Genomic DNA, 144,179 nt, shown 5'->3' on the forward strand with positions numbered 1-144,179 from the left:
CATTGAACCATAACCGACTCGACATTTGGACAAGGACATAAAGACTCAATACATAATATTTTCAATAATTTAACTCATCAAAACCATCCGAAAAATACCAAGACTCATTGAAACTTCGTTATCAATATACCCATTAACTCAAATCGTCATAAGGAAGCTTAAAATTTGACACATGGCTCGAAAATACTTGGAAAGACCAATAATTTATTCTTGAACTTAAAACGTGGATACATGTTCAAAATATATCAATTCTAGATAGAAACACCATGAATCCCAATATTAAATCTCAATTCATAGAACGAAAATAGTCAAATACTCATGTGATTCCAAACTTACAATTCCAATCTTTATAAGTTCATAATCGAATTATTTAGACATAATTCAACTTACAGAACCATATGAATCCATTAAATAATCATAATTTGCAAGCTTGAACAATTTACATATATACATAATCAAAATCTCATGGTAGGATATCTTGGAAATAAATTCATTTGCCAAACTCACAATAATCCATAATAAAAATTAAAGATACGGGCACAAGAACAGAAGAATTATTCTTGTTCAAAGCCCCACATACCTAAAAAGGAAAGATGAATATGAACTTCTGACTCCAGAACTTTATTCACGAAAATAAAGGGTGCTTCTTGAAGCCCTTAACATGATCAACTCGAATCCCAAATCAATTTAAAATTTCTACGATTCAATCAAGAGATTTAGAAAAATGAAATTTAGAGTAATAGGGTTGGGGTTTGAGCCTTAGGAAAATTTGGAGAAAAATGAGCTATTGAATGCTTTTAATGGACTTAAATTAATGGTTTAGCCAGATGGATTGGAGTAGAAATGACAAAAATACCCTTAAAAATCAAATAATGTCAAATATATCCTTTGGTGGACTGTTTTGATAGGCTGAAGTAGATCGACCATAACTTTTTGCTCCGATGGAAAAATTGGATGAAACCAATTTCATTAGAATGAGGGCTATCAGAGATTTCTGTTGATATATAGTAGCTCACTCAGATCATTGTGTACAAGGACTTATGATCGTTTGAAGTTGACCCTAAAATTTATCTGGCCTTAGTATTTTTTTCCTGCACATTTACTATTCACCACTATTCACGATAAGATCGGAATGATCATAACTCATTGCTCGAGTGTTCATTTTGGATGATCCATATATCATTGGAAATCTTATTCGATGCTCTACGCGATGACGGGTTGCATATCCAGAAACTCCATATAGAAAAATTATTAATCACAATAAAGAACAGAATTTAACATATTTTCGTTTGAGATCTTAACGGACTCTTGGAAAGATAAAAAACTTTAACGACTCGACATATTTGGGAGCGAAATATGGAATGGAAAAACTCGGGGTATCACAATGGCATTATGACGTGACAATATATATCAAATTCAGTGATAAAAAAGTTTTCTCTTAGTCTTTAGCTTCATATTTTTCTAATGATACCCAAAGGACGTGTCTATAAAACTCATTTTGTCATGCCTAATTTTCATACATATTTTGATCAATGTGTGGTAGAAGAAACAAGTCCTTTTGGCACGCTTTATTTAAATTTTAAAAGTCAATGAACATTCATAATTTATTACATTTTCGGAATAACACCATATAGGCTAACAATTTGGGGAAGTTTACTTCTCAAATAGAGATGATGTTGTGTATTTAGTCTGCCTCTTCTCTTTAAACTTGTGTTGGAAATATTACACAGGTCAAAGATTGGAGCAGGGGTGTTATTAGAGATCACAATGGTGATCTTATTTATGCTTATGCTATACCCTTACGGCAGGGGACCAACAACCAAGCTGAAATAGAGGCTGCTACATGGGGTCTTTCTTGGTGCCTGAGGAATGATATACATCAGGTTATTACTGGTGCAGACTCTGAGCTCCTGCTCTGATGGATAATGGAGCTAATAACAACGCCATGGCATCTATAATCTCTAGTTGAGTCTTTAATTGAGATCGTATCATAGTTCCAATTGTGTATTTACAGACATATTTACAGGGAAGCCAACTTTATAGCAGATGCTTTATCCAAATTTAATCACCAATCAAAACATCCTCGATAGTACTTCTATTGATGTCAATTTCCCTCAGAAATAGTAGGTTATTTCTACCTGGATAAGATGGGCTCTCCATGTTTTATGATGAGGAAATTGAGTATGCTTCATGAGACACCTTAGAGCATGGAGGGATTAGAGAGCAAGATATCATGTCATAGTAAAAATAGACAAAGTTATTTGTATACTTTAATTCATTGTTCTTTTTTTATAATTTCACCTATTGTTACAGAAGTTGAGGTCAGGTTTATGCCTCCTCTATGTACAATTTCACTTGTGATTAATAATAAAGCCTGGGGGTGATGCTCAGCCCCTAAAATTTTTAACAAAAAAAAACACGGGTCACTATTTGTGCTTCTCTAGAAAAAATTCAGGATCTATGGTTACCTTCTGAGTCGTGACTTTCATGGTATATCTATGTGTTAAAAATAATGCCCCAAGGGTGTTTTATGGTTGAGTGGTATAAGTAGGGGAAAAGATAAATGACTAGAAAGGCCTTATTAAATAAATGGAAAATTGAATGCCCAGTCCCTATGGGTCATTTGATGACTCGTAACTACTGGATAGGAGTCATCCCTTAGTCGCCTAGTTTGAACAGTATCATGGGGTATGCACACTATTCTAACTAAGAGACATACCCTACAACTGATACTTGTACCTTACGACTCTTATGGTCTAGTCTTTGTCAAAGTAGACTCATTTGGGCACCACTTTAGTTAGTCTATAAAAAATACTATATGACTCGTAATGATTCCTACCGACTCGTTGGGTGCCAATCATGAACAACACAAAGACTTAGACAAAGCATACTAGTCAAGCAACAATTAGTGTTTTACGACTCATAGTGACACCCTACGACTCATATGATGAATCGTAGTCTGGGAAATGAGCTCGAGGTCATGAATTTTTCAAGGCCCAAAATCTAGGGTATTTTATTATCCCTCCTTAAGATCATTCATTGTTGAGTGATACATACGTTAGAATGATTTTAACATAGAACGCAACCACAATTTCCTTTGACACAGATAGAAAAAAATATTAAGGAATAACACACCTTTAGAACAATTATCCAAAGCTAGAAAAAAAGAATGTATATTTGACTTTAAGTACTCTTCAGCCTCCTAAGAAGAATCTTTCACCCCAAATAATATATCTAACTACCCTTAAATATAACCACGTTTCACCACTATGCATTCAATTTTGAATATAACAGTTCACCATTTCAATCTCCTAATTCCCCCATGAGACTGACACATAACTATAAGAGTCTCAGTATAACTACATATTTCTTTACTATTAAACTGTAACTCGGATTTAATGGTGCTAGCGTAAGAAGTAGGACCTAAGACTTTAAATCCCTCCAATAAATATTCTCGATGTCATCTCTATAATGAAAAAACCTCCGGTCTTAAATCAAGGAGTAATAATCACATAATACCATGATTTGTGTATCTATTAATCACAAAATTCATGCTAATCTCTTCTACACCTACACATGGATTTCCCAACTTTAATCACTATCTTAAAGTTTTCACCACATCTCTCCTTCTTAATTATTTCACTTAACAAGTGTTCATCTTACTTTTCCATCTTCATCTATGGACCTAGCCCGAGAAATCACCCCTAAAATTCTCATATCAAGAACATCCACTCCCTTATCTATAGCATCACTACACTTCTAATGCCACTACCATATTAACAAAAGGAGGGTCACTATGGATCTAGAGTACAAGCCTCAAGGACGAGAGGGTTACTTCGAAATTATGTCTCCTAATAATCGTACAACATAGAGTGAGACCTTTAAGATGAGACATGGTACAATGAGAATGAAATACTTTACAGCAACCACCTGTATTATAAAGAGAGAGTCATTCCAGCATAAGCATAACATAGCATGAGTTCTTTAGACTGGAACAGTGAAAAAAACGAGTGAAGATATCATGAGTCATATAATATAAAACTGAGGTTTATATATATTAAATAAATAAGACAAGGATTGTCACTTGAATCTACTGCCTCTCCTTCTAAGGACTGAGAATGGTTGAAAGATTTCATATACAACATCACTTTGGGCGTAGACATGGCATAAATAAATTGGTAACAAGTAGAATGTATAGTTCCTTAGAACTATGCATAAAGTTAGACATGAGTTTATAGGTTCATGAGAATCAAAACATTGAGCTTGAATATTTAGAAGATTGGATCTCTGAGAACCGATATTGCTTCTTGGTCAAGGGATGGAGCAAGGCCATAAGTGGAATAAAGAATGTGGACCTTGGTCCTAGGCACTATAGAAATTGTACACCATCAGTATAGTGCCCTCTTAATCGAAACAAGAGGGAATCGCTAGGATAGGAATAGATTGACCACGACTATTACCTGAAACACATCATCTTGAGAAAATTTAAGATCAGCCTTAGTACACCATCCTATCCTTGTAGATATGCCCTTACACTGAACCTATAAGCACAATACTCCGCACCATGGGATATCATCTTGCACATGAACTAGTTGCACCAGGCACTTTCATACTTTAAACCTCATCTAATGATATAATACCGGGGGTCCAATATATTTTTATACACCTAGTGCTCTTATTCACAAAATATCTTGACCCTAATTTATCCCCCTAACACTAAACTTTTAGTATGCATCATAATTACCCACTCTAAAATTTCCTAAGTTATCAACCAAACCTCTTCCACATATCCTATCGATCCAACAAATTTACTCTCGCAATTCGCACATCGCTACCCTTATGCTAAAAGTCTCCCCCTCTCTAATAAAATCAAAAGTTCAAACTTAGGGTCTATAAATAATTATGCACCACTAATGAAGTACCACACATGATATACTAGTCCACCCTATAAAGAGGTCACTCTAATCCAAACATATTCGGATGGAACAACCTTTCATATGCACTAATAGAATAGAACCACTCCATGGAGAAACAATAGGGCAGATAAAACCCTTATTAAAAAGGTTCTTCAATTGCTCTATAAGTTTTTACAACCCAACCAAAGTCATTCTATAGGGAGATATAGAGATAGGACAACTATCTAAAAGAAGATTAATCAGAAATCAATTTCCCTATTGGAATGAATACCAGGAAGATCAGAAAATACTTTGTGAAATTCATTAACTATAAGGACAATTGAAAAGAAGGGCCCCAAAAAATTAATCCTTAACATGAACTACATGATATAGACACCCCGCGATATTATTTTTTGAGATCTATGATATGAAATAATCCTTTCCTTGGGCACTAGGGAACTCTCTTCCCACTTAATCACATGTTTTCATTTGGGAATCAAAAACTGAATCTTTGGGTCCTAACATCTCAAAATGCATACCATGAATAGAGCTAATTTATCCTCAAAACAACATCAAAGTCTAACGTAACCCCACAATCTCTATATACTTTTTTAGCCATAATAGAGTCACCCAACGTGGTACACACAAAAAGGGATCAAGGACACATTCAAGATCGAAACCAAAATGAGTAGCCATATAAGGGGTTACATAAGAAATATTTACCTAAGATCAAGTAGGAAATACACATCACATAAGAAAGATTTTACCATACCGTTAATGACATCAGGATAGGCCTTAGATTCCTAGTAATTGATAAGAGTATAAAGATGACCCCAGCTAGCGCTGGTACTGGGGGAATCACCCTTTTATGCAAAAATTAAAATATTAGCAACCAAAAGTTTATTGGCCCTATTAGCTAACCTTGAAGGACACTCCCACTATATGTAATAAAGATGACCATACCTATTAAAATAAATTCCTTCGCTCATTATACTAACCATGATGTAAATGAACATTAAAATGACAGGGATGATAAGGTGGGGCTAACTGATCTCCACTGGTATAAAATTGGACTCTTTATGCCTCAATACCGTAGTTAACTTAAAGCAAAGATCACTAAAAGACCTAGAGTAAACAGCACTAATAGTCACATAGAAACTCCCTTAATTCCTTATCTTAGGCCATGACCTACCATATTTACCTCTATCTCTCTAACCTTTCCCCTACTTTAAATCTAAAAACTTCTTACTCTGTCTACCCTTCAGATTTGCCTGATTTGTTCTTCCACAAATAAAACCGTACTGGCATGATAGAGAGGACACTATCTGGGTTAAAAGATAAATAGAATTTTGGAACACGGCATTATCAATATCTACTTAAGGAAACTAAGCATGAGGGTCACTCACTAGAGAAGAATCAGTAAGGATCGATAGAACTCCATGAGTTAATTTAAAAGTAGGGACCCTAGACTACCTTCGTACACCCTAAGTGGGACAAGTTCCATCCATATTGTCCTCAAGTCAGATGGAAGAGTCTCTACAAGCATCAGATCTACAAGAAAGCATAATTTAAAATACCATTAACCCAATGTTAGAGAGTTTTAAAGACCTAAGGCTCTATTGACTGAAATACAATACAAGAAATGGAAACATTCCCAAATGCCTTATTGTAACATCCTGGATTTTGGTCCCTTAAAATTTTTTAGTTTTAGACTCACTGGATAGACTACGGCTCTCCCTATGAGTCGTAGCGTGTTATTGTGTGTCTTAGGGACCCAATTGTATTTTGTAAATTATATTGTCCTGGAGTTTCTAGAGTGACTACAAATAAGTAATATGAGTCATAATGACTCAAAATGAGTTGTAAAGTCCCATTTGTAGCCAAACTAGTGTGATTCCAAAAGTATTCTGTCTTGACTATGACTTGGACGCTACGATTCGCTCGTATCTTAATGATTTATAAGGTGGGAACTTAGGATTACTAGAAGAGGTCCCTCAATTACTGTCCAGACTATGACTCATGGTGATGATTCGTAGTGAGTCCTATAAGTCGTATAGTCACTCGTAGTCACTAATGATTATTTTCCATCTTTTAATTTGAGGGCACTTTGGAAATTTCCCTCTTTACCCACTTAATACCTATGACCATAAAATGCACTTGGGAGGTTATTTTTAATACTTTAGAACTCAAATCACTCTCTCAAACTCTCTAAATTCTCCAAGGTTAAGATACTAAGGTTTTCCAAGAAATTTGTCATCTAAGGGCCCAAGGGTTGATTTCTCCCCATAAATCTTATTATTTAAGGCATGTTTCTCTTCCCCCAACTATTACTTTGTGGAATCATATATTTTAAATAATTCTCCATGTTTTTTTGATGTTGGTTTTGAAATATGGGTTGATGGTTTTGAATGATTGTTTTTATGTGATGTTACATGTTTACATATGCATTGTATATATTTGAAATAGTGGTTTTAAAATTAATTTGATGCATAGGTATGGTAAATAAACTAGTGGATCGTTATTTCCTCATATTGAAAAGTGAAATTTTAAAACCCCAACCTAATTTTGTGGAAGTGGTTTTGAGTAAGAGTAAAATTGCTTGGAACTACTTTCAGAACAATTGCATGATGTAAATAGGTTATTCAAACATTATGGTTTATATTAATTTACAAAGGGAGTTGTTCTCCTGAGTTAAAAAAATTCAAATGGCATGTTGATGTTACCTGCAAGTGTAGTTGGTATGAATATACCAACAACATATACCTAAATATGTATTATAGTTCAATGAGTAGGAATGTGTAATAAATGTTATAATGGGGATAAACGAGGGTTGTGTAGTTAGGTCGTGAAAGTACAAATCTCAAGAGACAAAAACTAGAAACTATGTTTTTCGGTTTGAGGGTCTAAATGGTCTAGGGTTTGAGTCCCCTTGCTTCTGATTATGTGATATGGATCCATCTTATTATATGATTGGGAGGTTTGAGTCCCCGATACATATATATAAGATTATTCTTTGGTTTATGAGGCTACAAACATTGGGGCCTGACCCGGGTGTGAGAGTTGAGGCTCATATAGCCTATGGGTACTAATATTTTTATGGTTAATCTACACAATCCAAGCAGATGTTTTAAATTGTATGCAAAGCCTTGTCCCCTAACCCAACATTTTATTAAAGTATATATGTATGCACACATATATGTGAACATGTAAATTGAGTTTAACTAGATTTTTAAACTATCATTAATTTATCCATATCCCTAAGTTACATGGTATTTCTAAAACTACTAACTATCTCCAGACACAGTATTCCCCAGTGATACAACATATGAAGGCAATCTTACTTTTCCTGTGCATTGCCAAATAGATCGGCTCAGTTTGTCAGTTATTTATGGTCATGTGGTAAGCTTCAATTTTTTGGAAGACTTGATTATTCCATAATTTTTATTTCTTAAATTATAATTAAAGAGTTCACATTAACATTATCATTGCCATTATCATTGTCAGGGGCATGCCTCGACTTAGATTGTTCTCGAATTTGTAGAGTCCTTGTGGGTGTTACTGCGAATTGAATGTTGATGTTGAAATTGTTAGATGTCTTTGAGTTTATTACGTTTTTTTATCTTTCTATATATTTAGATTTTATCTGCTTCTAGGAGTGTTATATCTAGTTTGTCTAGGCAATAAGGGGGTGGCATCCAATCCTCGGTGGACTTGAGATACCTATCATGGCCAGGCCCTAGTTTGGGTTGTGAAAAAGTTGGTATCACAACCTACATTTTGTGTAATTGGGCATCCACAAAGCCGTATCAAGTAGAGTCTCTTTTATGGTTGTGTAGCACGTCATACTAACAAAGGAAACGCTATGAGACATTTAGGAATATTTCCCTTTCTTATTCTTCTATTTTGAGCTATATAGTCTAAGGTCTTAAATCTCCATTAATCCTATTTTTTAGTATTTCTGATCATTTCTCCAATAATATTTGATGCACGTGGAAACCCTTCTATCTTGTTTGAGGACAATGTCGATGAAACTTATTTTACTTATGGAGCACAAACCTAGTCTAGGGCTCTAGATCCTGATTGTGCTACCCTAGGTCGAGTTTAACTGGTCCCTACTAGTCCTTCTAAAGCCAGTCAACCTAATTATGATCATGCCCCACCTCTCCAATAAGACATTTTTAATGTTGAGTTTTGCCAATCTATTCATCTTTGACATTCGTGGTGACATCTCAGTAACGTTAGTCCAGTCTTGCTTATTCTTCTGTAAGTTCTTTTGTACTCACTTAGTTAGGCTATTTATGAGGCTCAATCATCCAAACTTTACTGTATTCAAGGTTGAGGAGTATCCTTAAGGATAAATTGATAAAATGGAGAAAGGACCATTCAGACCCTAGAAGATATGCTAAGGGCGTGTGTAATTGATTTCAAGGGTATTTAGGATGACCACTTACCTTTGATTGAGTTTGCATACAACAATAGCTATCATTTCAGTATTTGGGTGGCTCCATTCAAAGTTCTCTATGGTAGGAGGTGCAGATCTCCAATTGGTTGGTTCGAAGTTAGTGAGGCCTCAGTTATAGGGCCTGACTTAATATTTGATGCTTTAGAGAAAGTCCAGTCTATCAGAGAAAGTCTTCGGGCTATTTAGAGCTGATAGAAATCTTATGCAGATGTGCGTAGAAAGTATCTCAAGTTCGAGATTGGTGACTATATCTATTTAATGATCTCTCCCATGAAGGTAGTGAAGAGGTTTAGCAAGAAGGGAAAGCTCAGTCCCCGATATGTCGGTCTCTTCAAAATCCTCAGTCGCTTTGACAAGGTAGCTTATGAGCTTGAATTACCTGCAGATCTAGACTCAGTTCATCCAGTCTTCTATGTCTCTTTGTTCAAGAAGTGTATAGGTGACATAGCGGTTGTAGTCCCTATTCAGAGGACAGATATTCAGAATAGCCTTTCTTATAAAGAGATTACAGTTGAAATTCAATACTATCAGACTCATAGACTGAGGAACAAAGAAGTCCCTCTTCTAAAAGTTCTTTGACAGAAATAGTCCATTGAGGGAGCTACTTGGGAAGAAGAAGCATACATGCGTACCAAGTATCCTCACCTCTTCTTCGCTAACTCAGATCTAGCTTAAGCTAATAGTTCTCCTTAAGATTTTTAGTTTCCATGTACAGATTTCAATTACAACTTATTATCATCCTCATGCTCAGGATTCCATTTTTAAACTGGGAACTATGTACCATTGCACATTTTCAATTATATGTTCATGCATCAGATTAGTCATGTATTCATGCATCAGACATGCATTCTCCTTGTGAGAAGACTCAGTTATTAAAAATCTCAGTCATGTAATCAGTTTCATTATGTATTCACGCATCAGATATGTGTGATTATCTTATCAGTACTCTCAATCATGCATTCATGAATCAGCTCAGTCGTGAAATCATGCATCAGATATGCATGATCGGTATGAATCTCTGAAATGTAAGTTATGTCAATCATGTTTCATTGTTCATGTTTAGTGTGTACTTCGACTTATCATTTCTTCTCTCTCAGTCAGTCTTATTCGAGGATAAATGTTCCTAAAGAAGAGATATTATAATACCCCAAAGTTTCCTAACTAATTTTTTTGTAACAAGAATGTCAACTATTATCTTCTAAATTGAATGATGTTTATTCCATGGGAAATTCAATAAGCTTTCTATCGAAATAAAATTTGCCTAAATCCGATAATCGGGTAAGCAGTTATGACTATTTCAACTTCCCGTGGTAAAAAAACTCCATATTAGTCAATGATGCTCTGCGCTACAGGAGAAAATTGCAATTGTCAAATTCTAGTAGGGTTCCATGATAGTGGAGCATCACGCCAAACTTCTAGGTCGCAAATAAAGTGGCAACACGATGGCTCTGCATCGAGCCATCCCTGAATTTCCCAGTTGTCAAATTCCAGTGACATAGAGCGATAGCATCGCGTCGTGCCAGGGGTCAAATTCAGGAAAATTTCACTGAAATTAAAAGAAACATCCAGGGTTAAAGGGGTCAATTTTCCACCCCTATTTAACCTATTTAACACGAGATTTAGTTATTTGGAACCCAAAATATACTAGTTTCTCTCAATTTTCTCATAAGAACAAGCTAGGGTTTCCATTGGGGATTCAATTTCAAGAAAGTCTCTTCATCAATATTCACTAAATAAAGTACTAAGGTATGTCATGTGTTGATTCATTTGTCTCTCTCACCTATGAAGCTCAAGAATCTCTTTTCAAAATCCAAGATTTGGGTATTTTTGAATGTTCATGATTCAAATTGAATTAAAATTTATGTTCATGATGTTGTGTGGTTTTGATTCGTGTTTTAAATTACCTTCTCCAATGATTGACCCTAGTATGGGATGATTTTCATAATAATCATGATAAATCCCATTCAATTTACAAGTTGATTGATGTATCCTTTATTATTACACGTGTTGATGATTGTATAACCAAAGCATGCTCCCCACATATTTGATTAAATGCCTATGTGAAGGAAAAATACCATACTAGTATGATATTATGAAATTCCCATTCATGTATAAGTTATGTATGCCAAGTGTTTGATGAAATGTCTTAGTCAATAGATTATATATTATTGATGTTAGTCATATATTCAAGAATGACATTTCTTTTCAGTTTCCTTTCGTTGAGTCCTTGGGGTACTTGTACCCAAAAATATAGCTGTGTAGCTAGAGTCAGTGTCATGTTTTCATGATATCCTCAGTCAATCCATGATCTATAGAACACAGTCAGTCATATGACTCAAGAAATCTCAGAAATTCAGTAATCCCAGTACTATTCCATTAGGCAACGGAACTCAGTAATTCAGTCCAGCTCAGTTCAGTAATCCATGTTCAGTGTCTATTCAGATGGGAGTAAAATTTAGCACTGAGTGAACCCAATGATGGGAACACATACTGTTAGATAAGGGTGTGATTCTTAGAAGTCATCCTTGCATTCCAAAACATGTAGCCAGCATAGGCTGAGACATCAACATTGCCAGATAAGGGTTGATAAGGTGGATAAGCACTATCAGATGAGGACCCCACCATTCTCTTTTGGGGAAACTATCAGATGAGGGTCACTCACAGCTTGTCCATACCAGTGGTGCGGTATTGACACCCTTCCAATTAGGGTTACAGATTGGACCCTAACACATCCATAATGGCGTATTAGGGGAATGTCCGTTAGATAACTACTTCCCACAGTTTTAGTTACAAAATCAGGACTGTTAGATACAGTCATTCAGCCTTAGTAGTAGAACTCAGATAGTTCTACAAAATTTTGAGACTATCAGATATAGTCAACTCAGATACAGTACAGAACTCAGCTAGTTTCATCTGATTCAGGACTATCAGATACAGTCACTTATGTCATAGATTATATTAGTCATCAGAATCCAGTCATCAGTCATGTCAGTTATCAGTAAATTCATGTTATCACGATCTCCGATATAGTTATTACATATTTATTCATGTATTCTAATGTTCATATTAGCCAGTTAGCCAGCATTGTTCATACATATGAACCCCATGCATTCAGCCTACCTTCTACGTATACCATTATATTCAAAGTACTGATGCATTTGTGATATGGTGTCTTATACAATAGGTTCAGAAGCACGCGCTCTAGAGCATCAGTAGCATTCTAGTCTCAGCAGTCAGAGTTAGCAGTGAGTCCTCTTCTATCGAGGATATGATTATTTATTTATTATCTCATTAAGTAATTTATTAGTTGAAGTTAGTTGGGGAAATGTCTCATCAACTCCTCATTCAGACAGTTCAGTCAGTTAGAGGCTCTTTAGAATATCATGTTTAGACTATCATGTTATTTCAGCTTTGTTTTGGGTATTTTATACCCCATTCAGATGTTATATCTTTATCAGTTATGTTATAGTCTTGAACCCTATGGCCTTTTAGTTCATGTTTCCGCAATCATACATTCTAATATGCAGTATATAGGTACAAATATCAGTCATGGGTTAGCTTATGGTCCTTTGGGGTCATGAGGACCGTGTAGCATTTCGGGTACAAGATCTAGAGCGTTACACATCTGATCCATTAAAGTCATTGGAAAGTGATCCTTTAATGTCCACGAGTTTAATTTTATCTAATCCATACACGCGCTCCATCCTGTAACTGGCTTGAGTGGAATCAACTCATTCCTCTCATTAGCCTCCACTGTCTTTCCCCCTTTCTTAGGTATGTACTGAATTGGACTTACCCACTTACTATCTGAGATATAAGGATATGCCACTCCTGCATCTATCCACTTAATAATTTCTTTCTTAACCACCTCTTGCATAGGAGGGTTAAGATGGAGCTGAAGCTCAATAGTCGGGACATAATCCTCCTCTAGCTAGATTTTATGTGTGTATATACCAGGAGGAATGCCGATAATATCTGCAATTGTCCAACCAATAACCCTCTTATATCTCTTAAGAATAGAAATGAGGGCTTCTACCTGCTGTTAACCTAAGTCAGGCGCAATAATGATAGGCAATGTATTCCCACTACCCAGTAACACATACATCAAATTACCAGGCAACTCTTTTAGCTCCAAAGTGGGTGGCTCTTCAATAGATGGCTTAGCTGGTGGACTAGGATGATTTTTCAAGTCCAAAATCTAGCTTCATTAGTGCATAAGAATAAGACCCCATGCCTATTAAGGCACACACAGTCTCTTTATAATCTTCAATGCCGTCTTGATCAAAATTCAATAATACGGCAGGTGAAGTCACCATAACAAATTTTTATTCTATAGATAGTTCCTGCTCCTCCTCATAATAAACATCCACAATAGAAAATATGCTCATATCTTTATGTTGTTTCATGAACTTGCATATATCAAATTAAACTACATCATCATTAGGCCCGAATAGTAGGTCATTTTCCTTTAGATCAATAAGTACACTCCCGATTGCGAGGAAAGGTCTACCCAAGATTATGGGCACGTCAAAGTTCACCTCGTAATCGAGAATGACAAAATCAGCTGGAAATATGAAACTAGCCACCTTAACCAATACAACATATGCAATACCCATGGGCCACTTCACAGACCTGTCTGCCATAACTAATCTTATTTTCGTAGGAGTAGGATCCCCTAAACCCATTTTTTTATACACAAAAAGCGGCATCACGTTTATACTGGCCCCCCAATCATGTAGAGCTTTTACAAAATCAAGAGGCCCAATAGTTCACAGGATAGTAAATGCTCTCGGGTCTTGCATCTTCTATACTAACGACCTTGTGGAAATAACACCACAATGATGGAGATTGTCCATGTTTCATAGACAACTATCCTCTACTTCCTAGCAAGGTCTTTCATGAATTTTGCGTACTGGACATTTTCTCCAATGCTTCCAATAATGGCAAGTTGATTGTCAACTACATAAGCATGGCCATAAACTTGCTAAACTTTGTGTTATCGGCCTTTTTTTCAACCAATAGGGAAATGGAGGAGGTGGTTTTAGGAGCGTAATAACCACCACTTCAGACTCATTTCCCTTGTTTTTCTCTAACTCATCAACCTGCTGATGGTTGGATGGTGTATTATCAATAACTTCATCTAATTTTTCAGACTCCACTGGATGAGTTTCTTTGTGCTTAATATCCTCTACAATCACAGTTTTTCCCACAGGCCGGCCTGGTAGTACCTTATCACTTCATATGGTAATTGCCATGCAGGAGCCATCATTTTGAGGATTCTGAACTCTATCACTTGGTAAAGTTCCACTCTTCCTCTGATTTAATATTCCTGAGAGTTAGCTTATTTGCTACTCCAACTACTTGATAGAAGTAGATTGTGAGTTTACCAACTAACTCATGGATGACAAGTCACTCTTCATAGTGGTTACCCCATAGTTGGTAGTCTCAACTCCCTTTAATAATTTCTCCATTATATCCTCCATGGACATCTTGCCAGATCTAGTTGTAGCATTATCTCTACTTCCAGGAAATACATATAGTACACTGCTATTATTTTTGCTTTTCCAATTTCCTTGATCTCTATCCTTGTAACTAGCTTTATCATAATAATTCTGACCATGATTTCCTTGGCTACTTCCTTGGAAACCCCCTGGTTATTTAGATAGTTTGTCTCTTCTTATGAATCAAAATTAGCTTTTCCCTGGGATGCAATAGCTTTCACCTTCTCCATTTTTCCGGATAATAGATCTTAGTCAACAAATCTATCTGAGTCTTTAAATGTGCCATATCCTATTCACGTTCTTCCTCATTTATGCATTGCTATGCAGTTATACTACCAAATATATTAGAACTTGCTACCACAAAATCCCTGGTATGCCAAGCTATACTCTATTTAGTCATCTGATCAAGCATCTCTGAGGCCTCTGGGAAACTAAGGTCAATAAACTACCCTCCTACAACATTATCGATGACTGGCTTCATAAAAGAATTTAAAGCCTGATAAAGATTCTCTATCAGATATCTGACATATTATGGTTCGAGCATTGCATCAACTTCTTTTTAAACCTCCCCCAAGTCTCATAAAGAGCTTCAGTAGGAATCTATCGGAAATTACTCATTTCATCCCTTAATTGTACCCTTCTTGAGGGTGGAAAGAACCTTTCTAGGAAAGTCTCTTTCAACTGCCTCTAGTTTGTTATAGAGTCGGGATTCAGTTTGTTCAACCGTAATGTCGCCTCTCCAGAAAGAGACAATCGAAACAAACGCAGATGGATAACATTGATACCCACTCCTGATTGTCAATGAACTTGCAAATAGTGACAAAATTCACCAAATGTATGTTTGGATCATCTCCAAGATGACCACCGAACAACCATTAAGATGAAGGAGTTGAATCATTATAATTGCAATATTAAATTTAGCTTCTGGTGCTAGAGGTGGAGGAATGATAGCTCTAGTTTCACCTAATCTATCTATTCCATTTTTTCATCATTTAGATAAAACTGAACTGGTTGACGCTCTTGCCTTTCCCTAAAGGGGTGATTTCTATTGATATTCTAATTCACTAGTGAAGCCATATTTTCTGCACTCCTCGGATTAATAGGATCCAACAAGTCATCATCCCCCAAATCATCATCATCTAGATTAGTATGACGTGTTTGCTGACCATCATTCTGCTGATTTAGTTGAGCTCTAGCCGAAGTGGCTAGTCTTTCAGCATCTTGGGGATCTGCCATTCTGTCAATTAGTTGTGGTTCCAGATGTATTGGTACTAATGGTACATCCAATATTCATGTACTTAGCATACATAATAACTCCCTTGGAAAGAACAAAAATAACAAACAAAAGTAAAATTTGGGAAACTTGACCAAAGCTCAATTAACAAACACAAACTTAATTAACAACCGTATTCCTCGGAAATGGCGCCAAAATTTGATACACCCAAATTACACCTCTCTACCGAGAGAGTAAGCGGTCTCTCTCAAATTTATAATCTAAATGGGTTGGGTGTCGAATCACATAGGGAATACTGTGCTCACTAAGTATTGTGGTTTTTACTAGACTGTTGATCGAAGGCTCCAGATTAGAGGGGTATTTTAATTTATCAAATAAATTTAAATATTTTTCATATAAAGTAGTCCAACAGTAAGTCAAATTGCTCAAAGTAATACAATAAGAGAAGTCAAACTAGAGTTATGGTTACCAAGATGCCTAAGCAGATAAGGTTGTGAACTATTTTTGATTCTCAAAGAACAATTCTTATTACAAGAGCAATTGAATTCTATGATTTTACCCATTAGTTTCTCAACCTAAATGAATAACTTATCCCTTAATTCTTTCAAACTTAAGGAACATAGTATTAATTCAACTATAATCTCACACGGGTTGATCCGGTTAAGGCATCTACCCTCTTTCCAAAGGTTAAAGCCTTTAAATTTATGTAAACCCTTTCTTTTCCCAACAAGAACTTTTTATTTGAACAAGTGTTGTTCTTGGGCTCACTTTTCAAGTTTGCAACAAAGAGAAGTCAATAAAGTGAAGAAGAGCTTATGCAATTTCAATTACTCATGCGAATCTACTAAATTCACAACCCAAAATAATCTTTTCACATCAAGGCTCCAATAACCCTAGTTATGGGAGCTTAGCCACACATTTCCAACAAAGAAAGAGAAGAAACCATTGTGTTATTCATAAATTAATTCAAAGTTTACATACAAAAATCACAATTTTTGATCTTCAATCTTCAATAGAAAATATGATAAAGGAATGTAGATCCACAAATCTCAAATGAATCTTAGAGAAAAACTATGTAACAATGTATTTTTTTTAGTATGGAAAATCCTGACCAATGATAAGAGATAGATAAAAAGATCCGTAATAAAACCTAAAACTGGGTATTTATATGTTCCCCCATAAAAATAATTTTCAATTCAAAGAATATAAAATCTGCATCCAAAGTAATGGTCAAAGTGGTGGTCTGTCACAAGACTGACGGTCCACCATTGGGTCCATAACTGCTGATCTTAGATGGTCACTTTCTATTTAAGATCAATGGCTCATATGGTGGTCCATCGCTAAACTGATGGTCCACCATCTTGACCATCGCTGGTAGTACTGGAGAGTCAGGTTCTTGATGATCCTGATGGCTGGAGTGGTGGTCCGTCGAAAGATCGATGGTCCACCAAGTTGGCCACCGCTGAGCCTTTCAAAATACATAGTTCTATTTATTTCTGATGACCAAAGTGGTGGTCCATCACATGGACCATTGCTGGGTCTTCAGAGTTCATAGGTTCTACCTCGATCTGACGGTTGAGTTGATGGTCCATTGCATAAATGACGGTCCACCATTTTGACCATCAGAAGTGTTTTCTTCAAATATACTGAGTCTTTTCCTTTAGTCAGCTCCTTACCCTGAAACACTAAAAACAAACATTAATTCTACCTTTGTTTCTTGGAAACATGTAATTTTTCTAAGGAAAAGATGAAAAATATTCTGTCAAAAGTCAGAACATAACAAGAGCGATGACACATCTGACATTCACCATTATTTCCACAGGTGAAAATATTTCATGGTAATTAATCTAGTCTCTTTTATTAACTGTAACCTTTAACAATCAATCTTGCTTTGAACTTCTCAGCCTATCTTTTTTCCTTGTACTTTATTTTATACACCCATTTTGAACTAATGGCATTATTACCAAGTGGTAAGTGAACAATCTCCCTGGAGTTATTATCCTCTAGTGCTTGAATCTCAGACTTCATAGCTTGTATCCACCTGTTATCTTTAGATACTTGACTAAAAAACTATGATTCTTTTAAGTTGGAAAAGATACTTAGATAGCCTTGACATGTAGGAGTAGTATTATCGTAAGACATGAATTTAGTAATAGAGTATCTGGTTCCTCTTCTCTTCCATAGTACTATATGGTCCTTCTTAAAAATAGGTTGTTTTGGCACTCTAGGTGTTCTTGTAGGTGGAAAAGATACATACTCTTCATTGTCTAAATGAGCATACATTGGTTCATATGATTGATTAATAGAATACTCTATAGTGTCAGCTGGTGGAGAAAGTATTGATGCATCTTTCGAAGGCTCTTTATTTGAGGCATGATCATTATCAAGATCTGTTGATATTAAAGATTTGAATCATCGCTTTGTCTATATGTTATCGAATAAGCTTATTGGAGTGCTTATGATTCCTTATCTTAAGAAATGGAAAAACATTTTCTTGGAATGTGACATCTCTATTAACATACAACTTATTAGAGTTCAAATGCAGCAACAACTAACTTTTTGTGTAGTGGAGTACCCCATTAATACTGCAGGTCTAGTTCTTTATAAAAAACATATCACCCTTAGACAATGTTTATGCATAACAAAAGAAGACTAATACCCTTTGATATTCCTGTAAGGGGGCCTTAGAAAACAATTTTTTATAGGGACTTTTATCATCTATATTGTTTATAATGGTAGTTTATTCATCAAGTAAACAATAGCTTAAATAGAAATCCCTAAAATATGATAGGCATTTGTGATTGAAACCTGATATCTCTAGCTATATTAGGATTTGCATGTGTTTTCATTCTACTACACAATTTTGCTATGGTGTATAAGGACAACTGCTTTGGTGTAATATACCTAAAAACTTAAACAAGGTATTAAACTAATTGTTAAAGAACGTAGTCCCATTATCAGTTCTTATAACCTTTACACTGGTTCAAAACTGTGTCTTATTCATAAATAGAAAATCCTTTAGAGTTAGAATACTTTCAAATTAGAGCTGTAATGAATGGATTTAAGTATATTTACTACAATCATAAAAAATTGTTACAAAGTAGAATTTCTTATAAAAAGTTGGATTTTTATAATGACTCCACAGATCCATATGCACAACATCAAAGCATACACATGACTTAGTTTCACTAACAAGAAATAGAAATGTAGTTTGTTTAGCTAGTGGACAGACATGACACTTATTTAGAAATTCATCATCCTTACTATGACTTAGAATATCTAGTGATCTAAATATTTGTGAAAATGGATGTCCATGACTTTTATGCCATAGGTTTCAGTTCAAACCCTGGGGGTTGCACTAGACTATAGAGGACCAGGTCACTCAAAGTTAATCACAAGAAAAAATACACTAAAGCAACAAAGAATGTAAAACAGTGTAGGAAGAGTAAATAACTCAATATTTAACATGGAATCCCCCTTGCTCAAGTGAGGAAAAACCATGGTTTTCCCACACAAGAACAAAAAACTTCACAATAATAAAACTCTTGATTACAGACTTCAATGAACCTAAATCTTGGTTCCTTCAACTAGAAATAAATCTTCTACAAGCTCAACTTGACAACTTGGCCAAAAACACACCTTGATATTGATTAACTCTAATAAATATCCACCTTACTTAACTCTACCTCAACTCTCTTAAAGCAAGATGAAAAGAACATTGCTCTTATAACATGAGTAATTTAATTACAATTCAAAACTCAACTCAAGAACACTCTTTATTTTTGTGCATAAGAAATAAGAACCTAAGCTATACTTGAGAAATTAAAACTGGATAGAGTTTTTGCCTCTCTCAATTTCCTTTTTTGAATTTTTCAAAATTTGATTCATTAAGAAGAATCATTTTCCTTTTATAGATAAGTTATAATTAGGGTTTAAAATAATTAGACTATGTCTACTAAGTAGTACAAGAAGTACCTAAACAATTTGTTACACAAGAAGACAAAATTGTGCAAATAGGTGCTAGCTGTACTGTACCCTTTGACATCCAAGGACCTAGTCCCTTGTTGTCATCTGCTCATCATCAAAATAAGATACAACAATTTCCCTCTTTTTTGATAATAACAAACCAACCATGCTGTTTTAAGCGTCAATACTTATTCATTATATTTAATTAGTATGATAACCACTATCAAAGATGAATGTCCAGCCTATAAGGCAACACCATGCTTCCACAACTTAGGGACCTGGTCTCTTGTTGTCAATTGTTATCAAGCTTTAACTAATTCCCCCTGTCATCATGTTGCATTGTTAATTTAGTGTATTTGCATACTTTTCTCTGTCACTACGCCTCCAGAGTTAAAAATATCAACACACATATGTTGCACTATGTACCTAGTCCCTAACATCATCAGTATATTCCCTAATCACGCACACCTAGTCCTTAACACATGAACACATGAAGTCATTCCTCATTTTGGAATTATTGAAAAGGAATTATAGTAAACTGAGAGTAAAATATGAACACATTAGTTAACTCATAGCCACTGGGGAAAAACTAACATAAAAAATATCTTTGGGTAAGAGAGTAATGCATGCAACACACAAACAATGATTCATTCATATGTAGAGGATAAGTATCATTACATTGCAAAATTTAAGTAATCTATAGAAAAAGTCACAGGAATCAAGAAAGGTTAAACAAGGTAGGCAATTGGAAGGATGGTTTGAACGAGTAGAGCTAGTTATTGTGATCTACAACATGATAGTGCAATAATTCCTTGGTTAAATGCCTTATCTCTGCATTTAAGTTGAGAACCTTATCTGTCAAGGTGGATAACTTTTTCTTTAGGTTAGCATTCTAAGTTTTGAGCTCTTCAATGACACTTGGACCTTTAATAATAAGATGTTGAATCATCATATTCAGTTTGCTGATCTCTGTATTCTTAGCAACAATATTGAGCTGTAAGTTCTCTATCTTTTTGCTGAATTCCCTTTGGCAGTTGGTTCTTGAGTAATTACTTACACATTTAATTTTAATTAATGTCTTCTTTCCAAGCATTTGCAATCTAGTTCTAGGAGTTCTATTCTAACATACTATACCAAAGTGATTAAATAATTTATTTAACTAGTAGCCAGAAGGCATACCATGTTTTTCATTTTTCCTAAGAACCACTTTGTGCTTGTGTTTCATCATGAATTTAGGTAGGATGATGAATTTAAAATAGCTAAGGCATTCTATGATATATATGTCAGCAACTCAAGCAGTGTTCCTTTTTGTGATCAAGGAAACACTACTTTGTTTACAAAATCAAAGACCAATTATAACTCACTCTTGAGTGATTTTCTATTCACTGCAGCCACTGATTTACATTTACACCACCTATTGGAACATCTATAATTCTCCCAACCAAAATAACATCAATATTTAGCTTCTTCTATTAAACTATTGCTTTCATCTTCGTTTAATCTTTAGAGAACACCAATGTGGAATAGAATTCCCTGATTACCTCCTCAAAGACTGTAGGAATAGGTCGCACCCATGAGATGTAAGTAGCCTTGAATTTTTACCAAATCTACTAACTCTATTATTCCAGGTTTTGTTACCACACTTGTATCAAAAAATCATTCCAGTTAAAACATTTTGATTTGTCAAGAAACTATTACACTCTTCTTTTGATCCAACCTTAGTTATCTCCCCATTATTCCTTCTAGTATCAGTGATCATAGATTTTCTTTAAGCTACTTTCCTCTTTCTTAGACTAGGCCCTCAGAAGTCTCCTTTTTTTCAGTAAGATTTTTAGACTTTTCTTTAGACCATTTTAGTAGTTTGCTAAAAATTTTGTTTTTGGGAGAAAACATACCCTTTCTCGGGCTATTTGACAGTGAGATGAGGTTTTTGGTAATTTAGGAATCATCCAACAATGTTTAATCAGAAAAATTTTGATGGATCAAGGAAGATTGTTCATCAATAATTTGAGTGAAGAATGAGTTTGGCTTTGGAAGAGCAGGAGATGAAGAGTGGATTTCAAGAAAATTTAATAAAGGACCTTTTTTCGTGCTAAGCTTAATTTTCTGTAAAAGACATGAAAGTGAGGAATTTGTAGCCATTTGTATGTCCATTACATAGGAGAAATATTTGTGGCTAAACATTTCTTCCCTCTTTTTTAAATAAGAAACGGGATGAGTATGCCTAGAAATAAACATAAGAGTAAGCATAGAAAGGATTTTTGAAGGAATTTGATATGATCATTTTTTAATTAAGGCATGACTTAACCTTTATTTTAGAATAAAACACTTTTATTAACATAAGAATAGATATAGGACACGACTTTATCTGATAGAACAAACAAAAAAATGCACATTTATGATACTGACCTATGATAATGGACTAGGTCCCTTTCTTTCTTTTAGTGAACCTCGATTTGGTGAATATCACATTTTCCTCATCCAATGTTGTTCCCATGGGTGTATACCTACAACGGTATGATATTCAGTTAGACCAACATGTACCTATTTCGCCAAGGATACCTGCCTCTTGAACATAGCCATATTTTTTAAGAAAAGCTAATTCATTTAGTAACTCAGGTTAATTTGATAAATTAGAGTCTCAACTTGCTAGTTTTAATACACCACTTCAATCAAAAAACTTTCCTAAAAGTATGTCTAAGGACCAGGTCCCAGACTTAGTATCGTGACCCAAATGGCCATGAATGGCACAACACTAATCTTCCTATGGGAAAACCATCTAAACCGAACCATTACCAAATCACTTAATCAATATTAAGATGATATTACTATAAAATCAACATAATAACAATAATCTCAGACTAATCATTATTAATGCAGAAGTCAACAAACTACTTACTAAAATCCCTAAGTCCCAAAAGTCATCGTACATGAACTACTAACAAAGATGGTGTCTAAAGAGATATTCAAAAGTAAAGTAAATAAAGAATGTTTCATTGCCCGAAAAACGGAAAATAACAAATAAAATGACCCATGGAAGCCTGGAAATGGAGTGCTCACCCTTGGATCAAGTTCTACTATCAAACTCTTGAGGTGAAGTCATGTCTGAGCCTCTAGAATACTTTCTGTACTCAAAAAAAGAAGAGTACAGGGTAGTATCAGTACAAACCACTATGTACTAGTATGTATCATTAGGACAACTCAATTTAAAAACATGTACACAACATAAATCAACAAACAAGTAGACAGGCATCATCACATAACAAATATTCAATGAATAAATAATACAGCAACAACAGGTCAAACAGTGCTCACAAATAAGTCACATAACTATCAAGAGTATCAACCATATTGTAAACATACACAGAGTTAACATAATATGTACACACATGCTATGGGACTCATATTTGCCCAAATAGTCATGACCTGCAGGGAAAAATCTATATTCACGTACCGTACTGGCATGGTACTTGATCCAACATATAAACATCCGTATCGAGGCGGTACCCGATCAAACATATACCCATCCATACCAGCGTGGTACTTGATTAAACATACATACATCCGTATCGACATGGTACCCGATCCAATATATACAAATCCGTACTGGCGTGGTACCTGATCAAATATATACATATCCATACCAGTGTGGTACTTGATCCAACATATACACATCCTTACCGGCATGGAACTCAATCCAACATATACGCATCCGCACCGGTGTGGTGCCCAATCCAACATATACATATCCATACCGGCATGGTACCCGGTCTAACATATACATATTTGTATCGGCATGGTACTCGATCCAACATATACATATTCGCATCGGCATGGTACCATATTCAAAATATGTTCATCCGTACCGACGTGGTACCCGATCTAACATATACACATTCATACTGGTGTGGTACCTAATCCAACACAAATAAGTAATTTCAATATCAAAGATGTACCATGATTAAAAATACACTTAAAGTCATAAGACAATTACAGCAAGTAATTTTTGATACTCATTTATACATGCATCAACAATCCAAACATCAACAATTTCAAGCATGTTCGAATACCAGTCAACCAATATCCAATTTAGGAGCATACATAAAATTATGTAGAGTTCAAACTCCAATTAAACCGTAACCTACGTCTACCAAAGAAACTGAATGTAAGCTATTTTGCAAGGGTCTTTTCATTCCATAAATTGTTCTAATGTTTTAAACCTGTTCAAATATATAATTCACATAAGAAAACAAATATAATGACCCATCCTTTAAATTAGTGCTCTAAAAATTGTAGGCCTAAAACCTAAATTTTTATCAAAATCATAGTTTCAGAATGATAAGAAAATAAATACACGAATATATCAAATTTTCTAAGCAAATGATGATACAGTGAGTTGAACCATTGAATTCCACATATTTTGATAACGATTACCTTATCATTGTCCTACTTTACAACTAATTATTACTGGTAATTATTACAAAATAATTTATTTATATTATATTATGCTAATTCTACTTAAATTCTCATAGAAAACATTCTCTGATTATTTATTCTTTTACCACCGCATGACGCTGACACACAATCGTTACTCTTTATATACCTAAATCTCAAATGTAAGGCAGTGCAATATTCTAACCTGTAGCAGTCAGGTCGACTCAGTTGCAGCTATTGTGAACTCTTTCTTTTCATCTGCACCTCCACTTTTTTTCCATTCAAACAAACTGTCTATAATAACTACTTTGATAATATATTACCCCAATCTCATACGTGATAAGAAAAATAAGAGAGTGGTAGATATGAACCATAACTAATTTAATTAATAATATTTGTATTAATCACATATAGATTAATTATTTAAAATATTCAAAACTTTAATGAATTCTCAAAATTTATTTGGAATGACATATAAAAATATTAAATATGTACATTGACTAAAAAGTACATTCCAAACCTATTAAAAATACTATGACACTAACCCGAGGTCGGCGCAGTCAAAGATTGATCATGATTGCGTTTAACTTTGTTAAAACTCAATAATTCAACTAATGACTCAATAAATTTCAAACACCTCAAAAATCAGTACTATCTATCTCCGTAAGTTATAAACCACGTATAGAAACTATGGGGAGAGAAAAAATGCAAAAGAACAGTAAAATTCATGAAATGACTAGGAGGGTCATTACACTTAGAATTCGTAAATTTTCAATGTTCCTTCTGTATTATTTGAACTATCCAACATCTTTACACTCCTTTTCACCCTTTTTAGCTCACTTTTGGAATAGGAATTCTGAGAAACCCATGAGGTCTTTGATATAGGCTCTTGTTTTCACTCCTGTCTCCAAATATGAAATTAAAATGTCTAGTAGGATGAGAAGATATATTCTTCTAATTTTTCCTTCTTAGATGTATTCTACTGGGACCAGGTCCCTATAATTCTTACTAGACATTTCTTGGGGTTTTTCTAATTGAGTTGATGTTTGTAACTGAGATCTTGGATCACCATTCATTATTTCTTTCTACATTATTAAGCTCTTGACCATTCTCATCAGTTGCATGCAATTTTTGACCCTTTTTACCCATTCAGACAAGACACATCCACCTTGAATAGTCTTAAAAGACAGAGAGAATACAATCAAACCTTTAAGTCATAGCTTCAAAAAATTACACATAAAGAAGATTGTTCTAACTATAAACCCTTTCTCCCTTCTGCAACCAAAATTTAGATTTGGGAACCCACTTGAGTTTGAGCTTCCAGTAGAAGGATAAAGGTATAATGAACTCCTTCTTTACCCATCAAGGTAATGAAATCTTCTTTATACTTTTCAAAGGTCTAAAATTGTAGGATAGGTATTTTCCTACTGGATATATATATCATTAATCATTCTTTACCTGAGCCATCTTTGACAATTCTTCCTGATGTGTCCATCTATTCCATAGTTAGCACATAGAGTCTTCTGGACCTTGTTCTTAGCATCATGAGCATCCATGAGACCCAGGTGATTGAGTTTTATGTTGATACCCAAGACCTTTCCCTTTAGAAACTTCTTGATTAGTTAAGCTAAAAATATCTGAGAGGATATAGTCCATTGTAGGGATTTTTCAAGTTCTTCCCTCAGACGGACTAGGTCCATCTCTAACTCCTCATTCTTTTTGAGTGCAATCATGAGATACCTTTGAGAATCCTTCAGTTTCTCATCAAGTGCAATCTAAAACATTGAGGCTTCTTTCTTCCCTTTATTATTTGAATCATGAACTTTCTCAATTTGACTCACCAAGCTTAGATTTTCAGATTTCAATTTAGTAACTTATTCATCAGTTTTAAATATTTGGAGAGTCAAAGCTATCAACTCAAGTTCATGATCTTCTATTTTTTCTTCTAGAGAACTATTCTTCTCTTTATCAAAAGCATCATCTCTTTTCTCCAGTTGACTTACTAAATTCAGATTTTCAAATTTTAACTTAGTAAAATAATTAACTCAAGATTTTGACTTATAACTAATTATTCTAGAGCAATTGTTTTTCTCAGTCATTTCACACATGTAATCAATCAGCATATTTGAAAGATTTTTTTCTTTCTAGCAGAAAAATTTTCCAAGTTTTCCTTAAGATTAAAAAGTGTTACTCCATTTTCTCCTTCATCTTTGGTGTTTTCTATTTAAACAAACAAAGAATCAAAGGTCACTTTCTCATCCTCCATCTCTAGCATGGAAACATCTTCTTGTTTCCCATCTTCCTGAGATTTACTAGAGAAATCTCCCCATATTGCTAGATCCTTCCTTACTACATAATTAGCTGCAACCTTTTTGCTAAATTTCACAAGGGCAGATCCTTGTTCATTGGAATGTCACTTCCGGTCTTGAGATATTCCAGATAGTCCTATATATGCATTGGAAAATCCTTAATGAAATGCCCAAGACTTTTACATTTGTGACATACCTCCATAGTGCCTCTCTTTTTACTACTTCTAGTTCTTTTAAGCGGGGCACTTTTCTTCATAGCTCTCATAATTCTTTTAGCCAAATAGGCAACATCAATGTCTTCTAAATTAGAGTATGATTTTAGTACCCTCAGTACCAAAGATTTTTCCCCTTTTTCTTCTATCTTCTCTTATTCGTACTGCTTCTTTAGTTCATAAATCATTAAATTTCCAATAGGCTCATCCATTGTGAGAGTTTTCAAGTTCCTTGCTTAAGTAATAGCATCTACTTTGCTTTTCCAAAATTTTGGCAGGGCCCTAAGAATTTTCCTCACTTGCATATATAATGGAATCACTTCTGTTGGGTAGTGTAGCTCATATGTGATGAAAGTAAATCATGTATTCATTTTATTTATTGTCCCTCCTTTTATTGTGAAGGTTTCGTACTGGTTATATAGCATGTAAGCTTTGGAATTTTTCACATCTATAGTTCCTTCATGAGTCGTTTTTAAATAATCCCAGCTTTCTTTAGCATTTTCACATGCAGAAATCTGGATGTATTCATCAGGCCCGATACCACAAACTCGTAATATTTTGACCTTATAATTCTTTTCTATTTTCTTTCTATCTTTAACATCATACTCTCTCCTACTTTTTACTACCATTCTTGTCTTTTATCTATCTTTAACTTCTTTAACAAGAATATAAGGACCATCAGGAACTATCTCCATAAGTTTAATGTCCTTTTCTATAATGAAGTCAAACATCCTGGTTTTCCACCAGCCATATTACTGCCATAAAATCAAGGTGGTCTAGTGGCAGATTGCCTTCTTCTATGTTAGGTGGAGCAGCCATGCTATCTAAATCACTCTAAGTATGAACCTTTAAGAGTGTTATTGCTCAAATACAAATTGTTGGAACAGTAGGGTTGTACCACACTGTAGGGGAATAGGTCTCTCAAAGTCAATCATAGGAAAAAACATAGTAATGCAACCAGGAACACAAAACAGTGCAATAAGAGTAATCAAAATAATATTTAACATCGAAACCCCATGCCCAATAGAGGAAAAACCACGGTTTTCCCTCACAAGCACCCAAAACATCATTATTATCTAACTCTTGATTACAAACTTCAATGAACCTAAATCCAGTTTCCTTCTTCTAGTATTAGCTCTACTAGAAGCTCAACTTGAAAATTCTGCCATGATCACACGTTGTTATTGATTAACTCTAACCAATATCCACCATACATAACTCTACCTAAGCTATATTAAATTTAGAATAAAAGAACATTACTTTTATAATATGAGGAGTTCAATTAAATTTCAAAACTAATCTCAAGAACACTCTTTCTTTTTGTGCATAAGATATAAGAAACTGAGCTATACTTGAGTAATGGAAACTTGATTGAGTTTCTGCCATACTTAATTTCTTTTTCTAAATTTTTCAAAAACATCTTGATAAAGAATCATCCTTTTCCTTTTATAGATGAGTGATGATTAGGGTTGAAATTTAATTTGACTTAGTTTTCTAAATAGTACAAGCAACACCTGCACAATTTGTTAATTAGAAGACAAAATTGTACAGATGCATGCCAACTTTGTACCCTTGGACGTCGAAGAACCTGGTCCCTTGTAGTCATGTGCTCATCATGAAAAGATGATACAACAATTACTATTATCCACAAACAGACCTTCTATCATTCATGACAATGACCAAGCCTCTTTTTTCTCTACCAATACCCTTTACCCTTCCATAAAGAGATCCTAAAACACTCAGAAGTTAGGATTATAAAGATAAAAAGCAAGACAACTATCTAGTAACCTTGGAAACTAATAGCAGACTCTTTTTAAAATCAATCACATTTAATACCTTTTTCACAGTTTTATCTTGTAACATCAATGCTTCTCCAATGTATGATATGTCATTCATTTCTCCATTTGGAAGATTCACTTTATCCATTCCTATTTTGAGTACTTCATTCCTTATGAATATATATTTTGTTTCTGTAATGTTGTGAGTAGTACCAGAATCCACAATCCATACTTGTTTCTCAATACTAGAGAACAAATAGGTGGCTATACCTAACACGTTAACCTAGTTAATATCTTGTTTATCCTTTTTAAAAATACTACGATCTTTTTTTATTCTCTATTTGTTAACCCTTGTCCTTTAGGAAGCATTGCATTATTAGCTTTTTGACCTTCTTAGCTAGTTAAACAAAACTAACCTACATTTCCAATACTAAACTGGCAGTTAAAACAGTTAGGTGAAGCCTAAGTATTCACTTGACCTAAAAATTGATTTCAATGATGTCCATGACTATTGAACCTCCTAGATTCCTGATGATTTCCATGACTATGTTTACTATTATGATTTTGGTGAATGAATCCCTTTTGACCTCCATTGTTATTATTTGTTTTCCTTCTTTATTTCCAATCAGTATGATAGCCTATTAACTTGTAACAATTCTCTCTGATGTGTCTATTGAAAAGACAATAATCACACTTCTTCCCTCTGCAATTCTAGTTCCTATAACTTATTTCTGATACTTTGTTGACCTGCATTGCCATAGAATCTAGTGTTTCACTTATAAGAGACGCACAATCAAGTTTTTGAAGTTCATCTTCTCTGATCATAGCATATACTTTGTTAAGAATAGGTGTAATTTCTTTCAATAAAATCTGCCTTCTAGCTTGATCATAGGAATCATTTAAACCACCTAAAAATTGCATCAGTCTCAAAAGAGATAAATGATCTACATAGACTTTTAACATTGGACAGTCACATGATGGATCAGGAATCATTACATCAAACACATTCCACAAACTTTTCAACTTAGTAAAATAGGTAGCTACTAATGGAAGGGCACTAGAAAGTCCCCTTACACTTATAAATGGTTGGCTATGGATGATACTTACAAGTAAGGATTGGTATGATGACACAAATATCAATGGCCTTGGATAATTGATAACACTCAAATTACACTCTTGAATGGGTGTAAACGATCATTGTCAATATAAAACCCAACTAGGTTGGGGTCGAATTCTACATGGAATATGGTGTGAACTTCAATTTATTTACAAAATAGCAAATTAAGGAAATAAAATAGCAAATTCAATCAATTCTCAAATTAGGTGACGCCCAAACTGACACCGCGTCCAGAGTTCGACGCCCTATCACGGATGGCGCCAGACTTGCTCTAGTTTCTTCAATTCTCTACCTTAGGCTGACGATGCCTCTGACGCCGCATCAAGGATCTCATGGCGTATCACTAACATCATCAGATGTCTTTCCCTATTACTGATTTTATGCTTAAGGCTGACTCCATTCTTGATGCCTTATCACCCACTTGACGTCATGTCACAGACGTCATCAGAACTGTTTCTCAGCTCCAGTTCCCTGGTTAAGAATGGAGCTGCTTCTGATAGGCTATCAAAAGGATGATGACTTATCAATGATAATGTCGGCCATGTTTGCTTCTTTTTTGCTCAACTTTTCAACTCTTTTGCTCTATTTTTATTTATTTCATTTCCTTCAGCCTTTTACTGCAGTATCATGAGCAAACACATTAAAAAAATCAGAGTTGGTTCAGAATTCACAATTATTTTGAGCTAAAAAGAATTAAATGTGTTAGATTTTTCTCAAACATCAACACCCTCAACTTAAAACAATTGCTTGTCCTTAATCAACAAACTAACTAACAGAATACAAAGAACATTCAGCAGTCGACAACCATTTTAGCTCAAAACTTAGTTACCGCCTCCAAGGTCAACCAATTAAAACTACTGTGTATCTTATTGAAAAGAAGCAATGTAAAAAAGGGATTCCATCTATGGCATCAACTAATTACCAACAATCATACTTATATCAATATGGCACTACCCAAATAAGTAAGTCACTTAGCAACATACTAGTGTGCCCTTACAACAATGAATTTATCCTTTTTCTCTAACAATAGAAATCAAGGCATCAATATGAGGATCCTCTAAAAAACACTCACTCTCAGAATGATGTTCAAAATAATGTATGCCAAATACCATATATTTGCTTTTATCTTCATTACCAAAGTGTCTAGACAGGAAAGTTAGGATCACTATAGGTCTTTCGTAGGCTTGTACTGTAGGCTAAGGGATGGTATGATATTATGCAAAATTTAGAGTGACTAACCTCCTTGGCACTTGTGATTCCCCAAAAAAAAATTTCATTAAGATCTCGGACGAAAATATGTTGAATTCTGTTCTTTATCATGATTAATAATTTTTCTGTGTAATTTCTAGATATGTGACCCGTCATCGCATAGATCATCGAATAATCTTTCCAACGATATATGGATCATCCAAAAAGGACTCTAGAGCGATGATTTATGATCATTCCGATCTAACTGTGAATAGTGGTGAACAGTATATATGCATGAAAAAAAAATACCGAGGCCAGGCGAATTTTAGGGTCGACTTCAAAAGATCATAACTCCTTGTACATAATGATATGGGTGAGATACTATATATCAAAATAAAGCTCTGAAAGTCCTCTTTCCATTGAAATTGGTTTCATCCAATTTGGCCATCGGAGCAAAAAGATAGTCGATCTACTTCAGCCTATCAAAATAGTCCACCAAAGGACAGATTTGACATTATTTGATTTTTAAGGGTATTTTGGTCATTTATACTCCAATTCATCTAGGTAAACCATGGATTTAAGTCCATGAAGAGAATTCAATAACTTATTTTTCTCCAAAATTTTCTAAGGCTCAAACCGCAATCCTACTACTCCAAATTTTATCTTTCTATGTCTTTAGATTGAACCATAGAAATTTTAAATTAATTTGGGATTCGAGTTGATCATGTTAAGGGCTTCGATAATCACCCTTTATTTTTGTGAATAAAGTTTCGGAGTCGGAAGTTCATATTCATCTTTCATTTTCAGGTATGTGGGGCTTTGAACAAGATTATCCTTTCGATCTTATGCCCGGTATTTTTGTTGAATTACATTTACATGAGATTTTACATGTTTTACCATGAATTGGAAATATGATTTTATATCTTATATTATTATCCATGAGTTATGAGATTATGTCATCTGATATGTGTATGATGTTGAGATGGAATTATGTTCAAAAAGTATTTGATTATGAGAGTATGATGATTTAATTTGTTAAGCCTTGATTTATACTATCATTCCACTATTTCCTTATTATAAATTTATAATTGATATTGGAAATTCTATATCCCTACTATGGATTGATGTCTCAAGTACCTTTAAATGAGAGTTGATGGCAAATTGAGAAATATTGATATTGAAGTTTCAATGAGTCTTGGTATTTTTCGGATGGTATTGATGAGTTAAATTGTTGAAAATATTATGTATTGAGTCTTCATATCCTTTTCCAAATATAGAGTCGGTTATGGTTCAATGCATTGATACCTTGTTAATGTTGATGGAGATTAAAATGTTTTGAGCTAAAATGTGTTGAGTTTGGAATCCACAAATTCATATGATTTGATAAATGAGAAAGAGATTTGATTTGGTCTTTATGGTAGACCCTTGTGATGTTGTAGTGGATTTTCTAACGCGTTTTGAGCTTGTCGGGGAGTAGTACTTAGCACCAAGAGGGACTTTGGTATTTCTCCAAACCTATGTGCCACCGTAGGGTTGTTTGATGATGATATTATTGGCCAGAGAGCCTGATTGTGATTATTGCAGTTTTAAGGTCGTACTCCCTAGCAAAGAGTATGACGCTCACGCCAACGGGGGATTCAAATGTTGGTATCCATGTAGCTCACGTGGGGTTGTCGGTTATAGGAAACTCCCCTGTCCATAATATTCATGTTTATTAAAATACCGAGTATCTCCGAGTTTTGATGTGGTAGGTCAAGTTGCCTATGATGATCTATGATGATTTATGAGGTTTTTCTCCTATATTTCCTATCTAAGATGTTATGACTTTCATGATTCAATGTCACTCAATGCAGGTGTGTCATTATGGTCTATATGTACGTTTTTACAAAATTTATGATATTATTTATATTTTGGATGCGCCCCCACATACTCAGTATGTATCTTGTGCTAATCCACATATTTCTCTATGGGCTACATTCTTACCATGATGTAGGTTTAGGTACTCAGCCTTAGCCAAGACAGTGATATCCGAGTGTCGCATCTACATTCCTTCAGTGGTGAGTCCTTATGGTTTGAGGACCAAGTTTCTAGTTTTGGTGTTGTTATTTTGTTATCCCTTTGGTCTGTTGAGTCAGTTGGGGGTTTGTCCTAATGGCTCGTTGATTTTTTTGTATAGAGGCTATGTCAGACTAGTGTATTGTTGGGTTGGTTTGTGTATAGACATTCCATATATGTACAGTCTAATGATATTCCATGCCATGTGCGATGTGATATGATATGTACTTAATATATATCCTTAGCGTAGCGTGTATGTTCTTGTGTTGGAACCCAAGGGTAGTGTTTTAGCTTAAAGGGTTATCTTGAGGCTATGTGTAGCCTTGGTCACCGTGTGGCATCTTGGAATGATATTTAGGGGCGTTACAGCACTACTTTTACTTGTGGGGTCCACTAATTAACTTCTTTTTCTCTCTTTTTCTTTTCTCTTCTTTCTCTCTTTTCTTGATCATATATTCAGAATGGGTGGTTCTTTCATCCTATAAAAACAAATTTCTTTTCTTGCTCTTTCCACCAACACCCAACTTTCTATTTCTTTTTCATTTATTCTTTTTCTTTTACTCTACCCTTCTTCATACCTAATTTACCTCATGAACCCCTACGATAGCCACCCTCAACTTAGGTTGTTTGCCTAAGTCAAGTTGCATAGTGTCCAAGGAGGACCAGGGTAAAAATAGGTTCATTATGATCTAAAAGGGAAGGTGATAGGTATTATAGAAAGAAATGGTTAATTTGGGCTCAAATAGGGATCAAGTGGTAACATGTACAAAGGGAAGGTCATTTTAGGTTAAAAAGTGACTCAATTCAAAAACGGCCTATGATTTTTTTCCTAACCCCTATCTTTCAACTAAGGTAAGACAAACCAGGCAAGTTCTGGATTTGGTAGTAAAAAGGGAACTCAGTAAAATGGCACACAAGTATATTACCAGCTACTACTTATCCAGTTCGTGCAATTGTTAGCAGTGATTATCAAATAACTAAAACTTAATGCCATAACAAGATTCACAATGGTCACAAGTAACTGTAATCCGCACAGTTTATCAAGCAAGATATTGGATGGATGGTTAAACATTGAGCCAGACATATCACTTCCTTTTGTGCCCTTTTTTTTTAACTACAAACTATGTCACAACAGCAGCGTACCAGCTACCCTCAACTTAGAACTAAAGCAAAAACTAGACTAAGAGTTAAGGTATACCTGGGCTGGGTTGTTCTCAGGGATCATGGGTTGTCTCCTATGAAGCACTTGATTTAAAGTCGTGGCATGACTTTGGTGTCTCGATTACTAAAGACTTCATTGAGATAGATAATGGTGATGTTTTTCACTGATTCTTCCAGGCCAATGTAAAGCTTGACCCGTTGCCCATTTACCTTGAATATACTGATATCTTCATTTTTGAGCTCCACTACTCCAGAGGAGTGGACTTGATTAACCTTAAAAGGGCCTGACCACTTAGATTTCAACTTCCTTGGGAACAATTTGAATCTGGAATTAAACAGAAGCACCAAGTCCCCTTTTTTGAACTCTTATTTCTCTATTTTCCAGTCATGCTACTTTTTCATCTTTTCTTTATACAAATCTGCCAGTTCATATGACCGGAGATGGAATTCATCCATCTCATTCAGTTTCTCAAGCCTCATCTCTGCTGCTTCCTTCCAATTTAAATTCAACCTCTTGAGCGCCCATAAAGCCTTGTGTTCCAGCTCTATTGGCAAATAGCACGCTTTTCCATAGACCAGCTAAAATGGTGACATGCCAATAGGTGTCTTGAAAGCAGTTCGATATGCCCACAAGGCATCATTAAGTTTTTCATACAAGTTTTTTCGACTAGCATTCACCGTCTTGGATAAGATGGCTTTAACTTCATGATTTGATGCCTTTACTTGCCCACTGGTTTGTGGGTGGTACAGAGTAGCCACTCTGTGTTGTTTGTCTCCATATTTGCCAGAGTTTCTCAAAATAATTTGTTGCAAAAGTGAGATCCTCCATCTCTTATAATAGTGTATGGTACTCTAAAGTGAGAGAAGATGTTCTTTTTGAGAAATCAATGACTCTCTTTCCCTCATTGTCAGCCAAAGCAACAGCTTCGACCCATTTAGAAACATAGTCAAAAGCAACCAAAATATACTTCATTCCGTAAAAACTTACAAATGGACCTATAAAGTCAATGCCCCAAACATCAAATAATTCCACTTCAAGCATCTTAGTTAAGGGAATTTCATGACTTTTAGATATTGACCCCTACCTCTGACATTGGTCATATTTCTGCACAAACTTGTGGGCATCTTTAAACAATATTGGCCAATAATAACCACTCTGAAACACCTTCCTGGCTGTTTGGTCACCTACATGGTGACCCACAACTGGGGAAGCATGACATGGTTCCAGTTTGCATAGTACATCTACTTCAAGCACGTATCTCCGTATGATATTGTCTGCATATCGCCTAAAAATATAAGGATCATCCCAGAAATAGTGTGTTACATCATGCAAGAACTTTTTTCTTTGGTAGAACGAAAGATTTTCTAGGAGGATCTCACTCACAACATAGTTTGCATAATCCGCGTCCCAGGGCAATGTTTCCACAGCATTTGCCAGGATCTCCACATCAGGAAATGCATATTTATCTTTGTTGCATCATTAGCTTCTTGTACCCCTCCATTCTAGATAAATAATCTGCAACCTAGTTTTCACAACCTTTCCTATCTTTGACTTTGAAATCAAACTCTTGCAGTAGCAACACCCATCTTATAAGCCTTGGTTTAGCATCTTTCTTGTCCATTAAGTACCGCAAGGAAGCATGGTCAGTATGGACCACAACTTTAGTCCTAAGCAGATAAGATCTGAATTTCTCGAAAGAATACACCATAGCTAGCAATTCCTGTTCAGTTACTGTGTAATTCTTTTGTGCTCCATTCAGCGCTTTGCTGGCATAATAGATTAGGTGAAATAATTTATCCCTCTTTTGTCCCAATATAGCTCCGAAAGCAACACCACTTGAATAACACATTATTTCAAATGGTTTTACCCAGTTAGGTGCAATAACAATAGGGGCCTCAATAAGCTTCTTTTTAAGGAACTCAAAAGCCTTCAAGCATTCATCATCAAAGTGAAATTTCACTTCTTTCTTCAACAGTTTACAAAGTGGATTTGCAACTTTTGAGAAGTCTTTTATGAATCTCCGATAAAATCCTGCATGACCAAGGAAACTATGCACTCCCTTTACTAAAATGGGAGGCGGCAATTTCTTGATAACTTCCACCTTTGCTTGATCAACTTCAATCCCTATTTTCAGAAATTTTGTGTCCAAGCACGATACCTTCTTTTACCATAAAATGACATTTTTCCCATTTAAGCACTAGATTAAATTCAACACATCTTTGCAAGACCACATTCAGATTTTTCAGACATATTTCAAATAAATCACCTACCACAGAGAAATCATCCATGAATACCTCTATGGTGTCTTCCACCATGTCAGAGAAGATAAGCACCATAGCAGGGTGCATTGCATAGCCCAAATGGCATCCTCTTAAATGCAAATGTGCTATATGGGCATGTGAATGTCATCTTCTCTTGATCTTTTGGAGCAAGGCAGATTTTGTTATATCCAGAATAACTATCCAAGAAGTAATACCACCCCCTACCAGCCAATTGATCAAGCATTTGGTCCATAAAGGCATTGGGAAGTGGTCCTTCAGAGTCTAAGAGTTTAACTTATGGTAATCGATGCAAACTCTCCACCCGGTTACTAGTCTAAATGGAATCAGTTGATTCTTTTAATTAGCAACCACTGTCATACCCCCTTTCTTGGGCACGCATTGAACTGGACTTACCTATTTGCTCTCAGAAATAGGGTATACTACTCCTCCATCCAACCACTTAATAATCTCCTTTTTAACCACCTCCTACATTGGTGGGCTAAGACGATGTTGATGATCAATGGTAGGAGTACAATCTTCTTCTAGTTGGATTTTTTGCATATAGATAATGGGTAATGCCAATAATATCTGTGATGGTCCATCCAATTGCTCTCTTGTGCCTCTGAAGTACTGAAATAAGTGCATTTACCTGTTGTTCTTCCAAATTAGCTGCAATAATAATAGGTATTCTGTTCCCTTTCACCAGAAACACATATCGTAAGTGACCAGGCAACTCCTTCAATTCCAATGCTGGAGGTTTTTTAATAGATGGCTTGGCTAGTGGTGTTGGTCGATTAGCTAGGTCAAGGTCCAGCTTTTTAGGAGCATAATAATACGAGCCCAGGACAATCAGGGCATAAGCTATCTCTTGATACTCCTTAACACCTTCACTATCATAGTTTATAACAACCGCAGCTAAGGGCTTGATAACAAGTTATTCAGTTTTGAGCACATCCTGTTCATCCTTAAAATACACATCAACTACTGAGAAAACACTCATTTCCTCATGCTATTTTATTAATTTGGCCACGTCAAATCGTACCACTTCATCATTCACCTTGAATAAGAGCTTATTCGCTCTCAAATCGATCAACAAACTTCCAATTGTAAGGAAAGGTCGACCCAAGATTTTGGGCATCTTAAAATCCACCTCGTAGTCTAGAATGATGAATTTTATGGGAAATATGAAATTTGAGACCTTTACCAATACATCATACAGAATGCCAACAGGTCGCTTTACTGACCAGTTGGCCATCACCAGTCTCATATTGGTAGGTGTTGGATTCCCCAGACCCAACTTTTTATAATTAGTCAATGGCATCAGGTTAACATTTGCTCCCAAATCACACAGTGCTTTAGTGAATTCCATGGTTTCAATTGTGCAGGGAATAGTGACTGCACCTGGATACGACTTCTTTTGCATCAAGGTAATTATGGAAATAGCACTACAAAGGTGGAGGTCTGCTTCCTATTCTCAACTTACTGCTCATTTCTTGGTAACAAGGTCTTTCATGAATTTTTCATATCCCAGCATTTTCTCAAGTGCTTCGATCAAAGGTACATTTATTGTAAATTGCTTGACCTTTGCTAGGAACTTGCTAAATTTTGCATCACCCGCCTTCGTTCTTAATCATTGAGGAAAGGGAGGTGGTGGCCTTGGAATGTGTTTCAACACCATTTTCCCTTCCTTCTCCTTGTCTGATAAATCAATAGAGTTATTGCGCTTCTCAGACTCCTCTGGGTGTTTTTCTGCTGGTTCGTCTGGAACTTCTATATTTTTCAAAGATTTTCCCACAAAAGGGCCAGATAAAATCTTACCAGTCCTAGTAGTAATCGCCTGGCATGAACAATCTATCTTCTGATCCTGAATAGTTTGGTCAAGTAAAGTGCCACTTCTTCCCCGATTCAGTATTGAGGAAAGTTGACTCATCTGTTACTCTAACTGCTGGATAGAAGTTGAATGTGAACTAGCCAACTGATTATAATGGAAAATTCACTCCCCATACTAGTTACTCCTACGTTGGTAGCCCCTACTCCTTTCAACAATTATTTCATCATATCCTCCATACCCCACTTTTTTGAGCTAGTTACAGTATCTTCTTAATTTCCAGCACGAACCTACAACCCACTTATGTCATTGCTGCTTCTCCAGTTTTCTTGTCATACCTGTTTCCACCTTGATTCCCTTGGATATTGCCTTGTAAACCCCTTTGATTAGTAACATAGTTGGTTTTTTCTTCAGGATCCATATCAAACCGGTCCCGAATCATTATAGCCTTTACCTTTTCCATTTTTCATGACAATAAGTGTTTGGTGAGTAGGTCTATTTGAGTCTTTAAAGGGGCCATATATTGCTCCTTCTCCTCATTTCTTCTACGTTGTGCATCATTCATTCTAATAGGAATAGTTGCACTTGCCACCACAGAATCTCTAGTGTACAAGCCCTACTTAGTTTGGTTATCCTATTCAGTATATCAGCTATATCTTTAAATGACAGAGCAACAGCAGTATCTACTATTGGTTTTGTCACAGAGTTAAAAGATCTGTACAAGATCTCCATCAAATGTATGTCCGTTATGCTATAATTCAGACACTGTGTCAGCTTATTCTTGAACCTCTCCTAGGTTTTATGTAAAGCCTCATTCAGGATCTGTTTAAAATTACTAACCTCATCCTCAACTGTACCCTCCTGGATGGTGAAAAGAAGCTTTCTAGGGAAGCTCCTCTCCACTGCCTCCAGTTGGTTATAGAGTCAGGCGTCAACTCATTCAGCCATAATGTTGCCTCTCCAGACAGAGACAATGGGAATAACCTCAACTGGAAAGTGCTCTGGCTTACCCTTAGGTTATCAAAGGATTTGCAAATGGTGATAAATTTCACCAGATGCAGGTTAGGGTCATCCCCAGGAAGGCCTCCAAACAACTCCTTCAGATTCAGAAGTTGGATCATTATACTTGTAATATTGAAATTTTCTCCAAGTGCCAACGGAGGGGGAATGATTGCACCCATTGCACCTGCTTCATCCACATCGTCATCATCATCAACCTCATACCATAGTTGTTGGTCTGCCATTATACTTGTATATCAAACCGGTCCCGAATCATTATAGCCTTTACCTTTTCCATTTTTCATGACAATAAGTGTTTGGTGAGTAGGTCTATTTGAGTCTTTAAAGCGGCCATATATTGCTCCTTCTCCTCATTTCTTCTACGTTGTTCATCATTCATTCTAATAGGAATAGTTGCACTTGCCACCACAGAATCTCTAGTGTACAAGCCCTACTTTGTTTGGTTATCCTATTCAGTGTATCAGCTATATCTTTAAATGACAGAGCAACAGCAGTATCTACTATTGGTTTTGTCACAGAGTTAAAAGATCTGTACAAGATCTCCATCAAATGTATGTCCGTTATGCTATAATTCAGACATTGTGTCAGCTTATTCTTGAACCTCTCCTAGGTTTTATTTAAAGCCTCATTCAGGAGCTGTTTAAAATTACTAACCTCATCCTCAACTGTTCCCTCCTGGATGGTGAAAAGAAGCTTTCTAGGGAAGCTCCTCTCCACTGCCTCCAGTTGGTTATAGAGTCAGGCGTCAACTCATTCAGCCATAATGTTGCCTCTCCAGACAGAGACAATGGGAATAACCTCAACTGGAAAGTGCTCTGGCTTACCCTTAGGTTATCAAAGGATTTGCAAATGGTGATAAATTTCACCAGATACAGGTTAGGGTCATCCCCAGGAAGGCCTCCAAACAACTCCTTCAGATTCAGAAGTTGGATCATTATACTTGTAATATTGAAATTTTCTCCAAGTGCCAACGGAGGGGGAATGATTGCACCCATTGCACCTGCTTCATCCACATCGTCATCATCATCAACCTCATACCATAGTGGTTGGTCTGCCATTATACTTGTATGGCGGGGTTCCAGATTGAATAGTGTTTGGCGTAACCTATGAAGATCCTATAAATCAACAAAAACAATAACCGAACGTATATCTTGAAAACCTAACTATTAGCAAATTTTTGCACACAAACTTTTAGTCTACAACTATATTCCCCGACAACGGTATGATTTTTATAACGCTCAAATTACACTCTTGAATGGGTGTAAGCAATCGTTGTCAATATAAAACCCAACTAGGTTAGGGTCGAATCCCACAGGGAATATGGTGTGAACTTTAATTTGTTTATGAAATACTTTACTGGTAGTTTAATGTTTCCAAAAATGAGGGTTTAAGGTTCACAGAGAGTTAATTTTCACTTTCAATATTATAGTATTTGAAATCATTCTAAATGGGAAACCAGAGTTATGTTAAACATGGGTTTTGGGAATTGACAGATACTAGGTAATGCTTGAGATTCTTGAAGTAAGCAGAAACAACAGAATATCCCTGACAATGATACTATTTGACTTATCTCTCGACCTCACCAGAAAATTTATTATCTAATTCTCTCGAACGTAGATAACTTATCTATATCCAATAGGATTTTATCTCAGGTAGATCAATCTAGTTACGGCATTAATCATTAAACAGAAGGTTGGTAGCTTCCGAGTCCCTGTTGAAAATTCACGACCTATAGTTTATTTCTCTATTAGAAGCAAATAAAACCTAAGGCATAACCTAATGTTTGGAACCATTATATTTCAGTTAAAACAACAGAATTTCAGGACGTCCTACTAGTCTTTGAATCCGTTAAATACCTAGTAACCTATCATACCCTAGTCTATGGATCCCATAACTCCGGCTAATGGAACTAGTCATTCATGATTTGATGAACGAAATACAAATTTGAATTTATGATAATAAGGATAAACTTACGAACGGATGAAAAGTAACAAGTAATTTCTTCAATTTAATCCCAAAAATTGGAATCCACAAATTGTTGATAAGTGTTCAAGAAAATAAAACTCTCCCAAAAACTAAAAAAAAAAGAACTCACAGAATAAACCCTAAAATATGCTATTTATACTAAAGCCTAATTAAGGAAATAAAATAGCAAATTCAATCAATTCTCGGATTAGGTGTTGCCCAAACTGACGCCCTATCACGGATAGCATCAGACTTTTTCCAGTTTCTTTAATTCTCTGCCTTAGGTTGATGATGAATCTTACACCGCGTCAAGGATCTGACAGCGTATCACCAACATCGTCAGATCTCTTCTCCTATTGTTGATTTTCTACTTAAGGCTGACGCCATTCTTAACGCCTTATCACCCACTTGACGCCATATCACAGACATCGTCAGAACTACTTCTTAGCTCCAATTCCTTGGTTAAGGCTAACGCTTCTTCTGATAGGCTATTACAAGGCTGACGACTTATCACAGATGTCGTCGGCCATATTTTCTTCTCTTTTTCTTAGATTTTCAACTCTTTTGCTCCATTGTCATTTATTTCCATTCCTTCATCCTTTTACTATAATATCATGAGCAAACACATCAAAACAACAAGAGTTGCTTCAAAATTCACAATTATTTTGAGATAAAAAGCATTAAATGTGTTAGCTATTGCTCACACATCATTAATAAATGGTTAATGATTTTGTTATTTGGAAATTGGTTTTAATTTGGCAATAATGGCGGGATGTGTAGCAAAGCCATGCAAGGTAGAGGTCCCAGGGAGACTAAGACGTGAAACTCATATTTTCCAATATGAGATTTATCTTGGTGACCATGTGCATGATGTAATACTATAATTGGGGGATGTATTAGTCATCCCAAGTTTTCTACCCTGGTCGTGCGGATACATGCACTTGGCCATTTCAGTAGGCAGAGCTAAACCCATCGATCCTGTGAGTGGTTTAGGATAGAAAAGCTACGCAACCCAGGTAAAGGTTTTAAAGGCATGTTAAGCTCAATCCCTTTCCAGGCTTGGTTATATATATATATATGTATGGTTTTATGCATATGGATGGCTTTACTTAGATTTATAAATGGCATTATTTTATCCTTATTCTGAGATTATGCTAGCGTTTACCTGTTAACCATTATACTGGCGGCTGTATACCCACACTATGCAGGAACCAGTCGTTCTACTCCTCCTATATAGTGATTGACTCAGGGATAATATTTTCACTAAAATGGTGAGCTTCCATCCTTTTGAAATACTTCATTTCATGTTATGGACACTTTTAGACATTTTGTTTTATTCTAGATATTTTTTAGGCTATAGTTGGGTGTATATCCCAACCAAATTTTATTTCTCTTTTAATTACAAGCTTTGTGGTACTTTTATGGGTTGGAATGAGCAGGATCGGTATTGCTGTCGGACTTTGGCATTGAAATAAGCTAAAGGGCTGACATCATTGTACAATATTGTTAGTTGTTCTATCCTATTTTATTTTGGGATTAATTACATCATGTTTTGGAACATCTTTGGTTATAGCTTGGTTTATGGTCCTTATTTTGGTATGGTTTGGTACGGTTGGATTGTTGGTATAGGTTAGTTGGGCTCGGTTTTGTTGGTCACGGTTGTAATCCTACCTCAAAGTCTTCATATGAGCTGCTGAATTATCTTGTTATATGCTCGGAAATTCAGCCAATTAAGGGCAGGTGGATGGAGGTTAGGTTGGATAACAGGGGTGGTCTTCGATCCCCGATGGACTTTGAAAGACCATTACGACAAGGCCCCTGGTCAGGTCGCGTCATATGCTAAACATGAGAAATAAAGTCCAATTCACCCAAAGCATAAGAAGCGAGCTAAGTGTTCAACTTTATGGTTTCAATATGGCCTAAGCTGTCTAACTAACCCAAGTCTTGTAGTTCATTAATCTAACACCTAAAACCCATCCCAAATCTTACACAATATTATGAGAATACTATGAAATAGATCAATCTAACAAGGGATATACCTAGCCTACCTTGATGCCAAAGAAAGCTCAATGAGCTGCTACACCATCGTTTTTCTCTTCCGAGAAGCCTCCTAAAGATGCCAAGCTATCACAAACAAATTTTACTCATCAATACAAGAATAACGGTACCCATATTGTACCAGTATGCTTTTTTTCCAAAACTCAAATCAAAACCCAATGTGCATCTCACTGATGGAAATTGCATTTTCAAAACCAACCTAATTTTCTTACAAACTCAAGGAATCATTACCCTAAAAAATGGGTGAAAACCAAGTTAAATTGGAGTTAAAATCAAGACCTAAAGGTTTTGGGGTTTTGAGCAGGAAATCAAGAAATTTCACCGAAAAAAGAGTGAATTCTTACCTCAAATCAAAAGATAATCAAAAAATTAAAGGTTACTACATCTTCCCAATTACTAATAATCTTTGATTTTAAGATCTCTCACTATTTAGGGGTTTTAGTTCTAAAGAAAGTGATGAAGAATAGTCAAAAATTGTGAAAAAGTGGTCCTTATATACCGAGTCCAAGTACTCGGGACTCGCTATCACGATCCGAGGTTGACGATCGTAGCATCTAACTTTTGCCACGTGAGTTGTGATTGCGACACCCCTTTGTGATCATACTATCTCAATCAACTAACTCTTTCTTCTAATTTTCTCACACACAGATTTTCTTAATTTTCCCATCTCTAAAGGAAGTTACATACCATTAGCTAGGAGCTATCACATTATTATTTTTTTACTCTTTTTCTCTTTGGTTTATTATTTTTTTGACCAATACCGTATGAATTTTTTAGCAGTTCCAACCTTAGACTTTTCTATAGGCTTCAAAATTAAATTGTATCCTTTTCCAATTCTTAATTCTTTCAAACTGTTAATGTTTCAATCAAAGAATCAAGGAACTCTAGGATCAACTTTAAGGTCAACTAGATCAAAAGAATTAATCTTCAGCTATGGATACCCAAAAATAAGCTAAAGATTTAATTAGGATTACTTAAAATTTCACTTATGGGTAGGTATAGGGAAAGGTAAGAATGTGTCTATTCAAAGAATTTCCTATATCATTTCCTAAACATAACATTACTCATTTTACTATTCAAACATGTCGAGAAAGTTCTAGAAATCAATTAAATGGAATACTGAAAAAATTTCTAATATGCGTGGAACATGTATGACTCAATATGAACCTATATCCACCCTCAGTTAAGCAAACAAACACAAGAGTTCAATATTAATCCAATAACCATACAACGGTCAAAAAATGAGTCTAGGTATCTCAAAAGTCATTTAAAATTTGATAACAATCATTTAAATTAAAAATCATGACTTGCATTATATGATCAATAGTTACATCTAGCATGAGCACCTAAAATTCAAACTACCTTCTTCACAATCTAAATTTTTCAGAATAACTTCCCTCAATACAGTCTTAAACCATCCATCATTGGAAAAATTCCCTACCTATGATTAAAATAATGTAAAAACTACTCCCAATAGTAAAAAGTTATCTAGTTCAAATGCCCCTTTTAAAAAGAACCATGACCAAAGAAAAATCAAGGGGTGGATGACATATTCCACTACCATGGGACTATAAAACTATCCTAACTAAGACCAAAAGAAAAATATTTTTGTGTTTTGAAGCTTTTTTTTTTTTCATTCAATTTCTTGCATCTAAACATAACAATCAACAAGCAACTTAAAATCCTATGGCATATTTCACCCTTAAAATATATCATAAGATATTCGACCCAATATATAAAATCATATTTTATCTTTTAAATAATAAATAAGATGCAAATTGGGTAAGAAATACCCCGGAGGCCCTCTAGGGCATATCTAGCAGCATATTTCTTTATAATTTCTATCAAGGATTGGACGACCCAACTCTTAAGCTCCCACCATGATTCTTAATATAAAATTGGATAGTCTTATTTCCCTTAATCTAAAAATAAATAACACAAATCGTGATACTGTAAAAGTAAAACAAAAATCTAATCATTACAAATAGGGTTACCTTTAAATAAGCATCTGATTTAACATCACAACATGTGTCATGTGTCAGATCAAGAGGCTTTCATTTGCTTACTTGCTTTATGATTGAGAGTTTATTTCTTTTTCCCTCCCAGAGGTTCATATTTTGTAGTTCTAACTTTAACTCTTCATAATTTTAAGCTCATGTTAAAGTAATTTTATCACTTGCTCATAATTTCATGGCACCTTAAGTGATCTTTTTCTTCTGCTCCTAAGATAAATTAGTGGCTATTTTCAAAGATTTCATGATTTCCACTCTAAAATAGATTCGCTAGGCTCATTCTCTTTGACCCCACACGTATTTACACCATCTTTGTGATCATGCATACATTGTCTATAGTGTGAGGGGTAGAGAGTGTTTTATATACCTTGATAGAAATTTCCTCATCATGCACCTTCATCTTCGTCTTACTTTCTTTAAATTAATTATTGCTCCATTGGTGGCTAATAATAATGAAATCACCAAGAATTAAAAACTTGCCAACTCTAATAGGCAAATAAAAACGTTTTCATTTAGCTAGATGTAAACAGATGGTGGTAGGGCATGGTTTTCCCAAATAAAGTGTCATAAACATAAATAAGGGCATCAGATTGATATATGCTCCATATCACTTTTATCAATCTTTATATAAAAGGGTCAAACTCCCAAGGTCCTTGAAATTTTGACAGAACTTTCTTAAGACCTGTAACCACACTGTATTAAGTAGAACTCTCTCAAACCCTTCTAGACACCTTTTGAATGTCACCATATCTCTCAAATACTTCACGTGTTTTGGCATACCTCTTAGAGAATCAATCTATGGAATATAAATATGAAGTTTCTTAAAGATATCAAGGAACTTCCTGAAACTAGCACCATCGTTGATCCTCTGGAATATCTATTGAAATACTACTGGAGGTCTTTCAGTTACTAGCTTAGGTTTCTCAACAACCTCTTTCTCAACATCCTCTTGTATAAGTTTTAGAATAGGCTCTAGCTATATTATAGGGATTAATCCTTATAGAAAAAGGTGGAAAGTTGCGATCCCAGTTAACTACGTTTCTCTTTTTAGGTTATGCATCCGGTAACTCAATTCTATTCTATAAGGTGATTACCATGATCTGTTTGGGAGTCAATATATCCCTTGGTGGTGTACCCAGAGATCTAGCATAAAGTTTAGTGAAAATATGCCCTATATTATTCTACACATTAGTGATAGACTTTCTAGTTTTATTATTGATCTATTATTGATCTGTAATTATTACTAATGCTGGGCTATGAGATACTTTAATGTGTTTTCGAAACAATTGTTTACTTCTATCTTTAGACATTCATATTCTCACCCTAAGAGAAATTTGGTGGTTTCAGTAGTTTGGATCATAGATGTTCCCTTGATACCCATAGTTATGATTCTGTTACCATACATAGTATATCGATTTGGGATTTTGAGGACATCTTGGGAAGAATGATTTCTCCACACTAACTTCATGATAAAGCTGTCTATTAAACCTGTTGTACCTTTGAGCCTAGCTCATACTTAGAGATGTCAAAAATTGTTTCTCTAAGGTGTAAAAATGACCAATCACTATCTAACTCAAACATTCCTGGCATTTTTTATAAGGAGATAAAACCTTACTTATTTCCTGGTAATCTCTTCTCCATGTAGACATTAGGTGGAGCAATGCTTTAATATAATTATAACTCTTGGATAAAAAAAAATTTCTTTTTTTTTCCTTTAATTTACTTTTTTTCTTTTTTCTTTTTTTTTTAATTTTTTTAATCATTCATTAAAATTTCTTTTTTTCTTTCTCATTTTTTTATCTATTTTTTTATTTTTTATTTTTATTTCTTTTTTCTTTGTATTCTTTTTTTTTCGCTTTCCCCTTTTTCATTCTTATTTCATCATTCGTATTCGCTTGAGACCTACATAGGTTAATAAATATAAGCTTCTAATTATCCCAGTTAGCCTATATAATTCATAACATCTCTTATCAATTAAATATAATACATAGTCTCGCTCCTTTATTATTATTTTTTTCTATCTTTTATTTGTCTTTCTTTTTTTTCTTTCTTTTTTTCCTATAATTTACTATTTTTTTCTTTCTTTTTTCCTTCAATTTACTTTTTTTCTTTTTCATTTTTTCCACGTATTTTTTACTCGTTTCTTACACTTTTTTTCTTCGTTTACATCATTTTTTTCTTTATCAATTTTATTTCCTTGCATTTTTTTTGTATTTTCGTTTCCCCTTTTTTTATTCTTGGTTCGTCTTTTTTGTCATTTTTCTTATTTTTTTATATTCTTTTCCTCATCTTTTTTTTTTCATTGCATTTTATATTTTTTTACTTTAAATTTATTTGTATCATACTATATATTTCAAATAAATTTATTATTTGTATTTGATAAGTTTAGTTGTCAATATGTGTAATTTATCATTTGTATATATACACAAATAAGTATATGAATTAAAATCAACATGGGTTGTGGTACAGTGGATGTGACTGCTCCACCCTTAAACAGAGGTCGAGGGTACGGTCCCGATTATGGAGAAAACTCTGTTGGGAGCGCTGCCTCTCTAATGGGTCCTACAACGCCCGATCCGGATTAGTCGGGACATCAATGCAGGCATCGGACACCGAATGAAAAACTAAAAAAAGTATATGAATTAATTATATTTTTTGAGACTAAAATATCTATGGCTGAGGATCCACATGGCCCTCGAATTATAAATGTTGGACGAATATAAATCTATATGTGCTTATGGTATTTTAGTTATCATAAAAAAAATAAAGGAAACCAAAAATAGAAAAAAAAGTAGAAAGAGAGGTAGAAGTTAGAGATAGAAGAGAGAAAAAAGCGTAAACAAAGAATTGAAGAAAAAAATACAAAAAAAAATCAAAAAGAAAAAATAATGAAAAGGGAGAAAAGGAAAATGAAAAAAGAAGATGGTGAAAAGAAATATACTGAGTGGTTATGATATTTTAGTCATCATCAATAATTTGTACTCGACTTAACCATTTTCTTCGAAAATAAAAAAAATATAAAACATAACATATAACCAAAAAATAAAAAAATGAGAAAGAAATAAAAACAAAAAAATAAAAAATAGAAAAAAAGGAGACTAAAAAGGAAAAGGAAAAAAAGAAAAAAGAAAAAAGAAAGAGAAACAAAGGGCAGACGGTAGAGATAGAAGAGAGGAAAAAAATCACAAAAAAATGAAAACTAGAGGCTACATATAGAGGAGAGACAAAAAAAATTAAAAAGAGAAAACTAAAAAAAAAAGAAATGAATATAAAGTCAAGTTGATATGATATAAAAGTTTTAAGTTTTTGGCTTAGGAGTTAAAGTGGGTTAAAACCATTTTTACCCAATCCATATTTGACCAAATCCATATTTACCCATATTTATATGGGCGGATTGCAATCCAAACCATTTTTTTCTCGATCCATATTTAACCCGTCCAAATCTAATCCAATCCGCCCGTTTACCACCCCTAATCTTGGGTTTCTAGTTATATGGACAATCTCCTAGATACCCTTGTACCTTTCCTTAGCCCATCTTAGTGACTCATTATTATTTTGTACAAAAATTAATATCTTACCTCTTAGCTCCTTATTTCACTTAGACGAGAAGAACCTATTAAGAAATTTTTCTAACAAATATCCCAGAATGTAATTGGACTTGCGAGTTTATTTTAAAACTACCATTTCACTTTCCAATTAACAAAAATAAAAATAATGTTAAATAAACATATTATTAGAGATATTCTAATAGTTAAAGTTCTTTCACAGTACGAGAAATTATTGCAGGTGCCTGATGTCACGTAAAATTCTATGTGAAATAAAATATAACGCAGATATTGATCAAATAGATAATACAGATAGGTTGATGTCGATCTCATAGAAGTATGACTTGAAACAAGGTCAATATAGTTATTTAAACTAGTAGTAAGTAATTTCATGTAACAACCCTTGTTGTAATTATTAACCTTTTCTATGTTTTTAACAATTTACTCCTACTTGTTGTTGTCTTATAGCATTTGTGAGTTGCAGAAGTTGATCGTATGGTACCCAAAGTGTTTAGGAGAGTTTATGTAACTTTTTGGTTTTGAAATGACTGCTAGATAATATAGTTGATTTTGTTCATTATTCCAAGATCCAAGTATTGAATGAAAATTTTATCTATTCCATCAGTTCTGAAATGTTAATTTTGGGCTAGTAGTGTGTAACACCCAGCATCTTCGGGTTAGAATTTGAACTGGCATCCCTATGTGTATAAAATCTAATACAATGACTTGTATATGAATATATGTTTTATTATCATTAACCTAATTTGAAGGGTGCATATGAGGTGAAAAATTTTCATAGGAAACACTTAGAGCAAAGTTGGATTAAGAGCTTTTGATTCAACCAAATTTTGGTTTTCGATCCTAAAAGGGTCAACTTTAATCCTACATAACTTATGGAATACATATAATTTTTTAGTCTAATACCAACCAAATTATACATAATTGAGTCCTCTTTCCAAAGAATCCATTATTTTATTAATCTGATACCCTAGCAAAAATTTCTGTACATTTTCATGAGGAACCAGTGAGGATCCGTGATTTCAGCGTGACACAAACCTTGTGCTCCGCGATAATTAACGTGGCATGGACTTTGTTCAGAAATGCTAAAATCTTATTTTATTTTATGTTGTTCAAGGATAAACTGGTCATATACATCCTAAATTATCCTATAACTAATAGTAACGTAAATTGATCATCCCATAACAAAAAAACACACCAATCCCACAATCCCGCTTCTCCAAAATCCCCCAGAACACAAAACAAGGGTTCTTCTTTAACAATTCAGCTTCCAAGGATCCAGATTCATGCTTCCCTTTAAGAAGTTAAGAAATTTAGGTATGTGGGTATTCAATGATGATCTCCTTTCATCCACATATCCAAAATTACAATTTCTATTCATGAATTTTATGAATTCCAGAAACTAGGGTTTCATGAAAAGCCTAAATTCCGTGATCTCTCCTTGTAATTCTTGAATTCATCCATGAAATAGTGTTCCCTCATAATTTCAAGTATTCTTTTGTACTTTAAACATGATATTTCGTTAAATAGATCAAATTGTTGGATTCTTGAGTTTAAGTCATGAAATTTTGTATCATGTCATTACTTAAAAATTATTGTATTTAATTGTATTTTTCAATACTGCTGGGTTATGACCACCTGATAACTAGATGATCACGTATGCTGTAGTTTTAAAGATTTAAAATTGTTCATACCATGTTGGTACCATAAATTTATAACATTTTCATAATGAGCACTCACCAATATTTTATCATGCTAAATACATCAGTTAACATGTTCATGATTACTTAGAATATGCATGCAATGTTATATTCAGAATACCTTATTTCAGCAAATCAGATATTAGTGCATGTACTAGTTTATGCTTTTAGTCTGTTCAGTTGGGAGTAGAACTTAGCACTATGTGAATTTTGGGATGAAGTTTTTCCTACTAGCTTAGGGTGAGACCTTTAGTAGTACTTCTAAGTTCCAGATCTACATAGACAGTGTAGGTTATGAGAGGTGTTCCTGCCAACTTAGGGTTGTACTCTCTTGAGAGAACCTGCCAGTTAAGGGTGACATTTCATCTATTGGGACATCAACTTTGTGGATCCACATCATCAGTGTCAGTACCCATGGCAAGGTATTGACACTATTCCAATTGGATTACAGTTTAGACCCTGATTAGCTCATATTGACACATATCGATTAAATGTTAGCTCTTATAGCCTCGGATTAGTAATTAGACCACATCACTCAAATTTGCATGGCCAAGTTTTTAGTTTATCTGTTATTCAGTTATTCAACTTTACCGATTATTACAATACATGCTTTACTTGGACTTGTATTCTTTTTACATATCCATGAATTCATGCTCAGTCTTTATACATGATCCTCAATATGTTTTTACAGCCTATTCAGCCATAACATGAGATTTACATATAGTAATCATGTTTCTCCCACTTTACAAGTTACAAAAATATTTTTATCTCATGATATAGAAATATTAATAAGCCTTACAACTTTACAAACAACCATGATTTAAATACACATTTCAGCAATTAGTTTATGACCTTATTTTTAAAGCATACCTTAAGTATTTTCATGATTTAGTGCATGCCTGACATAGTCAGTACATTCCAAAGTACTGACCATATGTATTCGTTTTTGGCTCCATTCCTTCGCAATGTAGATAACAGATATAGCCTACATACAAATGTCAGATAGTTCACAATATTCATCCAGTGGGTGATCAGTTCTCTTACTTCAAGGACTCAAGTTAGTTGCAGTTCTTGTATTTTATTTCCGTTATTCTTATGTATAGATTAGTCATAGTTGTGGGTCATATCCCAACTACCTATTGTTAGTATAGTAGAGGCTTCAGAGATAGTCAGTCAGAGTCATTACATGAAATTCAACTTCCCCATTAGATTTATTATGTTGTAAGATTTTACAATATCATATTTATTTAGATTTTCTCACTACTATGTTTCTGCTCAACAATTTTTTTTTATATAAATTTAAGTTATTTGCTCAAGTATCATGCAGTATATGGGTTAGCTTGGGATCACTTGTGGTTCTAAGCACCGTGTTTCAACTAGGGGTAGTCTCAAGTCTTGACAAACTTGGTATCAAAACCACATTCAAGTGTCCTAGGGTGACTATGAAATTGTGTCTCGCAGAGTCATGTAGAATGGTACAAGGACGTCTGTACTTTTCTTTGAGGGGATACACAGTATTTAAGAAATATTTCCCTTTTTCATATCTTATATTGTGTTATGAAGATATTCTCTAAGAAACTTATGCAGACTCTTACGTTAATCCATTTATATCAACTTTGCCTTATTTTTTAGCTAATAAAAATAACCAGGCTTAAATTACTATTGATAGAGTTTTCTCAGACAATCTCTACATACAAATATAAGAGTGCACACAAACTCAAATGGATCGCATCAGTGACTTTATGTTCCAAAGTTTTAAAGAGTTTATTCTTATTTATGAAAATCATGCATTGAGTCAAAGTCAGATATGCCCTCATATCACTTCTCAGAATCCTATGACAATATATGATCTAGAGTTAGAAGCATGAACCCTGAAGTTTAGCAACAGTAATGCGGGGATAGTATTTATCTGAATTTAGTAGATTATGTATCCATAGAGTCAAAAAAGTCTTGTATAGATTGATTAATAGCACTTTGAGAGAGGTTTCATAGTTAAGGGAGACTTACAGTATGTTAATGCTTTAGTTTGGATAGAAATTAGGTAGTGACCACAATGATAAAGGAGCTTGATAAGGTTGAGTATATTCAAAAAAATTTGTTTGGATTAGGGTTTCATGATTCCTATCAAGTAGTAATAAATGGGTATTAGTGTATGAGAAGTTTTGTGGATATCCATGTTAAGTGTTAGAACCTAAGTTTGAATCTTGGATGATTGAGATACAATAAATAAAAATTTGAAATTCTAGTTGGTGTGGACTCAGGGTGTGGTGATACTCCTGAAGATTCTAAGTTAGTAAGTATTTTAGTTATTATATGATGACTATTGAGGCTATAGAAAGTTAAGAGTTCTATCTTAGAAGAAAGTACTAGCAACACATTTTACATTTTAAGATAAAGTCTTTCAGGTGAGGTTATTCATTATATGTATTGTTATATCTCGGACTCTAGAGTAGAGTGGGATCAGTTCAGTTTAGAGTTTATTAATTGAGTCTGCAGACTTAGAACAATGTCTTAAATCTAAGGGGGTGATGATTGAACAAGGAACAAAGTCAAGCTCTAATATTATAGTATTTATGCTAGTAAGTTCTAGACAATAGTAATGGGGGAAGGTACTCGACCTATTCTTATCTTGGTATAAATTTTTGTATTCAATTCATTACGACATCTACTCATGCCTTACCGGTCAACTTTATGATCGTAACTCTTCTTCATTCTCTTTATATAGAATCATGTAATCCTCTAGTTCCTAGTATAAGGAGCTTCAGTTCACTTGTAAGTACGAATTATATTCAATGAATTTATGAACCCTAAAACTCAAGTCATGATAATCCTGACTCATGTGCTCATGCTTTATAGTATGCTCAGTTCCAATAACTCATGGTACACTCTATAATGACCAGTGGAAATTTGCATTATGTTACGTATGTCCTCAGTTTAGATCTCTTTAGAGAATCTATGGCTTGACAATCCATTCCTCATGCCTCAGTTAAGTGTCAAAGTTATGTATAGTATCCTTTCATGCTTCAGGTCCTGATGTCCTAAACTTTTAGTGACCTTTCCTTATTAAATGATAGTGATGATGAACAATTATTTAGATGGGATAGACTAAATATTCCTTTTTAGGTAAAGATTGTTGTATGCTTGTTTTATCTAAGGCTATATATGTGAAGGAAGATTGAGGCAATGCTTTGGTATATGTCATGGTTAGTTAAGAATTATATGTGTGGCTTTTTTTAGAATAGTGTAAGAAATTTGTTATTGATAGTGGTATTAGAGAATATGGGAAAATTCCTAGGTGACTTGGTTTCCTAGAAGTTAATATACGGTTATAATGATAGTCTTGAATATCATGTTGGTATAGAAATTGATGAATGCATTGTGCGTTCATGAATTCCTAGTAAGAGGTTAACGTTAGTTGTTGAAGTGGTAAGGAGTATTATTCTAAAAATAAGAGCTATGAAAACACATAGGATATTGAATCTGTGGTTTAGGCTAGTATTATGGTGTTATGTAGGGGTACCTTTTTACTTTGAGTAGGATTGAACATAGTGATGTAATTTATTTCAGATCAGACATTAGTAGATGGATTTATCAATGCCCATGTAAAGATTAGGAGTGATATCAAATGAAGGGTAGTATTTAAGACGATAATCATAGTTGAGGGAGTACTTGAGAAGTATGGCTAAGCTTGAAAGTTAGCAGTTCCATTGCCTAAGGCATAGCTAGATTATGTTTAATTGCCTTATAGTCCATTTTATAGAGTTGTATCCATGTTCCGATTCTGTGCTTAGATATCTTATTTAGATCACGCCCAAAATAGTTTTTTCCCTAATGTTATTATAACTTCATAGAAATAGTGTTGAAGAAATACTCTAGTTAGGAATAAACTTTCAGTATAAGTCAGTCCATCTATCCAGTAATTCAGTTTAGCAATCAGAGAGATAATCTCCTATTATTTTCCATCTTTCCATCTAGTTTTACTATCCAAACATTCTTGAATATGACTTCCATGAGATGATTCATTTACATCCATGAAAATTATGAATTTAGTTCAATCTATGCATCATGTCCCTGATTCAAATATTTAGTCACGGTCTGCTTCATAAGTGTTTAGTGCATGATCTCAGTTTCCTAGTATTTCAGCTCAGAAACTGTAATACCCTACAAGCTCCTAGATAATATTCAAACAATTCATCGCATATTTAAAGGAACCAAATTGATTATGTCAAACCATAGATAAATGTCATGACCATTCACCATAAAACCCTCAAAATTTAAAGCATTTTATTTTTTTGGCCTTCCCATATTCGAAACATTGATTATTGATTTAAAATGTGTTCAGGTATGTTAGTAGGGAGTCTCAGAAGAGTTTTGGAATTTTTTGATGAGGTTCGGGGATATTTTTAAATTCTGAGGTAGCAAGCCTACATGATATTGTTGTGTCACAGAGGCTACTCTCTGTGATAAATAATGTGGCACGGAGGTTAGTCTTTGTGATAAGCAGTGTGCCATGACATTGTTTAAACTTTGTCTAGTATTTTATTTTCTCCCTTAGTGTAACACCCAAAAAGACGTGTCTCGGAGCGTCACACGGTGCTTGAGGCTACGAATAGCCCCAACTAACCCTTTGAGCCATTTTCATTCAGTTCAAGACAAATCAACGGGGTTTCCATAAATAACCCTCAAATATCAACAGAGTAATCATCATCAAAGAAATAAAGAATTTCAGAAAGATAACAAAATATGACTTATTAGTCAACTCCCAACATCTAGACTAGTCTAACAAGCCCCTAACAAAATCAATAAAACCAGCGAGCCATTGAGATATGCCCCAACTGACTCATACTCAGTTATCAAATGTAAATAATTTCGTAAAACCAACATCAGACTTCACGTCCTCAGAACATGAGGACTCACCACAACAAAGGATGTAGAACAGTGTGCCGAAAATATCATTGTCGAACTTGGAACTGAGCACCTGAACCTACATTCCGAGAAAATGCAGCCCACATCCGAAGATGTAGGTCAGTACCATGGAAAGGAACTGAGTATATGGGGATGTATGCAGTTGTATAAACATCATCATCATAAATATTTATCAGAAATATGCAGGATGTATGAAAGACTCACATAGCCCGAACAAAATCATCATAATCATGAGAGGATGAAATAAGTACAATAACACATGTGAGTCATCATATAATTTGTCAATCACTTTCAGTTCATCAAGAATATCAATTCTCATAATGTAAATATCATTTAAATCTTTCAAAAGAATAACTTTCACAATTCCACTTTCAAATCACTTCACCATTCACCATAGACACAAGGAAACACACACACACACTAGGAGATCCTATAACCGACATAAACCATGGGAGCTACATGGAGTCCAACGTACAACCACGTTGGGTAGAGCCGTCCTATCCTTGCCATCAGAGTAGGACTATCGATATCAAATCCACACAAACTAGTGATCACTATATAAATCAGCCTCAGGCTCACTCCTATGGGGGCACATAGTTCTAGGGAAGTAAGGTCGCTTTATACCTCCCACTCGGTGCTAAAGATTTCTCCCGGACTTAGCTAAGATCATTTCAAAGACAATTCACAACAAAACAATTTTATTAATATATAACTATACATCGAGAGACATCATGCTTCCCATTTATCAAAATCAACCACGTTGTAGATATCTTTCACACTAGAGTTCAAAACAACTCCATTAAGACCAAAAGGTCAAATCATTCAAAATATCTCAAATATTCAACATCAACATGCTTATAACACACACTTTCTCAAAAAAACACAATTTCCAATGGGGATTCACGATTCAAATATCAAAATCATGATAAATATCGTTCAAGATTCATGCTTTATTTCTCCACACATGTAAATTCATCTTTCAAAATCATAAACATAATGATTTCATAATAATCATCACAAGATATGGGTTCATGCTTTAAATTAATAAAAATTAAATAAAAATCATGTCTTTGTAAAGAAAATTACTCTTGGGCACAAGAACGAAAGAGAGTTCTTGTTGAAAAACCCTACATACCTTGAATGATGAACTTTAGATCGATACTCCTTTTTGAGATGTTAATTGTGCCTTTGAATGATGGTTCTTGTAGTTCTTGAACTAGGAACTTGGAATCTTGAATAAATTTGCAGAATTAATGGTGAACTTTGAAGGTACTTGAAGTTTGATGTACGAGCTTAGGATTTTCCTTTTGAGGGAATTTGATGAAATATAACATATAATGCTTCTAATAGGATGTGTACGAGGAGTTATGATCGTTTGAAGTTGACCCAAAAATTCACTCATGGTAGGCTGAAGTAGATCGACCATAACTTTTTGCTCCGATAGACAAATTGGATGAAACCAATTTCATTGGAAAGAGGACTCGCAGAGATTTCTCTTGATATATAGTAGATCACCTAGATAATTATGTACAAGGAGTTATGATGATTTAAAATTGGAGCAAAAATACGCCAGGCCTCAGTACTTTTTCCTGCATGTTTTACTGTTTACTACTATTCATGGTTCTATCGGAATGTTCATAACTCGTCGCTCGGGTGTCCGTTTTAGATGATCCACATATCGTTTGAAATATTATTCGATACTCTACATAATGTTGGGTCATAATCTATTACATACCATACGGAAAATTTATAATTCATTCTAGAAGATAGAACCCAACACGTTTACACACAAAATTTCAACGAAAAATTTCCCGGGTTATTACATCATCCCCCTTGGAAACATTCGTCCTCAAATGACGCTAGACATGCCAAGATTCGATAGGGAATAGAGAATAGAGCTGAAACCATTCTTTAGACTCATCACCACATCGTTTCTCACTCCGAATGCAACATAGAATGCATAAATTCAAGAAACTACAGCTGAACACCTAATAAATGACAGCTGAACTGCTGCAACTTGTATTAAAAGTGCATGATTTAGGAAAGAACGGTACCTTCAACTTGATCGAAGTTCATAGAAAATAGGTGCGGGGTACTTGGATTGCATATCTGCCTCAGCTTCCCAAGTTGCATCCTAAACAGATTGGTTTCGCCACAACACCTTGACCAAGGGAACTTCTTTGTTCCTTAGTCTTCGGACACTAAAATCAAGAATCTCAACAGGAATCTCATCAAAAGAAAGATTTTCTTGAATGTCAGCACTCATAGAGGAATCCACTACCACATCATCACTAATATGCTTTCTAAGCATGGAGACATAGAATATTGGATGAACAAAGGACAACTCGGAAGGCAACTCGACCTCATAAGCTACCTTACCAACACTGCTAAGATTTTTGTAAGGACCAACATAACGGGAACTAAGCTTCCCCTTCTTTCCGAATCTCTTCACCCCCCCTTATGGGTGAAATTTTCAGATACACTAGGTGACCAACTTCAAACTCAAGGTCTCTCCTTCTAACATCCGCATATGACTTCTGACGACTCTATGCAGTTTTCAACCTTTCCCTAATCAACTTAACTTTTTCCATAGCCTCAAACACCGAATCAGGACCACTCAAAGCCGCTTTACCCACCTCAAACCAACCTTTGGGAGATCTACACTTCCTTCCATAGAAGGCTTCAAACGGAGCTATGCTAATACTAGAGTGGAAACTGTTATTGTAAGCAAACTCTATCCATGGTAAGTGATCATCCCAACTTCCCTTAAAGTCAAGTTCACAAGCTTTAAACATATCCTCTAAGGTCTGGATGGTCCGCTTAGCCTGATAATCGGTCTGTGGATGAAAAGCAAAAATCAAAAGCACTTAGGTACCAAGACCCTTCTGAAAAGCTTTCCAAAATTGTGAAGTGAACTGAGTACCCCTATCCGGAATGATAGACAAGGGAACTCCATGTAGTCTGAGTAGCTCTCGGATATACAATCTAGCGTAATCCTCAGCAGTATATGAAGTATGAACAGGCAAGAAATGAGCAGACTTAGTCAACCTATCAACCACAACCCAAATAGAATTATGATGGCGTCGGGAAGGAGGTAAACCAATCACGAAGTCCATATTTATCTCTTCCCACTTCCAGGTGGGAATACTAAACTCTTGCATCATACCACCAGGTCTTTGGTGTTCAACCTTAACCTGTTGGCATATTGCACACTTAGCTACAAATGCTGCTATATCTTTCTTCATGCCACTCCACCAATAAATTTCCCGCAAGTCTCAGTACATCTTGGTGGCACCAGGATGAATAGAATATCGCACCCCGTGCACTTCATCCATAATCCTCTATCTCAGATCATCAATATTTGGGACACATAATCTACCCTGCAATCTCAACACACCATCTCCCCCTTGGGAGAAAACCTCTACTTTTTGGTCCTTGACTGACTCCTTCAGTCTGACCAAACTAGCATCTAAGTATTACTTTTCCTTCACTTCCGAAACCAAGGAGGATTCGGAACTACTTTGAACCCCTATACTACCTTCAGCAAAGTCAAACAACCTAACCCCCAATCTAGCCAAACGATGTACATCACCAGCCAACTTTTTCTTACCTTCTACCACATGTGAAACTCTACTCATGGACAGTCTACTTAGGCCATCCGCCACAACATTGGCCTTGCCCGGATGGTACAACATACTCATATCATAGTCCTTTAACAATTCTAACCATCGTCTTTGCCTAATATTCAATTCTCTCTGGGTAAACACATACTGCGGACTCTTATGATCAGTCAAAACATTAACATGGACACCATACAAATAGTGTCTCCAAATTTTCAAAGAAAACACAACAGCAGCCAACTCAAGGTCATAGGTGGGGTAATTTTTCTCATAGGATTTCAACTGTCTAGAAGCATAAGCTATCACCTTACCCTTTTGCATCAATACGCAACCCAACCTAACTCTCGAAGCATCACTGTACACCACAAAACCATCAACACCATCAGGCAAAGTCAAAACAGGGGCTGAAGTGAGTCGAGTCATCAACTCCTAAAAACTCTTCTCACAAGATTTGGACCATAATAACTTTACTTTCTTTTCGGTCAACCGAGTCATAGAAGATGCTATAGAGGAGAAAACCTCAACAAAACGGTGGTAATAGAAATCTAAACCCAAGAAACCTTGGATATCAATCGGAGAAATAGGTCTAGGGTAATTTCTAACAGCTTCGGTCTTTTGCGGACCAACTCTAATACCCTCAGAAGAAATGATATGACCCAGATGAAACTAACCTTAGCCAAAACTCACACTTACTGAATTTGGTAAATAACTTGTGATCTCTATGGGTTTGGAAGATAGTTCGAAGATGATTAGAATGTTCATCCTCACTACAGGAGTACACCAGTATATCATCAATGAACACAATGACAAACATGTACAGATATGGTCTGAACACTTGATTCATGAGGTCCTTGAAAGCTGCTGGGGCATTAGTTAACCCAAAAGACATAACAAGAAACTCAAAATGGCCATAACGAGTTCGAAAAATAGTTTTTGGGATGTCACACTCCCTAACTTTGAGTTGATGATAGCTAGAATGAAGTTCTATCTTTGAGAAATAACTTGTACCTTACAATTGGTGAAACAAATCATCTATTCTCGGAAGGGGGTACTTATTTTTTACGGTGACTTTATTCAGTTAATGGTATACAAAGAGCCATCTTTCTTTTTCACAAACAATGCAGGAGCACCCCAAGGAGAAACACTGGGGCTTATGAAACCCTTATCTAGTAGATCTTTGAGTTGCTCTTTCAACTCCTTAAGTTCTGTAGGGGCCATACAGTAAGGAAGAATAGGGAAGAAGATCAATACCGAACTCTATCTCTCTATCAGGAGGTATCCCTAGGAGATCATCCGAAAAGACATCACAAAAATCATTGACGACGTTAACAGACTGGAGAGTTGGAGTATCAGACATAGTGTCTTTGACTCTAACCAAATGGTAAATATACCCCTTGGAAATAAGCTTTCTAGCTTTGAGGTATGATATAAAATAACTCTTGGGTGACATAGAATTCCCAGACAACTCAAACACGAATACACCCAGAAACTAAAACTTGACCACTCAGGTCTGACAATTAATAGAGGCATAAGAAGAATACAACCAGTCCATACCCAGAATCACATCAAAATCTACCATGTCTAACTCAATCAGATCAGCCAACAAGACTCTATGAAGAATGGTAACAAGACACTTTCTATACACTTTTTAGGTAACAATTGAATCACCCACTGTGGTAGAAATTAGGATAGGCTTAGGAATAATCTTAGTACTCATTTCAAAATTCACAATAATCAAAGATGTAACATATGATAAACTGGATCTAGGATCCAACAAAGCATACACATCAAACTGAAATATACGAAGCATACCAGTAACAACATCGAGAGAGTCCTCCTATTCCTGGCGGGATGGTAAAGCATAGAATCTATTCTGGCACTGCCTGCTAACATTGCTAGAAGAGGCTCCCTAAGCTAGGGCTGGGCGAGTCACTGGAACTGGAGCACTAACAGTCTGAGTCTGGGTCTGAGGGCGATAGTCATGATGCCCTTGTCTATCTTGTAGACAATCTCTAACTTTGTGACCCATGTCACCACACTGGAAACAACCCCTCTTCTCACCCCAACACTTACCCAAATAAGCCCTACCACACTTAGGACACAGGGGACAATTTGGCTTACTGCCAGTACTGTACCGAGACCTAGATGCATATGACCTGCTACCTTATTCCTGCCTACCTCTAGGCATGGAAGGACTAGAAGATAATGGTGCTGGCATAGATAATCGTTGCTGGCATAGATGAATGACCTGATACTAAGGGCAACTCCCTCCCTGCAATCTAGCCTAACCCTGTCCATGCTGCTCAGACCTAGCTCTCTTATTCACTCTCATTCTATCTCTCTTCTTAATCTTGCCTGCCTCAATCTGTTGGGTATGAGTCATCGACCTAAAAGATTCATCTCACTATTCAGCATAGCAGACCTACACTCCTTAACCACATAACTAGATACTCCAGTCACAAACTTACTCATACTAGCCTGATTATCAGCCACAAAGTTAGGAGCATACTTGGCCAAATGATTGAACTTTAGACAGTACTCCCTACCAGTCATAGAGCCCTATTGCAGGTTCATAAACTCTTCCACCTTTGCCTCCCTCATCTCTAAAGGGAAAAACTTATCTAGGAATACATCCTGGAACTCTTGCCAAGTTGTAGGGATAACTCCCTCACCTCTACCTTTCCTCCAAGCAACAATCCAGTCATAAGTAAGGTCTTTCAACCTATACGCAGCCAACTCCACACTATGTTCCACAGATACATGCATCACCTGAGTAATCTTCCGTACCTCCTCTAAAAACAACTGTGGATCCTCATCAGAATTGGACTCATAGAATTCCGGCGGATTCATCCGCATGAAGTCATGAATCCTGGTAGCAGCTGAATCACCTCTCTGCTGCTATGGAATTGGGGTCGGGTTGGCCTGAACATTTGTAGTAATAACTTGGGCCAGTGCCTAAAAGACTGCCCGAAATTCAGCATGAGACACATTTTCATTCAATGGGTTAGTAGTTTGAGGTTGCCGACCATCATTATTTCTTCTCGCTCGACATGGAGGCATACTTTTAAAAGAGGAAAGCATGAATCAATAGCAGAGAGACATACTTTAAGTACGATAGACTTCTGAAAAAAAGAATCACACTTTTTCCTAAAATATCTTGTACCCTCTTGCTCATAGATATGGAGTGCTACAGATCGATGATCAAGATTCTACTTAACAAGGCTTGTTAGACTCCCTAGGACACCTTAAAACCTTAGGCTTTGATATCAAGTTTGTAACGCCCTAGAAAATGGGTCCCGGAGTGTCACACGGTGTTTGAGGCTATGAGTAGCCCCAAGCTAACCCTCTGAGCCATTTTCATTCAGCTCAACACAAATCAATGGGGTTTCCATAAATAAGCCTCAAATATCAATAGAGTAATCATCACCCAAGAAATAAAGAATTTTAGAAAGATAACAAAATACGACTTATTAGTCAACTCCTAACATCTATACTAGTTTGACAATCCTCTAAGAAAATCAATAAAACCAGCGAGCCATTGAGACATGCCCTAACTGACTCATACTCAGTTATCAAATGTAAATAATACCATGAAACCAACATCAGACATCGCGTCCTCAAAACATGAGGACTTACTACAGCAGAGGATGTAGAATAGTGTGCCTGAAGAATCACTGTCGAACCTAGAACTAAGCACCTAAACCTACATTCTGAGAAACTACAGCCCAAATCAGAAGATATGGGTCAGTATCATGGAAAGGAACTGAGTATATAGGGGTGTATGCAGTTGTATAAACATCATCATCATAAAAATTTATAAGAAATATGCAGGATGTATAAAAGACTCACATAGCCTGAAGAAAATCATCATAATCATGAGAGGATGAAATAAGTACAATAACACATGTGAGTTATCATATAATTTGTCAATCACTTTCAGTTCATCAAGAATAACAATTCTCATAATGTAAATATCATTTAAATCTTTTGAAATAATAACTTTCACAATTCCACTTTCAAATCACTTCACCATTCACCATAGACACAAGGAAACACACACACACACTAGGAGATCCTATAACCGACATAAACCATGGGAGCTACATGGAATCCAACGTACAACCACGTTGGGTAGAGCCGTCCTATCCTTGCCATCAGAGTAGGACTATCGATATCAAATCCACACAAACTAGTGATCACTATATAAATCAGCCTCAGGCTCACTCCTATGGGGGCACATAGTTCTAGGGAAGTAAGGTCGCTTTATACCTCCCACTCGGTGCTAAAGATTTCTCCCGGACTTAGCTAAGATCATTTCAAAGACAATCCACAACAAAACAATTTTATTAATATATAACTATACATCGAGAGACATCATGCTTCCCATCTATCAAAATCAACCACGTTGTCGATATCTTTCACACTAGAGTTCAAAACAACTCCATTAAGACCAAAAGGTCAAATAATTCAAAATATCTCAAATATTCAATATCAACGTGCTTAAAATAAACACTTTATCAAAAAAACAATTTCCAATAGGGATTCACGACTCAAATATCAAAATTATGATAAATATCGTTCAAGATTCATTCTTTATATCTCCACGCATGTAAATTCATCTTTCAAAATCATAAATATCAAGATTTCATAATAATCATAAGATATGGGTTCATGCTTCAAATTCGTAAAAATTAAATAAAAATCATGCCTTTGTAAAGAAAATTACTTTTGGGAACAATAACGAAAGAGACATCTTATTGAAAAACCCCACATACCTTGAATGATGAACTTTAGATCGACACTCATTTTTGAGATGTTAATCGTGTATTTGCAGGATGGTTCTTGGAGTTCTTGAACTAGAAACATGGAATCTTAAATAAATTTGAAGAATTAATGGTGAATTTTAGAGGTTCTTGAAGTTGGATGTAGGAGCTTAGGGTTTTCTTTTAGTGGGAATTTGAGGAAATATAACATATAATGCTTCTAGTAGGCTTTAATATAGGGTTTGGATGGATTTTGGGTGACGGGGGAATGACCAAAAAGTCCCTAATAATCAAATAATTCTCGAATCTGTCCTTTGGTGGACTGTTTTGATAGTCTGAAGTAGATCAACCATAACGGTTTACTCCGATATCCAAATTGGATGAAACTAATTTCATTAAAAAGAGGACTCTCATATATTTCCATTGATATATAGTATCTTACCCAGATCATTGTGTACGAGGAGTTATAATTGTTTGAAGTTGACCCAAAAATTCACTTTTGATAAGTTGAAGTTGATCGACCATAACGTTTTTCTCCGATAGACAAATTGGATGAAACCAATTTCATTTAAAAGAGGACTCGTAGATATTTTCGTTGATACATAGTAGATCACCCAGATTGTTATGTACAAGGATTTATGATCATTTAAAGTTGGAACAAAAATACGCCAGGCCTCAGTACTTTTTCCTGCATGTTTTACTATTCACTACTATTCACGGTTCAATCGGAATGTTCATAACTCGTTGCTCGGGTGTTCCTTTTGGATGATACATATATCGTTGGAAAGCTTATTCGATACTCTATATAATGGTGGGTCATAGTGTAGGACATCCCGCACAGAAAATGTATAATTTATTCAAGAATATAGAACCCTGCACGTTTACGCACAAAATTTCAATGAAAAATTTCCTGGGGTATTGCACCTATTCTCGTTGTCTCTTGATTCCTTACATAATGTGCATGGTGATGCCATTAATCCATTTTTATTACATTCCTATACTTGTTTTGTTGAGGAAGAATTTCTAATGTGAAGTGACATACTTTACTCCATACTTATAAAGCTTCAAAAGTTTCCTACCCATCATTCAAGGATGAATGATTCCAAGGGGGAGATAATGTAACACCTCACATTTTAGGATAGAATTCGAGTTGTCATCCTTACGTGTATAATCTCTAATCCAATGATTTATATATGAATATATTTATCATGATCATTATCATAGTGTAAAGGATTCTTATGAGGTGAAAAATATTCATCAGAAACACTTAGAGCTAAGTTGAGTTAAGAGATCATGATTCAACCAAATTTTGGTATTCGATCCAACAAGGGTCAACTTTGATCGTATATAACATATGGAATGTATGGAACTTTAGATCTTACGACCCTTAAAATTATATATAATTGGGTCCTCTTTCCAGCGCATCTAATTTCTCCTTAATCTAATACTTGAGCAAAAAGTTATGTGTATTTCCTTGATGAACTAGTGAGGGTCTGCTATTTTAGTGTGGCATGGATGTTGTGTTTTGCGATATGCAGCGTGGCAAGGATCTTGTTTAGAAACGCTAAAATCTGCTTTTCTCTACAGTTTTTCGAGGGTAAACTAGTCATTCAGGTCCTAAATTATCCTATAACTTATAGTAAGGTGAATTGATCACCCCATATTGCCAAAACACATCATTCACGCAATCCCTCATCTCCTAAATCCTCAAGGACACAAAATAAGGGTTCTTCTTTAAGAATTCAACTTTCAAGGATCCAAATTCATGCTTCCCTTTAAGAAGTCAAGAAACTCAGGTATGTGGGTATTTAATTAGGATCTTCTTTCAAGCCCATGCACAAAATTATAACTTATATTCATGAATGTTATGAATTCCATAAACTAGGGTTCCATGAAAGAATAAATTCCGTGATCTCTCCATGTAATTCTTGAATTTTACCATGAAGTAGTGTTCCCTCATAATTTTAAGTATTCTTTTGTACTTTAAACATGATATTTCATTACATTGATGAAATTGTTTGATTCTTGAGTTTAAGTCATGAAATTTCATGTCATTACCTAGAAATTATCGTATTTAATTGTATTTTTCAATGCTGGTGGGTTATGAACACCCGATGCATAGATGATCATGGATGCTACAATTTTTAAAATTTAAAATTGTTGATATCGTGTTTGTACCATAAATTTATAACATTTTCATAATGACCATACACTAGTATTATATCATGCTAAATACATGAGTTAAACATGTTCATGATTACTTAGAATATACATGCATTATTATATTAAGAATACCATATTTCAGCCAATCAATTATTAGTGCATATATTAGTTTATGCTTTTGGTCTGATTAGTTCAGAGTAGAACTTAGCACAGAGTTAATTTAGGGATATTTACTTCTTTGATAGGGTTAGACCTTTTAGTAGCAGTTCCTAAGTTCCAGATATACATAGCTAGTGTAGGTTATGAAAGGTCTTCCTACCAGCTTATGGTTGATACTCTCCTAGAGGAACCTGCCAGTTTATGGTGACACTTCATACTTACGGACATCATCTTTGTGTATCCACACTGTCAATGTCAGTACTCGTGGTAATGCATTGACACCCTTCCAACTGGGGTTATAGGTTTGACCCAGATTAGCTCAGATTGAGGCATATTAGTTAAATGTTAGTTCCTACAGCCTTAGTTTAGTATTTAGACCACATAAACACAAGTTTGCATGATCAATTGATTAGTTTATCAGTTATTCAATTATTCAGCTTTATAAATTATTACAACACTTGCTTTACATGGTCTTGCATTAAGTTTATATATCCATGCATTCATGCTCAGTATTCATACATGATCCTCAATTTAGTTTTACAGCCTATTCATCTTTAACTTGAGATTTGCATATAGTACTCATGCTTCTACAACTTTCTAGTTTGCAAAGATATTTTCATCTCATGATATAGAAATATTAATAATCCTTACAACTTTTGTATACAACCATGATTTAAATGCACATTTCAGCAATTACATTATGACCTCATTTTAAAATCATACATTAAGTATTTTCATGATTTAGTGCATGCCCCACATACTCAGTACATTCCAAAGTACTGACTACATATATGTGTTTGTGGCTCCATTCTTTCATAATATAGGTAGAAGATATAGCCTACACACTACGGTCGGATAGTTCACAACATTGAGCCAATGGGTGATGAGTTCTCTTACTTTGAGGACTCAAGTCAGTTGTAGTTCTTGTAGTTTATTTCAATTATTCTTATGTATTGATTATGGATAGTTATGGGTCTTGTCCTGACTACCTATTGTCAGTATAGTAGAGGTTTCATAGATAGTCAGTCAGAGTTATTATATGTAATTCAAGTTCCTTCTTTAGATTTATTATGTTGTAAACCTTTATAGTATCATAATTATTCAAATTTTCTAATGATTATGATTTCGCTCAACAAATTTAACTTTTATATACATTTTAAATCAGTTGCCCAAGTATCTTGCCAGTATATGGTTTATCTTAGGATCTCTTGTAGTTCTAAGCACTATGTTATGACTAAGGGCAAGTCTCGGGTCGTGATAGTGTTGTTCATTTGGGTTCTTAGGACCTATTATGATTTTTGAATGTTTAGGCAAGAAACTACTTTTATTTCCTTAGAGTTAGTTTTGGGTGAAGCTTGTTGATAAAGACATCTATCATGACCCGACTAATCGATTCCTATTGGCACCTACCTAACACCTACCATAGATAGTAGAACCCTTAATACAATACCGTTCAATTAATGCGGAAGTTGAAACAATTCTTACTCAAAACATCTTAAATTTTAGTTGACCTGTATACCATCTATTAAAGACATTTGATACACAAAAGTAATATGGAAAATAATTACAAGTGAGACCCTAGAAACTAACCTAAACTGATACAACAACACTAGATCGGGAATAGGAGATTCCATGACACAACATCCTTGCAAAATAGAGAGGGCAATAGCTGCTACTTAGTGACTATCATCGCTGCTAAGAAAACCCCACTGACCTTCCATTGCTATATCCCTGATTGAAGATATAGTAAGTATAGAATAAGTACAAACACACATGCTGGTAGGCATCACAACTAACCAGGGTTAGAAATAAATAACATTAATAACGAATAGGGAGAAATCATATCATCAAGTAACATTTTGGCTTCTATATCCCATACTATGAATTCACTAACACCTAACTTATACCATATCTATAACTTACCTGCCATTTGACATTTTCATATAACTTTTTCCTTTGACCACCCACTATAACTTACACCTTTTTCTCTTAACTAAATTATTAACCTGGTTTTCACAAATCCTAACTCATACTTGGCCAGACATTCTAAATGATTCCTTATTACAGTGTACTATAGTTTTACCATGACAAGGCTTAAAGTTCTACCAAACCAGTAGGGAGGTCAATACCATACAATAAAGTCCCATAGTTATATACTTTGAATAATTAACATTAATATTGAATTAAGGTGTACCTCAGATTCACGCTACGCTATTATATTCCATCAAAACTACCAACAAACTGATCTGCTTTAGAATAAAGAATAATATATATATATATATATATATATATATATATATATATATATATATATATACATATATATAAAAAGATATAGCATAATAGAATGTTAGGGAATATGAATGCATTCATTAATGCAAATGTATGGGTAATCACTTTCTCTTCTAATCCTTATTGTATTATTATCCACTTAATAAACATCTTGATCAATAACAATATCACTTTCCTCATTAAAAACCACATTATGAACATCAGTATTTCAATAACAATATCACCATCAATATCATTATCATTAACAACTTCATTACCAACATCAATGTACATGAAACATGCAATGCAATCAATAAGCACAAATATTGCATGAAAGCAATGACAAATACCGTTTACATATAGTCATAAGAACGTCAATCTTATTCCATAGAAAATCTTATGTATTAGTATAAATGTTCATATTAAAATCCATACTATACCCCATTTATTCTACCTAGGCATTGTTCCTGATCTTAGTGATCCATAACTCTCATTTATGTTTCCAATATAGCTGCCACTTCTCCTCTATAGTACTTGTGTTAGGGTACTTATAATCGACCTTAATAACCTACTCTTGTTGTCCTATGATTTTCATAAATTATATATCATGCCATGTACTATCACAATATTGTTGTTCAACTAATCCTAATACTTTTACTTATAATCATAGGTTGGCAAAAAGATATCTTAGAATTATATTAGCCCCTGCTTTACATTTATGTTTCATTAACCCTCTTCGATATAGAATGTAACAATCCAAATTACCTAGAGAACTCTTTAACCTATTCTAGCTTAGTACTATTTCCCTTATGGTATAAACTACAATATTCACTTAGTAGGTTAAGATTCTTAAAAGGTTCCCCTCAAAACTCAACTCGAATATCACATCCGCAGGATGAAATCATAATCAACCACAACATTAAAGCCTAGCAATATTTTTATCATTTTCATTCTTTCAAGCACTATGCTTGAAGGTCTAAGGCCTGAAAAATACCAATATTACCATCCATGATATATGAAACTAACCTAAATGTAAATGATAAAGTAGATAAACCATAAACTACCTCAAAGACGGACCTTGGTGCTATTGATAGGACAATGTTGTCTTGTGAGTTATATGCATCTGCCCACATCGGGTTCTATTATGACTTAATTGATGAGTTATGAAGACACATACTTTATCCTACTAGTAGGTAAGCCAAATCGTAGCCCAGATCTAAGAAATAGACTAACTTTGTGGAAAATATCCTAAAAGTCAGAAATCACCAAATAAGTACTTAAATTAGCAATAAAACAGTCATAATAGCCTAATACATAGACAAATATCAATTATCATCCCATGACCTAGTAAAGTCAGTACAACAGCTACTATGAATCAACCATAAGTTCAGAAATAGTCAAATACAATCTATCTCGGAATATGAAAGACTAGGCATCAATAATACAAAGAAACAAGGGCAACTCCAGCTCCGATCTTCACATACAATCTGTCTCGGAATATGAAAGACTAGGAATCAATAATACATCAACAAGGGTTACCCTATCTTTGAAATCCCACTCACCATGATCTTCACATCGGTGATAGCTACTGATACATATGTGCAACATGAGTACCAAAACCACGAGTACCCAGTAGGCATCATCAGCTGACTGAATAAAATAATGATATAAGTATTATTAGCTATAAGATATAAAATGCTAAGTCAGGATAAAAGGGTAAACATAAAAATAAGATTCCATATCGCTATGCAAAAATAAAAAATACATTTGACAAAGAAACACAAGGGTCAAACAATTATAACTACTATATTTCCCCCTATAAAACAATAGGTGTATCAAAGTAAAATAACCCAACATAGTCTCTCATAAGCCAGGAGGGTACAATCAAAGAGAAATAAATAACCAAAGATCCATAATTCTACCAAATATCAGCTATAACCATCAAACCATCCGTACCATATCATATTATATCAAAATATCAATGACGAACTCGAACCAGAACTCATATTATCTTTATCATATCTTCCTTAATAGTATCAACATTGTAACAACATTTGCCAAATTCAAACAAAAACTCATAGTGTCAATGTCATCATCGATTTTTGGACTTTAACTGAAACTCATATTATCAATATCATTATTAATTATCGGAATTAAACTAGAACTTATATAAATAGACCATATGAATAAACCATACAAATTATCCATATTCATATGCTATATTAATAAGTCATGCTGGTAAACCATATTAAGTAATCATATCACTAGACCACCAAGTTTTACCAAAAATTAGCAGCAACTCCCATATTACAAAAATAGCATAAACATTAAGTATTCAATCTCCTCAAATTCCTAAAAGAATTATTAATAAGGGTAAAACATCCATAAATATGTTTACAAAAGACAATACATGTATTCGCCTTAGGTATAGTTAGCCCTATACTAGCAATTCTTCCTAAACATGAGAAACTAATTCAACCAAACCTAAAATTTGATCAACTAGGTAAACATTACATAACTTACTGTTCCAAGCAGCCTAAACCATCCAAATAAGACTAATTATACCAATAATACTTCTAACACCTAAATTGCATCCCATAACTAGTAAAATATCACAAGTACACTACAATATATCTCAATCTATGAAGAGGGTAAACCTATCCTACTTAAATGCCACAGAAAAGCCCAAACAATCTGCTAAACCACCGATTTCCCATTTTTGAGAAGCTTATACAAGATTACACACAGTAAAAATCATAATCTACTCATCAAAATGAGAACAATGATACCCATATTGTAATATTGTGCTTTGTGTCCGAAATTAAATAAAAATCCCACATGGGCCCATTTACGAAATCACACTCATGAAACAAACACAACATCCCTTTATGCTCAAGGAATATTTACTCTAAAAATAGGTGAATTCCAAGCTCTTATGGTGCTAGAAACAAGCCACTAAGATTTTAGGGATTTTACGAAATAAAGAGAATTCAACTAAGAAATTGATAGAAGATTACCACAAATTCAAAGAAGAAATAAGTAAATTAAAATTACCAAAGCTCCAAAATTACCCACAAGTGATTATCCCAAGTTCTCTCTACTTTTTAAGGTTCAATATTCTAGAGAATGGATGAAAAATTAAGAAAAATGGGCTTATTGGGGTATTTATACCCTTACCAATACCATGATGTTGCTTAAGAGGACACTGGGTTTCTTAAGAGGTCACCTCTTAAGGGATCTAGTATTGCTAAAGCAACATCTTGGTGCCTGTATAGATACTGCGTAAGAGGTCCCTTGCCGATTTAGCGGCTACTACTTAAGTGGTAGGGATTCCACTTAAGTGAACCTTCCTTGGGATTACCAGGTAGCTTAAGCGATGGGCCGACTGCTTTAGTGGCACCTTTTATTAAGCAGCATAAAAGGTCGCTTAAGCGGTGCACTAGCACAAACTGAGACCACAAGACAACCCATGAGGGATATCTGTACCTGAACACTGTATAATATACTGTGTAAAAATAGAAATAAAGGCTATAAGGCATTAAGGTTCAAAGCTAAGACACAATATCTAATAAAATATAACACATGTCTGAGGTATGAAATACCCAAAACAAACTAATAAACTGACTGAACATGATTGTTTGAAAAGCCTCTAACTGCTTGAATAAGAAGTCGATGGGATATGTCCCTAACTAAATCCAACTACTAAAATAAACTAAGTACTGACATGAAAAGATAATACTTATGTCCTTGAAGGATGAGGACTCACTACTGACTATTACTACTGAGTATTGGAATTCTACTGATGCTCTGGATCTCGTGCTTCTAAACATATGGTATAAAACACCATAGTGAAAATGCGTCAGTGCTATTGAATATACTGGCATAGATGTAAGGTAGGCTGAATGCAAAGGGTTCATATGCATAAACTATACTAATTAACTAAACAACATAAATATGAGAATACATTTATGAATATAGAATAACTGTAACTGAGATTGTGATAACATGATTACTGAATATGAGTACTGATAACATGAGATATTGATAACCATATAACTGAAATAACTAATACTTAGAGACTGTATCTGACAGTCTAGTTACTGATTAAACTAGCTGAGTTCTGTTCTATTCTGAGATGACTGCATCTAATAATCATGAATTCTATAGAACTATTCGAGTTATATTACTGAGACTAAATGACTGTATCTGAAAGTTCTGATCTATAACTGAAACTGTGGGAAGTAGTCATCTCACTGACATGACCCATATAACACAATATAGCTGTATTGGGGTCCAATCTGTAGCCCCAATTAGAAGGGTGTCAATACCGCGTCATTGGTAAAGACAAGTTGTGGGTGACCCTCATTTGATAGTTTCCCCAAATAAAATGGTGGGAACCTCATCTGACAGTGTTTATCCACCTCAACAACCCTTATTTTACAATGTTGATGTCTCAACCTATACTGGCTACATAGTTCTAGAATGCAAGGATGACTTCTAAGAATCATACCCTCATCTGAGAGTGTGTGTTCCCATCCATGGGTTCACTCGGTACTAATTTCTACTCCCATTTATATATACACTGAACATGGATTATAGAACTAGACTGGACTGAATTGACTGAGTTTTCATTGACTGACAAAATAGTACTGAGATTACTGTATTATTGAGCTTTCCTGAGTCACATGACTGACTGAGTTTTATGGATCATGGCTTGACTGAGGATATCGTGAAAATATGACACTAACTCTAGGCACACAACTATATTTTTTGGGTATAAGTACCCCCAGGACTCGGTGGAAAGAAACTGACAAAGTCTGAGTTTCTTGAATACATGACCAACATCACAATCCATAATACAATAAGTTGGAGTTTTCATAAAGTACAAGTTCTAAAGCACCACAATGGCTACACATATATCCATACTTCAGTGACTATGAAATTTCATCGAACACTTGACGTGCATAAACTTGTACATGAATGGAGATTTCATATTATTATATTAGTATGGCACTTTTGCTTCACATAGGCATTTAGTCAAACACATGGGGAGCATGCTTTGGTTATACCATCATCAACACATGTAATAATCATGGATACATCAAAAAACTTGTAAATTGAAGGGGGTTTATCATGATTATTATGCAAATCTTCATATACTTGGGTTAATCATTGGAATATGCAATTTAAAACATGAATCAAAACCCCACAATAACATGAACATGAATTTCAATTCAATTTAAATCATCAACATTCATCAATACACAAATCTTGGATTTCGAAAAGAGATTCTTGAGCTTCATGGGTGAAATAGATCTATGAATCAACACATGGCATGCATTGATACTTGATTTAGGAAGGTTAATGGAAGAATCTTTGAGATTTGGATCTTGAATTGGAAATCCCTCTTCTTGTTCTTTAGAAAATTTGAGAGAAAAGAATTTATTTTGGTAAAATGAAGGCTGAATTCAGTTTTTATGAAGCTTTGGGGTGAAGGGAAAATACCAATATACCCCTCCAAAATAGTTTGAAAAATGCCAAATTCTACAGCTGAAGACATTGGGCTGATGTTGTTACATATATGATAAGCCATCATCTCATGTCGTTACTTGATGCTGGAATTTATGACTTTCTGCCTAAGGCTAATGACATTAGCTGATAAGTCATTAAATATGCGATAAGCCGTCAGCTTATGTCATCACTTAGCTGCCAGCTAACATGCTGGAGTTAAATGGGTGTAACTTTTTGCTCTGATATCATTGAAAAGCTAATTCAATTATTTATCTGTTGGTGGTTCTTGAGCTTAAAAATTCATAGTATAAAGAGAGATATGCTCGTTTGAAGTTGACTATATCAATATCCTTCCCATGAATTCAATCGGTAAGGAATGTTTTGCTTCCCCTAATAGCTAGGACTTTTTTGAGACCTTAATTGACATCAAACTTGATCATGAAACTACCAAAGAACCATGATGTACTATGCATAAGCTTGAAATATGGTGCTAATACTGATTTGCATTTTTCGGGGTATTACACCAATCCACAATGACCCAAATACACAAAAATTAATAATGTCTATGGTAATTCGTTCCCATCTCCACTCGGGAATAGGAAACCTCTAGATATAGCAACTAGGTCTCTAATACTCAACCTTCAACTGATGACAACATAAGCAATGACCTTTAAGATCTGTCATATCTCTCTTCATACCACTCTACCAATAATGCCACCTCAAATCTCTACACATCTTTGTTGTACCCGGGAGAATAAAATATCAAGATCTATTGGGCTCATGCAAAATTAATGAACTAAAGTCACAATCCTTAGAACATAAATGCAGCTATAAAATCTCAAAACATCCTTAGAGTGTATGATGACCCTCTTGGACTCACTACCCAACACCTGATCACAGATGATTTCAAGTCTCATATCCCTAAAATGAAAACTTTGAATTTACTCAAATATCAAAGACCTTACCTCCACACTAGGAAGAAACTTCCATGGGTCTAAAATATCTTGTCACACCATCAAGTTGGATAAGGATTGAATGTCTCATGCCAACAACCTTTAAAAAACTAAAATACAAGCCAAGCTACCCATAATCATCACTATTTGATTCAAAGTGTCTGCTACCACGTTTGGGTTGTCCAAATGATATAAGATAGACATATCATAATCCGTAAGCAACTCTATCCATCTGCACTGCCTAAAATTTATCTCTTTGGTAATAAGATGCTAATGACTACAATAATTTGTGATAATATTATGGTGCACATCATAAAGATAATACCTGAAATCTTAAGTGCAAAAACTCTAAATCATGAGTTGGGTAGTTGTGCTCGTGTGCCTTTATTCCCTCTATGCATAAATGATAACTCGACCTTGCTGCATCAACGCACAATCCAAACTAACACAAGAAGTATTACAATACATGGTGAATTCCTCACCCTCAATCGAAATAGCTAAGATAGGAGTTAAAGCGAGAAATCACTTGAGCTTTCTGGAGCTCAACTCACAATCCTGGGTTTATTGGAAAGAAAACTCCTTTCGAGTCAATATGGTCATCAGCGAGGCTATAATAGCAAAACTCTCCAAGAACTATCTATAGAAACTGACCAAACCAATGAAGCTATAATTAGTAGATGGAGTTGTAGGCTTGGCCTAATCACAAATAGCCTCAATATTTATAGGTTCAACCATAATATCATCCTTAGATACCAGATGCCTAAGGAATGTGACCGACTAAAACAAAAAATTAGGTAAAAAACATATCATCTCTCAAAGTCTGGAGCACAATCCTCAACTGTTGTATGGCTCTTCTATAGTTATCGAATATACTAAGATTTTATCGATGAACACAGTCACAAAGAAATCCAAATAAGTCCTAATAACAAGGTTCATCAAATCCATAAAGGCAGTTAGGTGTTAGTCAACCCAAAAGAAATCATTAGAAACTTATAATGACTGTAACAAGTCCTACAAGTTGTAGTTAGGATATCCTCTTCCCAAATCATCAACTGATGGTACACCAAACCTCAAATAAATCTTAGAAAATATCACTACTCCCTGAACCTCATAAAACAAATCATTAATACAATGCATAAGACACCGATTCTTCACTATCACATTATTAAGTTGCCTATAATCAATACAAATATGCATAAAACCAAGTTTCTTCTTCACAAACAATACAAGATCTATCAAAGGAGATGCACTCGGTCTAATAAAACCCTTACCATTAAGATCCTAAATCTAAGAATTTAGCTCCTTAAGCTCAGCAGAAGCCATACATTAAGGTGCTATAGAAATAGGTGGGGTGCCTAGCTTAATATCAATAACAAACTCAATACCACACTCAGAAAGAAGATCAAGTACATCAATAGGGAAAATATAAGGAAACAAACTATATGAACAAAGTCAATTGATGGACTCTCTATACTAACATTATGAATATAATCTAGATAAGACTTGTAACCCCTTAAAATAATTCTCAAGGCCTAGATATAAAAAATAGCCCCTATCGGCTCTTGGCTATCCACTACCTGCACATAATTAGGGGATGCTGGGCATGGTAACGGTAACAGTATTAGCAAGAAAATATAGAATCCCACGTTAATAGGATAACCAGTGCATGCCCAAAATCACATTAAAGTCTACCATGTCTAATATAATAAGATCAACATAAGTATCAAGCTCTTAAACAGTCATAAAACACAATCTAAATCCACTACTAAAGAATCATGTACGTGAGTAGAGACACATAATAGCACAGATAATGAGTGAAAAGATAACTCTAACTATGGGGCATAATAAGTAGAAACATAGGCAAATCAACTAAAGCAGAATCTGACTAAAGATAAACCAAGATAGTACTTATAATAATAACTTCCAAAGATTCATCCTCGGGTCTAGCAGTTCTAATATACAACTAAACATGCCTACTACCTAGATAGGATCCTAATAGATCTCCTATCCTACCTATCTTAGAACCACCACGAGATAACTACTGAAATCGGTGAAACACTCTCAACTGAAGGAACCATTGTTTCAAGATTGGAGTTCTCTCTCAAGAAATAACCAAAAGTTCCACAACCAAAACATGCCTCAGGTGTTGTATCAACACTAAAATATCTAGTTAACCTAGAATAAGAACTACGACTAGAATAACTAAAAGACAAAGCTATCGTAGACTGACCACAACCCTGACCAAGATGATTGCCCAAAAAAGACTAGCCTCAATTGGTAATTCTAAGTATAACCTAAACAGACTTATTAGGATAACCCTTATGCTGATATGATTGATGCAGTGGGTACCCACCCTAAGAACCACTACCTCTTAACCTTAAGCCACTGTGATTCCTACTGAAACTACGCTAATATTATGGCCTCTTATCATTTCCCCTTTGGGCTTCACATAGAATCTCCTCCATAACCTAAGCATGATCATATTCCTCAGTGAAAAACCTACCTGGAGCAATAAAACTCTGTGTATACATGCAAAGAGGAAGTATTAGTCCCAAAATAAAGTAACTAACCATCTCGTACTCAATAGTTAGAATAGAAGTATCATGCCTAGAAAAATCATAAAATCAACCCTCATACTCCTTAATAGTTATGGAGCTGTGCTCGAACCTCGAAATTTGACACCTCAAACAATCTCTAAGACTGCAAGGAATACACTTCTTCGAGAAAATCTCAGAGAATTGAGTCCATGTCAAAGGGGAATATCCACTTGGCTAAGAATCAAGATGACCTCTCCACAAATATTAATTTACCAATTACAAATGAAAAGTAGTGTGATCCACACCTTGGGCTCAATTAGGCCCAAACTACGAAGCCAATCCTCACAAATAATTAAGAACTTATATACATCCTTGCTTGGTATACCAAAAAACCTAGGTGGAGCCAGTCTTAAGAATCTACCCATTATTTTATGCTCCTCAATAGACAGAGTAGGATGGGAAAATATAGGAGAAGCAACTACTAATGGGGCTTCTGCCGATGTAAGATAGACATCCACTATAAGATCTACATCTATAAGCTGCGCCCGCGTCTCAACATAACTTTAATCCACAGTCTATGCACCATTACATGTTGCACTATAAAATTATACTAAAATCTAAACCACAATATCCTTGAGCATTAAAGGAGAAATAAACCCTATTAGAGCCTACGCTGTTCCATAAACCACCACTGGCTTGGGCAGAAGAATCTTTTACTTGAGAGAAGAAATAGGGTTTGATGAAGGCCCCTTTATCATGGCCCCTAGTTGCGAAAACATATCTAGGATATCCAAAAGCTATAGGTTATCCACAAATAGGGATAAAATACCTAGGTTTGATCTCGAGACCCTTATTTCATATAGCGGTACCACATGTCCTAGCCATCTACAAAAGAGTGAAATAAGAAAAATTCTTTAGAAACTAGCTCAGTGTCATAGCATAAAATGAGTAAAAGAAGTGAAGAACTTCTAAGAATTTACTATTTCCACCCAAAGATGAGAAATAAAAGTCATCTTTCCCATCGATAAAACTCTACTAGATACTTGTTGTTATACCATCAATATCGGTGAATCTATGATCTGATAGAAATTTGACACAACCTAATTTAATAGTCATGTGCACCTACTTTGTCCCACCAATCGGTAAACCAAACTGTAGCTTGAAATTATAAGCAAAGGGTTAACTTGGTGGAAAGTTGCCAGAAAGCTAGAAATCAACTACTAAATACGTATGTTAGCAATACAATCATAAAATCCTAAATATTGATAAACTTCAACAATAATCCCATGACTTAGTAATGTCATTTCAAGCACTACTACAAATTAATAATAAGGTTTTAAATATTTAAATATAATATGTCTTAAAATATGAAAGACTAGATATTGAAAAATGGGGGAAACTGTAAGTCTAAGAGCTTACCCTATATCCAAAATCCAACACAACACAATCATCACATCAGCAACAACTACTAGTACACAAATCTACACAAAAAAGGTACCCAAGTATAGTATGAGTAGAAAAACCATGGATACTCAGTAGGCGTTATCGACTGACTAAGCTAAATCATGATATAAGTATGATTATATACTAGATAAAATATGATAAGTAAAGGTAAAAGAACTAACCTTATAATAAGTTCCAACATTGCAATACATAAATAAATAAATAAATTTAGAAATATGATATAAGGATCACATCGTTAAAACTTCTAAATTAGCCCCATATGACAATTTATGCAAAAAAGTAAATAACGCAATAAGGCCCACATAATCTTGGAGGGTATATCAAAGAGAAACTAAAGATCAATAACTCTATTGAATATCATCTATAACCATCAAACCATCCATACCGTATCATATCATACCCAACTCTCAATGATGGACTTGAACTAGAACTCATCTTATTATCATTATATCATCCTTAATAGTATCAAAGTTGTGACATCATTGCTGGACTCAAACTAATAATAATAGTATTAATATCATCATCAATTGTCAAACTCAAAGTAGAACTCATATTATTAATATCATCATTAATTGCTAGACATGAATGCTAACTCATATATAAATAGACCATGTCAATAAACCATAACAACAACCATATTCATTAGCCTTATATATAATCCATGCCATTAAACCATATTAATTAACCATTTCACTAGACCTTCAGTTTTTACCAAAAATTAGAACCAGCTCCATGATTACAAAACTAGCATAATCCTAAAAACTCCTTAAATTCAAAAAAGAATTATTAATTGTAATAACCCTTTAGGTTATTTTCCATATTTCTGTATATTTTCAATGTCAGAGCTTTTATATTGCTTCTATAAGTCATTTATGACTTACTAGGACCGATATTTTGGTTATAGGTAAGTTTATTTATTTTTAGAGCCATTTTTTGGTTTAAAAGTCTTTGCCGGTTCCAAATGATGACCAAGAAAAAACTTCAGTAAAATGATCTTGTGTAAAAATTTTGACTGTGCCAGTAGCTCCCGAATGTTGGCTTTAGGGTAGGTATAGCGTTTGTTTGGGTACCGAGTCACTCGAGATCATTTTAAACTATTAAGCAGAAAGTTAAGAAAATGAAATATGGGTGTTGGAACAACATTTGGTAAAAACGACCTCAGATTAGAAAATTCAAGTGTGCCATTGATTCCAGAATATTGAATTTAGTAAGGTTACATAGTTCATTTGTGTAAACGACATTCTAAACAAATCTTAAGAACCCGATCAAGCCTATTTTGGGACTTGAAAAATCTGGCGTACTAGGTTTGTGGTGCACTGTGATAGCATCACTTTCTATAGAATTGGTGACTCACTATGCAGAAGTAATCCGATGAACACAAAGAGGTGTTGTGGTTATTACTCTTGTTGCAAACAAAATATGGTGTGATTGCGAGGCCATAGGTCACAATAGCGACTATCGAGGACCTGAATTGGGTATACAAGAACCCCTTTTCAATGATTTTAGCGATTATTCATCGCATCGTTTAGTCAAAATAACCTTAAATAGTTTTAGAGCATAAAATTAAGGCTTTTGGGTAGCTTGGGAGCTTTATTAAACTTTATTTTCTTGATTATCTTTCGATTTGAGGATAGAATTCACCCTTTTCTTGGTGAAATTTCTTAATTTCATGTGAAAAACCCCAAAACCATTAGTAATGAATTTAAACAAAATTTAGAATGGTTTTTACCAATTCTTGAGGGTAGTGATTCCTTAATCTTGTAAGAACAATAAGTTGGTTTTAGAAATGCGATTTTTGTTAGTGGGACCCATATGGGGGTTTTGATTTAGTTTTTGGACCCAAAGCATAATAATGCAATATGGGTATCTATATTCTCTTATTGAAAATTTAAATGTGCTTTTTATAGCTTGACATCTTTAGGAGGCTTCTCAGAAGGAAAAAATAGTGGTTTAGCAGTTCATTGAGCTTTCTTTGGCATTGAGGTAGGCTAAGTTTATCCATTTTTAGATTGAGCTATGTCATAGTATTGATGTGATATTTTATTACATTTGGGATGGTTTTTATTTATTTGATTAATAAAATGAAAGAGTTAGGTTAGTTGGACCGTTTTGGCTAATTTGAAATCATATAGTTGAAACATTTGACTTGTTCCTTATTCCTTAGTGAATTGGACTTCATTACTCATGTTTAGAATGAGAATGACTTAGTTTGATCTAAATTAAGTAAAATTCCCTAGTTAATCATGCTTAGGGTAAGTTGGCCTAAGTTTCCTACACTAATGAAGGTTGCCTTAGTTTCCATTGGACTTAGTTAATGTACTTAAATAAAATGTCTACCCAAAGGCTAATTGTGGATTGTTATACATATAATAGTAGATTTAGATACCTTAGACTAGTACGGGGTAAAATTTGAGTTAGAATATATTTTGATGATTTAGAAGTGGGCTCTTGGACCCACCTTAAGTCAAGATTGATGATTAGTTATCTTGATACCCTTATATGTTTGTTGAATACCTATAAAATTGCCCATTGAGTAAATATTGAGGAACCTTAGCACATGATGGTTATGGTATTAATTTCATTAAAGGTAATGCTCATGGCTTAGTTGATTAGATTGTTGATTATGTTATGGTAAGACATTGATCATGCTATAATAAGTGGTTGGTTCTGTTATGAATAACCTTTGGGTAAGCCCATGATAAACCATTGTTCACACTTTTTAATGGTCCTTGATATGATGAATTCTAAGCCAATACCTATGCTATTGATAAGTTATTGACTATGATATTGCTAATGATTAAGCTCATGCTAAGAATTTATGCTAGTTATCAAGCTAAAAACTATCCCTATTAGTGATATTTGAAATTGTGCCATGAATTATGTTAGAAGTCAAGATTATTGATTATATGGGAAGTTATTCTAATTATTATATTTGAAACCACGATGCCAGATTATCTGATCACTAATGCTATTGATTTTCCCATCGATCATAATGGTGTGGTTACTGATGAGTCATTATTTTACCACTTATTTGCACTCAAAATTTGTGCAAATTACCTTGTTTTGAATAATAAATAAGACATAATTGTGATTAAATATACTAATACCTATATTTAGCAGGCCTAGAGATGATAAGATAGAAAGATGTGGATTGGGGATGACAATGATCAAACAAAAGCAAGAAAGTGCAATTGAAGACCTGGAGCAAAAAATGCCTTACGTGAATGCAGTCTTAGGACCATGATTGCGTTTAGTAAATAAGGTAAACATACCATGGTAATGTGATCTAATACTGGTCTCCGTAGCCTTGGTCGTGCCCCAGCCTATATGATCGCGGCCTAGGAAAAAGATGTAGCCCAAGGGTAGAAATAGAAATGCATGTGGCTGATCCTAAATTTGGAAAAAAGAAGACTCAAACCTTATTATTCATCATATTCCATCTTCTCCAAATTTGAACATTGTTCTACGGTTTGTATCCTCCATTTTTGGAGAAGAAAATACTGTATAAATTTTGGGTTAAGAATATTTTGGAGTCACTCCCAAGTGAAGAATTAGTGAACTCCCATTGAAGATTTGTTGGATCTCATAGTTTGAAGTAAAATTCACTTATATTTTCTCAAATCATGTCAATGGAGATTTTGGGTAATGAGTAACTAGTTTTTCCTCTTGGGATTATGCTAGAATAGGGTGTAAATATACGTGAGATATGATTTGTTAGTGCATTTACTAGTTTGTGATACTGGATTTTACTATTTCTTGAGTGACTTGGTTGGTATTTATAGGTTACTCAAACACCCAAATGAGTTTGATGGATGAAATTACGAAGCTCTTGAAAGCTCAAACCATCCTTGAAAGAGGGGTTTGGACTTGGTGTATGGAAATTTTTTCTTGTGAGGAGGCTGTGAAAAATTTGAGGTGGGTGATTTGATCACCTCTTGAGTAATAATAAAAATGAAGTATAGCTTAGTCGTGGTCAAAAGTTTGTCACTTCTAAAGTATTTGTTGTTGTAGCTTGGTTGCTGTTTGAAATCTTGTGCATCCTTGGATATGGCATTCCATGATGAGGGGCATAGTGAAAATGGCTTAGCCTTGAGAAAGGAGCAGCTTGTGGTAGTGACTAAGTTTGAAGTCATTATGCTCTTTAAGGCATAAAGTTTGGGCATAGATAATGGTTGTCTAATGGTAAAAGGTAGTGTTGCTTGAGGACAAGCAAAAGGTTTATGTTGGCGGTGTTGACGAGTGGTGATTTACCACTCAGTTGCACTCAACATTCATGCTCATTACCTTATTTTAAATGAATAAGTTATACATAATTGTGATTAAATGCACCAATACGCATATTTTACAGGCATAAAGATGACATGATAGAAAGATATGGATTGGGGATGAAAATGTTCAAATAGAAGCAAAAAAGTGCAACTAAAGACCTAGAGTAGACATGACCTCAGTTACCGTAATTACGGTCAGTCAATAAGGTCAACATACCACAGTCATGTGAGCTAATTACGATTATGGTAGCCGTAGTCATGACCAAGCCTATGCAATCATGGCCTAGCGAAAAGATGCAGCCTAAGGGAAAAAATAGAAATGCACGTAGCTGATCCCAAATGTTACCAAAATAATACTCAAATTCTATTATTCATCATATTCTATCTTCCCCAATTTTGAACATTGTTCTAGGGTTTGTAGCCTCTATTTTTGGAGAAGGAAATATTGTATAAATTTTGGGTGAAGAATATTTTGGAGTCACTTCCAAGTGAATAATTAGTGAACTCTCATTGAAGATTTGTTGGATCTCATAGTTTAAATTAACATTCACTTAGATTTTTTCAAATCATATCAATGGAGATTTTGGGTAAAATCTTTACCTATTTATCTTATGAGTAACTAGTTTTTCCTCTTGGTATTATGCTACAATATGGTGTAAATATGTGTGAGATGTGATTTGTTTGTGCATTTAATAATTTGTGATGTTGGATTCTACTATTGGTTGAGTGACTTGGTTGGGATTTGTAGGTGAAAGCCTCAAATACTTAAATGGGTTTGATGGATGAAATTCTCAAGCTCTTAAATACTCAAACCATTCTTGAAAGAGGGGTTTGGGTGAAATTTTTGAACCCACATTATCTTTGCAAGAGAGGTATGGGAATAAAGGCAATAATAGACAATTTACATGCATGGTTGACATATTTTCACTATCTTAGTCATAAGGGTGATTGTGAAGTTGACTATACTTAGGGCAGCATCCTAGAAATAGGGGTGTCTAATTGAGGTATCAGGTAGTTTTAATTGAAGAACTCATTAGGTTCTCGAAAGGGTCAATGAGTGAGACCCTTGGGGTTTCGTTGACGAACTAGCATCAAGGATTTCCAACCTAGACTATCACATCTTCAATACTTTTAATTTGAATCAAACTATCATACATTTATGCATATGTTGCTCTTAGGAAAGCATAATCTCAAGATCCGTGCCTAATTGCCTATACTCTAAGTATTCGTAGCTCTGAATTTATACTAGAAAAACCCAAAATGAATCATTAGTCTCAATACCTCTCTCACCCTCCATTTTTATCTCTTGAACTATTGGTTTGAACTTAGTAAGTATCAATTATTTTGAATTAACTCGATTTCCACTCACATTGTTCCTCGTGGATTCAACCACAACTCCAAAGTTAGGTAAATATATTTTATGAAAACTGCCTTGTAATTAAATTGATGTGTAAGTTGAGCGTTATTACTTACTGGTTTGAGTTTGAATATTATGATTATATATATTGATACCTAGGAAGGACAAAAGATGATTATGATGATATTAATACCCCAAAAAGAATGGAGGTTGATTATGATGATATATGTCCGACAAGGATGAAGGATGTTTATGATGATGCATTGATACCTGGCAAGGCCAAAGGATGATGATATTGATATGCCTATATGTACATCTACCGATTTGAGTCTAGATAAGCCCTATGTATGACAATTGTGTATATATATATATGTAGTTACAAATAATATTAGTATTAAGGATACCAATTATAGCTGGCATGTGCTAAATGTTTATAAAGTGGTATAGTTGATGATTAGAGCTAAATATGAAATATCGGTGGATATTGTTAAGTGACTAATAATAAATAGTTGATAAATGGGTATTAGTTGGTAAATGATAATTAGTTAATAAATGATGTTAGTGGATGAATGAGGGTTATCTAAGAAATGGCGATTAGTGATTATGTGGTGTATAGTTGTTTAAATGAGTACTAGAGGTCATAAGAATACTAGTAATTTGAAGAATTAGTTAATAAGAGATGGTTAACTAATAAATGGTATCTAGTGAGTTTCAACGATAAGTTTATTAAATGATGGTAACATTATGAAATGTGGGTACATTTGTCAAATATGGGTAGGTTGAGAAATATTGGTAAATGGCCAAATTATTAAATTGGGAAATGATGGTTGATAATGCTCAACTTACACGTCAATTTAAGTGCAAGATGGTCATTCTCAATATAATTATCTAACAAGAGACGAGGTTGAATTCATGAGGAAAAAAGTGACTGACGACTAAATAAGTTTAAAATAGAAGATCCTTGCTAAATTTAAACCTAAGATACATATATTTTGGGGGATTTTGGAAGTTTTCAAAAGTGTAAGACCATTTTGGGGCTTCTAGAAAACTAACTTAAGTCTAAGAATAATTAGAGTATAATCAATTAAGAATGGATCTTTGAATTATACTTTCCTAGGGGAAAATTATGCATGGGAGCATGATGATTCGGTGCAAATTCTAATAGTTACTGATGTGGTAGGCTAGGTTGGAAGTCCTTGAAGTTTGTTAACAAATTCTCAAAGATGTCATGCATTGAACCTTTCGAGTACCTAAGGGTGTGTCAATTGGAGCCACCAAACACCTCAATTGGGTATCCCTTTTTCTAGGATGATACCAAAGATATAGTAAACCGCATCATCACCATTATGTCTAAGATAGTGAAAATTAGTAAGCTATGCTGATAAATTGTCTACTATTTCCTTGGTTCCCACATCACTCTTTCAAGAATGATATGGAATCCAAAAGTTTAACCAATCTCTTCTTTCAAAGAAGGTCTGAGCTTTCAAGAGTTTCAAATTTTCGCCCACAAACCCATGCAGGTATTTGGGGCTTTTACCCAAAATCTCAACCAATTTAATCAACAATAGTAGAACCCATCATCAACAAACTAGCAAATCCAAAAATGAATCAAAACCCATGCAATATTGTACCCTATTCAAACATAGCCCCTATAGGTAGATATAGCAAATAATAAAGATAATAAACAAAAATATACTAAGATTCCCATCAAATTTATTCATCAAAAATAAAGAGCGAGCAAACAATACATTAAAATCCAATGAATCTTTAATCTATGAGGCTAAATCTACACTTTGGAGTTTCTATAATTAATTATTGTCTATCATTACAAAATTAGTCTCCAAGATTCATAGAAAACAAAACCCTAAACTATGATGAAGATAAAAATATTTAGAAATGTTAATGTCCCTCAAAGACAAAGGGTTTAAGCCTATAAAAGATATTGGGTTTGGCAGGGTGAAATTATAAAACTTCCCTTGGGAAAATTCTTACTTGGACTCTATTGTAGAAAAATTACCACAATTGTAGTAAGGACACCGCGATCGTGGTACTTTTACCTAACTTGACTGGCTGGTTTCTGCCTCAGGTCTTCTAGTTGCACTTCTTCTCTCATTTTTATTTCTTTTTAGCTCACATCCATATCCTTTCTTCTGATAACTAGTATGCCTACAGAATATGAAAAATAGTGCATTTAATCACAAAGTTGTCTCATTTAGACATTAAAATCATAGTAGTGTGCATAGAAGTGGAGTGGAAATAAGATGTAAATTTACCACTCATCAATGACTAATGACAATGAAGGTTAGTTATTATGTTGTTTGAATGATTTATCTTACCCTTGAGTCTAGTCCAAGGCTTATAGGAGTTTGTGATAGGTTATTTACTTTTCCACACCAATTGACATATAGGAGCCAATTTTGTAGTTATGTTTTCTTATGTTGATGCTTTGTGATACATTATTATTCTGAATTATTTACTTACTATGCATGGCGATATTAGAATGTGTTGGTACCTTATGTTATATGGTTATTTTGGTTTAATGCTTATTATGTATTGCAATGTTGGAGATGATTTAGGTTCGGTTTTGTACCTTGACTTAGTTAGGTTATCTTGGATTTTGTTATACATATATCATGATTTAGCTTAGTCGGCTGATGATGCCTACTAAGTATCCATTGGTTTGGTAATCATACTATATTTTTTACATATTTTATGTAGATTCGAGTACTTATTGTCATTGTTGATTGACGTTTGTCCAGTGATTGATTTTCAGATATAAGGTAAGCTCTTGGAGTTTGATTTGCCCATTTTTCTCTATCTTTTATATTTAGTCTTTTGTTTTAGAGATAGGTATATTGACTATCTTAAAATATTTGAAGTTGTCTTGTCATTAGAAGCTCTTATACTAACTCTAGCATGTCATGGGATTGTATATTGTATTGACTATTTCATCTATTTACAACACTTTGTTTATTTATAAATTGTGTTCTTGAATTTTACCTATGATCGGGATTTCCTACCAAATTAAACCTTTGTATTATCTTTAAGTTATGGTTTGACATACGTACTGTCAGGGTATTAGTAGGTGCCATCATGAATTATTAATTGGGTATTAACAAATTTGTATCAAAGCCAGGTGTCACCAATATTGTTGGTTTAAGAGAAAGTGTCCAGTAGAGTTTTGCAGATCGAAATAATGATGTTTAATTTGCATATTTGAAAGGCTATGGGATATTTTTAGGTGTTCTTCCCTTGTCTCACTCATATTACTCTAAGAGTATGAGTTGTTTTATAGATCAATCCTTTGATTTCACCCTTTTGTACATTGCCACGACACGTGCTACCATAACATGAGACAAGGGTCTTGAGACATAGGTATCCTACCCTTGTTTGTGGTTAACCTAGAGTTAGTAGACTCCTGTGTGATGTGTCCCAGCTAGGGTCTTGTATAGGACGCCTTCCCCAAACCTTATTTTTGCTCCTAAGCTAGGGATTCTTCTGCCCCAGCCAGTGGTGGGCCATAGACTAGCCTAGGCTTCCACCAGGGGTTATTACTTCATTAGTGCTTAGAGATTCCTTGGACCAACTTCTTGTTTTTATTCATGGTGTGTAATCTAATGATGCACAGTATATAAAATAGAGTGGTATGGGGGCGGGGGTGTAGCCTATAGCTGTGGCTCCTAGAGTTGAGGTTTTTCTTGCACTAGTAGTTTCTCATTCGATAGTTACTTAGCCAGTGGTTTTTCAACTTGCTATGTATTTTGAGGAGACAAAAATATTGGTTAGATTCTTAAGATTAGCTCGCCTAGGTTTTTTGGTGTTTCGAGCAAGGATGCATCTGAGTTTTTGATTGCTTGAAAGGATAGGCTCTAGAATTTAGGTCTTGTTGATACTTTTGGTATAGATTAGACAACATTTTAGTTGAATTTGGTTGCTCGACATTGATGTAGAGTTTATCTGTATTCTAGACCATCTGGATCTTGTCCCTTGACTTGGGCTTAATTCTCTGAAATGTTCTTAGAAAAGTACATGCCTAATAGCCTTAGAGCTCATTTAAGGGACCAGTTTTCTAGATTAGAGTAGGGTTCCAAGATTGTTGTACATTATGAGCATCATTTTTACAATTTAGTTTGGCATGCAACTTTCATTATGGATACAATGTATGAGAAGGTTTGCTACTTCATTAGAGGGTTGAGACTTCCTATTTCCATGTTGTCTTAGAGTTTAGTTACAGCAGATAGGACTTTGATAAGGTGTTGTATCATACTCTAGTGATGGAGGAGATACACCATGAGGGTTTTCAGGACTGTTATAAGAGACAATGGTTTCAGGGAAGATTCAGTGGGATCCATCGTACTTCTTGACCTAGAGATAGCCGTTCTTAGAGTAGGTATCGTCTACGTCCATCCAATTATTCTAAAAGTTAGCCTCATCGACCCGTTCAGGCAGTGCTTCAAATTATCGATAGAGGTTAGTCTAGTGATAGTAATTACCTTGGTAAGGGTGGTTGTCACTCTTTGAGAGATTCATCATTACTTTATTATAGATATGGTGGATATTTTGGGTTAGCCAGATTTATTAGTTCTAGTTCATCTCAAGTCTCATGTTATACTTGTAGAACTCCTGGTTACTATTCGTGAGATTGACCTAGTTGTGGAGAGATTATTTTTTAACTTAGGGAACTTCCTATATTAAAGAAGTTCATCCCTTATCTAGAGGTGGTTCTCATGGTCACAATGGTGGTTTCCAAGGTACTAAAGGAGTTTCTCAGACAGGCATGATGGGAGGTCGGTCAGGTGCCCAACAAGGTGGGGGTGTGGTGTATTGTTTACATTACCTGCTAGGCCTAAGATTGAGACTTTAGATAATGTTGTTAAAGTTATGATTATGGTATGCCGGTAGTCAACCCTTGCTTTATTTAATCCAAGATCTACTTATTCTTGTATATCTGCTTATTATAAAACATGATTGGAGTTGTATATCTACTAATTATCTATTCCACTATGCATATCTACTCATGTGGGTGATTCTTTAGTAGACAATTAGGTTTTTAGGTCATGTGTTGTGATTGTTAGAGATGTTGATACTTATGCTAATCTTATTATTTTTTATATTATGGATTTTTATATTATTTAGTCATAGATAGGTTATCCTATTATCATATGGTCATAGATTGTTTTGCCAAGACAGTTACCTTAGCTATGCCCGGTGTACCCCGGTGATATGGCAGGGAGAGGTTAGCCACTAACCAATGGGGATTATTTCTTATGCTTGTTCTAAGAGGCTTTTTTCCAGGGGTTGTAAGTCTTACCTCTCTTATATTTTTAATACTAGTGTAGAGAGTTTGTCGCTAGACTCTGTTGCTGTTGTTTATGAGTTTTGTGATATGTGCCCTACCAACCTGCCTGCTATTCCCTCTATCTATGAGATTGAGTTTCATACTGATCTAGAGCCTACCTCTTGACTTATTTCTATGGCTCTTTACCATATGGATCCTGCTGAGATTAAGGAGCTGAATTCCTAGCTTAAAGATCTTCTTGTAAAGATCTTATTAGACTGATTATGTCAACTTGGTGAGATCTTGTATTGATTTTTAGGAAGAAAGATATCTCTGTGTGTATATTTATTGATTATAGACAGCTTAATAAGGTAGCAATGAAGAATCATTATCCTATGCCTTACATTGATGATTTGCTTGACCAGATTCAGGGTACGATAGTGTTTTCAAAGATTGATTTTGGATCTCCTTACAATTAATTAAGGATTTGGGCTGACGATATCCCGAAGAAAGCCTTTAGGACCCCTTATAGTCTTTATGAGTTCATAGTGTTGTCATTTGGATTGACTAATTCCCCAGCCGCAACCATGGATTTGATGAAATTAAGTATTCAATCCATATTTGGATTCCTCCATGACTATGTTCATTGATGAAATCTTTGTGTATTCACGGAGTAGAGAGGAGTATATGCAGTATCTGAGGATTGTGCTCTAGACTATGATAGATCATATTCATTCTTTCAAGTTCTCCAAGCATGAGTTTTGGCTTGAGTTGGTGACTTTCCTAGGACATGTATTGTCTAAGGATGGGATTACAGTAGATGAATAAAAGATTAAGGTGATTAGTGATTGGTATAGACCTACATCTTTGATTGAGGTTCGTAACTTCATTGGTTTGGACGGTTATTATAGATGATTCGTCGAGGGTTTTATGGAATAACCCTTCAGGTCATTTTTCATATTTCCACTTATTTTTGCCATTAGGGCTTTTTTACAGCTGCCCCAAGTCATTTATGTTTTTCTAGATGTAATAGTTCAGTTGTCGGGCAGTTCATTTGGTTTAAAAAGCCATTTCCCTATTTAGACATCTTGGTTGGTTGGCACTGGGTTAAAACACTCAATAAAATTATCTTGGAAGTAAATTTCGACTGGGACAACAACTCTGGACTATCGATCTTAGGCTAGGTAGACCTTTGATTCTATCTTGATGCACCCGAGCTTATTTTGACCTATTGGTCGGAAAGTTGCAAAATTGGAATTTAGGTATGGGACGCATATCTGGTCAAAATTACCTTGGATGGAAAATCAAACTTTGTCATTGTTTACAAAACATGAAATTTAGTGTGTTTACATAATTCATTTGCATATATTAGATTCCAAATGAATCTTGAGACCTTAGCGAAAACTTAGATATTTTCAAAGTTTCGACTTCAGCTGTCATCTTGGGTGGGGATGTGATCGCACCTCATATGAAGAGGTAGTGCGATTTCACACAGAGAGTGTTACGATTTCAACATCTCCTCCTACAACCCAGTGCACGATTCCAACTTTCCATGAATTATTACAACACCCACAAACCTTATATGGGTAAAAATAGACCCTAATAACACTTCAACATCTCCTCCTACAATCCAGTGCGCGATTGCAACTTTCCATGAACTATTAGAACACCCACAAACCTTATATGGGTAAAAATAGACCCTAATGTTGTAAAATTGCTCATTTCCACTCTTTTCCTTGAGAGCAAAACCGTAAAAGAGTGTGATAACTTAGAATTAAGTCTTGTGGTGACTTGGGAATTTGATAAATGTATATTTTTGCAAATATATTAAAATTTAAGGTAAGAGTTCATAAATTTAATGCTTGAATTTCTTAAATTTTTTACCAAAACCCCAAATCATTTACGTCTTGATCTTAGCCCAAATTTATCTTGCTTTTCACAAATTTTTGAGGTTTTTTTATTCTGTGAGACTGATATAATATTGGGTTGGCTTGATAAATGTGTATTTCCATGAATGGGTCCCATATGGGGTTTTGGCATAATTTTTGGACCTGAAGCACAATGATGGAATATGGATATCGTAGTCTCATATTGATGTGTGGAATATGTTTTTGTTAGTGTGGTATCTTAAAGAGGCTTTTTGTTATGGAAAGAAAAGTTTTAGCGGATTGTTGAGCTTTCTTCGACGTTGAGGTAGGTTAGGTTTATCCCTTGTTAGATTGAGCTATGTTATAACATAATTGTAAAATTTTGTTGGATTGTAATGGGTTATAGGTGTTGGTTTGGTTATGTGTAGGAGTGGGGATTAGTTGAATATTTTAGGTCATTTGAGACCCTTCGAGTTAAATGCTTACTTTATTTCCTTGAACCTTAATTGAGCTTACTTTATTTCCTTGAACCTTAATTGATTAGACTTAATGTCTCATGCTTAGCATGAGAATAATTAGAATTACTGTAGTTAGATAGAAGTAACCTTGTTACTCATGCATAGGGAAAGATTGGTCGTAGTTGCTTACTTTAGTGGAGTTGCTTTAGTTCAAATGGACTTAATGATAGAACTTGAGTAGAATCTTTATGTTGGAGTTAATGATGGCTTTCTATACATCTAAGAGTTGATTTAGATACCTTACACTAGTCTGGGGTAGAAATGAACTTAGAAGAAATTTTCGGAATCTATAAGTGGGATCTTGACCCCCATAAGCCAAGATTTATTTAGTTCTCTTGAAACCCATATAATTTTGTTAAATCGGAGAATTCCCTTTTGAGGCAAGGTTGAGGAACCCTTTGTACTTATGGGTTATGATGAATGATGTTAGAAGTAATGTCTAATCTGTTTTTCTATGTATGTGAGTTATTGGCTAAGCTCATGATGAGTTATTATTTATGACATTTTTTGGCTATTGAATGGGCTTCAAAAAACATATTATTGACTGAGACCTTCATTAGGATATTGCCTAAGCCTTAAATCATGATGTTGACTATACTATGAGTAAGCTAGATATTATACTATGGATTAACTATTTCTCAAGTTATTGATAGACTATCTTTTACTAATGACAGGTCATTGAGCATTCTACTAATGGGTCATTGCTCATGATATTACTTATGATATGGATTATGCCAAGAATGTATGATAGAAATCATGCTTGAAAACTCTCCTTATGATAATTTTTGCAATGATGTCATGAATTATGATTAGAACTCATGCTTATTGATTTATGGGAAGTTATTTTGCTAATTATGCTTCAAACATGAAACTTTCATATATAATTGCTTATGTAATAGATGTTTCCATCAATTATGATTATGCACATATTGATACCCGACAAGAACAGGGGATATTATGATGATATGATGATACCCGACATGATCGAAGGATATTATAATGATGTGATGATACTCGACATGGATGGAAATACTAGGTATGGACAAAGGATGTTATGAAGTTGATGATACCAGGTAAGTCTAGAGTATATTATGATGATATAATGATACCTAACAAGGCCGAAGGATTTGATTATGATGATATGTGCCTAGCAAGGCTAGAGGATGATTATATTTATGTATCGATGTGTAAATCTATCATTTCAAATCTAGCTAGCCTTATCTATGACCATCATATATTTATATATATCCTTATATGTGCTTTTGGTGTGTTTCTTACAATAGAAATACCGATTATAACCCACTAGTGATGAATGCTAATAAAGTAGTATAGTTGATATTTAGCACTAAATAGGTATTTAGTGCTGGATAATGTTTATGTGGCTAATAATGACTAATGGATAATCAACACCTAGTTACAATAATGAATAGTGGTATTAATGGATAGTGATGATGATGGTTAATTTATAATAGTGATAATTAGCAATTGAAACACCCTGGGTATTGACCCTTATAAATTTGTTGATCTTTGAACTCTTTGGACATCATATGACTAGGGGTACTAGGTGTATGTTTGGCTCCAGTTTAGGGGGACTTAGTCATATATTAAATCGTATGGGTTTAATGGGTTCTGTCCAAGGTATCAATGGATAGTACTAGTCATATAATGGGGTACGAGTGGTATGATATTAAATAATATAAAGCCCTAAGTCTAATGTAAGTGATCCTATTCTTCCTAGGGTATGGTTTCATGGTACTTGTTGTATGCTTGTGTATGATTAAGGCTTGGTGGCCTTATGTTGGATAGTGTTAGGGGTCCAAGGAACGCCTAAGGTACAAGTTGTGGGTACCACTCGTATGGTATGGTACAGGTTGTATGGTAGAGTGATACCCTTATATGGGATTTTTATGTTGTTTAAGATGGGGGTAATCTAGCTATTTTCCCTCTGAACATCTTAAGGCCCCATGACTTATATCACTCTTGGGATATTATTAACCCTAATATCCTAATCTTAAACACTTAAAAACTTTGTCGAATTCTCGTAAAGGCTCTTGTGTCAATGCAGTCTTGGGATTCATCAACAGGGTCAATTTGGGTCATAAAAGGGTGGTTTCTCTCTATATTCTTTGTAATCTAAGGCATGTTACTCCTTCCTCACAGTGAGTTCCAACTAAAGGAATATTTTATGGTTTGTTTTCATGGCATAATTGTGTATGTTTTTTTTTAGATGTTGGGGTTTTTGGTTATAGCTGTTTGTTATGATATTCCCATGTTTTTACTTATGGTTTTCACATTATAATAATGGTTTGAACATTTAATTACATGGGAATGGTTAATTAGTACTTGGTTATGGCTTTGGAACTCTATTACCTCAACATGTTAGATAAAATGCCGATGAGAATGGTTTTACTATACTATTGGTGTTTTAACGGATCTATTGCATGGTATAACTTTGTAATGGCACCATATAAGGTATACATTGTTTAAATGGTTTCGAATACTTAAATAGTAAGGTCTTGGTGGTCACGGTCATGGTTTAATTGAATATCCTTGTAGGGTACAAGGGAATCCCCTAAGAAATCATGATAGTGAACATCTTGTGTTGTACATGGGAGTGCACCAAACAACTATATAATATAAACTATTGGTATATAGGAATCTTTTCTTCATGAAAAGGTTGGTGAAGGACATTTCTTGGATGCTATAGTCTGTATAACGATACCACTACTTATAGAATTGGTTAATAATAAATAGAATGGTGGTTTTGGTAATATGTTAATGGTTTTAATTGGGGAATAATGGTGGGGTGTGATAGCTAACCATGAAGGTGTGAGTCTAATAGAAGGACATTGGAAAATCATGTTTGCCGATATGAGGATTATTCATGGAAACCATATATGACACTTACGAGGTACATAAAAATCCCTAAGTACACTTGTACATATATATCATGGAGGGTTAAGGGTACACAGGAGTCCACTGCCTCTATGGTATCTCCAGTTCATGTGGCTACGCGTATCAAGGCCCATTCAGGGTGTTACACTGGAGCCATATAGTATAGCTAGCATTCATCTGCTAACCCATCTTTAGGCTACTGTATTCCCATGCGATTCAAAAACTGGCCATACTACTCATCTATCTTATTGATCAGATTTGAGATAAGTTATTGGACTGAATTAGTGAGCTTTCATACTCTGAAAGGCTCTATTTCATATCATGGTTATCTTTGCATACTTTGGTTATTTCATGGATATTGGTTTTGGCTATGGTTGGGGGCATGTCCTAATTGGATATTGTTTTACTTTCAGTTAGAGGGTTTGTAGGACTACTATAGGCTGGTATAGACGGTTTCAATTGTGGTATCAACCTTAGTATTGGCATTGGAATTGAGGCTGATACCATTTTACTATATTTATGATTGTTCCATCATTTTATGTCATGTTATAGACTGGGACTTGGTTATTATATTGGTTTGGTTATGGTTGGTAGTTGATATTACTTGGTTGGACTTGCTCAGGTTGGTCACAGTTATGGAGCTATCCCAAAGTCTGGAATTATACAAAACACTATTTTGTTATATGCTCAAAATTTGGCCGACTCAGGGTGTGCATCTGGTTTGTTAGGTTAGGTAACAGGGGTGGTCTTCGGTCCCTATTGGACTAGAGATGCCCACTATGACAAGGTCCCAGTTCGGGTTGTATGAAGTTGGTATCAGAGCTTTAGGTTCATTCAATTAGGGAGTCCACAAAGCCTTGTTGAGTAGAGTTTCTTTTAAGGATGCGTAGCGCGCTACACCTATACGGGAGAGGCTATAAGGCATTTAGGAATATTTCTATTTCCTTGTGTTCTATTTTCAAGCTTTAGAGTCTAAGGTTTTGTATTCTTCTGATTTTTGTTTGGTCGTTTTTCATATCATGCCTCCTTAATGATCTAAAGCTCATAGAAACTCCTATGTACCAATTAGGGATAATTTTGATGGGACACGTTGTACTCGGGGATCCATACTCGGTCTAAGGGTTTAGTACCTAATTATTCTAGAGTCCTACTGGTTCCTTTGAGTCCTCCTTAGGGTGATGTGATCAATGTGGAGTTTCTTTAGTCAATTCATGTGATTACTCAGTTGGTAGATTCTTTCATGAGCGAGTTGCATTTGGTATTCCATTTTTTAAGGCCACAAGGGTTGTGCAGTTCATGAGGTTGAGTCCTCTAATTCTTATAGATGTTAAGGTGGAAGAGGATCCTTAGGGTTTTCTTGATGAAATGAAAAAAATCTTCTAGGTGATGCAGGCCATGAATGTGGAAAGGGTGAAGTTTGCTGCCTATCAGCTAAAGGATGTGGCGTATCAATGGCACGAGAAAAGCGATAGGGCAAGGGGTGACAATGATGATGTGTTATATTTGTGGAAAGCTTTCTCTAATACATTACTGGATCACTTATTTCCTTAGGATTTGAGAGATGCAAAAGCAGAGAAATTTATTAATTTGAAATAGGGGAAAATGTTGATCAAGGAGTATTTCTTAAAATTTCACCAGCTCTTTAGGTATGCTCAAGAAAGGGTGTCTAATATAAGGGCCAGGATGAGAAACTTTCCTTTAGAGGAAAGGCGGTGTAAAAAGTTTAGGTTTTCTGAGAAGGGTGGTGAATAAAAAAGTTGTAGGGATGGTGGTAAGTGTCCAAAGAGGTTCTATCTCCAGAGCTAGCAGTGAATCTAAATTCCCTAAGTCCAAGAGGATTAGGTAATTAATTACTTAAGTAGGTCGAGAGACATTTAAGCATAACTTCGATAAAGATAACTTGTTGTCGTACCTACCGTGAGAATGTTGATCCACTTGTAGAATCTGTCAAGTACCAAAATCCCTAGTGAACATAATTCTGTTTTTTCCATAAACTCTTGATTACAAACTGAAACTAAGGTGACCAAAAATTATTTGCTAATCTCCAAAAACCCCATTTTATCTTTTCGTGCCAATTGTTTGAATTCAACTTGTACCAAAAATTATTTGACCCCGACTCCAAAAGTTGGGGTACTATATTGACGACGACCGCCTTGCACTAAATTGATGTGTAAGTTGAGCGTTATCAAAAATGGCACCATTGCCGGGGAACAATTTGGCGTATTGAGTTGGTTTGGAATTTTAGTTTACTTGCTTGAATTCAAACTTTTAAATATTTGTTTAATTTTTTTTTTCTTTTATTTCCTTTATTTTTATTTTTGTCACACCATTCCTGAGATGTCAGCCTGGATAGATGTTTTTTTGAGTGATGATTCTTATTATTATTATGGAGGACCATATTTTAAGGCTTGCTGTCAAGATTTACCTGGAAGTGCATAGATGGGACCTTTACAATATGATATGGATACAGTCCTACTTACTGTAACTTGGTGTTTGGCTTGTGGTTAAAGTGATCATACTGAAGATATATGTGCTGTCATGATTCAAGCGAACAAATTGATGAAATGAATCTTAGATAATCAAGAATAGTTGTGGGCAAAGCTAAAAGAGTTGTCCCTCCCACCATGTTTACAGTGGCTAAACAAAGAAGAATATGAGGGGCATATTAGCCTATTAGAGGAGAAAACTCAAGAATCACAACCACTCAATTGTCATACTGAACTTGAGACTGACATTTGATCTTGGGCGTATTTATACGCCTAAGCACCATAACTTATCCATATTTTAGCTATGTTTAGAGAACAAAGTGCCTAGTTTCATATGTTTTTACTCTACTTCTATGTAATTGAGCTAACCGTTGTGATTAGAATGATTTCAGGTATTAATGAGGTAAATGAAGACATAATGGGACTATCGAATGCGGATGGCATATGACACAAGAGAGAGTAGCAATATGGAACAAATATGGCACCTAAAAACTATGTCCAAGTATAGTTTGTCATTTATAATTAGTTCAGGGACTTAGAAGGCAATTATGAGAGAAAGGATTATTAAAAGGCTTAAAGCTGAATTTTTATTCATTTAATATTTTGTATTAGTTTTTAAAGAGGGAGAGTGGCGGTTTAGCTTGAGGAGAGAGAGAAACATTTCTTCTCTCTTACTTTCACTATTCGCACACCAAGATCGTCTTCTAGTTTTTTGGTATGATGAATATATTTATGATGATTTTTTTTTTATTCTTGAGTAGCTAAGTTTATTAGTTAGGGTTATGAAAACCTTGTAGCATACAATCTATCACTTTGGGTTATGAATTTATTATGCATTGATTAGTTTACATCATACTCTCTTCGCTTATCTTGAATTCTCGTTGTTGCAAACATAGAGGATATGCCTTAAAATGCAACTTGTTCGAAAGAAAGGTTGATGTTTTGAAAAAAGAGTAGTAACAAGAAAATAGGATTACCAACCCCTATTTCATAAGTTAATGCCTTAGCAGGATTAACTACTTGGAGATTTCGTATTGCTTTTCGTAATTGCTTTTGATTCGAGAGAACTAAAGTGAATTAGTCCTTTATGGTTGAGAAATACTTGGATTGTGTTATTAAATACAATACATTTCCCTGTAAATACGATACATGTATGAATTCGTAAAGCCCATAGTTAGAAAGTATTGAAAACTACAAGGTGGACATAACCTTTGCTTGCTATTTCTCTGAATTTGAATACTGCTACACATATTTCTTCTCGTTAAACTGAAACCATTAATTTGTGAACTGAATCAAACCTCCTATTTATTTTACGAAAATGAATGATTAAAAGTCAATTAATCTACATACAACTTAATTAGCACCATATTCGCTGTGGGATTCGACCCTAATCTAGTTGGGTTATATATTTGACAACAACCGCTTACTCTCTCGTAAGAGTGGTATAATTTGGGCGTATCAACAATGAGAAGGTGAATAAAAGTGGGTGTGTAGTAGATAGTGTAAATTTTGAAGTAGAATTAGTTGGGCCTCACTCGAAGTATTTTTCCACATTATGTTTAGATTATATCTTGTCTATGGAGTCATCTAAAATAGCGGAAAAATGTGAAGATGAGAAACAAAAATCCTATATTCTTTATTTTACACTTGATAAGCAACATAAAAACAGACCTTAATTTAAGGCCGAGTGGTTTACCATGCTCAATACATTACTCGAGTTCTTAATTTTTGTACCACCCCCTATGATCGAGGCAAGAATATGGGCTCTAAGTTGGGGGTGAACTTTAAATCATCTAAGTGGAGGGATAAAGTATGAAGCACTTTTAAGGTATCTTTATGAATTTTGAGTAGTCAAGATAACCTAGTCATGCCGCAACACTAAATTAGGTGCTTCTTGGGAGGCAACCCAAGGTATTTTGTTGTTTGTATTCGTATTATGTGATTGACATCAAATCTTTGAACCTATGGTGCCACATGTATGTTTCTGACTCTCTTGCTTTGGTTTGATGTATTAGGGACAGTGTATGATTATAAGTTGAGGGTGGGACTAATTGTGGGTGTTGATGTCCTCTTGAGGCTTTTGTTGTCGTGCCTCTTTTCCCTGGAGTCTTGTTCCTAGTAGAGTCGGCATGTTTAGGCATATTGTGATTTGTTGTAAAATGTTGTAGTTGACTAGGAGAAATACAGGTACCTTAGGTAGTTAACATATTTTTGTTAATTTTTGAACATCTCTCCAAAGGTTTGTTTTATAACTGTGTGACATGCATTTATGTGTGACCATTGTGCATCTTTTCATGGCATTAGTACTAGTGACATGATAACCATTGCTAAACAATTGCATGAACCGAATGGGTAGTAGCTTGTGATGTACCTTTTTGCCATTTGTGCGTTAAATACTACCTAGTTCCCATTGTGTGTTAACTCCAAAACTTGCTCGGTTGTTCTTGCCTTGGTTGAAGTATAGGGGTTAGGAAAGGATCATAGGCCATTTTGATATTAGCTCACTTTATCCTAAATAACCTTCCCTATGTGCATAATATCCCTTGATCCCTTTTGAAGCCTAATTAACCTATTTCTATTTATTACACCTGTTACCTTACCATTTAGATCACAATGAACCTATTTTGATCCTTGTCCTCCTTGGACACTATGCACCTTGACTTAGAAAAATGGCCTAAGTAGAGGGTGGCTATCATAGGGGTGCGTGATATCGAATGAGTATGAAGAAAGGTAGCATAAAAAAAAAGAATAAAAAGCTGGGTGTGGAGGAGGAGACCAAGAAAAAGAAAAATTGTGAAAAAGAATAAATGCTTGTGGAAAAGACCTCACCAATCATAAATAAGTGTAGCCAAGAAAAGAGAATAGTAGAAAAGGCTAAGAAGTGAAACCCCATAAAGCTAGTGTAGTGTCAAGGGGGCTTAGTTACTTTAAATACCAATGAGTATCATACCAGCCCCTAACCTGCATTATAAGCCTAAAAGAAATCTATAGTTATCCTAGCTGACCTATCTGAAGATTAGGGTAATAAAAATAAGGGCATGCCAATGGTACTTGGCATACATTGGTTGGAACTTCATTCTAATAGTAAGTGTTTTGATTGTCCCCATGGTTACATATATGATTACTGATATGAGATAAGAGGGATTTCTTTGCTATGAGGGCACACCAGATATGTTGCTAGTTGCTAACTTATTTGGAGAGTGTAATAATGTTCTATGCATGGTTGTTATAGCTGAATTAATGTCGTATCTTGATTTTTTGTGTCTTGCATTAGTGTTCTTCAATAATATACACAGTTGTTCTTGAATTGACTGACCTTGGAGATAGTGAAAGTATTTTAAGATGATATGGATGATTGACTGCCAAATGTGCTTTGTATTCTCTTAGTTATGCTGAGTTGTTTAAGGACAAGCAATTGTTTAAGTTCAGGGTGTGGATTTCTGAGCTAATGCTAACACATTTGAGGCTTTTAACTAAGTATAATTTCAAAGTCTTAAGCAACTTTTGTCATTTTGATTGCTTTATGTTTGATTTTGCAGAAGAAGCTAAGATGTTAGAGAACCAAGAAGAATGGAAGCAAATGAGCTGAAATCTAAAGTAAATAGAGGCAAAGTGTGGATGGCGATATTTGTGATAAGTCGCCAGCCTTGTGATAAGCTATCAGCTTCATCGTCAGTCATAGACAGAGAATTTGCCTATGTTGAAAGCTTTGATGACATTTTGTGATAGGTTGTCAAAGAGCTGATAAGCCGTCAAGAATGTTGTCAGCCTAAGGCAGCACATGAGAACTGAAGTAGAGACTTGACGACATTTAAGATGTCAAGTAGCTGATAGGGCATTACCATTTGTTGTCAGTGTTAAGCAGCAAGTGTCCAAAGAATAGAGAAAGCTGACGACATTTTTGATAAGTCGTCAGCCTCTTGATAGGCTATCATAAATGGTGTCACCTAATCCAAGGAATTTTTGAATTTTATTATTTTGTTTCCATGATTAGGGTGAACTATTTAAAGCCTTGTTTAGGGTTTTCTTGGGAGTTCCAAACCTTGATTTTTGAGACACGATACTTTGATATTCTCTCTCTCTAACTTCTTGCCTAGAAAAAATAATTACTTTGAAGAGAATTTAATCACTATTTTGGAATTTGCTTTGTGATTTAATCAAAGAATCTCTAGTTTGTAATTATCTTGTGGTAAGTTTATCTTTCAAATCATGAATTCATCTAGTTCCTTTGATTATTATGTCATGAGCGGCTAAATTCCTTTAACCTGAATTATGGATTCTAGGATTAGGTCTTGATAAGGTGCCGAGTGTTCAAGATTTGAAAGGTGGTAGAACTTCTTGATAATTCTGATATTTTAATTTTTGTCTGTTGGCACCTACTTTGATTTGCTTGAGAAAGAAATCAAATATAATGGGTAATGAATTATCAACAGGGACTTGGAAACACTAAACTTCCATTTAATAATCAGCGCTATAACAAGGTTGATTAACCTGAGGTAAAATCTAGGCAGCGAATATAAATTCCCTAAGTCCAAGAGGATTAGGTAATTAAATTCTTAATTAGGTCGAGAGACATTTAAACATAACTTCGATAAAGATAACTTGTTGTCCTACCTACCATGAGAATCTTTAACCACTAGTAGCATCTGTCAAGTACCAAAATCCCTAGTGAACATAATTCTATTCTTTCAATAAACTGTTGATTACAAGCTGAAACTAAGGTGACAAAAAATTATTTGCTAATCTCCAAAACCCCCATTTCATCTTTTCATTCCAGTTTTTTGAATTCAACTTGTAGCTATAGTTTCAAATTAGTTTAATCGCCACTCATATTATTCCCTGGGGATTTGACTCCGACTCTAAAAGTTGGGTAAATATATTAATAAAGATCGTCTTTCACTAAATTGACGTATAAGTTGAGCTTTATTAAGCTTCGGATTCGATTTTAACTTTTCTTGAAGGCAATAAGAGGTTTATGGTTTGATGTAGCCTGGGGGGACTTGGTTGTATATTGATTCAGCCTGGGAAGGTGATAGCATATGCTTCTAGACAGTTGAAGATGCACAAGAGAAATTATTATACTCATGATTTAGAGCTTTTAGCCGTGGTGTATTCATTGAAAATCTTGTAACACTATTTGTATGGAGTGCATGTGGACATATTCTCGGATGATAAGAGTCTACAGTATGTGTTTACTCCAAAAAATCTTAATCTAAGGTAGAGAATATGGTTTGACCTTCTCAAGAACTATGATATAAGTCTTCACTACTACCCAGGTATAGCTAACGTCGTTGCTGATACTCTTAGAAGGTTATCCTCGGGGAGTTTAGCTCATGTGGATAAAGATAAATGAGAATTGATGGAGGATAATCACCGCTTGGATAATCTTAGAGTTTCTCTTATGGACTCCGAAAATTGTGGTGTGTTGGTATAAGAAGTAGTTTGGTCGTCTATTGGTGCAGAGACCAAGGAGAAGTAATTTCTAAATCCCATATTAATAAAGATTAAGGGTGATATTAGTGGACAAAAAGTGATGATATTTTAGATTAGCGGTGATGGTAACTTACGGTACTAAGGGAAGTTTTGTGTTCTTGACGTTGGTAGTTTGTATGAAATGCTATTGGCTGAGGCGCATGAGTCACACTATGTTGTTCATCCTGGTTCAATGAAAATGTATGATGATCTCAAGGAGATGTATTGGTGTAATGGTATGAAGAGGGATGTAGCTAATTTTGTGGCCAAGTGCATGGTGTGTCAACAAGTAAAAGTTGAGAACATAAGGCCTGTAAGGTTGTATCAGGTAATTGAATTACTGGAATGGAAATGAAAAGTGATCAATATGGATTTAGTTACTGTTCTTCCTATGTCACGAAACTAATTTGACTTGGTTTTGTTCATCACGGATAGGATGACAAAGTTGGCTCACCTATTGAAAGTATGGATTAACTTTCAGCTAAGGATTATGCTTAGTTGTATCTTTATGAGATTGTGAAGTATCATAGGGCACCTATTTCGATTATCTCTGATCGTGGTACTTAGTTTTTATCTCATATTTAGCTGACAATACAAAAAAGTTTAGGGACTAAGGTTAGTTTGAGTAATGCTTTTCACCCATAGACGGATGGGCAAGCAGAAAGGACTACTGAGACATTGGAGGATATACTTTTTGTGTGTGTTATAGACTATGGCTGTAATTCGGTTGAGCATCTATCTCTTGTAGAGTTTGATTACAACAATAACTATTATTATAGCATTGGGAGGGCTCATTTTGAGATAGTTTATGGTAGGAGGTCGAGATCTCCTATTGGGTGGTTTGAATTGGGTTAGGTAGATATGTTTGGTACAGACTTGTTTTATCAGGCTATGGAGAAGATGAAGGTGATTCGGTATATACTTAAGGCTACCCAAAGTCGCCAAAAGTCTTACGCATATGTAAGGCATAGAAACTTGGAGTTTGAGGTTGGGGATAAGGTATTCCTGAAGGTGTCTCCCAAGAACGGAGTAATATGGTTTAGGAAAAAGGAGATGCTAATTCCCCACTCTGTTGGTCCTTATGTGTTTTTTAAGAGGGTTTGTAATGTTTTATATGAATTTGAGTTTCCTTATAGTTTGAGCTTCGTTCATCCGATATTTCATGTCTCTATGTTGAGAAAATGTGTAGGTGTTCCTCCATTGGTTTTTCCTTTTGAAGTATTTTGTATTTTGGATTCTACGTCTTAAGAATATACCCTCATTGGGATCTTGGTCGGTCGGTTCGTCAGTTTAAAACCAAGGATATAGATTCGGTTAAGGTTCTATGGAGGAACCACAAGGTGGATGAGGCTACATGGGAAGCAAAAGAGGTCATGAAGTCCAAGTATCCACATTTGTTCTCTACTCTGGATATTCATGCGGAAGGTATGTGTTCTTGATAGAATCCTTAAATCTTTGTTTTAGGGGTCTTTTAAAGGTAAGATTAGAGGAATCTAAGGGGATGTAAATTGTTCTTATACTGCCTTGTCAGTCATTCGGGGACGAATGATACTATTGGGGGAGACAGAAACACCCTGAGTTTTGACTCTTAGAAATTTCCTGAGTTCTGAACTCTCTGGACATCACAAGACTAGGGTTACTAGTTGTATGTTTGGGTACGGTTTAGGGGGACTTATTCATATCTTAAACAGTGTTGGTTGAATGGGTTCTATCCAAGGTACGAATGGATCATACTAGTCGTATAATGGGGTACGAGTAGTATGATGTTATGTCGTATAATGACCTAAGTCTAGCCAAGGAGATTCTATTCTGCCACGGTATGGTTTCACGTTACTAGTTATATTCTTGGGCATAGTTGGGGTTTGGTAGTTTTAAGAGGGACAGTGTTGGGGGTCCAAGGGATGCCAAGGGTAAGAGTGGTGGGTACCACTCCTATGTGTTAAGACTCAAGGCTAACCCTAGTAGCGACAACGGTGCTTACGGTCACAAGTGAACACAAGCTAACCTATTAGCTGGTACATGCTGTGAGCACTGAGCAAATATGACCATAGCACTGGTATGGAAGATAAACTAAGAAGGAAATATAAATCTGAAATACCGAATCAATCATAAGTCTGAAACATCTCATAAAAAGTGAAAGTAACTGCTCGACTTTCTAACTAACTGTCTGAATGTCTAAAAGCCTCTAAACTGACTGAGGAGTTGATGGGATAGACCCCAACTTACTCTGACTGACTTAATAAAATGGAATGCTAAAATAAATGAATAAACATAACATGTCCTTGATTGACGAGGACTCACCACTACGACCGCTAGATTACACTGAGCTGTCTAACTATGGTCAGAAAATTATGCAGCTGAACCTATGTTTAAGACATCATACCACAAAGAAAAGTATGTGGTCAGTACTTCGAATATATTGGTATATGAGATGAGGTTACACTGATATACATAGGGTACAATTCATATTAAATAAGGACTAACTGAATAGCTTGATATCACTGAATATGAAAGCATGAAAATTATAACATCTGAGAATGCAAGACCAAGCATAAACATATATCTGAAATAATCTACAAACTGAAAGACTTAAATCGAAAAACTAAATAACTAAGACTCTGTATGCTTTGGTCAGGCTAACCTAGACGGAAACTTTACTGAGACTGTGGGAGGTATTATCTGATCGACATGCCCTACTATATGCTAATCGAGGTCCAATGTGTAACCCCAATTAGAAGGGTGTCAGTACCATGCCATGGGTACTTACACTGGTTATATGGATCCACTAAACTGGTGTCCCAAAGGACTAATGAGTCACCCTTAAATAGCAGGTAGAAACTTTATCAACCCTCAACTGGAATGTAGACATCTCTAAACTACATTGGCTACGTAGTTTTATAACTCGAGGATTGCTACGAAGTGTCACACCCTCTAATATCAGGTGAGCCCTCATCCTTGAGTTTTCTCAGTTTCTAAATCCCACTTCCAACTGAACTCACACTGATACTACTGTGGACTAAACTAGAATAAACATTATTACATAACTAATAGTGCTCGTCATGACCATAAACATGTAAGTGTACTTATAAGAGTCAAGGATTAAATATCTAAGTACTTGTAAAGATAAATTCATTTAAAAAACATAGGTATCGGGTGTTCATAACCAACCAGCACTGAATGGAATTAACAATAATTCAATATAAAATCTTTAAAAGCATAGTAGGGGATCATTTCTCAAAATCCAACACTTAGGCATTTCATCAAACGCATGAGAGTCATGAACTCCAGCATTAGAATGGGTAAAGCATGAGAGAATAACATGATTACAAGACTAGAATCATAACTTTGGGATTTAACATAAATATTACAATATTTAAAACATGTAATGTCTCATCCCACATGAAAAATCACTTATAAACGCAACTTGTAATTGAATTCATAAGAGATTCATGGAGATATTTCAACTTAAACATGAAAAACTCATAATTTAAAACCCAAAAGGGTTTCTTGGACTCCATAGGTCAAAGGCTCCCATAGATGAACATCACACATACCTCACTGGATGAATTCATGAAGATTCTTGGTAAACTCTTGAGGTTTGAAGCTTGAATTCCTTGATTTCTTGAGTAAGGGTTAAGTTTTTGTTCTTGAGGTAGAAGATAGTTTTCTTGAGAGATTTTTTGAGTAATAGGGAAAATAATGCTCCATGGGCACCTGTATTTTGTGTTAAGGGTGAGTTTGGGTGAGGGGAGTTGACCCAAATTCCTTAAAATAATGAGGAACAAAAGCTGGAAAAAAGGGGAAGGGGCGCATGGGCTCTGGAGCGCTAGATTTGAGGGGGAGATGTGAGCTTGTAGCGGTGCACTGGAGGGCACGACGCCTGTTTTAGAGTATTCCGATGGAGGGTGCAGCATGGGCTTATCACGGTGTTTCTACTATTTTGGATTCCTAAACACACCTACACTCATCTGAAAATTTTGAAACTCACCTGAGATGTATTTTTAACATCCCCGATCATGAATCAACTTAAGAATTGATGTTATGTGGTTGAGAAAGTCAAAAATAAAATAATCAAAGTTTAGGGGCCTTAGAAATGACTGAGTTACAATAGTTAGGCTAATTACTAAGCTTTGGACCCCTTATGCATCCAATTGAGAGCTAAAATGAGTTAAGACTTTTATGGGGTATTACAATATCTCCACCATATGAACATTCATCCTTGAATGAGACTGGTTTAGCTGAGAGTAGTGAAGTAACTGAGATCATATACTAAGTATGCATGACTGGAAACATGATTCATAGCTGAGTCTGAAACATGATACATGAATTGAATTAAATATATGCAATGACATAAAATGGATTACATAGATGAAATTGAGAATGAAAGAGAGTCAATTTGAAGAAAATCATTACCTGAAGCTGAATCTGAGCTTGTGGAGAAAAGGTGTGGGTACTTGGTTCATATATCTGCTTTTGCTTCCCAAGTGGCTCCCCCGACAGACTGAATCCACCAAAGAACTTTGACCAAGGGAACTTCTTTGTTCCTTAGTCTATGAACCTGATGATCAAGTATCTCAACTAAGACTTTTTCATAAGAAAGGTTATCTTGAACATCCTTACCTCCTAACGGAACAATTGCAGCTAAATCACCAATACATTTCTTTAACATGGAAAACATCAAACAATGGATGCACTAATGCTAAATCTGCAGGCAACTCAAGATCATAAGCCACCTTTCCAAAACGAATTAAGATCTTATATGGGCCAACATAACAGGGACTGATTTTCGCATTCTTGATAAATCTCTTCACTCCCTTCATGGGTGAGAGTTTTAAATAAACTAAATTGCCAACCTTAAACTCAAGATCTCTTCTTTTCACATCCATATAGGATTTCTCATGGCTTTGGGCTATCTTTAGCCTCTTCCAAATCAACTAAAATTTTTCCATGGCCACAAATACTTAATCTGGCCCTATCAAAGTATCTTAACCTGCCTCAAACCAACAAATAGGAGATCTATATATTTTTCGATAAAGGTACTCAAACGGAGCCATCTAAATACTGGAGTGATAACTGTTGTTATAGGCAAACTAAATCAAAGGTAAGTGATCATCCCAACTACCTCTATAGTCAATAACACATGCTCTCAATATGTACTCTAAGGTCTGATTAGTCCTCTCTGCCGGACCATCTGTCTAAGGATTAAAAGTTGTACCGAGATAAACTTGGGTACCAAGACCTTTCTAAATAGTCTTTCTAATAGTGAAAGGTAAACTGAGTACCTCTATCTTAAATAATAGACAATGGAATAATATTCAACCTAACCAACTCCCTAAGATAGAGCCTGCCAGAATCCTTAGCTGAGTAAGAAGTAACAAGCTGATTTGGTTATTTTTCGACAATGATGCATATCTAATTATGCCGACGACGCGTACGAGGCAACCCTATCAAAAAATCCATGTTCACCACCTCTCACTTATAAGTGGGGATACTGAACTCCTATAATGTGCCACTAGGACTTTAGTGTTCAACCCTAACCTACTGATAATAAGAAACTTAGCTTCAAACTCTGTAATATCCCTCCTTGTACCACTCCACCAATAGATTTCCCATAAGTCACAATACATCTTAGTGGCTACTGGATGGATAGAGTATCGCGCACCATGCACTTCTACAATTATTTGTTGTATCAAGTCATCAACACATGAAACACATAATCTACCTTGACAACGATATACACCATATCCCCATTAGGATAAAAGCTCCATTTTTTATCTTTAACCGTCTTCTTCAACTTAACCAAACTAGGATCTCTGTCTTGCTTTTGTTTTACTTTGGCAACCAAGGAACATTCCAAACTATTATAAACCCGTCTACTACCTTCTGTTGAATCAACCAACCGGACACCTAATCTCACAAACAGATGAACCTCACTGACCAACTTCTCCTTATACTCATCAACATAAGAAACACTACCCATATACAACTAGCCAAGGGTATCTGCCACTACATTAGCCTTGCCCGAATGATACAAAACACTCATATCATAATCTTTTAACAACTCAAGACATCTTCTCTAGTGAAGATTCAAATATTTTTATGAGAACATATACTTCAAGCTTTTGTGATCCGTGAACACATTAATATGAACCCCATAAAGGTAATGTCTCCATTTCTTCAAAGCAAACACAACAACTGCTAACTAAAAATCATATATAGGATAATTATTTTTATAGGGCTTAAGTTGTTTAGAGGCATAGGCGATGACCTTACCTTTTTGCGTAAACACACAACCAAGACCAACTATGGAAGCATTACAGTAAACCATAACTCTGTTTGAATCATCTAGCAAAGTCAAAAATAAGGCTGAAGTGAGACGAGTCTTTAACTCCTGAAAACTCTTCTCGTAAGAATCTGACCCCTGAAACTTGACTTTCTTCTAAGTCAATCGAGACATGGGGAATGTAATAGAAGAAAACCCCTCAACAAACCATATGTAATAACCTTCCAAGCCAAAGAAACTCCTGATATCTAAGGGAGAGATGGGTCGAGTCCAGTTTCTTACTGCTTTGATCTTCCAAGGGCCAAATCTAATGTCATCACTAGAAATAATAAAAGTTATTGATCTTAGCTAAAATTCTTACTTACTGAATTTAGGGAAAAACTAATAATTTCTAAGAGTATGCAATACAATTCTCAGATAATCTGCACGATCATTCTTACTATGAGAATAGATAAGAATATCATCAATAAATACTATAACAAACATGTCCAAGTAATACTCGAACACCCTATTCAACAAGTCCATGAAAGTTGTAGGGTCATCTATTAGTCCAAAGGACATAACTAAGTATTTGAAGTGACCATACTAAGTTCTGAAGGATGTTTTTGATATATCACATTCTGTGACTCTAAGTTGATTATATCTACATCTGAGGTCTATCTTAGAGAAACAACTGGTACCTTGAAGTTGGTAAATAAGTCATCAATTCTGGGGAGTAGATACTTATTATTGATTGTGACTTTGTTCAACTGACGGTAATCGATGCACATTCTGAGAGAACCGTCTTTTTTGTGCATGAAAAAGAATGGAGTGCCCTGTAGGGAAACACTAAGTCTAATGAAATCGTATCTAAGAGATCTTTCAACCGCTACCTTAACTCCTTAAGCTCAGCAAGAGCCATTCTATAGGGTGGAATAGAGATAGGCTGGGTTTTTAGAAGGAGATCTATTTCAAAGTCAAATTCCCTTTCAGGAGAAATTCTGGGAAGGTTTTCAGGGAACAGATCTAGAAATTCCCTTAATACTAAAACTGACTTGAGACTTAGAGTTTTAGAACTAGAATCTTTGACTTGAACGAGATGATAAACACACTATTTAGAAATCATTTTTCTTACTTAAGATAGGAAATGATCTGACCCCTAAGAATAGAGGTCTTACCCCTCTATTAAATAACTGGTTCATTGGGAAATTGAAATTGAATAACTTTATCTCTATAATAAATTGAGACATAATATAAGTAGAGCCAATCTATGTCAAGAATAACGTTAAAATCAGTCATCTCTAACACAATGAGATCAACTGAGGTGACTTTTTGGGGTACTGTAATTAGGCAGTTCAGTATACTCGCCTGGCTATAATGGAGATACTTATTAGAGTAGACACTAAGAAAGGTCCTTCTAAAGATTCAGGACTACACATAAATCAATTGTTATATAAGGATTTACAAAAGAGAGTGAAGCTCTAAAATCAAATAAAGCATAAACATAGAGCTAAAAGACTGGTAACATACCTGAAACTACATTAATAGAACTTTCCTCATCCTATCAGGACTGCTGTGCATACAATCTATTTTATAACTGACCAATGGTTGTGTTAGAAGCGGCACCCTATTATGTAAGGCGACCAGCTGGAACTAGAAGAAGATTAGACTGACCCTACTGGCCGGCCTTTGGGCAATCTTTAACTCTGTGGCCTGGATTTCCACATCAAAAAAACACATCACTGTCGGATCTACACATAACCTGGTGATACCTATCATACTTCCTGCAAAGCAGATTAGTACAAACATTATTCACGGTACCTTGGGACTTGGAGATTGGCACCCAATCCCGACTATCTTTCTTGAACTTAGGCATTAGTGCACTAGCTGAAGATGGGGTTGGGGCTCAAAACTTTTGATGGAACTGAGAATGGTTACCACCCTCTAATCTCGATAGTGAAAAGCCAAAACTAAGTATTCTAGACCTCTTGTTCTCTCTCTCCTTCTACTTAGGCTTCTCTTCCTCAATCTGCTGAGCATGAGCCATAAGTCTAGATAAATACATATCCTTAATTAACATTATGGTTCAACACTCTTTGACAACATTATTAGATACACCAAACATAAACTTACTCATTCTAGACCTATTACCAGCCACTATTAAAGGAGTATACCATGCTAACTAAGTAAACTTAAGCGAGTATTCCTTCACACTAATACTACCCTACTTTAAGTTGATGAAATCCTACACTTTATCTTTCCTTAAATCCAATAGGAAAAAACTTTTTATAAAATTCATGGAAAACTCATTCCACTTTATAGCCCTTACCCCAATACCTCTATCCTCCTTTTACTGCATATAGCAGGTGTGAGCTAAACCTTGTAGCTGTTATACAGCCAAGTCTAGACTCTTACTCGATGTGACACCAATAATATTAATCACTTTTTTGAAACATATCATGAAAATTTTGTGGATCCTCCTCAGTTACCAAATAGTTCATTTTGTTTTTAGAGTTATTTCCCCATTTAAAAGTCATCATTGGTTCTAAATAGCCATAGAGAAAAAATTTTTGTAAAACAATCTCAGATGTAAATTCCAACTACACCATCAGCTCTGAAATATCGATTTTAGGCTAGGCAGACATTTTATTGGGTCCTAATTTACATAATCTTATTTCGACCTATAGGTCTAAAGGTTGGAAAATTAGAAATTTGTGTGTGTGACCCATATTTGGGGTTTTGCATGATTTTTGGACCCAAAGTACAATAGTACAATATGGGTAGCAATGTATTGATGTGTGGAATGTGTTTTGGTTAGCATGGCATCTTGAAGAGGCTTTTTTGTAGGGAAAAATGAAGGTTTAGCGAATTGCCAAGCTTTCTTTGGCTTTGAGGTAGGTTAGGTTTATCTATAGTTAGATTGAGCCTTTTCATAGTACAATTTTGATATCTTGTTATATTGGATAGGTTTTAGGTGTTGGTTTGACAATGTGCAAGACTTGGAATTAGTTGAATCTTTTGGGCCATTTGATACCCTTAGAGTGAAATGCTTAGTTTGTTGCCTTGAACCTTAATGGATTAGACTTAATATCTTATGTTTAGCCTGCGAATGCTTAGAATTACTTTAGTTAGATAAGAGAGACTTTGTCACTCATTCTTAGGGAAAGATTTTTCTTAGGTGCTTACTCTAATGGAGTTGCTTTAGTTCCAATAAACTTAGTGATAGAACATGAAAAAATTCTCTATGTTGGAGTTAATGGTGTCTTTCTATACATCTACAAGTTGATTTTGGTTTAATAACTCATTTTGTATGGTAATGATGGAGATGATTCAAGTTTGATTATGTACCTTGACTTAGTTAGAATTATCTTGCATTATATAATCTTTATATCATAATTTAGCTCAGTCGGCTGATAATGCCTACTGAGTACCCATTGTTTTGGTAGTCATACTACACTTTTATACCTTTTTGAGGCAAATTCGAGTACTATCTATCATTTTAGTTGTTCATGGTAAGTTGATCTTTTGGAGCTAGGGTGAGCTCTTAGAGTTTCAAGTCGCCTATTCCCTTCTATCTTATTATAAGTTAGTCTTTTGTATCAATAAAGATATGTTGACTATATTCTACATCTTTTTTGTTGTATTATTGACATAAGATTCTCTATTACCGGATCTACCAAGTTGTGGGATTGGTGTTCTTGTTATGTTTGTTAATCTATTTTAGAACACTGTGTTTATTTATAACTTGTGTTCATTGAATTTAGCCTATATTGGGCATTTTCTACCAAATTAATACATTGCGTAAGCTCTGGGTTTGGGTATTAACTTACCAACTACCCAAGTTTAGTTGGTGACATCATGAATTCTAAATTGGGATGTGACATTATGCTTCTATTTTAGGTCCTAAAACCAAATTGACTTTGAAGAAGTCTCATTTCTAATGGTCCAAGGAGTATGAGTTGAGATTCAGAAACCTTAATGATTTTCTTATTTTAGATCCTATTTTAGATCTTCCTACTGAGGGTGAGGGGTTTGCCATGTTTTTTTATGCTTCTGGTGTTAGAATGGGTTAGGTATTGGTGTAGTAGAGTCAACTAATTACATATGCTTCTAGATAGATTGAGGTTCACAAGAACAAGTACCTCACTCATGATTTAGATTTAGAGGTGGTAGTTTTTGCGCTTAAGATTTGGAGGCATTATCTTTATGGTCTGCATTATTAAATTTTCACCGATCAATGAAGTCTTAAGTATTTGATGACCCAAAGGGAGCTTAATGCTAGGTAGATTGGATGGATGACGTTGCTTAAGGATTATGATATTTTGATGTTTGATCATCTACATAAGGAAATTATAGTAGTAGTTTCCTTCAGTCGAAAGGCACTGAGTATGGATAGCTTGGCATGTATTTTAGTTTCTTAGAGGTAGTTGGCATGGGATATTTAGTACTTAGCTAATTTGTTGGTTCATATTGATATTTCAGATCCTAGGAGGATTTTGAATAGTGTGGAGGCAAGGTCCTTGCTATTGGAGTAGATTCGAGATCGTCATTTTAAGGACAATAATCTTTGCTTCCTTCATGATCAGGGGCTCAGTGGTGTGTCTAAGAGGCATACCACCGATTTTGAGGGTTTTTTGAGATTTTATGGCCGTATTTGTATTTTGCAGATCATTGATTTAATTCAGTTGATTTTATGTGAGTGTCACAGCACTAGATATTCCATTCATCCCAGCATATCCAAGATGTATAGAGATTTGAGATAACACTATTGGTGGAGATGTATGAATAAAGATGTGGAAGACTTTGTAGCTCGTTGCTTATGATACCAGCTGATAAGGCTGAGCATTATCGACCTAGTATTTTGACTGAGTGAATGCTCATTAATGAGTGGAAATGGGAATAGATTACCTTTGATTTTGTTAGTGGTTTGCCGTGCACTTCCTGTGGTTCTGATTGTATTGGGTCATCTTAGATCATTTGACCATGTTAGAATATTTCTTCCCTATTTAAATGTATTTCAATGCTGAGAGGTTAGCTTATATATATGTGTGGGATATAGCCTATTTGCATGGTATGCCTAGTTCTATTTTTGAATAAGGTTTTGTGTTCACTTCGAGGTTTTGGAGATCTTCCTAGAAGAAGTTGGGCACCCATGTGGACCTTAATACAACCTTTCATCCGCAGACAGATAGCCAGTTATAGTGGATTATTCAGTTTCTTGAGTATATACATCGAGCTTGTGTTACGGATTCTTGAGGCCAGTGGGGGCAACACTTAGCCTTGGCAGAGTTTTCATGTAATAACCATTATCATTGGAGTATTGAGATTGTGCCTTTTGATTCTTTGTATTATAGGAAATATTGTTCTTTGGTTGTATTTTTAGAGACTTCCGAGGATAGGCCCCATAGTACCAATTTGCTTTAGGAGACATTGGGTAAAGTCAGGGTGATTCAAGATAGGTTGAGAGTGGCTCAGAGTAGGCAGAAGGCCTATGTAGAGTGTAGGCTTTGTTCTTTAAGATTCAAGGTGGTGATCGTGTATTCCTCTATATATCGCCTATGAAAGGTGTAATGAGGTTCAGGAAGAAGGGAAAGCTCAATCTTAGATATATTGGACCATTTGAGACTCTTCGTAGATTTTGTAAGGCAGCCTATAAGTTAGATTTACCTCTAGATTTACCTGCTTTTAATCCAATTTTCCATGACTCCATGTTGCGTGATACATTCCTGATTTGTCTCATATGCTTAGATGGGAATCATTCTAGTTGGATGAGCATTTGAATTTTTAGAGGAGGTAGTGCTTTTTTTGGGTAGTGATGTCATGCATTTACGCACTAGAGAGATTCCTGCAGGTAAGGTTCAGTGGAGGAACCTCCCAATCGAAGAGGCCACTTGGGAGATTTAGAGCAACTTGTAAACCTTGTATTCTATACTATTCAATACTTTAGGTATATCCTAATCCATAACTTTCGCCGATGAAAGTTCATTTAGTAGTGGATATTGTAATGACCTATTAGGTCATTCTCCATATTTCCATATATTTTTTCCATTAGAGATTTTCTATATCTTTCTTAAGAATTTATGACTGGCTAGGGCTAATAGTTCATTACTGGGCAGTTCATTTAGTTTTATAGCATTTGCCTAATTAGAAGTCTTCGCAAGTTCCAAATGGCCACTAGGTGAAAAATTTTGTAAAATAATATCGTTTACAAATTTTGACTAAGCCATTAGTTCTAGAATATCGACTTTAGGATAAGTTGACCTTTGGTTTGGGTCCCAACGCACCCAAGCTCATTCTGACCAATTGGTCAGTAAGTCATGAAAATAAAATATAAGTGCGGGAGCCACATTTGGTCGAAAAGACCTCAGATGGAAAACTAAAGTGCGGCATCGAGTCCAAAATATCTAATTTAGTGTGGTTACAGAGTTTGTTTACATATACGAGATTCTGAATGAATTTCAAGCACCTGACTAAGCCCATTTTAAGACTAGTAAATTGTGATAGCATTACTTTGGACTACGATCGCGACTCTCTTTTCAGAAGAAATGTCGTGATTGCAATAGGGTGTCACAATCAAAACTTGTGTGCCAGATGCTAGATGGTGTGATCATGAGGAAACTTGTCATGATAGCAACTATTGAGGACCTTCACTGAGAATAAAATAACCCATTTTCCATGTTTTTGGCCTTTCTTTGTCACTTTCTTGAGAGCTAAGAATCCTAAATAGTGTGAGAGCTTAAAATTGAGGCTTGTGGGTGACTTGGGAGATTGATTAACATTTATTTTTGTGCTTATCTTTCAATTCAAGGTTAGAATTCACCCTTTTCTTGGTGAATTTTCTTGATTTCTTCCTCAAATCCCAAAAATACTTAGGGATTGATATTAGCCCTAATTTATCTTGGTTTTAACCCATTTTTAGGGTAATGATTCCTTGAGTTAGTAAGAATGTGGGTAGGATTCAAAAACACAATCTACATAAGTAGGACCCATATAGAGGTTTTGATGTGATTCTTCTACTCGAAGAACAATTATGCAATATGGGTACCGATAGTTTTATATTAATGATTAGAATGATTTTTTTATATATGGGCATCTTTAGAAGGTTTCTTGTAAGGGAAAAGCAAAGGTTTAGTACTTTACTGAGCTTTCTTTGGCATCGAGATAGGCTAGGTTTACCCCTTGTTAGATTGAGCTATGTCATAATATTTTTGTTATATTGTGTTAGATTTGGAATGAGTTTTAGGTGTTGGATTAATAAAAGCAAGACTTGGGTTTGTTGGACTGTTTAGGCTAATTTGAAACCATACAACTAAAACCCTTGACATATTCATTATGCCATAGTGAATAGAACAACATTACTCATGTTTATCTTTAGAGTGCCTTGGTTTTCTCTAAATTAATTAAATGCCCTAGTTAATTATGCTTTTTTTTAATTTTTACTTTTATCAATAATAAAAAAAACAAGTCCATAATGAATGGACCAACCCATCCAAATAACACAAAAGAAAAAAAAACAAAAGCCTCCTAACTACACTCGGACCAGCCTAAAGAGTGACCCGATCTAAAGCTAAAGGTACATATAAAGTGTGTAGGGTTTTCAAAATGAGCTAAGATCAACTCATTCCTCTTTGTATTTCTGTCCCTTTCACTATGTTTAACTTCAAGAATCTTTAAATTGAGCCATCAATTTTGGGTAATAAACACAGTGTCGTGGTCTTGCTGAGTTGAGTCCTTTTCCATCTTCAAGAGTAGGCTCATCTTCTCCTTACGAGCTACCACTTATTCCTTGGATCTTGTTTGATAGTATCTTCTCTTCTTTTCAAGCTGAGATCTCCAGTGTAATGGTTTATTAATTGAATTTTGGTGCTATAAAGAAGGGTCCAGTCCGCTGAGATTTGGTATTAAATCCTGGTAAGCTACTCTTATTGTTCTGCCTGATTCTGCTAATTAACCTAAAGTGTAACATTGTTCTTCTTGACAAGTTATGAAAGGGATAGATATTATGAGATGCTCAGACCTACTTGTAACTGGATAGTATCAAATTCCTCAACCTCATACAATGAAGATTTGACCATATGACCCCCTGATCTATTGGGAGTCCTTTTTTGTTGGCTGGTGTAGTTAGGCTAAGTAGTGATTTCCCTTTCTTGTTTACCTTCCTAGGTTTTAAATTTGATTCATGTGGCTAAACATGCTTTAGCCTCTCCTGTCTGTCTACTTCTTTGATAATGCAAGCCTCAGATAAGAACATTGAAGCTTATCACTGTTTAGAATTATTCTGCCTATACTTGGTAACTGTTGGAATGTTGTATAAGTAAATGTCTTTTTTTCCAATGCTATGTTGGCCAATTAATCTGCTAATCGGTTTCCTTCTCTGTATATAAATGAATTATCTTCACTTTCTTAGTTAAAAGTAGCTGCCAGATTTGCCTGATTATGTCTTCTACTTTCCATGGTATCTCCCATTTTCTCATTAAAAAATTCTGCATCAGTAAAGAATCTGTCTGATAATTACTTTATCTTACTTTGATGAGTTACAATGTCTCGCTGCATTTAAGATAGCCATATCCTCTGCTTCCATGCTGTTTGTGTCTTCAATTGTTGCTCCTCCTGCATGTAATAAGCCCCAATTTGTGTCCTTTAAACAGAATTCCCAAGAGCTTCTCCCCAGATTTCCTTTTGAGACACCATCAGTATTGTTTTTTTTCCAGTTTTTATGGTAGTTCCCCTAGAACTTGTGTTACCTTAATTATAGGCTACAACTGACTAAGTTGTTGTATTATGACTAGCTATTCAAATGAGAACTCTAGTGTTGGTTTTCTAACCTTAAGTAGCATCCTCAAGTGTTTGGTTACATTCATGATCAGCCTATGTACAGATACACCTTTCCCTATATGTTTTAATGCATTCCTTCTCCTCCAAAGCTCCCACATTATCACCCTGGCATAGCTCTAAAATAAATTTTCTCCCATGGCTTCACATCTGTATTCCACCATGCATAAATTATATTTCTCAAACACAATCCTTGAATGTTTATATCTACAAAAGAAGAGAAGTAGTACCAAGTCCAATTATCATAATCAGATCTCAACAACAAATGAGACATTGTTTCCAATGTTGGGTTTTGACAGCACCAGCATGTGGATGATCCCTCAACTCCCCATATTCTGATAGTAGCATCCATTACTACCTTCCCTCTCCACATTCTCCATATAAAAATACTATGTAGAATGGTAAACCCCTCATCCGTAATAGTTTGTAGAAGTCATTAGGTTCCTCTCTATGCCTTACATAATGCCATGCTAATTTAACACTAAAATTTTCTCTTGCTTCCACTAACCATACTACTATGTCTTTTTGTAATGTTTGCTATGGAGGAGAGACCTTCTGACTTGTGCGTTCAACAATTTCCTCTGTAAGCAATTCTTTTAGCAACTCTAAATTCCACTGCCCGTCCTTTGTCAATTCATTGACCCATTGTTGTCTAACATCCCATTCTCTGTTGTCCTCCATAATAGAGTAAAAATATCCTACTCCACTTAAATTATCATACCAAATATAAAAATCTCCTCCTCTTATTCTTCATGTTATAAGATGATCGGTTAGCTCCTTTACTTGAAGCATCTTTTACCATACTTGGGACCCTCCTCCTAATTTCCACATGACCTTTGTAGAATGGATTTTGTAGTGTTTATTCAACATAAATTCACTCCACATATATTTTTTATACAAAAGAGCTGTGGATACATCTTGTAAGAATCTAAAACCCAATCCATCCTCCTCTTCTGGTAGACAAAACATGGACTAAGACACCCAATGTCTGCCCTTCAACCCTATATAATACTCTAGAAAAAATAAGAAAAACATTTTTGAATAGAAGTTAATACATTCTTAGGAGGATTCATAACTGAAAGGCAGTGTATTGGTATACTTGGAAGCACATGCTTAATTAAAGTAGCACTACCCTCAAAGGATAAAAGCTTACACTTCGATGATTGTAATTTGTTGTTGATTCTATACATGAGTTGTTTATAGTAGATCTTATTCTTCTTCATATAGAATATTGGACATCCTAGATAATTGAATAGAAATTCCTGCCTCAAGATTCTAGTAGGATTTTCAGCCATAACTGCTGCTCCATTGGACACACTACTATGTAGATACAATGCACTCTTCTTTTGGTTTATTTTCTGACAAGATACCAATACATACCTTTTCGGAGTTGTAGTCAGTAATTGTAAAGTACCGAACTCAGATTTACATAGTATGATCATATCATCTGCAAAACCATGATGATTGAGTCTTAGACTCCCTCTAGGCATACCAAATAATTTGAATTCTTTCCTTAGGATCAATGCCTTCAATCTTCTAGATAATACCTCTGCCATAATGATGAACAAAGTAGGTGAAAGAGGATCCCTTTACTTAAGGCCCATATAGAATTTAAAGAAACCTTTAGGTTGTCCATTTAACTATAAGGAGTACTAATTATTGGACAGTAACTTGAATACCATGTTTATTATCTCTTCACAAAAACCAATTTGGCTTATAACTTTTGTCAGATAGAGCCACTTCAGTCAATCATAAGCCTTCATAATGTCCAACTTCATAACTATGTTTGGTGGCTTTCTCCTCTTTCTAATTTCAGACACTAGCTTCTGAATAACCAAGATATTCTCAGCAATATTTCTTCCAGGAACAAATCTAGCTTATTCTTCAGAGACAATGTCAGGCAACAAATACTTAACTTTTTCATGAATAAGTTTAGAGAAGATCTTATTCGAAAAGTTACTAAGTAAAATAGGTTTGAGGTCTGAAAAAGTGTTAATTATTGTTTTTTTTATAGCAATACCAAGTTGGTGTGTGTGATAAACCTTGGAAGGTCATATCCACAGAAAAATGCCACCACTATCTGATGTAGATCTTTAGATATTATGTCCCAAACATCATGGAAGAATGCACCTGTCATACCATCTGGTCCTCCAACACTGTTTCTATTCAAACCCATGACTTCCACCTTTAGTTTATCTATTGTTGGGATTATCCTTAACTCTGCGTTCTGTGCTTTTGTTACTACCTTTCGTAGTACATCCAACATTATAAAGTCTTCAGCATCCTCTTGCTTCTAAAATTAATTTGGATAGAACATAGTAGTAGCTTCAACAATTTTCTCCTGATTCTCTGGCTACATACCCTCATCATTTTGGATTCTTCTAATAGTTAGTTTTGATCTTCTTCCCTTCACAACTATACGGAAAAATCTTGTCTTCCTTTCTCCATCATTGAACCACTCAAAACCTACTTTCTATTTCTAGAATTCCTCTTTCTTTTTAAGCTGCAATGCCAATTCAGCTTATGCTTTGAACAAAATTGACATGTTATCCCCTATGGGACCCTCCTCAAACTATTTTTCCCTTACCTTTAGTACTTTTTCAAGAGTAGTAATCTCTTGAAAAATGTTTCAAAAAGCTTGTTTACTCCACTGAGTTAATGTAATTTTTATCCTCTTCAGCTTTTGATGAAAAATAAGGAATGGATTGCCCTCTAATTTAACTTTCCTATTTTGATTAATGAGCTACAAGTAAGAATCTTCTTTAATCCAAAAGGTAAGGAACCTAAATGGCTTGATGAGGTGATCCTGGTGGCTATTAGAATATAGTAACATTAGTGCATGGTCAGAACCATTTCTTACCAAGTTTTCTACTTCCATAATAGGAAATAAATCTTTTAACTTATCATTAGATAAAACCTTATCAAGTATTTTGAATATGCAATCTCCATATACTCTTCCATTCCACCAAGGAAATTTTCTCCCTTTAACTACAATCTCCTCTTAATTACAAGTTCTGATGCAATGATTATTCTCTTATGTCTCTTCAAAAGTAACTAGAAATCCCTCTAGCTTCTCTTTTTCATGCCTAATTACATTAAAATCTTCACTTACCAGCCAAGGTTCAGTTATTGTACTAGTCAGTGCCCCAAGAGATTCCTATAGCTAAAGGATCTCAAGCTGAGTACATTTTGCATAAACTAATGTAACCACAACTACCACTCCTTTATTATGATTCTCCAATATGAGTGAAAGTTGTTGTTCCTTATCATTTATAATAGAGTACTCCATAGTTGACTCCAAAAAATCCCAAATCTTGCCTGATATATTAACTACTGCATGTTGCATTCCCAGCCTTCTCTTATAATCATCAATATTCAGCGTATCCTGAAATGGTTCCATAAGGCCTATAAAACCAAATTGGCCTCTTTTGTACATTGTTCTCAACCTTGTAAAATCCTTCTGTGAATTAACTAACCTTATGTTCCAGTTAAAGCATTCATTTTGATGCAGATTTTATGTATAGCTCCTTGTCTACATTGAACTTACACTTGTATTTTTTATTTTTAGTTATATTTCCCATGCTTGGCTTTTAGAGACGTGATCTATTTTGGAGATAGATCACCTACCCTTTCTACATCATCAATAATATCTACCAAGTCTTCTGAATCCAGGTCTTCCTCCTTGTTATGAACTACATCAAGCATATTCCCTGTTTTAATTGCTAGAGGTAGAACATTCTCCTATACTTTCTCCTGATTATCCTTTCTATCTTTCTTCATAACCACTAGCTCCTTAGACTAATTTTTGAACTTTCCACCCTTCTCTATGTGTTGTTGCCCCTATACTTGCTATATTTCTATAATTTGTGTTATTTTCTATTTTTCATGTTGTACCTGATCATTACTATCATTATCTTACTTTTTTTCCTCTTTACTACTATCATTACTGGAGTGTAAATCTTCTACTAGTATAATGTCTGATTTTCCAAGATTCTTTGTAACCTAGTCCTTAGTGCTTTCATTTTATTTTATTTTGCTGGAATTTTGTTGCACTTTTATCTTTTCTTGTTCTAACACATGAAAGGTATTTGTTGTTTCTATTTTAGCAGCCTTTTCCATCACTTCTCCCACTATATGACCATATTAGTCTCTTTTGTACTTACTTCTTCTTCGCATCCATTGATTTTTATTATTAGCACTACCGGCATTCTTCTTTACTTTCTCTTATTCCTTACCATCTTCTTTAACATATTCTTTTACCTCTCTTTTCTTCTACATCTGATTATATATCTTCAGATGAGTATTGCAATATGAATCCTCATTATGCCTTTGTAAGAAAAAGTGGTAGCAATACTTAGGTTTATGATCATACTGAATATTAATCTATTTGGACTTAATGTCTTTAGTGATATTATCTTCCTAATTGATTTTTACTTTATGTGGTAGTTTAGGTACCAAAGTAACTCTATCTTCACTGTTGCACAACTTGGCCTCGTATGATTCCTTATGGCCTTATCCACCACTAATGGTTTGCCAACAACAGATGCAATTAAGAAAATGGCTTCCTTGGCAAAAAAAAAAATTAGTGGTAAATCTGGTAGTGAAATTCATGCCACAGCAACAGTGGTTTCAACATTCGGTTCAAACATGTCTTTGGCCTTGATATAATATGCATTGGTTGATAACAATTGTACATAGTCCTTCCATTGATTCAAATGAATCAATATATGTCTTGTATCAAACACCCTTATTGTGCACTTTTCCTTAATCCCGTATTACTTTGGGATTACTTTTGTAAGTTCAGTGACATTAGGTTTGTCGTATGAAAACTTACCAATGATTACTAATTGCAAATTCTTTTGCATGATCAAACGTTTTATTTCTGAAGACTTTCGTGTAATCGATGGTTCCCCATGCAGTAGAACAACGGGTTTAGGAGGAACCCTAATATTCTCATGCATATAAGGTTTAGCTTTTGATAAGTAAGCATATTTTGGGGCTGGTACATTCAATTTACTCTCCTCTAACTGCTCAGGGAATTCCTCCAGTGGGTTAATCCCACCGGAAGTAGTATCCATAGTGATTGAAAAGTAGATTAGCTATGAAGGTTTTGCATGCACCAATTTTAGGTTTTTTAATTTCTTCTAAACACTCTAAAATTGTCTCAAAACCTTTTGGGCAAGAAATCTAGGAAATTTATTACAATTCCAATATCGTAAATAATTTTACTCCGTCTAGTAACACACTAACTTTTAGAAACTATGAAATACTTATGTACTACCTTATATTTAAAACACCATTTGCATGGGTACCATCTTCTTTTAAGGAGACAACTATTTTCATGGTAGTTAATCATGCTTAGGGTAAGTTGGCCATGGTTTCCTACACTAATGAAGGTTCCCTTAGTTTCCATTGGACTTAGTTAAACTTCTTGAGTAGAGTATCTATCTTAGGGATAGGTATGACTTGTTATACATCTATGAGTAGATTTAGATAACTTAGCCTAGTCTTGGGTAGAAATTAACTTAGAATATATTTTAGGGATTCAAAAGTGGGATCTTGGACCCTCCTTAAGGCAATATTGATGATTAGTTCTCTTGATACCCTTATACACCTATTGAATACCTAGATAATTACCCCTTGAGGAAATATTGAGGAACCTTAGTCCGTTATGGTTATGGTGATAATGACATTAGAGGTAATGCTCATGGATTAATTGATTATACTGTTGATTATGTTATGGAGAAAAATTGATTATACTATAATAAGTAATTGGTTATGCTATAAATAACCTTTGGGTAAGCCCACGATAAACTATTGTCCATGCTTTTGAATATGCCTTGATGATGATGAAATTTAAGCCAATTCCTATGCTACTGATAAGTTATTGCCTATGATATTTCTTTTGATTATGTTCATGCTAAGAAATTATGCTAGTAATCATAATAGAAAACATCCTTATTGATGGTATTATAAAATGTGACATGAATTATGTTAGAAGTCATGCTTACTTATTATATGGGAAGTTAAGCTATTAATTATGTTTGAAACCATGTTACTTGATTATATGGTCACTTATGCTATTGATTTGGCCAATGATCATAATGATGTGGCTACCAGTTCAAGCCTGGGTAGTCTGATTTTATATATATTGATATCAACAAGGTTGGAGGATGATTATAATGATATCAATACCCGGGAAGGCTGAAGGATGATTATGATGATATATGCCCATTAAGGCAGGAGGATGTTTATCATGATGCATTAGTCTCTAACAAATTTAGATAATGATGATATTGATGTGCCTATATGTACATCTCCTGATACGAGTTCGGTTATGCCCTTTTTATGAATATATATATATATTATAGCCTACAAGTGTTAAATGTTTATAAAGTGGTATAGTTGATTACTAGATCTAAATATGGAATTATGGTGGATATTGTTAAGTAACTAATAATTTCTGATTGATAAACAAGGATTAATTGGCAATGATGATTACTTAATAAATGATGTTATTGGATAAATAATGTTTATCTAAGAAATGGTGATTAGTGATTATGTTGTTAATATTTTGTTAAATAAGGACTAGAGGTCATGTGAGGACTAGTAATCTAAGAAACTAGTTAACAAGAGATGGTTAGATAATAAATGGTGGCTAGTGAGTGTCGATGATAAGTTTATTAAATGATGATAATATTATGGAATGTTGGTACATTTGTCAAATGTTAGTAAGTGGGAAATATTGGTAAATGAACAATTTATGATATTGTGAAATAATGGTTAATTATATTGAAGGTTATTTATAATGTTGGTTGATTGCTTTATACTATCCTTGTGTGTGCCCTCCAGGCGTATGGGAGTCTGTGATGGGCTAATTACTTTTTGGTACGTTATAATTCCACATTATTTACGTATTATGCATGACAATATTGGCATATGTTGGTGCCTTATGTTATACTATTATTTTGGTTTAATTACTTATTATGTATAATGACGTTAGAGATGATTCAGGTTTGTTTCTATAGATTGACTTTGTAAGGGAATCTTGCATTTTATCGTACTTATATAATGATTTATCTTAGTCAGTAGATGATGCCTATTGAGTAAGCATTATTTTGGTACTCATACTACACTTTTATACATTTTTAGTGCAGATCTGAGTACTAGTTGCCGTCATTGTTCGACGTTTATATGGTGATTGATTTTTGGAGATAGGGTGAGCTCTTGGAGTTTTAGTCACCCATTTTCCTCTATCTTTTATATTCAGTCTTTTGTTTTTGAGACAGATGTATCGATTATCTTCCAACATTTGAAGTTTTATTATTATTATTAGATGATCATGTACTGACTCTACTAGGTCATTTAATCGTTTGTTGTATTGACTATTTTATCTATTTAGAAGACTTTGCTTATTTATAAATTATGTACTTGAATTTCTCCTATGATGGGCATTTCCTACGAAATTAACCCATTGTGTTAGCTCTAGCTTATGGTTCGGCTTACCTACTAGCAGAGTTTTAGTAGGTGCTATCATGACTCATAAATCAGGTCATGACATTAATAAGGGTACAATATTCACAAATATGTCTACAAAAGCCAACACAAGTCTTGACCAAATTTGGGCCAAAGTGCGCCCACTTCTAATCCCCAAAATCCATTTCTAGACAAATTCTACCCAGACTAGGATAATGTATCTAATTTTATTTTTATATTTTAAATAAACAATAATTAGCCCTAAGATAGAAATTTTTCCTACACATGAGCATCTAAGTCAATTCACCTAATGTGTGAGAAACTAGGTAAACTTCACCTAAGTTACAATTCTAAGATAGCGTAAATAGTCCAAATGAGACTAATCATACCAATAATACTTCCAATACCTAAATCCCATCCCATATCTTGCATAATATCATAATTATACTATGAATTAGCTCAATCTATTATGAAGATAAACCTAGCCTACCTGGACAATGATGAAAAATCTAAAAAATTTGCTAAACCACTGATTTCCCCTTACTTATATGCTTCTGCAAGATGCCACTTATCAAAATTACAATATACTTATCAAAATGAGAACAATGATCCCCATATTGTACTATTGTGCTTCAAGTCAAAAATTATGTAAAAATCCATGTAGGCCCATTTATGAAATTCCATTTTTTAAACAAACACAACATCCTTCTACTCTCAATGAATATTTACCCTAAATTGGGTGAATTTTGATCTCTAATGGCTCTACAATGAAGCCACCAAGTTTTTAAGAATTTTAGAAAAGTATGGAGAATTAAACCATGAAACTAGTGGAAGCTTACCACAAAAACACGTAAATAAACATCACCCAAGCTAAAAAATTACCTTAAAGTGATAATCCTAAGCTTTTCACACTTTTTAGGGTTTAATATTCTAGATAGTAGATTTAAAATAATGAAAATCGGTCTAGGTGGGGTATTTATACCCTTACTAAGCCTACAGGTATCGCTTAAGCAGACAGTAGCTACTTAAGTGTTCATTGATTAAGCGACCTAGTGTCGTTAAAGCAATATCTCAGTGGCTACACAGGTACCAATTAAGAGTTCCCTTACTACTTTAGCGTCTATTTCTTAAGTGGTAGGTGTTCTGCTTAAGCTAACCTCTTCTAGGCTAATCCGATCACTTTAGCGATGGGCTATCCACTTTAACGATTTCTTCAAAGACCTCGTCAACCCTTCGAGATTCATTTTAAATGCTATATACCCAAATGAACTATGCTATCCTATCAAATTCAATGTTCTGGGTTCAATGGCACAGTCAAAATTTCTATTCGAGGTTGTTTCGATGAGGAGTGGGTCTCACACATATGTGCCATTTTTTAAACTTTCGGCCAATAGCTTGAAATGAGTCTGATGCCTCAAGACCAAAACCTAGGGTCCACCTATACTTATATCAAAATTTTAGAGTTGTTAGGGCTGTTAGAATTTTCATACAAGGTTGTATAACTGAAATTTTTGCCCGATTTATAATTTAAACCTGGAAAGACTTCAAAAGAGGGAATTGGCTATAAAAACAAAATGAACTGCCAGTTCTAGCAAGTCATAAATGACTCGAGGAAGGTATAGAAAAATTCTAAATAGTGAAAATCAGTGGAAATATAGAAAATGACCTTGAGGGTAACTACATGTTCTCATTACGCGAGCCTCCAAATGTCCTTCTTGATGCTTAGCATTTGAAATATCAAAAAAATAGAGGTGGAGATTATTCTAGGTGCTATTGAGCGGAATATACGATTGTAGAGGGTTAAAAATATGTTTTAAAAATATATCTAATTGGTTTTTGTTGGGTTTTATTGCATCTGTTATTTTATCACTATAATGGTAGGCTGCAGACTAGCCCAATCCTTTTTTAGGTCTTTTGGCCCAATGACCTTGACCCTCATTAAAATTCAAATTTAACTTTTATTAGTAATAATTTGATCATATTATTTATCATAAATTATTTCAAAAACATTTTCACATGTAATGACATTTAGGGAAATTACACCTTTCATTGGTGCTTTTAATAGTATTGTTGAGTCAGGAACATCAAAATACATCTAGTATAAATTTTTTTATTTCTATGGTATCTTAATCTCGAGCTTCTGTATGGAGGATTTTTAGATTTAGGTTATCTTTCGTGCTGAGTTATTGGTGCACCAGGCGATCCTTCATTATATATGTAGGCCAATATAGGTATGGATAAACTCGTATTTATGTGTAAGAACTATATTAGATAGATTGGTAGAATTCTAAAGCAACTCAAAAAGGGAAGGCTTAGTGATGTAGTGCTTCTAGCTCATAGGAAGTCTTAGTATCATAGTACTTTAGGCTATCATTTCGGATCTAAGGTAGGCTATGGATTATCTTTCTTTAGACATAGATGGATAGAGAATTTACTATGTCAAAAATGCTATGGGTTGGGTAAAATCTCATTGTTTACATTATTTAGGGTTGATTATTATTATGATGATGCCCGAGTAGGGGCTTATCTCTATAGTGCCTTAGTTGATTCTTTTACTATTGTGGTGCCTGTATTGGGGGTTTGATGGGATTTCTATTAAAATTTTTTATTAGTTTTTTATTGTGTAACCATGAACGGGCTTGTATCATAATTTGCTGAGAACTAGGAGACTTGGGTTCATTTGTACCATTGCTGAGCTTATTATAGTGCAATATTGATTTTTCCTTGATCATGCGTACTCACTCACCTCTCATTTTCGTAGAACGAGTAATGCTATTGATCTTGAAATCTTTGTGAAATAAAATAATCCATTTTATAAAAAGACTTGATAAGGAAAGTGTTAGTAAGATCAAATATTGAGATTATGATTAGCATATGGATTGTGAACCCCCTTCCCCATGGGTCCTCTCTTAGAACATAGATTCAAACGGTGTAAATTGAGTGTCCATTTGGTCATTACATCCATTCTACATCATCATTCTCCATTGCATTGCACTTCTTTTATTTAGGCTATATTGTTCTTTGGATAAATTTATCCATGGTGTATATATTGTTGTTGAGATTTATTCATAGATTGTTTAATTTTTATGGCTTGATCCATGTGGGACTTTGTTCCTTTCAAGGAATTTACTTCACTTATTATTTACTTTACTTGATTTGGTTGGCTACTCTAACTCTGTTGACTTAGGATACCAACTGAATACAATTGGATTATACTCACTCCTACATTTTATACCATTTTCAATCAGATCATAGTACGAGTGCTACGCTTAGAAAATTATCGGGTATATAAGAGTTATAGAACCTATGGTGAGCTCCCAATTTGGAGAATGTTTTGGCTTTATCTATCCTACTTATGTCATTATTTCAATTTAGAGATAGATTTTTTTTAGTATTTTGATATTGGTTTAGAGTCACTCTATACTCATGATTCTACTTCATTGGATTTTGAGATGTATTTTGACATTTTTAGTTTATATTAGCATTGGTTCAACTTTATTGTTAAAGTATTGAGTTTTTAGTTCATTATTCGATCTTAAAATTTGGTTTATTCTATCTATGAGTTAGGCTTACGTACCAAGATCAGTTCAGGTGGGTACTATCCTAGCCTTTGGGTTTATAGGGTATGACATATACAAAAGGGGGAATTCTAGTAACAAGCAAAAGTGTATTAAGAATACTGTTTAAAATTAATTACTGAGAAAGGACTACGGCTACGTTCTTTGTAATTTCATAACTCAGTAAGCATAGCATACTAGTGCTCTATTCTGGTGCTTCGAATGCAAAACTAACATGTTAAGTAAATATAGATGTTTTGTAATATTAATTAGATGAATAACAATTTAACCCCTTCATATCTGTAAGTATTTATAAACTATCTTTTGTTGTTATACCTTCTTTAACTTTACCTGTTAAAGCACAAGTTATTAGATGAGGTTTACTAGCCTCAAATCTCCATTGTTAATCTCTTTTTGTTTTATATACTTCTTTTATCAAGTTTGTAATAATCCGCTAGGTTATTTTTTGTATTTTTCCTTATTTTCATTGTTTAGAGCTTTCCTATAGTTTCCCCAAGTCATTTATGACTTGCTGGAACTAACAATTCTGTTACTAGGCAGTTCGTTGAGTTTTTAGAGCCAATTTCTATGTTTGACGTGTTTGTTCATTCAAATAAGTTATCGGGCAAAAAAATTAGTAAAATAAACTCATATTCCATATTTAATATTCCAACGTCTCCAAAACATTGATTTTAGGCTTGGAGAACCCTACGTCCAGGTCCCGAGGCTCCTAGATTCATTTTGAATTATTGGCTAGAAGTTCAAAAATATGGAAAGTGGGTGTGGGACCCACTTTTCATCAATACAACATCAGTTGAAAATTTGGAATTCACCATTGAGTTTGAAATGTCTAATTTGATAGGGTAACATATTTTTTTTGGATCTATGGGATTTTTGATTAATCTTGAGGGGTTTGCGGAGACATGGAAATAGTCCAAGTCTAATCCAATGCTAGTGCATCACATAACCACCCACGAGGTCTCTTAAGCAAATGCTGCTAAATTGGCTTGGCGGCCTCTTAAGTGGCCTAACATCACCCAGTAGGTGTTGCTTAAGTGATTCATTTGACACTTAATCAAGGGCCGCTTAAGCAGCCAAAAAAAGCTTAAGCGGCATCTGAGCTGACACTAGATGTCGCTAAAGAGACACTTGGTCGCTTAAGTAGTGACCACTTAGGCAGACCAGTGTCCGCTTAAGTGGCACCCATGTACCTAGGAGGGGGTATAAAAACCCCACTTAGCCCAATGTTTCCCATTTTCATCCATTCTCTAAAATATGGAAAAGCTTCGTAGAATCATTTTTGGGTGATTTTGGAGCTTGAGTGAAGTTAATCTACTCGTTTCTTCTTTAAATTTATAGTAAGCTTCCACTAATTTCTTGATAGAATCCTTCATCTTTTTCATATGGTCCATAGATTCTTAGTGGCTTGATTATAGCTTTATTAGAGCTCAAAACTCACCCAATTTTGAATGTAAATATTCCTTGAGAATAGAGAGATGATGTGTTGGTTTTGAATGCATGACAACATAAATGGGGTCCACATGAGATTTTTGCATAATTTTGTACCCAAAACACAATCTTTTAATATGGGTATCATTTATTCTCATTTTGATAAGTAGATTGTAACTTTGGTAGTATGTCATCTTTCGAAAGCTTCTTGGAAGGGAAAATTATTGGTTTGGTGGATTCCTCGGGTATTTTTTCAGCATTCAGTAATTTATTTTGAAGTATGATTATGATATCATGCTAGATATGGGATGAGATTTAGGTGTTGGAGGCATAATTGATAATATTTGGGTTAGTTGGACTATTGAGTCTATCTTTAAAACGTAATTTAGGTGTAATTGACTTAGTAGCTCATGTTTTAGAAAGAATTCCTATGTTAGGACTAGTTATGTCTTAATTAACATCAAAACTTTGATTTAGATACCCTAGCCTAGTCCAGGGTAGAATTTGCCCTAAAGTGGATTTAAATATTTGAAGTGGGCCCCTCTAGCCCACCTTAGGCCAAGATTCATGTTAGTTCTTCAAAGCTTTTATACGCTTGTTATACACTTTGTAATGCTTTCTATAGGACTTTGAGGAGATTATATAATTAATGGTTATGATGTTTTGACATTGGGAGGTGATGCCAATTAAGGTAGAATATGCTATTTGAAAGTGGTCCCCTTTAGCCCACCTTAGGCCAAGATTCATGTTAGTTCTTGAAAACCTTTATACGTTTGTTATACATTTTGTAATGCTTTCTATGAGGCATTGAGGAGATTACATACTTAATGGTTATAATCTTTTGACAATGGGAGGTGATGCTAATTAAGGTAGAGTATGCTAGTTTATAGATATATCTAATATGAGTTCCAGTTCAAGTTCGATGATGGATGATGATGGTACTATGAGTTCCAATTCATTTCTAGCGGTTGATGATGATATTGATAATATGAGTTTCAATTCAAGTCTGGCGGTTGATTATGATATTGATAAAGTGTGCATCTATTCAAGTTTGGTAAATTATTATAATGATGATGATGTTATTGAGTTTTGGTTTGAGTCTAACATTAAGAGTTATTCAAGATATGATAGGTTAAAAATTTATTCTTTGTTATGGAATGATAGTTGGTAATTTATAGTTATTCAATTATTTACTTTCCTTTGATTTTACCATCTACGCATATGGGGCACTGCATCAGTTTATTTGCTATTACACATTTATTGGCTTATGGGGACCAATTTACTAGTTATAATTGAGTAATATTTATGTTATTATTCTTGAATCATTCACTTATTTAAGCACATTAGTGCTGGAACTTATTTCTAGGTTTGCCATTTTACCTTGACTTTGTGTATTTATCTCGTATTTTATCGTATTTATGTCATGATTTAGCTCAGTCGACCAATGATGCCTATTGAGTACCAAATATTTTTGTTCTCATACTACACTTTTGTACCTTTATGGTGCAGATCCGAGTACTAGTATTCGTCGCTGACATATCGATTGTCCTGATTTGGATTTAGGATATAGAGTGTGCTCTGAGAGTTGGAGCGTTCCCCTTTTCCTTGTATTATATATGTCCTCTCTTTTGTTTTCTGATACAGAATGTATTTGACTATTTAAGAACTTATGGTTTATTTATAGTAGCTCTTGTACAAACACTACTAGTTTGTGGGATGGTTGTTTATGATTTATCTATCTTTTAGACTATATTTATTGTCATGTTATTAATACAAGCTGTAAATTGTTGATTTCCATCATTTTAAGTCATTTTGTACTAACATAGACCATTCCGTATAGCTCTGGGCTACGGTTTGGTTTACCTACGGGTAGGATAAAGTAGTCGCCTTTGATAACACTCAAATTACACTCTTGAATAGCTATAGAGGACATTATCAATATAAATTTTACCCAATAAGGAGTTGAGGTTGAACCATAGGAAGTGAAGACACGGTGTTCAAGACTTGAAAGTGTTTGACGTCAACTATAAGTTCACCCATAATGTGTATAAAATAACTTAACTATTAAATGGGTGGCGGTAATTAGTTGAAATGTTCCTAAAATAATATTTTCTTTTCTTTTAGAATACCATCTCGAGCTTGAAAATACTTAGACTGTAATCAATTGGGAATAGACCTTGGAGTTATACCATTATAGGTGTGAACTCATGCATTGGTAATTGGAAATTTATCCAAATTTAGCTAAGATTCATGGGTAGGCTAGATTTAGAGGTATTAGTATCAATCTTTCAATAAAACACCAAATTTTTCAAATGGGTTCTTTTGAACACCTTATAAGTGCAACAACTTCACGAATCTACTGGCTCAATTTACATCCTTATGTAGAACAAATGATATTAAATAAAATAATTCAAGTTATTGTTTATTTTTATTCATTACTCATACCCTCACTTTCAAGGATGATATAGCCTCAACTGTAATTGGGGTTTGCCACCCCTAATTCTTAGTTAAATCGTGGAATAAAAGAAAAACCCATAACAAATAGATACTTAGGAAGATAAATAAACAACAACCATGCACTAATCACAACCTATTCAAGCATAATGGAAAGTATGAAGAATTAGCTACTCATAGAGAGAGATAAGAAATAGATACTTAGGAAGATAAATAAACAACAACCATGCACTAATCACAACCTATTCAAGCATAATGGAAAGTATGAAGAATTAGCTACTCATAGAGAGAGAAATTAAAGATATAGCAAAGTTTGCATTAAATTGATCCATGAAAAATTGAGGGAATGAGAATCCAAGATTTAATTTTCAACAAATCTCCAATAGAAAGCACTAATCCTTCACTTGAGAATCACTCTAATGTAATTTTCCCTCAAAATTAATACAATAATGTTCCCAGATAATGACAAAGAGTTGAAACCTTATTTAATCACTAATTGAACATTTGCCAAGTATTGCAAAAATACTACCTTAACTCGATCTGCCTGAGCAGATGGATAATAGATCTACAGACGATGCAAAGCAGATCCATAGGGCTCTTTTCTTCAATATTTGAGCTCTCTTTGAGTTAAAAAACTTTTTCCTCTTCCCTTTTTAACCATTACATTCATAGATGAATATTTACTATGAGATTAACATCAAGTTAATGAAAAATCATGATAATTTAAGATTTAAAGATGTTAGCAACTCGTCAAATTGATGGCTTATCAACCCCTTAACTTAAACTATTGCTTGTCCTCAAGCTACTAAGAATAATTCAATAGATAGGGTATTTACAACTAAACTCCAACCAAAAGAAAGCTATACTAAAGGACTAAACTAAGAAAGCTCTACAAAGACTTCCAAAACATGTCTTGGCAATAGTTATACAAACTTTGTTTCCCATAAGCATATAACTATGAAGCAAGTATGCAAGTTTGTATCAATTGAAACTTTTGAATCAACAAAGCATCTCAATAGGTGACACAAAATCTTGAAGGATCATCTCAATCTTCACAATTTAACTTTCCTTATCCATTTACTTAAATTAAGTGTAAGACTTTACCCTCTACCCCAAAGTATCGATGTCACTCATATGTAAGAGTTAGCTCCACATGCACAGGGCATTTCAATTCATAAATCAGCTCAAATAATGAAAGAATGCACACTCACTCTAACAAAGGAATTCAAGTACAATGAGTAGAACCTTAATTTTGCACTTTGTGTTTTTGCTACTAATATAGACATACCTAGTTTGGAATCACTAAGGTCTTGTGGGTCAAGATGAATGTTTAAGGTACAGGAAGGAATATATATGTATCAAGTTACTAAAAGATCTCCTTCAACATAATCACTTATCCCCTTCTCCCCCAAAAGTTTCAAACTATCCACGTTATTTGCCTTCAAGAAGCAAATAGCTAGAAAATCCAACCCACCATTTTCTTTCTTCACTTCTTTTATTTTTTCAAGAGAATTTCTAACTTTAAGCTCTTCTTAGCCCCTCATTTGTCGAATTTCTATTCAAGTTATATAGGCTAGGCTATTCAACTTTATCATAAAAAATATCTCTTGTCTTTTAAACACATGATTTAACAATCTTACATAAAACTTTATTGGATCATCTTAGGATATCACATTCTTTCCCTAAACTTAGAGTTTGAACAACCATTAAAATATTCTTACAAATACACCACCCCAAGCTTAGGCTTTCACCTATAATTCATTATTTAGACTCATGCAATGTATCAAAGGAGTTTAAATGCCATTAGGGTGATTTTAAAAAGGTTTTAGGTGTTTTTTCATGGTTATCATTACAAAAAGTAATAAAAATGGGCAGAAGTCTCAAAGGGGTTAACTAGAGGTCAATGTTAAGGTGGGAATTTGGATATGTAACAGGTCAAATATGGCCTTGGGTAATCCTAAAAACCAATATTGGGTAGGATTTCACTTTGAATACACCCACGGCATGTTCAAGACAACACATATATACACAAATTATTCAAAAATCTCACCGCACATAGCATCATACTCATAGAAGAAAAAGTTAGTCTCCCAACCAATTTTCGCAACTCGGTCTTGGTAAGTTACTCCTAGTAAAAGGCTCATCCTTCTAAAGAGAGAAAAAAATTGAATTTAATGGTCTCACCCAAGAAAAACCTCAACAACATCCTTGTTCTATTTTTTTCAAAAAGAGAATTACGTTTTTTGGTTTTTTTTTTCTCAAAATCCTTTTATTCCTTGCCAATAACATTTTGAAAGTATTTTTGAACTTTCGCCTATTCCCAATCTACCCAAAAGAGTAGATACTTTACCTAAGGATGTTGCCTTATCATCCATCACGGGTGAACTATTACTCAGTTCAATAAAGAAATAAAACTAAAATAAAAAAAAGAGATCAAAATAAAGAGAAAACTAAATTTTGCTTAGGAAAAAACCTAGTTTCTAAGAAGGAATGTATATACAAATGGCAACAAGAACAATACACATAAAATCAGCCAAAATACAAGATCATGTCAATACAATCACAATTGAGTATCACATTAATAATAGGAATATGAAACAAGCTAGTCAAGGGAAATATTTGACATATTTATCCATATGTCTAACTAGGCCAACTCAAGTCAATGTCATTAGTAAAGAAAAACCTCACGAGGGCTAAAGTGAAAACATCATAAGAAACATAGAGTATATCTCCATAATCCTTCCATCCAATGCCATCAAATAAAATCTATATGCATAGACTAGCAACTATAGAGGAAGGTGTTGCACTCCCACTCAAATTCATTGCATTGTCCCCAATGCATATATTAAAAAATATTAGGGGATGATAAAGACTCCCTGTGGTGCACGGGTCCATGTCAATGGATGGTCATATTACCATACTAGGATCCTCGTCAGAGTGGGCACTTCAAATTAGGTCCGCCACCAAAGAAAAATCATCATCATTTCAGGAGTGAGAAGTGGCACAACCATCTAGCTCAACCTATTGTCTAGACCTCCATGCCTTGTTAGACTACTTTAGAAACCTATGCTTTGCCTTTTTTCTTGTTTGTTGCTCCCCCCGTGCCCTTATTTCAGAGATAGCATCTCATAGAAAATTTTTCCTTGGAGATATACCAATGAAAAGAAAGCAAAAATAACATAAGAGATAGAAGATAAAACATGTTTTTGGATTTTTTATCTATTAAAAAGAACATAAAGTTAACAACAAAATTTTGGTGGATGAAAGGTAACCTCATCATTACACTTAACGGGATATTTTTCTCACAATACTCAACTCTTAGAACTTGACTTTGTTACTCATTCTTCACCTGTCGCCAAATTATCTCGGAACATATTTATGGTACCAATAGAAATATAAATGCATCTATACTCTTAAGAATGGTATCACCCGATCCATCATAAGGCAGGGCAAGCATTCATGTCTCTCAGGTTACTCAGACATCCCTCATGAAGTTTATAATAAATACATTTATAAATAAAGGCTTGGAAGTCTCAATTATTCACAAAATTCAATAAAAAAACTAATGGTTTTCAACCCTTAAGGAGATGTTGGACTCATATTAATTGTTTAGGAATAATCACGTCATTCCCCAGGGAAGATCACAATAACCATCAAAATTAAGAGCTTTGGAAATGAGAGTATAAGAACATTTGACCAAGCTCAATTCACCAATCCATCTACAAACTAACCAAAACGGATCACCCATTGGTCAATTAAGCAACCAAACTTTAAGTGGGTGTTTCATGAAACAAATGGTGCACTAGTTTAAGTAAATAAGAATTTCAAATGAAATATGTAAAACAAGGCCTACATTATAAATTTAAAACATAACCATCATAATTTACCAAAAGAATCTTAGGTAGATCAACTTTAAAGCAAAGGTATTATGGACGTTGAGCACCATTTTCTACTTTCTATAGCATCTAAATATGAAACCTTAATGATCATACCATTTATTTTATTGAAGAGGGGAGAAAAATGAAATAATTGTTTAAAGTAATTATCTGATTTTGTAATTTTTAGATAAGAAATTTAGAGTTTGAATTGTGGTTAAAATAAATTAAGAATCTGGCAAATGAGAAAAGAGAAATCGCAATGAAAATCTTCCATGCTCTGTGTGTGTTTGACCTACGCCTGGACTTCTTAAGCATGTTCAAAATAGGTCAAAACAGATTGACTTGATAGTGTTGTGGATCTTTTGCATTCCAAAGAATATGAAACTACACCTGGACTACTTAAGTAGGTCCAGTGCAGGTCAAAACAATGTCCAACCTATGTGATCAACTCCTAGGTGTGTGCAAGATGCGTTGGACCTTTGCCTGGACTGCTTAAGTATGTCCATCACATAATAGTATGCTTTAGTGATTTTTACCCAAATCAAGGCAACCTATAAGAAAGATGTGTTAGTCATGCGCTTGGATGGATCAAGTAAGTTCAACGCAAGTCACGATAGTATGCTCCGTACCATGTGTTTTTCAATGAAACATTGAGTTCGGCTCCTGGTTGTGAGCCTTCGAACCTACATTCTCACATCCTAATTTTGCAAAATTACCCACAACAAAAAAAATAAGCTACAATTAGTATAAAAAACATTAAGAAATATCATAAAAAATCCTTGGGTTTCCTCCTAAAAAGCGCCTTAGTTAAAGTCATAGCACGATATCATTTAATTATTATTTTTTATTGTTGAGCTAAAACGACTCAATCATAGTGACTTTGACTCCATTAATGTGGTATTAAATCAATCCTTGTCCACTCACCATGAAGTTATTTTTATCATGGTCTTTTAATATAATTTATCTATTTGAATATATTTGAGACTTTTTGATGAAACATTTCAACCTATAGTTGAAAAGGAGAACATTATCATCCACACGGAGTTCTCTATTCAATGTCTTAACTTTATGCCACCTCTTCTTTTTGGCTTTATTTGAACATCTCCCATGGGAAATGCCTTTTTGTTTGCTATGGGCGACCCAATAGCACTAATTAACTTTTTTACCAAAGACTAGAGGTTTCCATTTGCCAAGGTGATAAATTATCCACATCAAGGGTTGGCAAAGTGTTGTTCCCACAATGGGTTTCATTACAAGAGCCAAGACTCTTTTTCAAATTAAAATCATTCTTATTTTCAATCACCTCATTCCCCAAGTTCCTTAATGCACCTACTGTAGTTTATCCATAAGATTTTCTTTTATGGTGTTAATAACCTCCACATCAACCATATCAATCTCTAAGACAACTTGTAAATCCTTAGGTTGTTTCATAGACTTTCATACACTGAAAGAGACTATTTCATTATTCACTTAGAACTGCATTTCACCTTATTCAATATCCACTAATGATGTGCCGGTAGCCAAGAATGTAATACCATAAAAATATGGACCTTGTGTTCCATCTCGCAATCAAGAATAACAAAGTCACCTTGAATGATGAATTGGTCCACTTTTATAAGAACATCACATAGTACTCCCACATGTTTATGATAGAATGGTTGACCATTAAAAGCCTTAATGGGGTTGGTATGAAGACACCCAAGCGTAACTTTTAAAATATAGCTAATGGCATCAAATTAATGATTTCCTAATATCACACAATGCTTTTCAAAACTTTTGCAACCCAATAGTACAAGGATTATTGAATGCACTCAGTTTTCCCTTCTTTTCAACCACTTTGTAAGACATTATGGCATATAATTATGGGCTACCTCTATAGTTGTAACATCCATGACTCATTTCCTTGTAATCAAGTTCCTCATGACTTTAGTATACCCGACCATCCCTTATGACACTTCTAAAAATGAAATATTTTCAAATAGGTTGATAAATTTTGCATAAACTTTCTTGAACTAGGTATCATCTTCCTTATTCTTAAGCCTTTGTGGGTTTGGGGGAGGAATTTTCATTTGATACATAGACATAACTAGAGTTTTATCTGGTTTTTGAGCATTACCATCAATAGCTTTTTGAGCTTCCTCACTTTCTCACTTTACTTAAACTACCTTTGAATTTTCAATAATTGACGAGTTGGTCTTTAGAAATTACACTTCTTATACATTTTTGTTTTCACTTTCTTTTTCTTCACTCCCTTATTCAATAGGTTCTTCGTTAAAATCAACAGCATCTTTATCAATAGTCTCTCCACTCCTAGTGACAATGCCCATTATATAGGCATCATTCTTAGAATTAGTTACCATGTCACTAGGCAATCCACTCTTTATCCTTGCATTATGATTTATTGAGATTTGACCCACTTGAGTTTCAAGTTGCTTGATAGTGGACAAATAATATGTCAGCGCTTGATTAAGTTGTGATAAATTCCTTTTTAACTCTCTTACCATCTTATATATTCCCTCAACATGTATCAAGATACATGTAATGACATCCTCACTTTTAAACTTCTTCAGGTTAATAGAACTTGACTTATGATCCTTGGACCGAACATGTGGAGGTAAGTATCAGCCATAATATGTATCCTTATCTCTCCAATCCTAATCTCTATCATGCCAATATCTATCACAATCCATTTTCTTCAAACCTTGATTCTCACCTTTCCTTTGATAGGTAGGGCGGGAACCCCCTGTTGGTTCGACAAGAACAAAAGTTCCTCATTAAGAGAATCCATTTCCTCCTCATCATTAGCTTTAGCACTATTAGAAAAAAAGAATTTAACCACCTTTGGAGGAGCTTCCATTACATGCTTTGTGAGAAGATCAAGTTGTGTCATCACTTTATCCATGTTCTCATCTCTTTCCTCATATTTTTCCCTTTTCTCTTGGCTTACAAAAGATGCCGAGGGAGCCTCAAAGGACACCTCGATATCTCTTGTGTTCCAACTTCTACTTTTCTTAGTCACTTAATCCAATAAAGATATTGTGACTCCATAAGATTGTTTGATAATAGATCCTACAGCTGGATTGTATACTACAATCTTGTTCAATTGATCCAATTCCATATAGAAGATTCGAAGAAGAATTTTCTTGTGACCTCATGATCTATGTATTGCATTATTATTGTTGAATTATTTTCAAGACTCATATGATGGTTTTAAATCAGATTTGTGTTTTAAAGATTTAATTTCTTAGTTGCATCATCCTAGAAGAAGGAAAGTACCTCTCATAGAATGAATCTGTGAGATCAACCTATGTAGTTATAGATCCCTCTAGAAAAGATCTCAACCACAAGACCATTTCTCCCGATGGTAAGAATAGGAAAAGATGCAAATAGGTGGATTTATGAGATATATGGGTTATGCCAAATGGAGAACACACATCAACAAAATTATTCAAGGGTTGATTGGAATCTTTATGTTCTGGACCTCCAAACAAACCTTTTATTTGAGGAAAATGAAACACTATACTAGTAATGTGAAATTCTATTTTCTTCCATTAGTGTAATATGAATAGTACTAGCTCCACCCACATCTCTGAGTCAACTCTCATTTTTTAGATAACCATCAATAGTATCTGCATTACTACTGTATTGGCTTATACTACCATGTATACTATTATCCTTACCTGAGAAAGAACAAATACAACAAACAAAACAAACAAAGTAAAATTAAATAGTATAGCTAACCCAAAAGTGCATAATAACAATACAAGAATGAAAATTATGTTTCACACCCAACAATGGCGTTATTATTATAAATCTTAAATTATACTCTTGAATTGGTTTTGAGGAAGTTGTCAATATACATTTTATCCAACAAGGTGTTAGGTTCATACCACAGGAAATAAACACATGGTATTCAAGGCTTGAAAGTGTTTAAAGTCAGCTAGGAATTGATCCGTAATATATATATATATATATATATATATATATATATATATAACAACATAAATATAAAATAGGTTATTAGTTAGAATGTTTTAAAATTAGTAATTTGTTTACTTTTCAAATTCTATATAGATGTTGAAAATTCCCAGAGTATAATCAATAACAAATAGACCTTGGGGTTATTCCATTCTAGGTGTGAAATCGTGCATGGGTAATTGGGATTTTATCCAAATTTAGCAAAGAGTAGTGGGTAGGCTATATTTAGAGGTATTAGTATGGATCGTTCAATAAAACACCAAATTTAACAAATGGGTTCTTTTGGACATCTCATAAATGTGACAATTTTACCAATCTATTGCCTCAATTAACATCTTTATGTCTTAGAGATACTATTAAGTGAAATAATTCATGTTATTATTTATATTTATTCCACACCCATACCTTCTCTTTTAAGGATGATGTTGGTTTAAAAGTAATTGGAGTTTGTAACACCAAATTCTTAGTGAAATCATAGAATAAATACAAAACCCATAACAAATAGCTCATTAGGATGATAGATAAAGAACACCCATGCACTAATCACAACCTATTCAAACATAACCCAAGAATGAAGAATTAGCTACTCATAGTAAAATAAAGTAAAGATAGAATAAAGTTTCCATTAAATGGATCCATGAAAAAATAGAGGGAATGAAAATACAAGCTTTGATTTCCAATAAATCTACCATGGAAAGTACAATACTTCACTTGGAAATCACTATAATATATTCTTTCCTCAAAATAAATACAATAATGTTCCCAGATAATGAAAATTAGTCAAGACCCCTATTTAATCTCCAATTCCATATTTGCCATATATTATATGAATGCGACCTTTGTTTTTATTTGCTTGAGCAATTCCAAAGTAGAAGGAAAGTAGATGGAGCACAGATGGAGAGAAGATCTAAAAAAGTTGCAAAGAATATCCATAGGGCTCTTTTGTTCCATATTTGACCCCTTATTGACTTGAGCTATTCGCTCATCTTCCCTTTTCAACCTTTACATGCACAAATGATCATTCAGTATGAGATTAACATTGAGTCAATAGGAAAGTATGATTATGTAAGTTTAAAAGGTTATGCAAATCCATCATAACTTGTAATTTTTGTCATGACAAATTGGTATCAAAGATTAGGTTCATCAATATTATTGGTACAAAAGCACGTGTCTTGTAGTGTCCCAACAATCAAAATGATGATGTCTGTTTTTTATATTTGGGAGGCTAGTGGACATTATTAGGAGTTTTTTGACTCTTTCAATCTTCATGTACCAAGAGTCTGAGTTCATTTCTAAAGAATTCCTTTGACTTCATGCTTCCCAAATGGCAAGGACACGTGCTACCATTAATAAGGGTCCCAACATTAAGCCTATAACTAGCTGTAGAACACCTGAATATTATGGCATACTATAGATGTATCCCCAGCTAGGGGTCCGAATAGTAGGCCTTCATTAAACCTAATTCCTTCGCTTGAGCCACAGATTATTTCATCCCCCAGTGGTGTGTAATGACCCTCCAAGTCATTTTCAATATTTTTTCTTATTTTTGCTAAATGAGCTTTTTCATAGATGCGAAAGTCATTTATGACTTGTTTGGACTGATGGTTTATTATTAGGCAGTTCATTTGGTTCTTAGAACTAATTCCCTATTTAGAAGTCTTTGTTAGTTTTAAATGGCCACCGGAAAAAAAGTTTAGTGAAAAAGTCTCGAAGGTAAATTTTAACTATGTTAGTAGATCTAAAATATTAATTTTAGGCTAGGTAGATCTTTGGTTTGGGTCTTAATGCACCCGAACTCATTTTAACTTATCGATCAGAAAGTTGAAAATTTAAATGTTTAGGTATGAGACCTACATTGAGTTAAAAATACCTCGGATTGAGAATTTAACTTTGCCAATGCATCTGTAATATTGAATTTAGCATGGTACATATTTTGTTAGCAAAACTTGGATTCTAGATGCATCTTGAGGCATTGGCCAAAACTTAGAGTATTTTCCAACTTTCAGTTGTTATTTGGTGTAGTAGAGGATATCGTGATCATGGAAGGAGGCTCGCGATTGTGATACCGTAATCACAACATGCACGGGTTCATGATTTCCGTAACTGAGGGCCTAGGAAGGGTTGTTTAAATAAAAATTTTGGAAGAATTGGCCATCTTCTTCCTCCATTAAGACCTAAAACCCTAATATAGTGTCCTAATCCCAAATTGGTTATTGTGGGGAACTTAATATATTGATTATCATCATTTTTCGTGATTATGTTCAAATTTAAGGTAAGAATCTTTTGAATTCATTATTGAATTTTTTTGTTTGGACCCAAAGCCCCAATTTAGCTTAGGCTTGATTTTAACCCAAAGTATGCTTAGTTTTCACACATTTCCTAAGGGTTATAATTCCTTGTTCATGTGTGAACATTACGCTGACCACTAAATAAGTTTTATGTATGTGGGACCCACTAGGGTTTTTCCCAAAGCACAATGGTGGAATATGGGTATCATTAGACTCGTATTGATGAGTAGATTACTATTTTGATAGTGTGTTAGGATTTTGGGGATTGGGAAGTGAAGATGAGCATGTGGTGTATGATTTGAGGTTTTGCAGTTTGGTTTTGAGGTTGACTTTTGTGTACTCTTCTCTATTGATAAGGTGTGATATATATATTGGATGTGTATCTAAATTCTAAGATTGATTATTATACATAGAAATACTTAGCCTTGATTATTGATGTTTGGGAATTCGATGTGCGTTTTTGACCTGTAAGATGGTATGTTTATATACATTTTTAGAATCCTATTACCTATCCCTTGTTTGGGTTAATTTCTAGTATGGAATTGATGAAATTCTATGTTTGGGATGTGGTTTTAGCAATTGAAGTATGATTTGTATGTTCAAATCTTTTTGGTCTAGTGTGGTAACCTTTGAACCGTATGATGGGTAGAACTGACATAAATGCCTATGTTTCTAGACCAAGTTCCTATCATAAATTAGTTGTGTCTTACTTAAAATCTAGAAGTTGGAATATATACCTTAGCCTAGTTGGGGCATGGTTTGCCTAAATATGGAAA

This window comes from Capsicum annuum, chromosome 3, assembly GCF_002878395.1.
Source record: "Capsicum annuum cultivar UCD-10X-F1 chromosome 3, UCD10Xv1.1, whole genome shotgun sequence".
NCBI lineage: Eukaryota > Viridiplantae > Streptophyta > Magnoliopsida > Solanales > Solanaceae > Capsicum > Capsicum annuum.